This window comes from Ailuropoda melanoleuca, chromosome 5 (assembly GCF_002007445.2).
Source record: "Ailuropoda melanoleuca isolate Jingjing chromosome 5, ASM200744v2, whole genome shotgun sequence".
Lineage (NCBI taxonomy): Eukaryota > Metazoa > Chordata > Mammalia > Carnivora > Ursidae > Ailuropoda > Ailuropoda melanoleuca.
Window position 1 is genome coordinate 117,585,333 of NC_048222.1, and position 144,179 is coordinate 117,729,511.

The 144,179-nt window shown below is 33.7% G+C and overlaps 1 pseudogene; it reads right to left on the reverse strand.

The window, feature by feature from the left end:
* Positions 1-15,886: 15,886 nt before the first annotated feature.
* On the reverse strand, positions 15,887-17,792 carry LOC117802473 (annotated as a pseudogene).
* Between the last annotated feature and the right edge of the window lie 126,387 nt (positions 17,793-144,179).

Sequence of the window (144,179 nt, forward strand, 5' to 3'; positions counted from 1 at the left end):
ATAACTTTCCATATGGGCATGTTAATTTTATTTTAAAATCCTCATGGACTTATAATGAGATATTAAACCAGAGAATAACATTTTTCACATCTTACAATTAATATAAAGCTATTACATTGGACTTCTCCTTCTTTGAAATGTTCTGAAGAATAGTATAGGGTCTTGGAAAACCTAAAAATTCTTGAAACTTCTATGGCCTTAAAACAAGGCCTTATTGTGTTGAGCTTCAGGTGTTGTATGGGACTGTTGAATCACTGTATTGTACACCTGAAACTAACATTGCACTGTTTGCTACTTAGCTGGAATTTAAGTAAAAACTAACAAACACAAGTCCAGAAATAAATTCATCAATTTTTCATAAGTTGTGTGATCAGTTGCTTTCTAACGCAATAAGGAATGTTGCTCGCTACCTCTTGGCTTTGTTATTGTTTCCAGTTACCACTTTCTCTTGGCTTTCAATGGCTACTCTATATACTTTATTGACTGGTCTTTCTTCATTTCCCCAGTTTCTTAATGGAGTTTCTCTCAAAGGAGTTGATTTATTTAGAGAAAAAGTCACAACTCTTTTGGTTTTAGGATTACCTTAAACTCTTAAAACATATATACCGATAAACCATTTTCTATATTTTCGCTTACATTTCCAGATTCAGTAGCATATGACTGAATATCACCTGTATGTTGATCAATCCAAACTATTTATCTCAACCCTAAAGTTTTTCCTTGCAATGTACCTATTTGATATATCCACTGAATGTTTAATAGGTATATAAAACTTACTATATGTCAAATTGAACTCCTTATACCCCCCCAACACACACCTGCTTTTCCTGTAGCTTTTACCTTTCCGACTGATAAAACTATAAAAAGCTAAAAACTATGAAGTTTTTCCTGACTTCCTTCCCCGCCCCCAAATTGATAAGCCTGTTTGTTCTACCTTCAAAATATAGCCAGACACTGGCCATATTCCTATCACACTACCATCATTACTATATCCGGATTACAACCAGAAAATATTCTTCCAGGTTTATTCAATATCTCTTTATTTAGTCAGCCTGTGTCAAATTTTGAACCCATAATATCTATTATCACGTAAACAACCAGAGTAATTTTATTAAAATGCAGGTAGGGTCACGTCACTTTGCACTCGGTACTATTCATTAGTTCCCCATATCAATTAGAGTAAAATCCAATCCCTCAAAAGGACTAATGGATTTGTCAATTGTCATCCCTTTTATTTCATCTACTGCTTTCACCATCCTTCGCTTTGCCAAGTCACCCTGGCATCCCCAAGCTTCCTAGTACATGCAGGGTAGCCCCTTCTTACCCCCAAGGACTAGGGTTGTGGCCTTTCTCTTTTCAATATATTACTTCCTTCAGATGGTCACAGAGCTCACACCCTCTCCTTCTTTGAATGAATTTTTTCCTAAGTACCATGTAACACGGTCTTTCCCTTGGCACTCTCTATCTCTATATGTTTGCACATTATACACTTATTTATATTATAAACTATAATGAAACTATGTTAGTGCATGGATTTTTGTCCATTTGGCTTTCTGTTAAATCCCCAGGCCTAGCATATGTTACCTGTTAAAAGAATAAATCAATAGTCATTTAGTTGAGATGTTCCTCTAATGTTCCCTTAAAAAAGCTGCATGATTTATGTAGAGAAAATGTTCTCAACTCTTTTGGTCTTAAGATCACCTTAAACTCTTAGAACACATTAACCAAAAAAAATTTGTTATATATTCACCTATGTTTCCAGACTCAGTAGCATGTGATAGCAAACACACTACGTGAAAATATAACCATTAGTAAATAATTTATTAAGAATAGGTATAATTGCTTATACAACTTCTATAAAACTTTATAAAATGTATTATGATGTTTTCCAATAGTGAAATTTTATCTGCCTGACTGGTTTTCTGTACATGTGTGGCTCTAATTGTCGAAACTTATACAGTGAATGCAAGAGTCATACTCAATATAATGAGAAATTTAAGTAACTCTTTTTTACACGTAGGCTTGTCTCATTTTTAACAGTTAGACTTTGAAATATGCATAAATCTATGTTTTAATTTCTGAAACTCCAACAAAATTTGCATCACAAATTCAGTAGAAAACTAAAATATCATACGCTTTATTCAGAATATGTAAGATGGAGTAGGTAAAAATATAATGTTACTCCCCTAACAGATTAGAACAAAAGTTATAAAAACATGTAATCAAAGATTTGCTATCTATGACACATCAAAGGTAATAGTCTTTTGAAATAATGCACGGCTTTCCTAAGGAATGAAATTAAAATCACCTCAGGTAATATCAGATCTCTGTTCTGGTTCCAAGCCAAAAGAAATTGTCACCTGAGAGGTAAGCAAGCTTGCCTCTGCATCTTGAGGGCTGCCAACTTCTGTTTATCCAATTTCCATTCCCAGCTTCTCTTGCCTTGCTTACTGTTTGGTTATTGTGGGTTTTAACAATGTGGTGGATTGTTTTTCTCCCTATTGATGACTTTGATGATTAATAACATCCATGGTGCCTTTATTTTAAAAGCTAAGGTGATTATACCTGTACTTTTTTTGTGTAACAGCTTGTATGAAGTATGAGGTTAAAAATGGATAATCAAGGAAATGTGTCAAATTTTTCAAAGATGAAAAATAGCCCATTATAATTATGTTCAAAAGGAGAACACGTTTGGAGACTGACTGAAGTATGATCAAGTCTCAAGGGAATGCAATGTAGTTACTTAATGTCAGGTACACATTCTTTAGATTTTCATGTTCTTTTAAGCCAGTTCTGAATAGTTATGCATTTTAAGTGGTAAAACGATATTTTCTTTTACTTTTGAAAGTGATGATTCACATGTGATTTCTCTACACTTTAGCTTCTCATCTGGGAAATACTGTAAAAGGAGCAGAGCCATAGTATTATATGGCAGTTTGAATGACCTGGTATAATTTAATGGAAGCTGGTGATGAAAAGTTAGAGACATTGCAATAATCTGGACTTGCTTCAGTTATGGGCCATAAAGTTGACTCTAGAGCCAAATGAAAATAGTTTTGCTGCTTTCTTAGGAATGTATGCCAGGGTTCTTTCAGTGAATTTTTCTTTTAAGTCTTGAGAGCAGCTGGCCCCAGCAGTGCGGCCTTGACTACAGCAGCATGATCTCCCACGGCATACACCCATGCAAATATACATTGCTTTCAGTGGTCATTTTATCCAAATCTAATTCAGGGTAATAAGAAACCCGATAGTAGACAGATTTTTAAGGTTCCAAAGAAAATATGCCGAATTAAACTAGAAGATGTATTGCACCTTTTAAATCTTGTTCATAAATAATGCTGCATATACTTTAGAGTTTAAACATTTGCCAATAATTATCAAAATAATTTATATTATTTAATTATTATATTATTTTGTATTTATCATATTTTATATTATTATTCTATTATTTACATCAACTCACATGTTTTGTAATAAAATAACTAGTATTTGAGAAGTTAAATTTTTTTTTAAGATTGTATTTATTTATGTGACAGAGATAGAGACAGCCAGCGAGAGAGGGAACACAAGCAGGGGGAGTGGGAGAGGAAGAAGCAGGCTCATAGCGGAGGAGCCTGATGTGGGGCTCAATCCCATAAGGCTGGGATCACGCTCTGAGCCAAAGGCAGATGCTTAATTGCTGTGCCACCCAGGCGCCCCCGAGAAGTTAAAATTTAAAAATATAAAAATATAAAGAGAACTACTTAATTATCCTCTCATATACTGTTTTTAAATAGGCAAATCAATGCCTTCAGTATATAAACATGTGTTCACTTACATAACACTGTTCATAATGTTCTCCTTAATGTAAAAATAAGAATTTATATCTATTAGAAGACTCACTTTAATATTTATGCACATGAAAATTTCCAAAAGTTTCACCTTTTCTTAAGATTGTTGCTAAAAAGGCAATGGGAAATATAGAAGGGCAATTGAATTTATGGAAGAAAAAAAGCTGGTAAGAATTTGTTATTTTTATTTTTTATATTCTGGGATAAATGCACAACTAAAATACAAAATTTAAAATATGAGGAAAAGTCTACAGAACTCTCATATCTTATACCACATATTATCACAATACAAAAATATAATTGGTGTCCAAACTTCACAAATAAAATTACACATGTAAATGATCTATCAAACAGCATGGAAATTTTAAAGTTAAAAATAATGCGCTTCCTAAATTGAGGTCAACTTATAACTGGCAACTGACTGTTCACACCCGAATTTCAAATATATGCATGCTCAACTCACAACAATTTCTGTCAAAATTTAAAATTAGAAGCAGTAAATAACACATCATGAATTCATAAAAGGGTAATGTTGTTGGAAGGCTAAATTATCACAAAAAAGATGGTAAAGGCTGTATATTTAATATAAACACATTTACATCTTTTTAATTGGGAAAATGTTATTTTTAAGTTAATACCATAAAAAACTCCATGTCACAAACACTTCAATATAACACATTCATAGAAATGACATGGTTCATTCATTGCTTCTTTTTCTCTCTCTTTTACTTTCTATCTCTATCTCNATTGGGAAAATGTTATTTTTAAGTTAATACCATAAAAAACTCCATGTCACAAACACTTCAATATAACACATTTATAGAAATGACATGGTTCATTCATTGCTTCTTTTTCTCTCTCTTTTACTTTCTATCTCTATCTCTCTGTATTTCTTCTTTGGAAATAAATGATAAATAAGATATAACATTAGGTGCTAAAATATTTAATCTTTTCAAAATGTAATTATTTTTCAAAAATAGAAAAAATCTCTTAGGTGAGTAATTTTCATCTAAACTGATTCAAATACCATCACATATTCATTGGAGGTTGAAATTACTCAATTTTGTCTTTCAATAATGGAAAACTCTTGAAAAAAAGTGTTCAACAAATGCTATACTTTCTGTCTAAGCAAAAGCTGTACCAGACAATGTTAAACAGGCCAGGAGGACTTCATTCGAGGTTATTACAATTATGAAGGAAAGCCAGAACTCAGGCTCAACTCTGCTGATACAAAACAAAACAAAACAAAACAAAACAAAACAAAACAAAACATGGTAAGAACAGATGGATCACATGGTATTTCTATTTTAAAGTTTTTGAAGAACCTCCATATTATTTTCCATAGTGAAACTGGAGTGAGGAGGAAATTATAGGCTATCAGTGTTTGCTAGTTGGCTCTCCCCAACAGAAAAGTAAATTTTCCCATACTTTCATGAAAGAAGATTTTTTTTACAACTTGAAGAAGGGTGCTTGCTAATGTTAAGCCTCTATCCTTCTACAGAAACTCGGAGACTGGGCACTATTTTCCTTGATGACTACATTTCAAAGGGATGGCTCCCAGGTCCTTCAGAAGATATGCCTGGGTTATAAAGCTGGCAAGAGGCTGGGAGAAGATTGGAATATCTAGGTAGTGAGAAATAAATTAGAAGTTCTCTAAAGTAATTGCTCTATGAAAAGGGAGGTCAGTGTGTAGAGTAAGGAAGAAGCTTGCTTAAGGTTTAGTCAAGCCGAGGGTATCGTTAAGGCCCTTTTGAACATTTCAAAGTACTTCAGTGTTTTTTAAACAATATCTCTTCCTTTTTTTTTTTTTTTTAGATTTTATTCATTTATTTGACAGAGAGAGAGAGACAGCCAGCGAGAGAGGGAACACAAGCAGGGAGAGAGGGAGAGGAAGAAGCAGGCTCCCAGCAGAGCAGGGAGCCTGACGTGGGGCTCAATCCCAGGACCTTGGGATCATGCCCTGAGCTGAAGGCAGATGCTTAATGACTGAGGCACCCAGGCGCTCCAATATTTCTTCCTTTAATTAAAATTACCTCAGTACATATTCCATAAAGGTGTAGCCGTGGGGCTCAATCCCAGGACCTTGGGATCATGCCCTGAGCTGAAGGCAGATGCTTAATGACTGAGGCACCCAGGCGCTCCAATATTTCTTCCTTTAATTAAAATTACCTCAGTACATATTCCATAAAGGTGTAGCTATTGTAAGACTATAAAAAGAATGTTTACAGTGTGAAAGAATAAATGGGGGCATTTTAGCATCAATTTGAGAACATAGAGAACACTAAATGATGGACATAAATGGCAGAATGACTTACGAAACATAGGTAAGGAGCAGAAAGAATGAGGAATATATTGTCAGGAATAAAAGAAGCCTCTAAATTTTGCAGAGTGACTATTGGATGATTCATGGGCATGGTATTATTTTAGTGGTTTCAAGTTCTAAACATAGGACAGAAATACATTTAACTGGGAGAAAAAGTACCATTTGCCATAATTCTGTTGGTCTCATCTAAATTCATGACGTAATGTTAAATGTTATACTCAGTAATAAAATACAAAAAGCAAATCAGTAAATACTTTTCCATAAAACTTCACTGTCCTAGCTTATGGAAATTATACTTATAAAATTGTATTAAATTCACCATTCTTTTTTTTGTTTTCTGCTCCTCTTCCAATATATAGCATGTATAACTTTTTCTAAGTCTTTCAAATTATCGCTTAGTTTGAAATCATTTTAATTTCTATTTGCTGTTCTGAAATTATAATGAATGATCTATGAAATGTCATTTATTCTGAGAACCAGATAGTTCATTTGGTTCACTGTTTTAATGCTTAGCTGGATTCAGCCTCCTACTGGAATATATTTCAGTATAACTATTAAAAATGACAATACATCTCTTCCATAAATCTCATTATTTCAACAGATATCACATTAAATTGAAACTCAATGAAATCTAAAAGACTAAAAGTGGATTAATTTTTTTTTAACTGGGATAAATTTTAAAAGAAATTAAAAACTTTAATGATTTACAAACTTTTGCTCCTTTACCTTCTAACTGTGAATTCAAATTCTTCTGCCTTAATTATCTTCTACTTAATTTGGGAATTTTATTATTAGTATTATTAAATTGCTATCTAGCAGCATCAATATGCTGTTAGAGTTACCATAATGAGCACAAATGAAACACATATGTTTATCGTATTTGGTTTTATACTGAAAGTATAAATCCTAGAAGAAATCATTGCTTATTAGTTCAAAAGATGTTGAAAGTAACCTAATAAAAGAAAAAGAATAAAAAATGAATACTACCTTAAAGATGATTTTCTTTATGAATAAAATTATTTCCATAGTCTTTTGGAGGTAAACTATTTTTTCTTTTAGTAGTTTCATCAATTAATGATTATTTAATGGTTCACCGTACCATTCTTTTCTGCGTGTAACAATTAATATATATTCTATGCATGCATGACCAAGTTTTACTAAAAACTCTTTCAAGCCATATATAGTATATGAATTGCTTATTATTTAAAATATAATTTTATTTTTAATAATGTAAAGGTAACAATAAATCACAGGAGCTATTTATTTACTCAGTCTATTGATGAACACTTCCTAGTCCCAGGAAAAATTTATCTAAATGATAGGAACTATTTTTTTAAGTTCCAAGTACTTGAATCTCAGTAATTCCAAAGAATGATTATAACATGGTTTTACCTTTCTGTGACAGGCATTGATACAGTAAGGTTTATTCAATATGTCTTATTTCCTGCTAATAGTGATAATTACACTGCTAATAGTGATGATTACATATTCCCAAAATGCAATGCTCTTTCTAATTAAGTCACTGTCTTAATGCCAGATTTTATCTTGAATTAAGTGTTTGCACCTTTCTGTCATCCTTATTCTTCTTAAACATGGGCCTACATCCAGAATTTATCTATTAATTTTGTTCAAGATGATTCAGTTCAGATTTAGATAAGAAGCAACAAGAACTCTCATTCATTGCTGGTGGGAATGAAAAATGATACAAGCACTTTGGAAGAATGGTGATTTGTTAAAACCTAAATATAGATTTACCATACAACCCAGGATTAATGCTGCTAGATATTTACTTAAATGTGTTTTAAAAATGTCTATGCAATGATCTACACACAAATGTTTATAGAAGCCTTATTCATAATTGCCAAAAATTGGAAGTCACCAAGATGTCCTTCAGTAGGTGAGTAGATAAACATCAAAAAGTGGAGTATTATTTAGTGATAACCAAAGATAAGCTATCAAGCCATGAGAAGACATGCAAGAACATTACATACTTATTGCACAGTGAACGAAGTCAATCTGAAAAGGGTACATTCTCTTGAATCCCAAATATATGATAATCTGGAAAAGGCAAAACTATAGAACCAGTAAAAATACCAGCAGTTACCAAAGCCTCAGGGGAAGGGGAAAGAGATAAATACATGGAGCATGGGGGTTTTTACAGCAGTGAAACTATTGTGTATGATACTGTAATGGTAGATACATTACATTAAATGTTTGTCAAAATTTGCAGAACTGTGCAGCAAAGAATGAATTCTAATGTAAATTATGATCTTTAGTTAATAAGAATGTATCATTAATAGTTCATCATTTGTTAACAAATGCACCACACTAATTCTGGATGTTAATAATAGGAGAAACTGTATGAAGGGAAGAGGGTATGTATAGAAACTTTATTTTCTACACTTTTTTTCCTATAATCCTAAAACTGCTCTAAAAAATAGTCCATTAAATATAAACATATCGGGGCACCTGGGAGGCTCAGCCAGTTACGCATCTGACTTTGGCTCAGGTCATGATCCCAGGGTCCTGGGATTGAGTCCTGCATTGGGTTCCTTGCTCAGAAGGGAGCCTGCTTCTCCCTCTGCCTGTTGCTACCCCTGCTTGTGCTCTCTCTCTCTCTCTGATAATAAATAAATAAATAAATAAATAAATAAATAAATGAATAAATAAATATCTATCTTAGGACAGCGTTTCTCTGCTCTAAGTGATGTCAACTGAACCAGCCAAACCAGGAACAGTAAAACTTGGTAGCAGCCTGTCCAGGTGACCGACTCACCTGCTGGAAGTTGGTGCTGGCTGCACATTGTCTGGGAGCTCAGCCAAGGTTGTATTCTCTTCCGTATGTATCTATTACTCTAGCTGTTTGGACTTCTTTAGACCTTGGTGGCTAGTCTCCTAAAGGAAGGATGTGGGAGCTAACAGACTTGAATAGCTTCCTTGGAGGTACTCACACGAAACTTCTGTTTCCAGTCATCAAAGCAGCTACTGACATAGCCTAAATAAAACCCAACTTCTTGAATGGAGGAGCGATATTGGTGCTCAGGAAGACACAACTGATTGGGCTGAATCGGAGGACCCTTACCATCACAGTGTGCTCTTTGTCCATAACAACTGAGTTTATTTTTAAAATCCATCCCACCTCCTGTCAGCAGCATGAAGATGACTGGCAAGAACTGTGAAGGGGTCTGAGATTTTATATTACTTGTAAGTTAACAAATTAGTCTGTCACATTTTATAGATCCTGGAAGAAGACTTCTTGCAAGAAACAAAGAACCATGAACCAACTTCTATCAAAAGCAGTAAGTCAGAGTATCATCATTTCCTGTGCTAGGATTTTTAAGCCCTAATTTCTTTGGGGTGACATGTCTTCAGATAAGAACATGCCTGCCCATGATGTGGGTTTGAGATGCTGATCTGGTACCCAAAACCAAGCGCTTAGCCCTTTTTGAACTGGCAGCAAACAACCCAGTCCCTTCACTCCATCCCTGCCTCCAGGAAGTAAGCAGCTATAGGAAATAAATCCTGCTGTGGTGGCCTTGACCTACCTCATTGCCTTTGTACCTACACAAACTGCTCAGTATAAGGAGGTACACAGGCCATCCATTCTGGAATACTCAAAAGGAGGTAGAATGTAATTTTCAAAATCCTTTTAAATGGAAAGAATAGGGGCTTCTGCATGGCTCAGTTGGTTAAGCATCTGACTAGATTTAGGGTCAGGTCATGTTGTCAGGGTTCTAGGATTGAGCTCTGAGTGGGACCCCGTGCTCAGTGGGGAGTCTGCTTGATATTCTCTCCCTCTCCCTGTGCCCTCCCCACATGCGTGTACTCCCTACCTCTCTCTCTCTCTACCAAATAAATAAATCTTTAAAAAAATACATAGAATAACTTGTAAGAGAAAAGAAAAGTTCAGATGCCTATACAAATGAGGGAATTCAAAAGCCATAGGAATTCAAAGCTGGTGTAAATATCATATCAACCCCATAGGGTAGAGGTTGATTGAAAAGATATTTTATTCCTTTATTTAAAAAAAAAGTTGCTGAAAGAAAGGATATCCCTCCTTTGTCTTCTTTCTCCCTTCTTTGGATCTGTTTTGTGAGAACAAATGCCTTTTGCCTCAGCAGAGCGAGAACGTAAAACATAGATTCATAGGCACAGTTAAGTGTTGTTTGTTTGTTTTTAAATAGGCATTGATGATATTTGTAGTGTATTATTTTATCTTATTTTGTGACAAAATCTTTATAGCTCATGCATACATTCAAAGGCATGTCTTGGATTCAAAGTCATGTCTTGGAACATTGGTGATTTAAATATAAACTATAGAAATAAACAGGAAGAGATGAACCAAAAATTATTTTCTCGTATTTAAATAATATTCTTATACTGCCTTTTAGTATTTCATTACTTAGTTTTAGTTTTTAGCCATATACAAGAATTGGTTGTTTTCATTTTTTCTATGAAACTATAGTTAATCACCATATGTGGAGCTGGGAATATTCGCTCTGACTCCTTAACTGTCAAGCTGTTCAGCTTTAAATGAGACAATTAACCTGATTTTGTTCAAAAGCTCATAGTGTTTAAGGTGGGGGTGCTTTGGGTCCAAACAGAAAGGACCTGGAATCTTTGATTCATGCCTTATGAGCTGGATTGGCTTTGACAAACACTATAAACTCTCTTGATATACAGTTTTCTTACTTTTAAAATGTGAAAAATAATGCCTACTTAACAGTTTTGTTGTAAGAACTTCTCATAATAATGCATAAATACTTAGTAAAGTAATTAAATGCAGTAAGAGCCCAATAAATAGTAGCTGAGGTATTTTAATATTTCAATTATTATTAATACCTATCTTATAGGGTTTTTGAAAGGGCAAATTAAATATATTATTTGTCGTATACCTTATGTTTTCTAAAAAAGATCAGTTTTCCTTCCTTTTGTTGTCCCTAATCTGCTTACATTCATCAGTAGGAATATATGATCCTCTGTAATTAGCAAAAAACAACAACAGAAAACTATTATAGCGTAAATTAGGAAAAAAGTACCATTTAAATAAAATGTACCTGATTTGTTTTAGGATTGAATCTTAAATTATTGCATTCATTAGGACTAATTTTATTGGTCCGTTTTATTGAGAAAAAAAAATTTTGGTAGCTTGCATGTATGTACACAATTAATAAGCGAAAGATGTGGGGTACAAACCTGGAAAGACTATTTATAGAGTTTTGGTATTAAACCAAAGTGTCACAGCTCTCTTGGCTTGCAAGCACCCAAATTGAGGATGTAAATTATAATGAAATCTCTAGTAGCCAGAATGTAGTCATTAGCATGTTCATGTCGGTCTGGCTTAAAAAAGCTTTTGCTAATTTATTTGCATATTTTTGCTTAGTCAGAATTTTGTCAGTTCTTTTCATTATTCTTGCACAAGTTCTTGATGGTGAAAAACAACTTTTAAATTGTTTTAGTATCACACTTTTTTTTTAAAGATTTTATTTATTTATTTGACACAGAGAGACAGCCAGCGAGAGAAGGAACACAAGCAGGGGGAGTGGGAGAGGAAGAAGCAGGCTCCCAGAGGAGCCTGATGTGGGGCTCGATCCCATAACGCCGGGATCACGCCTTGAGCCGAAGGCAGACGCTTAAGGACTGCGCTACCCAGGTGCCCCTAGTATCACACTTTTTAATACCTTTCTCAATTACACAAGATAAAATTTATAGCTATTATTGCAAGACATTTCTAGGTGAGATATTTAGCATCACATCATCGTTTTTATATTAGTTACAGAAAATAATCCATGTTCTGTTTATCCATCAAATGATTAAGTTCAAGGGCGTAGGTTTAAAATTGCCTATTTGTAAATACTATTTTTGAGAGCCATTGATTTAATAAAATCAGTGAGCATTGCATAGATCACAAATGTAGATTAAGCATATTCGTCATTCACTAAGAAATATTGATATGATCAAGGTTTAGACATAATCTATTTACCAGAAAATCCTTGCTAGATTACTAGCTTCTCTGGTACTTACAATCGTAATTTTACTATTCAATCATTATTGTTAAATTCTTCAAGAAATTAAAGCTGATATTATTTCCAGGAGTTTAGATGCATTGCAGTAAGCCATGGCTGTATAAGGGCAGCATATTGGCCATAAAAAATGGCAATAATTATTGCAGGGAACTCAACATCGTTCTCATATTTCCACAAAACATTTAATGAGTCCTTATATACTGTATCAATGGGGCTAATTAATTGACGATCCAAGGATAATGTGGGGAAAATGCACATTTTTGGAGAAACGCAAGACATTGTGAAAATATTTTTTTTCTTTCCTTTTTTTTTTTATAGTTTGATATACATTTTTGTTAAAAGTTCAATGCCACCAGAAGTCATAAAACAACACAGGCATAGTGGCATATTACATACAAGTATGTCATACTTTGGCCATTTTGAGGAAGTCTATTTGATGAAAACCAGGAAAGGAAAAGAAGTAGGTAGCAGAGAAAGGGACACTTCCAAATTTCCTCAGCAGGCAGAGTGGCTTTTCTTGAAAACGCAGAGAATCTTATCTGCAAACTATTTCCATTTGATGCAGTCATTTACTTTAGTCACAAACCGTTTCATATGAATCTAAAATTACCTTTCACTAATGTTAATGTGAAATGGTGAAACCACCAGTGGCCCAAGCAAATGACTATGGTTCACCTCACTACTTCTGCTATCAAGCAGAAGCTCTGTCAGTATGAGATTAGTTTGTGCCAGCCCGTTTCTAAATCTCATCTGGTCCCACTTGGGATGGGTGATATTTATTTACCAGCAGGTAATTAAGACATTATTTCCATCTGTAGCTATCACCAACATGAGGCTCAAATTTACCATTCATCTAAAATCTTCATTGATCAGCAACAAGGTACAAAGATTTATGCTAGGGACTGGAGAGCATGGGAGAAAATAATTTTCTGTCCTGTAGGAAATGACAGTCTATTAGGAAGAAGAGAAAAGAGGTATTAATATGCTAAGACAAAAGTAAGTGTCTTTAGAGGTAAGAAGAGGCAGCGGTGTGGCAAAGTATAAGAGCTGTGGACACAGATGGGGTTTGACTCTCCCCCTCAGTGTATCAGTCAGCCACTATTGCAAAAATACAGTGTAAATAGTGTCCTTATAAACCGAGTAACTTGCAACATCAAACATTTCTCTCATTCTGCAAGACATCTGGGCTTTAGCTGATCTAGAATGTGCTCCTCCCGAAATCCTGGAATTGGCTCTAGATTGTGCGTTGGATTCAGGTCTACTCCACATCTCTCTCACCTCCTTGGAACAATGACTCTCTGAGGCATGTTCTTAGTACACAAGAAAGGCACATGACCCCTGATTTTGGCAATATGAGCTTTATACATTTTACTCCTCATGGAATCAAGTTTTCTTTATAAGAGAGACCATTTAAGAAGGCTCTAATTTCTAAGTGTCAAGGATAATATGCGTGTAAAGGCAGAACTCTCCCTGACCCCCTCCTCTCTCCTTTCTACTACAACCATTGTGATGATGGCACAATACTTTCAAATCTTTTGTTAGTGTCATAAGGCTGATGACCTTGCAGGTTGTATTTCACTTCTCTTCAGAGCTCCTTAAGTTTGGGTGGTATAAATTGCTCTGGATCTTACTTTCAGACAGGGCAGAGAAAGTAAAACCATTCTGAGCAATATGTTATAAACTTTGGGATGCTGCAGTCTGGAGTCTAGTGAAAGGTAAAATCATAAGAGGGATGAACAGACTAAGAATATTGTGGTGAGCTGGGACATTAGGAGGTACAGGGTTAGAAAAAACAATCACTATGGTGAGGAATGGTTAAATTTTCTTGGGAGTAAGGACTGATGTTCAATTTCAAGTTTTCTCTATTGTTCTGTGCAGAGTTATTTTTCCCTTCAAATAGTGCATGCCCATATGTAAAGTCTGCATCACACAACCACCTTCTATAATTTTACTTGGAGGAATGAGAGAATAAAAATTCTGGACAGCATAAATCAAAGTAGTCACAGAAGAAAACAGGAGTTGCAACATGCAAGACAGTCTGAAGAGGTGAAAAATTTGGCACAGTGAGAGGTAAAATCATAGAAACCAAAGCCTCGCAAAGAATTCTTGGATTCTGAGCTGTCTCCAAACTTCCAGCATTCTTAGTTTCCCTTTGGGAACTCCTCTTCTCCCAACTGGTAGACCCACAAACCCATGGCCCTTCTTTTCCCATTCAGTGGAGGAGGGAGCTTTCTATACTTCCTTCATCATCATAAAAATTGCCACTCTCCCCAGGGTAGCCATAGTTTCTTGGGTCTGGGATCTCCTTGGATATTTGCTGTATTCACCAGGGGCTGGACCATGCATTATTTGTCGCTATGATCCCCAGTGTCTAGCTTCATGGCTCGCGGAGAATGCTCTCTCAAAATAAGATAGCTTCTGGGCTTCTCTCCTAGTCAGCTTGCAGTGCCAGAACAGAATGCCACAGACTGGATTGCTTAAAAAAATGACCTTTTCTTGTTGTTGTTATCACAGTTCTAGGGACTGGAAGTCCAAGATCAAGGTGTCAGTAGTTGGTTTCTGGTGAGAGCAATCTTCCTGGCTTACACATGTCATCTGTCACTGTGTCTTCATGTGGCCTTTCCTCTGTGTGAGTGTGTGTGCGTGCATGTGTGTGTGTGGAAAGAGCTGTGAAAAAATATGTATATATTTAATTTGTTTTAAATCTTTATTTTTCTTTTCAAGTATTCCAATAGGTAATTTGGTATTAATATAAAATACCTTGTGATCTTTACTTTTAAAAACAATAGTTAACTATTCCAGCTAACTATTCCATGGAATGTGTCTAATATTTTCATGTCAGAACCAGGGAAATTCTGTGTAAATTCCAAAAACAAAAACAAAAAAAGAGTAGTGTTTATTTGCCTTTTTTACTGTTGTAGCTTTCAAAAAACTCCTATCACTGAGATATGAATATACTTATTTCTATTTATTCTCTCTCTCTTTCTTTTTGGTATAAACACTAAGATGCTCCTTTGGAGGTCAGAAATACAATTTCTCAGTGAGATAAGCTTGCATTGGGTTTAAGCCAGGGAGCTTGCTTCCTAACTTATTCTAAGACTTAATAAACAAACATTTCCATAGGATAAGCTATCTTAAGAAAGAAAAATAAAAGTTTATGAAAGTCTGGGGAGAAATATTTTTTTATTGGTGCTATTTGTTTTGTTTTTGAGGAGGCAGTATTTTTTTTAATGTAAGTGAAAGGACTTTCTAAATTGAGGATAGGCCATTACTCCAAATTTGTAACATCTTTCAAATGTAAAATTTTGAGGAGTTCTTTGATTTTTAATTATTTTGGATGAATGATAATTAACATGTTTAATTTTATGTTATTTAAACAGTATAACCACCTTCAATAAAAAATAAACACATTTTATACTCATGCATTATGCTCAAATACACAAAATTACTGAGTTCACCCTACAGCTACAAAGCAAACAAGTTATTCTGGGATTAAATTTTTGGGTTAAATAAATATAGCAGTGAAACCATAAAGAATACTTTAATGACTAAAGGCAGACCATTTGGCTGAAAGTAAAAGTGAATTAACTTGTCAAGTTTTCTTTTTGTTCTTTCGGTTGCTGGGTAGCTATCAAAGACTCAGTACATTTCCATCTGTGAAAGAAAGATAATCTATTGATATATGCACACTCATGAGATAGGAAGAATCACAGATGGGAAAATTGAGACATGACAGATTTAGAAAGGCTTTCCTTGGGTTGGGGTGGCTGTGGCAATTTCTTAAAATAAGACAATAATGAAGTTTGCCACATTAATTGACTCCTTCACAAACAATTTCTCTGTAGCATGCAACGCTGTTTGATAGCATTTTGCCCAAAGTAGAACTTCTTTCAAAAGTAGAGTCAATCCTCTCAAAGCTTGTCACTTTTTTATCAACTGAGTTTATGTGATAGTCTAAATCCTTTGTTGTCATTTTAACATTTTCCACAGCATCGTCACCAGAATTAGATTCCATCTCAAGAAACCACTTTCTGTCCTCCTTCATTTGAAGCAACTCCTTATCTCTTAAGTTTAATCATGAAAATTATAAGAAATTCAGTCCCATCTTCAGGCTCCACTTCTAACTCTAGTTTTCTTACTATTTCTGCCACATCTGCAGTTTTTTCCTCCAATGAGATTTTGAACCCCTCAAAGTCGTGCGTCAGTGTTGAAATCAACTTCTTCCAAAGTGTTGATATTTTGACGTCTTCCCATGAATCACAAATTTTCTCAATGGCATCTAGAATGGTGAGTCCTTTCCAAAAGTTTTCAATTTACTTCATCCAGATCCGACACAGGAATCACTATCTATGGCAGCTAAAGTATTATGAAATCTTTTTCTTAAATAATAAGACTTGAAAATAGAAATTACTTCTTGATCCATGGACTGCATAATGATGTCATGTTAGCAGACCTGAAAACACCTAATCTCATTGTACCTCTCCATCAGACCTCTTGGGTTACAAGGTGCATTGTCAGTGAGCAGTAACATTTTGAAAGGAATCTTTTTTTTCCCCCCTGAACAGTAGGTTTTAGCAGTGGGTTTAAAATATTCAGTAAATCATGTTGTAAAAAGATGTGCTGCCATCTAGGCTTTGTTCCATTTATAGGGCACAGTTAGAATAGGTTTAGCATAATTCTTAAGGGCTCTAGGATTTTCAGAATGGTGGAAAAATGAGCATTGGCTTCAACTTAAAGTCACCTGGCATACTGATCTCTAATAAAAGAGTTGCCCTGTCCTCTAGAGCTTGGAAGGCAGGCATTGACTTCTCTTCTTTAGCTAAGAAAGTCCTAGGTGGCATCTTCTTCCAATAGAAATCTGTTTCATCTACATTGAAAACTTGTTGTTTAGTGGAAGCACCGTCATTAACGATCGTAGCTAGCTCTTCTGGATCATTTGCTGCAGCTCCCACATTGGCACTTGCTGCTTCACCTTGCACTTTGATGTTATAGAGATGGCTTCTTTCCTTAAATCTCATGAACCAACCTCTGCTAGCTTCAAGCTTTTCTTCTACAGCTTTTTCACCTGGCTCAGCCTTCATAGAAATGAAAAGACTTAAGGCTCTGCTCTGGATTAAGCTTTGGCTTAAGAGTGTTGCTGGTTTGATTAATGTAGACCACTAAAACTTTCTCTATATAAGCAATGAAACCATTTCACTTTTTAATTACTCTTGTGTTCATTGGAGTAGCATTTTTAATTTCCTTCAAGAACTTCTCTTCTGCGGTGCCTGGGTGGCTCAGTCAATTAAGCATCTGCCTTCAGCTCAGGTCATGATTTCTGGGTCCTGGGATCAAGCCGCACATCAGGCTCCCTGTGGAGCAGGGAGCCTGCTTCTTCCTCTTCCTCTGTCTCTCTCTCTCTCTCTCTGTTTCTCATGAATAAATAAATACAATTAAAAAAAAAAAGAACTTTTCTGCATTCAAAGCATGGCTAACTGTTTGGTACAAGAGGCCTAACTTTCAGCCTATCTTGACTTTTGACCTGCCTTCTTCATTAAGCATAATAATTTCTAGCTGTTGATTTAATGTGAGAGATACAAAACAATTCCTTTCACTTGAACACGTAGAGACCATCAAAGGGTTATCAATTGGCCTAGTTTCAATATTATTATGTCTCAGAGAATAGGAAGGTCATGGAAAGGGAGAAAGATGGCAAAGGGCTAGTCAGTGGAACAGTCATAACACACATAATATTCATTAATTAAGTTTGCCATCTTATATAATAAAATAATATAATATAATATATAACAATAATGAAATATAATATTAAATATAACATTTAATTATATTTATATAATATAAAATAATTAATATAATAACAATGAAAATTTGAAATAATGTGAGAATTATCAAAATGTGACACAGAGACCAGAAGTGAGCAAATGCTGTTGGAAAAATGGTGCCAATGGTTTTATTCAATGCCAGGTTGCCACCAGACTTCAATTTGTAAAAATTGTATTATCTGTGAAGTGTAATAAAGCAAATGCAATACAATGGGGTATAGATCAGTGGAGCAGAATAGAGAGCCCAGGAATAAACCCTTGCATGTACATTCAAATGATCTTTGACATGAATGCCATGAATATACAATGGGGAAAGGACAGTCTTTTCAACAAATAGCATTGGGAAAACTAGATATTCATAAGCAGAAGAAGGAATTTGGACCCTATCTTATACCATATTAAAAAATCAACTCAAAATGAATTAAAGACTTTTTAATTGGAGAAGAAAATGCTCTATTTTGCAGGAACTCATCACAAGGCAATAATAGATAAGACTGCAAGAAAAAGAGAAAGAAAGAAAGAAAGAAAGAAAGAAAGAAAGAAAGAAAGAAAGAAAGAAAATGAAATAGATATGTTGAAATGAGGGGAAGAATAATCTAACCTGAGAGTTGTAATTTATAGTAGGGAAATGGCATTTCAACAATATGTATAAAATTATATAATTTTTATCTTGATGTATAAATGAGATAAATCATAAGAATATGTTCTAATAACTTAGTGATTCTTAATTTTCCAATAATAAACTGCTGTACATGGTGTGTTAATCTTTTTAATTATTTTTGAGTCTTGTTTGCTAACATTTTATTTTAAATTTTTATCTAATTCATAATTAAGATTGGTTTATAGATTTTACTGGTGCAATTTTTGTCATGTTTTACTATCATTGTTTTACATCATAAATATTTGAAAAATTATCCTTTTTGTTGTATGCTCTAGAATAGTTTGTTTTTATTTTTTATCTATTTTATTTTATTTTATTTTTTTAAAGATTTTATTTATTAATTTGACACAGAGAGAGAGCATGCCAGAGAGCACAAGTGGAGAGGGAGAAACAGGCTCCCCTCTGAGCAGGGAGCCCAATGTGGGACTTGATCCCAGGACCCATGGATCATGACTTGAGCTGAAGGCAGACACTCAACCAACTGAGCCACCCAGGTGCCCCTAGAAATAGTTTACTTTTAAGTTTTTTAAAAAGATTTACTCATTTATTTTAGAGAGGGAGAGAGAAAGAGTGCAAGTGTGAGGGAGAAGGGTTGAGGGAGAGTGAGAAAGAATCTTAAGCAGACTCCTTGCCAAGCATATAGCCTGAGAGGAGGCTCAATCCCATGACCCTGAAATCATGACCTGAGTTGAAATCAAGAGTTGGATGCTTAACCTACTGAGCCACCCAGTCACCCCAAGAATAGTTTAAATAGCATTGGAATTATCTTCTTTACAATTCTTTAGGAGTAATTAAATTAAACTGTCTGGGCCCGCCTAGGGTTTTTTTTGTTTTGTTTTGTTTTGTCTTTTGTTTTTTGGGGTTTTTTTTTTAGGGGATAACTCATGGAAAAATATCTGTGATTCTTCTGTCTAAATCAACATGTATATTACTTTTCTCATTTCCAGAATAGACTGCACCAATTATATTTTCATGGAAAATGATCAGATTCATTGCAATTTTCAAATATGTTTATATACAATTAGCAACTCAATTTACTACAAATCTTTCTGTGGTTCCTGTTCTACTTTTTATTTTCCAATTTTGCCAATTATTCTTTCTTGCATCATTATTAGAGAAGAGTTCTGTTTCATTTTTATTTTTTTTTATGGTGTGATTTTTTTTTTCATTTTGATCAATTTTTAGTTTATGTTTCACGATCCACAACAGAAAGTTACCCTCTAGTTTCAGGATTCAGAATCTGTATGTAAGCCATCACCTCTAATTCTCACATTCTTTTTTAGGTTTTTTATATTTTCTGTTTGTTGTTGTTCTCTTGACCTTGTCACTATCTGAGAGTGGTGAATTAAAATATTCTACCATTGTTATGGTAGGGATGAAGAAAAAAATGCTCCATACTTAAAATTACAATTATAGACATAAGTGTCTTTCATAGCAATTTAATTTGTTCCAGAAATCTTTATTCACTAAAAAATGACACACAGAATAGAATGTATTTGTATGTGTAGCTTTAACTTCCATCTTTAGTCATCGTAATGTTCTTTCTGTGACTTGATTCCAGAGAATTATAAAAATAGATTCACAATGAGATTGAAATTTCTTATCTGCATTTGAGAGTAAATTCAAAATAATTTGACATTATCTCATATCTAAGTTATTTATCTTACATAATTAGTCATGTAAATGAAATTATGACACTGATAGAAAATGTATATTATTCAAATGCAACTTTACAGAAAACAGAAATGTGTTTCCAATTTAACATAATATGATTTTATGGTTCAAAAATGGACTATTTTTGAAAATAGTGTTACGATAAGAAAATCAGGGGCTCTTGGGTGGCTCCATCGCTTAAGGTTAAGCATCTGCCTTTGGCTCGGGTCATGATCCCAGGTCCTGGGAATCCCTGCTCAGCAGAGAGTCTGCTTCTCCCTCTCCCTCTGCCTCCTTCCCTCTGCTCATGCTCTCTCTCTGTCTCTCAAATAAATAAATAAAATCTGTTATATGCAACTAATGAATCATTGAACACAACATCAAAAACTAACAATGTACTATATGCTGGCTGATAGAAACATAATAATAAATAAATAAATATAAATAAAAACAAAAAAACAAAAAAAAGTCATGGAAAAAATCAGTGTTATGAGGAAAAAATGAATGGAGTCTTCCAAATATTGTACTTTTTTAGCATCAATTTAAAATAATTAAAATCCTATGATAAAGAGTATGTTAAAATCTCCACATATACAAAGTTCTGGAAAATAACTTAAAATAAAGAGCAAAGTTTTAAAAAGTATATACATGCTTCTATGAAAATGAAATTATTGAAATACTTCTCTTAAAACAAACACTTTACTGACAACAGCAACAAAAAACTTTGGTGGGTAGAACTGTAAAAGTTTTTTGTTGTTTCTTGTTTCTGATATAATTTTCAGATATATTCCCATATACTGACTATGACCAGGCTAAATTATTTGGAGAGGCTTATGAACTGGAAATTACAGTACATCTTTTCTGAACCAATAAAAGAATCCTGGATGAATTCTTTTCTTCTGTCAAATGAGATATTCAGAGGACTCTCAAAGAATAAGAGAAACAGTTTTCCCTGAAGGAAGCTGCATTTAACATCACCTTTTAAAGACTAGAGGGACGTTCTTCCCAATAATACAGGTAGATAATAAAATACAAATAGAAAAATCACTTCAGGCTGTAACAAAATATACCAGCATGGAGTTATGTTGTTTTTCTTACACCTTATAAAAAGTCAAAATCCCACTTGTTTCAATTTTTTCGAGGACTAGGTAAAAATCAACAAATTCTGTTCATGTTTGACTCCTTTTCTGCATTATCTCCTATTGCTGTCACAACCTGTAGTTTTCTAGACTCTAGTTTTGATGAACAAAACTCTTCAATGTTTACTTACAAGCTTAGAAATAAAATAAATCAATTGTTGATTCATAGCCTATGAAAAGGGTCTTTTTTAATCTGTCATTTCTTCTATATTTTATAGTTATAAATTCCGTGCAGCAACAATGTATGTATATAAGCAATTCAATGTGTACCATATGTGTTATGTATCGTGAAAATACATGTGTGCATATGCAATATATACCATAATGTATATTACATATATAATATGTAACAAGGCATAGAAATATAGGCTGTATTAGGAAACATGGCTATATACATGTATAAATGCAGCTGTGATGAGTTTCGCCCCTTGAAACCTTAGTAAAATTAACAACAGCAACAACAATAATGAAAGAGGTTGACTTTTTAGTTATAAGATAAATAAGTCTGGGATCTAACATACATAATAGTTACTATAGTTAGTAATAGTCTATTGTGTACTTGAAATTTGTTTAGGGAGTAGATCCCAAGCACTCTCAAAAAAAAAAAGTTAACTATTTGAGGTGATGGATATGTTAATTAACTTGATTGTAGTACTCATTTCACAATGTTCACATATATGAAATCATTACATTATACATTTTAAATATATTGTGATTTTATTTGTCACTATACCTTGATAAAGCTGAACAAAAAAAGAGGAAAGCTAGCGTTATTGTTAACCTTAAATTATAAACCCAACCTCATGCTACAAATACAGAAGGATTATCTGTAAACAGAGAAGCTTATATGACAGTCTGGGACATTTACTTCAAGCCTCCTACAATTGAAATTAGAATAACCTCACTAATATCTTTTGGATTAGCACATCAAGATGTATTCTATTTAGAAGTAAGGAAACTCAACCATTCATATTGGGACAAGAAAATATTATAGTGCAATACAAAGTTGTCAAAATCCATGACAGGGGTTAATGCAAAAGTAATATCAATGCAGTATAAACTGGTACATTGCAAAGTGTTACAGATTAGCAACAATAATACAGAAATTTCAGTTTAAGATTCAGAGGACAGTTTTCATAATTTTAGGCAGAATTCATAAGAAATTATGAAAAGATAGAAACAAAGGAAAGACAGAAATCTAGTGGAAAAAGCAATTTTCGCTAACAGATAGTAGAATTACAATGGAAAACCTAAGAATTGATAAAAATCAATTCTGAAAAGTTAAAGACTCTGAAACTTAAATATTCTCCATTTCCCGGAAATATTAATGCAGAATCAGAAAACTTAGAAATACTCTGAATGTCACTTACACTCAACAATAAAGAAGAAAATGCTCATGTATCCAGAATCAGGTATAAATATCAAGTCATTCATAAGCTAAAATGTGCTGGATTGGATTTAGGCTATTCCACAATTAGATGTCACTCCATAATAAGACAATACAAAAAACAGCATTAGACTTTGAGAAAAGCAGATCAGTGTAAGTCATGGATTCTACTTTCCAAAAAGCTATCTTTCAAATGAAAAAAGTCAAAAAATCCATTCTCATGTACGTATGAACTCAATAACTACATATTTTTTAAATTTTTATTTTTTTCATAACTACACAACTTTGAATTTACTTTAAACATATATTTAACAGATTAAATCAAGTAAACAAAATCAAGTAAGCAAAAAGAAGAGTTAAACTGTCAGAAGAATTTTTAATAAGCACTGTACTTAACTGTAATATAATCACATAAAGAAGAGACATAAATTCTAGAACATTACTGGGAGTAGAAAAGTAGAACAAATTGCAAATCTATGTACTGTGATATTGATAAGGATTTGCATATAGCATTCAAAGTTTAAAACATCACTATAAGTAGAACCCAAAATACCTTATTTCAACATTACCAGTGGGGTCCCAATAGTTTAATTTTGCTTTTGTTTCCCTTGCCTCAGAAGATGTATCTAGTAGGAAGTTGCCTTGCTGACCTCAAAGTGGTTATCACCTATGTTCTTCTCTAGGATTTTGATGGTTTCCTGTCTCACATGTAGTTCTTTTATATATTTTTAAAAATATATTAATTTATTTATTTGAGAGAGAGAGCATGTGTAAGCCAGTGGGTGGAAGAGCAGAGGGAGAGAAACTTCAGGCAGACTCCTTGCTGAGCACAGAACTCTACATGGGGCTTGATCCCATCACCCATGAGATTGTGACCTAAACCAAAACCAAGATTCAGAGGCTTAACTGACAGAACCACCGAGGTGCCCCTTGATTTGTCATACATTCTGAAAAGCTTCTGCACAGCAAATGCAACCATCAACAAAACTAAAAGACAACCTAAGGAATGGGAGAAGATATTTGCAAATGGCATATATGATAAAGGGTTAATATTCAGAATCTATAAGGAATGTATCAAACTCTAAAAACAAATAATCCAGTTAAGAAATGGGCAAAAGACATGAATAGGCACTTTTCCAAAGAAGACATAAAGATGGCTAATAGGCATGAAAAGACGCTCACTATCACTTGTCATCAGGGAAATACAAAACTATCATGAGATACCACCTTACACCTTTTAGAATGGCTAAAATTTAACAACACAGGAAACAACATGTGTTGGCAAAAATGTGAAGAAAGGAGAACCCTCTTACACTGTTGGTGGTGCAGCCACTCTGGAAAAGAGTGTGGAGTTTCCTCAAAAAGTTAAAAATAGAGCTGCCCTATGACCCAGCAATTGCACCACTAGGCATTTACCCAAAGGATACAAAAGTACAGATTCAAAGGGATACATGCACTCTGAGGTTTATAGCAACATTATCAACAATAGCCAAAGTATGGAAAGAGCCCAAATGTCCATTGATGAATGGATAAAGCAGCAGCAGCATATATATGTAATGGAATGTCACTCAGCCATAAAAAGGAATGAAATCTTGGGGTGCCTGCATGGCTCAGTTGTTTGAGCATCTGATTTGGTATCAGCTCAGGTCATGGCCTCAGGGTCATGAGATCGAGTGCCACATCTGCAGTCTTCGAGGAGTCTGCTACTCTCAGTCTCTCTCTACCTCTCCCTCTGCCTCTCTCCTTGCTTGTTCTCTCTCTCTCTCTAATATAAATAAATAAAACTTAAAAAAAAAAGTACTGAAATCTTTCCATTTGCAATGTCTTGAACGGAGCTAGAGAGCATTATGCTAAGCAAAATAAGTCAGCAAAAGACAAATATTATATGATTTAACTCATATGTGGAATTTAAGGAACAAAATAAATGAAAATGGGGCAGGGGAAGAGAGAGGCAAACCATAATACAGACTCTTAACTATAAAGAATACACTGAGGGTTGCTGGAGGGGAGTTGGGTGGGGGCTGGGTTAAATAGGTGATGGGGATTAAGGAGTTCACTTGTGATGAACACTGGGTGTTGTGTGTAAGTGATGAATCACTAAATTCTATTCCTGAAACTAATATTGCACTGTATGTTAACTAACTAGAATTTAAATAAAAACCTGAAGATATAAAAAAAAATTACCAATAGGAAATAGGAAGAAACAAAGCAAAACAAAATAAATCACACATACACAGACACACAAATATAAGGCAGAGAATAGTTAAGAAAGCCACAATATTAAAAGCTTTAAAAAATGATAAAAATAAGCTTAGATGAAAACATATTAACATGTGGCTCTAACATATATTTAGAAAAATATTTAAATCATATGAATTTACTTATCAAAAGGAAAATATACTTTTTTATATGTTTTTTATATGGCATGTGAATCTCAATAAAAATTTCAACTAAAACAAATTAAAATAGTACGACCACTTTGGAATACATGTTGTAGTTTCTTATAAAACTAAGCATTCAGGCACCTGGGTAAGTAAATCAGTCATTTAGTATCTGACTCTTGGTTTCGGCTCAGGTCATGATCTCAGAATTGTGAGATCGAGCCCCACATCAGGGCCCAAGCTCAGCAGCGAGCCTGCTTGAAGATTCTCTCCCTCTGCCCCTCCCCCTGCCCATGCTCACTCTCTCCTCTCAAACAAATAAATTAATAAATCTCTTAAAAAAAAAAAACTAAACTAAGCATTCAATTGTCATACAACCCAGAAATAACATTCTTGGCAGTTATTCCAGGGAAATAAAAATTTATATTCATGAAAATACTATATATGAATACTCACAGCAGCCTATCTGAAATAACTCTGAACTGGTTTTCCAGCACAGATATCCTTCAACAAATGAATGGACAAAGTGGGGTGCATCCATAACACGGAACACTACTAAGCAATGAACAGAAAAGTTAACCCTTGACAGACAAAACAACTTGAATACATCTTCAGGGAATTGTACTAAGTGGAAAAAGCCAGTCCCCAAAGGTTATAAATTTTAATTCCACTTAAATACTATTTTGAAATGAAAATTTTAGAAATGGAGAGCAGATGAATGGTTGTCAGGAGTTAAGAACGGGGAGAGGGTGGGGGTGGTACTTATTGTAGTTATAAGTGAGCAACAACATGAGGGATCTTTGTGGTGGTGAAACTGTTCAGTACCTTGACTATGGTGGTGGATACATGAACCTATCCGTGATAAAATTATACGGAACTACATATATACACATATATACACAAACACAAATGAGTGTGAGTAAAGTAGGAAAATCTGATTAGATTGGTAGATTGCATCAATGTCAATTATCTGTTTTGGTATTATACTATAGTTTGCAAAGTGGTTCCATTGGGGAAAACTGAGTAAAATGTATAAAGGATCTCTCTCTGCATTATTTTTTTTTTTCTAACTGCTTGTTAATCTACAGTTATCTCAATATAATTTTTATTTTAAAACAGAAAACACTCAAATGAGATTAAAATAACACTAAATACTTAAAGACAAACTGAATAAAAATTGAAAAAATATGCTAGGCACAATTGTGCTTTAGAGAAAGAGGAGGGAGGTAGGCAGGCATAGTTATAAGTGGCCTTATAAATGGTCTTATGAAAAGTGGAAGAAATGAGGACTACAGTAGCTATATATATTTTTTTCACTTTGTTATGTATTAACCATATGCTACTTTCCTCCTCCACATTCCTGTACTATAATTTTAATAAGGTGAGCTTTGGGTGGTTAATCTTATAATTTATTCTTTAATGTATAGTATATCAAAGGTAAAACAGGACCAGACTAAAAAGGAGAAGGAGGAGGAGGGGAGGAGAGAGGCGGAGAGGGAAGGAAGGAAGGAAGGAAGGAAGGAAGAAAGAAAGAAAGAAAGAAAGAAAGAAAGAAAGAAAGAAAGAAAGAAAGAAAGGAAGAAAGAAAGGAAGGAAGGAAAAGAAAGAAAGAAAAAAAGAAAGAAAGAAAGAAAGAAAATGAACATCTTTTAGAAATTGAAAAAAATGAAGAAATTTTGGCATTCCATTTGTTGGTGAAATGGGTGAATGCCCCCTATTTTTATAAGAGATATTCCTGCTATGTTAGCTAGAAGTATCTACTCGGCTATTGTGTCTGAAAAGTAAGTGTAGAACGGCTCTACAGATGCAGAGTGGGTGAAAGTTTGAAGGGCTCTATCTTCTGCACGAGGCAGCCTCCTTTCATCTTATATATGCTCTTACCTGAGTACTCGGGGCTGAAACTGGGGAGTTACATCTCAGGTTCTCAGATTTGCTTCCCTTAATGGTAGGCATTTCATAAAACATGGGAGGGGAAAAGACAATATAAAGCCACTTTTGTTCTAGTCATAGTGGGAGGCAGATCGCCTACCTTTGCTTTTTATTTTTATTATTTTATTTTATTTATTTATTTATTTATTTATTTATTTATTTATTTTTTGCTTTCCTTCTGAAAAGCATCCATTGAGGTGCTGCAGAAAGTTGTGGTTATCATCACTAGTTTTGTCTAATTCCTGTTTCTGGATTTCTTTTCTTTTCTTTCTTTTTTTAAAGATTTACTTATTTATTTCAGAAAAAGAGAGACAGCCGCAAGCATGCAAGCACGGGGAGGGGCAAAGGGAGAGGGAGAAAATCCCAAGCAGACCCCCAGCTGAGCGCGGATCTGGACATGAGGCTGATCCCAGGACCCTGAGACCATGACCAGCTGAAATTAAGAGCTGAATGCTCCACCGACTGAGCCACCCAGGTGCCCTCTGCTTTTGGATTTCTTGGACACTCATCACCACTTTCCTATCCTCTGTTCCCCCAAGTTGTTCCAAAGGTTTTGTAAACTTCTCAATTCCCAAATTAAATTCCTTTCTGCTTGTGATTGCTCAAGTTGTTTCTGTTATTTTGAAAAAAAAACTAACTGGCATAGAAATTGTGCAACAAGTCTTGACATTCTCATTCAACCTATGGGCATGGACTACTACACCTCACAGTTGGAAAAAGCAGAGGTAAGGATATTGGATGTCTTGTTAAATACTACTGTCTACCTGAAATAAAAATGTCTTAATAAATGAATTTAGTTGCTAAATTCATGGCAAACACACAAAATTATTATCTCATTTAAATGTCACATTTAAAAGAAATATTTCTAGTTCCTGTAGTCAATACATTTATATATAAAGCATTGCAACTGCTAAAAATGTGCTTTTACCAAGCCCAAAAATACAAGTATTTGAATTTTTTTTCTTTCAGTGCTTTAAGTTTAGCTAATTTTAAGAAATCTTCCACTAATTATGTAATTTGAATTTGAGAACTGTCACCATGAAAATAAGGACATGTCTTTAAATTATCTCTGTAATGATGCCTGTATGTTGGACATGTTATCAATTTATCTTAAAAGGCAAATTTTAAAAACTCATGCAATTTGAATAATGTTGGCAGCAAAGACACACCGAATTATTTTTCAAAAAAACAAGCATTCTGTTTTAACATTCTGTACCACATATTGCCAAGGAAAGAATGTTTTTTATTGTAATGAGAAATTTTTCATAATAAATCAAGTTTTTAAAAAGTAAAAAATATAACTTAAAATATACGATTCAATTCTTTGAAAGGAAAAATTGGGTCAATTGAGAATTGATTAAAAAGTACATGTAAATAATGTACTGAAAAGTAAAAGATGTTAGTATGTTATTAAATCACATGCTATTAGATAGAATTTTTTAAAAAAATTTTAGGGCATGGAATATGCAATAAATATTTGCCAAAGAATTTTCTCTTTTAATTTTGAAATTACTGAGCAATCATAGCAGCAGTAGTGGCAGTGAGAGCTATTATGAGCAGATGATGGAATTCCAGGTTTTGGAAGAAGATACCCACTCAGAGGCTTAGAAAGTTAAGGAAAGTCATGAGTATTGGAGATATGACAGCTCTAGGTTGCTGAAGAAAAGGAAGGATACATCTGGGGTATTAGAGAAATATTTGGGATAAGTGGAAGTGTGTTGGGATATGGAGGTCCAAAAGAAAAAGGGGACAATTTTGTACTCTGCAGGCTTTGCTTTTTAAAACCACGTATTCAAGAGTGCCTGGGTGGCTGTCGGTTAAGTGTTGGACTCAATTTTGGCTCAGGTCATGATCTCTGGGTTGTGGATTGAGCCCCAAATGGACTCCACACACAGCATAGAATCTGCTTGAAATTCTCTCCCTCTTCCTCTATCCTGCCACTCGCCCCTTTCACTCTCTCTCTCTCTCTCAAATAAATAAGAAAATAAAATCTTTAAAACCACATATTTACACAAAACATGGAAACATTTGCATACAGAACATGGAGATATTTGCATTGTTGTATACCTTCCAATTATGAAAAGAATTTTAAAAAATATGTACACACATATATAAAAGTATAGTCTCCTTAAATTTGTAAATTCACTATTAACTTTAGAAAGACAGTATGAAATTTGATTTAATTATATTGCTAACTAATTTCCCTGTTTTGAGCATTTGATGTTTTAGCCTGATGTATACTGACATGACTCATCTTGATGGATGCATTTTTTATTTATTTGTGTAATTTTTCTCTCACATAGGTTTATGTTTTTCTTCCTGTCGTATAAAGATTTTAATGAATTTGTGTAGGGTATAGAAATGAAAACATTTTACCAATCAAGATCTAAAAAACTAAAATCTAAATTTATTTTCCTTTGATGGATTATGAACTACCTTAATAGTTTCCATGCAATTTGAATGTGTTCAGTGTTTCCAAAGGCAAATTTTGCTTTATGTCAACTGGAGTTCTCCAGCTGGAGAATACCTCTCAAATCAAAGTGGAGAACTGGAAGTTGTGTCACAATACTATAACTCCCTGCAAACTCTTCTGTTGAAAATTATATTGAATGTCAGTATTTTATTTAAAATATGTAGATAGCAATGATCTGGTTTTATTTTTAAATTTTTATTTATTATATTTTAAGTAGGCTCCATTCCCAACATGGGGCTCAAACTCATGACCCCAGATCAAGAGTCCCATGCTCCACTGACTGAGCCAGCCAGGTGCCCCAGCAATGATCTTTTTTAATAGATACCAAAATGAAAATGAAATAAAATTACAAAAGTGTAAAACCAAATCATTTACTGACATTTAACAAGAAGGCATATATATGTATATATGAAGGCATATACATATATATGCCTTTGAACATATTTTATTATCCATCAATATATATTTAATAGAAATATGAAAATATATAACTATATACATTGATACAATGATGAATTTTCTTTAAATTCCCAAACATATTATTCATTTAAAATAGTATACTTCTACATATTATGCTACCTCATTTACAATGAACATTATGTATGTTAGAAGTATTTATCCTAGTACTTAATGCAAATAATGTTAAGTATTTTACTCAATTACTTTTACAGCTACCTTATTTTTGAAATAAGGAGAGAAGATGGCAAGATCTCCTAAAAGCTACAATAGTTAAGAACTAAATCGATGGTATTAATTCATTATGATACAGTTCTCTGCATCTTACAGTTTATTCCATCTATACTCAAAATGTATTTACTATTAATTTAGGCATCATTATTAAAAATTATCTATTTTATCATAATAAAGTCAATTAAATTGAATATTAAACTGAGCAATTATCTATAAGGAATTAAATTAAGAAACAGCAAGGTGAAAGTCTTAGAATAAAGGTGGTACCCTAATGAAAGTTTTAGAACTGATAGAAGTTCAGTCAGTAAAGCAACATGAAATAGTTCAGTGGGAGGGAAATCTGATTTCATCTTATATAGTTCTAGGGCTCCTTCTGCTTTATAAAACTGATAAAATAGGTAAAAAAAAAAAAAGCTATGCTGATGGGGTGTCTTCAGCTCAGGTCATGATCTCAGGGTCCTGGCATCCAGCATCCTGCTCAGTGGGGAGCCTGCTTCTCCCTCTCCCTCTGCCTCTATCCCTGGTTTATGCTCTCTCTCTCAAATAAATAAATAAAATCTTAGGGGGAAAAAAAAAGACTTGCTGTTAAAGTAAGTCATCTAAGATAGTTCCCAAAGTGCAGTCCCTGGGCCAGCAGCAAAAGTATCCTGTGACCTGGGATCTTGTTAGTACTACAAACCTATTAAGTAACAAACTCTGGATGGGGCTCAACAAGCTGTGGTTTGAAGTCCTCCCGGACTCTGCTGTAAGCTCAGTTTGGAGGACACTGGTTTGGATTACAGGAGGACCCAGGTGAATCTTATTCTTTCCTTCTCTAGGGTATTTTGCTCATGTTAGAGGATGAAGCAGTAGGACGCAGAGAGCCTCCTGGAGACCCAAGTGTATACCTATCCCACTTCCAGCAGGGTGAGCACTTATCCTGAACTGCAGAAGGTAAATCTGAGAGAAAATATTTATGTATCCTTATTTGAGGGTGGTGAAAAATCCCAGTAGTTTCTAGGCTACTTAGTCAACGTGGTTTACCTGGAAGGATATTCTGAGAATAGATCTTGGAGAGAAGCCTATATCTGGCATTCTTGAAAAATAATGGTGGAAAACTAGGATGAAAGTAAATACCTTTTGTGAGGAGTCAAAAAACATTTTTATTAGAGTGAAGAACGATGTGGGTGGCATTTAGGCAGTTTCCCTGCCGTATTTCCTTTCACAGCATCACTATTGTAACTTCAGCTTTCCACCACTGGACCCTGGCCATTGGTGTTGTTCAAAGGAGGGCGATTTGTTCCAGCTGGCAGAGGACAGGCTTAGCAGATGTATTTCTTCACTCACAGTTGGCATAGGAAACGCAAATCAGGACAATTGTGCTTGACTAAAGCGATTTCTTTGAAAAAGAACATTTTCTGTATTCTTAAAGATTTATTTATATTTTAATAATGAAATTTTGGAGGACTCAGAGCATAAAGATCATAGTATAAGGATGAATTAGAGAGGAAGAAGAATATGAGATAAAGACGGATCCCTACCCTTCAGGGAGGAGGCAAAAAGGCTTTTTACACCATGGGTGTCAAAGGGAGGATAGTGCAGAAAAAGAGTGGATTCAGTTTGGCATGGAAGTCTTGTTCATCTGTTTACTTAGTATCTTTTTATTGACAGTGTACTCTGTGGTAGATACCTTTCTAGTTGCTTTTGAACAGCACAAGTCTCCTTTCTGCAGGAGTTTGCATACAAGTCTCCTTTCTGCAAGTCAAATAATAAGCGCTAATCACAATAAGTATTTAAATTACATATTATTTTAGAAGATGAAAAGTTTTATAAAAAGAAATACTTTAAGAGGTTAAATGAGATCAAGAATAGAGGTCATGTTGCAGTTTTAAATAAAGAAGGGCTGCTGGGCTCCTTCACTAGCGACATTTGAGCATTGGTGTTTATCCCTGCTTCCAATCTTGATTAACCCCTGCTGGTGTGGATAGGGGAGAAGAAAAAAGACAGGCAGAGATCTCCACGTTTTATGTTTGGGAAAAGACTGAACAGGGAGTCTTAAGCCCCTATAACTGGGGCTTAATAGGGGAAATTTGTAATACCTTTAAAAAGATCCATGATCGCGGCTCCTGGGTGGCTGAGTCGGTTAAGCGGGGACTTTTGCTTTCGGTGAGATCATGATCTGGGGTGGTGAGATTGAGACCCTCCTTGGGCTCCCTGCTCAGCGAAGACTTGGTTTCAGATTCTCTCTCCCTCTACTCCTCTCCCCTAAAATAAAAATAAAGAAATAAATAAAATCATTAGAAAAAAATATTCTGTGGTAGCAGAGCAGGAAAGCAATGTGATACCCAGGTTGCACTTTAACAAAGGCTAAGGGAGAAAGCAATTTGATGAGACTGAGGATAGCTGAACAGCATCCAGCTTGGTATGAGATAAGCAGCCTGGGGTCCCTGACCCCCACTGTTCTCTGCTTTTAAGAAATACCAAGTGTTGTTAAACAGGACAGCCTTTCACTGGAGCGAAGAGAGAGCAGATTGTGTACCTCACAATCAGAGGTGAAGGCAGAGCCTGCTGGCCTCTGCAGTGAATGGAGCAGTGTGGAAACCCGAAACCAGACAAGACGAACTAATGACACAACCGGAGGCCAGGGAGATAGGACACCTTCCCCTGAAGCTCTCGTGTTGTTTAAGCTTCTTACACCTGAGACGGTACTACAGGAAGAAGAAAGAGAGTACTAAACAGCTCAACTTTAGAAACTGTTTATTGGTAATGTTTGGTGTATACAGAATTAGGAGGAGAACATTATAAAGAATAACGAGAAATTTTGAATGATGCGAATCAGAAGACAGATAAGAACATATGAATTTCAGAAGAGTCATGCTTCCACTGAGAGAAACAGTTGTTTCCACATATTTTCCTTGTACCTTTATGTTCTATTTTTCTTCTCTGTTGGACTTTTAAAACTAAAATTTTCCATTAAAAACAGCTTTTGCAGTCATCAATTTAACTACCCAAGGGTGAGATGTTACATTACTATTTTAATCTGTTATGTTTATATTTTTAGGGTGATGGCAAAAAATAATTTAGAAATGGTTTATATCTATGTATGCAGTTAAAGAAAATCACTATATTTATGAATTATTTGTAAAGTTATAAATATAAATGGTGTGTACGTATATACACGTATGTATGTATGCACACGTATGGTGTATATAGTTGTGTGTGTGTGTATGTGTTTATATATAATGTATATATGTATAACACAAAGTGAGAGAAAAATATGTATCCTTAGCATTTTGGATTATGGTAAAAAAGCGAAGGAAGCCTGAGTGTTTTTGTATTTTTGTTTTTTTGAAAAGAGTCACTTCTCTTTGAAGCTCTTTCTTGAAAGTTTAGTATATTGATAATCTTTTTCACTTCTTAGTAATAATTCTCCTTTGAAAATTTTACAAATTGAACTTATTTGCAATATTTAGAACATTTCAAAATACCGTCTTAGTTCTTTTGAGATGTACTTCTTATTTTTCATATGTATTTCTAGCAGTTCCCTGGATAATCCAATTCAGCGTATTCTAAGCCTAGAGGGATTGTCTCATTTTCATATTAGATTTGTTTAATCCATCATTGATATATTTATATAAAAGCTCACCCACATGCTTTGCCATTTTTATAGCAATTCATCTTACATTTATGGGATATCAAATATGGAAATTAATTGAGAATATCCTGCAGGCATCATTCTTTCTAGTGAGACAGAGAGAAGAATTTATATCCATACATTATTTCTGTAATACCTTTCTGAATGTGTTGGTTAATGAAATATAAATTATCTATGAAAATTCTGATATTTTCACCTTTGTGATTTAAATGACGTTTGTTCTCTGTGGCAAATATTTCTTTAGAAAATGAAGAAACATTTGCTTTATTTTAATTTCATGTTCCATGTTTAAGTTTCATGTTTATTTTAATTTCATGTTTTAATTTCATGTTCTAAAATGGAGGTTTCAAACCTATTAAAAAGGATTGAATTGCTGGTGAAATTCTCAATATAAGAGGACTTGCCAAAGCTCAACTTAAATCATGTGCTCTTGCTCTGAACTTCAAACACAGAAGAACGACATGCACCCTTAGTGAACAGCAGCCAGTGACTCTGAAACAAATGATTTAGAAGGTGTAATCTAATAGGTAGACTTTTTTCTTCCCCCCAACTCCGCCTCTTGTTTTTTAAGAGAAAAAGTCAGCACTTAACTGAGTGCATCAGAACAACCATAAAAAAAGGCTGTCTAACGTGAAGTGCCCTGCTACGAGACATCTGTAGATCTAGGTTAGATGCAAAATATGTCATATTACATATATGTTTAAACTGAAAAAAAAAAAAGTTAAGGAAAACCACAGGAGCCAGTGATAAAGAGGAAACAAAATTCAGAGTACATTGGATAGGATTTAATTTTGAGTTTTCACAGCCAGAGGGAGGTGATAGATAAAACCTTGGCCTGTTGATAATGGAGAATTAGAAATGAGATCCCTGCATGAAGGCAGGTCTCCAAAAGTGACACATCTTAAGAGAAAGCCTGAGTTAGAAAAAAATCTATTTACTTACCAAGGAAGATAAGGAGGAAAATTTCTGCCTCATTTTCAGCATCAGATAAGAAAAAACTTCCCTGAAAATATATATTTAACAACTATACTCACATGAAGTTCTGGAAGAAATTTCATTATCTCTGTTAGCCAGGAATCCACAGACAAATTAATACAAGAGAGGTTCTGAGATTGTAGTCTTCCAAGGAAAAGATGTAAAAGCAAGCACTCATCCTTTCCCAGGAAAATTCCCTCAACCCAATTTCCTCAAGATTCCCACAGAGAATGGTCAGCCAAAGATGAGCACAAAATTTAAAATCACAGAACATACACAGCATATATATTGTTTTTAGATGGAGATGTTGAACCAGAAATGAAAAAAGAGACATTGCTGGATATTTGAATGAGATTTTGGAAAGAAGGGCAGTGCATTACTAGTGTTGATTTCTGGTGTTAGGGAATTACATAGTTGTTATATAGAAAAATATCCTCTTTTTTGGGAAATACACACCGCGACTGGGAATCACTGGACTATCATGTTTGTATATTTGCAGCTTTCTCTCAAAAGGTCCAGGGAGTGAGGGATGAGGGTGAGGAGAATTAAGGAGCAGGAGCAAAAAGAACAAATATGGCAACATTTGTCTCACAAATATGTTTGTGAAAATGCATCATACTGTATGCTTATGATTTGTACACTTTTTAAATACATGTTATCGATTTATAAACATCAAAATAAATGTCTTCTAATGTTGTATACACATTTTTTTGTTACTAAGGGAAAATTGCTTTACGACTGGGGGCCATTTTGTCCTGATTCTTGAATCATTTCAATGCTTTAATCTTAGTCTGCTCTACATTATTCTCAATCTTAATCTCTCATTATTGACTTGCTTAAAAGATGTAACAAAATATTAATTAGCCTCCTTGGGGATTATCTGGAGATCTCATTGCACTATTTAGGCGTTTTGAAGTTGCAGCAACTAATTAATTGTTCTAGCATCTTATTTGACTTTTTTATTTATTTTTTTGGCTCTGGTACTTAGATTTAATTGGTAGATGCAAGATGAAAACATAGGGCAGAATATATATGTCCCAATTTGTATTGTCTGGGTTGATTTGATTGACTTTTCTTGGTAGGTGACAATACCTTTTATTCCTCCATATTTTATTTTCATAACTTTGAAGCTGGCAACCTACTCAAAATGGAGATTTTTCTCAGGAAATGTGGGTTCTCTATTAAATTATCCCATGTCCAACATATATGCGTAACTGGAAGTATAGTATTGAAACTCCTTGTATCTGACTGATGCTTAATCCAAGACCAGCTAGAAAACTCATTATGACACAGGAATGGTGTTTATTTTGAGACAACTCAGCCAGACATATACTTACGATTTGTATGGATTTATGTGTTATACTTGCCGATGCAGTCCCCATTAAAGGAAGGACCTGCTTGGCTTTGGGATAGTGTTGATTCCTAATAAAAAACTTGCACTCCAACTACTAGCTTGTCATTTGCTTTTATAGAACCCAACCTGGTACATTTTCAGTATATACTTTAACCTTCCTTAGAGTAACATTCAGTAAAATTATCCATTTTTTGGATACAAATACAAATGATGCCTGATGCAGAATAAAAATATAGTACAAAATTAAACATTGCTAATGGATTACACATGTTAAGAAGATTGAAAAATAGGTAATGAGAATTGAAATGGTCAAGGTTTTATGGAGTCAGAGAGACTTCAACTGAAGATTTAAAATTAGGAACATTCTTATAAAACTAAGAGATAGGGAAAACATTTTAGTCAGGGAAAGTTAAATTTGGAAAGACAAGAAAATATGGACAAGTATAACAACCACAAGTTTTGACTCACAAAGGAAGAATGCCTTGCAGTACGGGCACAGAGAAGTGAGGATGCTGATTATTTAGGAGCTATCAGTCATCTTATGCTTTTAAATTCTATGATGGTATTTTTTTCAAATGTTTGAGATGCAGAAATAAGCTAACTCATCACTAACCTTAGCCTATAAAACTTTTTTAAAAAATATTTTCTTTGCGTCATCATTTTTATAATCCTTCAATTATCATTTGTTTTGGCCACCTAAAGATTTTTAAAATTCAAGTCATTTAAGTTTGAAAATATAAACAGGAATCATGTAAAGATTTTTTTAAACCTTAGTAAACTTATCTTTAAAATATCCTTTCTATATTATGCAACAAAATATTTTTCTGCTGAATAATTTGATTTTGTGTGCTTTTTCATTCTTTGTGCCAATGGTATAAAATGGAATAAACCTTGATCAGTATGTTAATGCTACCAAAACTTTGATATAGATCTATCTATCTATCTATATCTATCTATCTATCTATCATCTATCTATCTATCTATCATCTATCTATCTATCTACCTATCTATCTATCATCTATCTATATCTATCAATCATCTATCATCATCTACCTATTATCTATCTATCATCTATCTATCTATCTATCTATCTATCTATCTATCATCATCATCATCATCTATCTATCATCATCTATCTATCATCTATCATCTATCTATCATCTATCTACTTATCTATCTATCTATCTAGAGAGAGAGAGAGGTTGAGCAAGTGCACAATTGTAAATACAGACCTTTGTTCTGTTTTCTCTGATTACTTGTACATAAACTCAATTTTTTCTTCTGCCCCTATTAATATTTTCCTATTTATTCTGTAAGAGCTTGAATCATGGATAATCAAAGGGCTTAGGACAGATGAGCTAATTGGGACTTGCACAGATTGGTTCATCTTTTAGTCCTTCCTAAAGGAGTGCTTCTGTTTATACATGAAATATATATATTTTTTTATTGCTGGTGAAGTAAATGAGTTTGGTTTTATTTGCTGATTCTTCGTAACTCATCTTCAAAATTACTAATAACAGAGGTCTACTGATCTGAGTAATTTTTCTGATAAAATGCCTCTGTATTATTTTGTTTCTCACTTGCAAAAAGTGTAAAATTACATTTTTTAGGTAATTACAATAACATGTTCAAATGAGTAATAACACATGTCAGAAAGATTGAAAAAAAAAACTAGTTTAGGTAATTGTTGTAGGGTCCCTTGAAGATGTCCCTATGATATTATTTCCTTCTCCAGTGGAACAAGAATTAAAAATATATATATTCTTAGAAGTTCACCCAGTGCCTTCCTGATAATCAGGTTCTGTCATTATGACAGATAGTTATCATTTTGGTAAATTATTTCTCCCTTCTAGCATGTGTAGATGTTTTCAGTGGATGTGCCTGTCTTCTAAGTGTCTTCTAAAGAAAATGAAAATGAAAATGACACCACTTCAGGGGTCTGTTGGTTGGACTATTTTTTCCAATTATCTGTGTCAGCACAGAAAGAAAAGATGTTAATTTTGACCTAAAGATATGGTTCAAGGATCTTTCTTCACGCACTCTCACGATTTTCATTGATCTTTTTTAAGTGAAGGCCACTTAGTGAAGATTTTCTCCTGTAAATCCGTATCTTTTTTTTTTAAGTTTCCAAATTCTTGTTACCTATTTTTTCTGTTAGCGATATTGCAAATACCAGGTAATTGGCATTGTTGCTCTTGTTCTCATTATCACTGTAGATTTTGAAAAACAATCTAGCAGAAGTGCAAGATTCCAAGTTAAACTGTCAATTATATTCTTACTGAACAAAAAGAGCATCTGGCTTACTCTACTCCTAATTACAGCCTTAAACCTGAGATGAATGTTTTAAAGTACATTACAATTTTACAATCTTGAGCACAAATATTAAATGTAGATACAGTAACAATTTGCAGCTTCTTATTCAAAAAGCTTTTTGTAGGAGGAATTTTTTTTTTTTTTTTTACTTTTAGGGAATCATTGTTACATAAAAAATGCATAGCAATACTAACTGTAGAAAACTAACTTTACATATGCTCTCAGACTTCTCAGATATAATAGAAATTACAAAATGCCACTTATTGTACATCTGGAAACATGAAGCCATATGTTGATCCTGATTATTCTAGTAAATTAAAACATTACAAAGTCAGAGGGTAATTACAAATCTGTATCAAAAATCATAAAAACTAGTGCACTCTCTGATCCCAGAAATAAATAAGGATGTGCACAAAAATACAGGACTAAGATATTTCCTAGTATCATTTGTAGAAGTGATATTTGGAAACAGTCATAACATCCAACAAGAAATAGTTACCTACGAATTTTAGCACATCTATATGGTGCAATGTGTACTTTACATTTGATGAGCACTACTTTAACTTATTTTGTAGAGATACATTTGTTGGCATAAAATATCAACATGATACATTATGCATAAAAAGTTACAAAATAATATACCAAGGAAGATGTTTCTGTGCATCTTTCTCAGCATTTATTTATTCTCAATTTGTAGGATTACATGCAAAATATCTTTTCAGAAGTAGCATTAACTATTGATTTTAACCTGCCTTTTGATTGTATCTGTTTATGAACTTAAAATGGCTAAAATAAGGCAATATGGTGATGATGATAATTATTACTGATGCATTAATGGTAGGCACACAACTTCAGAGCTCTTCATTTCTCTAGTGTTCACCAATCATTTTTGTGAAATGCACACAGATAAAAGACAAAATTTTATAGCAGCCTTAGTTAAGCTGTAAAGAAATATGAGCATCAGTATAGGATAAAGTGAAAATTTGTCTTACCTTTTCAAAATTCTGTTCAGATTAATTAAATACACACTTTAGAGAAGACATTAAATAGTAAGTTTGTAAAATACCTCAAAATAAAATATTTTCAAAGCTTATGATGATAAAGTCGAGTTTGCTTCTATAAATATATATTTTTTAATATGAAGTTTCATACTTATAGTGCTTGCACCCAACTACTGACTGAGGCTTTTAAAAGGTTGTTCACATTCTGAGAGTTTAAACTGGTAAGAAACTATCTGTATAGATAGGTGGTAGCAAACAGCAAAAGCATATTTCTCTGTTTTTCTCTAATTGACAGAAACTGTTTTTATTTCTATTAACTAGAATTTTGCCATCTTAACTTCTAAAAGCTGTACTTCAAGAGTGACAATGTTCCATAGGTCTATCAGCCCTCCCTTTTCTTTAGTTGAACAATATAATGATGAAATTAACTATGATAATGCAAGTTAAGATATGAATATAAGTAATTTCCACCAAAAATTGGATAATTATAATAAAGCTTTTTCTTAAGTCTACATAAATACTATTCTGATAGTTTTAATAACTCATCTTTGGAAATGAAATTATAACACCAATGCCATCCAAACAATAACATTGGAACATTTTTATTATTTATTTATTCATTTGTTTTGGAACATTTTAAAATTTACTCACAGTTGATATTTGCTCCAAATCCATAAAATGTGACAGAAGATGTTCTTAAACTTTAACACAATGGCTATTTTCAATTTCATTTATTCAGTTATTCAAAGTCTTCAATTTATAAATCACTTTTTGGAGATAAAAATGTTTTTCCAAAAACCTACAAAATTAGAATTACTCTCATAATATTTTCAAATATTTTTATCATAAACTTGATACAGCTTTTCCTCTGGATAACAGTAATTTCAGCATGAAATTGCAGAGTAATATGTCATTTCTTCTCATAACTAGAAAACTGTATAGACTCTGTAACTTAAATATTATTATAATCAACACATATAACATGATTTAAATCACAACATATAAGATCTTCTGTGTGAATAAAACTATATTATACTTGAATATGTGTTTTCAGGACTAAGAGCATTTTGTGAGAAAATGAGTTCTGACCACACATAATGTCATGTATGTAAAGAGAGTAACTAAAAAAAAAAACAAAACAAAAAAACAAAACAAAAAAACAAAAAAACAAAAAAATGTAGCTTCTTTAAATCATGAGTAAAGTATCAGGGGATGTTAGGTATTAGAAGAATCACTAGGGAGAGTGAATACAGAGAAACAAAGTCAGCATACCAAAAGCCCTGGAAAACAACCTTGAATGCTATCTTCAGTAATCTAAGCCAGCCCTGCACTAGGTTAAGCCATCAAAAGGGGAAAGCAAATGAGCTTCCAGGTACCTCATATTTGGCTCTCACTGCCTTTGAAGGCTCATAACATATATGTGACTCCACAGATTCTGATTATCATCAGATTTTGTAGGGGTATCAATGAGATTTCACACCACTGAGTCAGGTGGGAAGTTAAAGATCAAAACTTGTGAGGAATTCAAGACATTGACTAAAATGGTTTTGGAAAACTACTTGGGTCTCTTTATCCATATGCGTAATACAAAAATAGATAATTATTCATCTTCCAGAATAGGGCATGTCCTTCTGTACCCAACCAATTGAAATATTCAACAACTGTTGGAAATGATCTAAAACATTTGTCTTTTATTTTGGATATGTATTTCATAGAAATCTACCAGTCACCATGTTTACATCATCATTTTTCTCTGGGGACAGAAGAGAGTACCCCTAGAACTGCTTGAGGCAAAGTCAATATCCACATTAATGTGTGCCCAGATGTCATTGGTTAGAGCAATGCTGATCCCTCTATCCAGCCCTTGAAGTCAAAATCAGGCATTCTATAAACTATTGTTTTATCCTAAGAAGTCATTATCCTGAAAATGAGTATATTGTTTTGAAAATGGAGAGAAATATACAGTTTTTTTTCCTCAAATTCTTGTTCTCCATTCCCTGAATCTGGTCCTTATACACTCAGCCAAAGGGGAGTGGGTATGGCCATATGCAAAATATAAGTAGCTGATGATAAGATTAACCAATCTTATGGAGGATTTTGCTGGAGAGACTGGTATAGTTGGTATTGAGTAAATTTCTTGTGACTAACTGTGTTCCCTATGTATATCCAAAAATGTCTTTGTATAGACCCTAATCCTTCATACTGGTTTCAGTATCATGGTGGGATAGAGTACAATTCTTTTGGACCATAGTAGAGGTGATGACTGCGTATTTGATTAGTTTTGATAGTCCATTTATTTTTCCTAAGACATAGCTCTTTATGTTGACACTTACATGTGACACATGAAGATTGAGCTTAACTAAAATTGTTATATCTCATTCTATATACATGTGGTTTTAGTAATATAGCCAGAAAAGTGTGACCATAGAATTAAGCCACTATTGTTGCCTCATTGATCTGTAAGATCGTTTTCGGTAAATATTAGGCTATGTTCTATATCCAGGAACAACATTTAAGTTTTACGCATTGTACAGAGTATCTAGTCCCACAGACATTAGGAATCCATCATCATTATAGTGAATCACTATTATTTTCTATTGGACATGCCTGCCTTAAAGTCAGGTTGTTTCCCTAATGAATCACATTGTCGGAAACAAGCCCTGTGATCAGTTTATGTGGTAAGCAAGATTGTCTCTATGTTTAATGGGTTAGCAACCATCTGTTGTGAAAGGGGTTAAGGCCTCAGGGCTAATGTTAGCCCTTAATTGGAGTGTCCATTGGAGGATGAGAATAATAGGTATGAGAATCATGACATTTTTTTTTTTTCCAGTGAGACAATCTCTCTGCTAGGAACCAGTAATGGTCTAGCTGTCACAACTTAGAAACTCGGTATCACTGGTGGAATCTTTTGCCAAAATTTCCAGTTGTTTGTGAGGATTGTAAAAGATATACATGTCATGGGGCCTGAAGGAGAGATGGAGATCCCTAGCAGTGCTTGAGCTTTTGTTTGGATGCTTTCATGGCAGCTGGCCATAGTACTTCCACTCAATGTGGCCATCTTTGTCAATTCTTTTAGAGACTAGCGTAAAATGTCTCAAGTGAGGGATGTGCTGCCTCCAATATGCCAAGAGACTAATTAGTAGTTAGGCCTCCTTCTTTGTACTTGGTGGATGCACATCCAGCAGACCATTTTTGTTTCTTTAGGTTATAATTAATTTAATTCCCAAGGTTATCATCTGGGTGATGTTCCCTTGGGCTTTGTTCTCATTCAGGGCACACCAATTTTAGCCAGTTGTGTTGGGATGGCATGCAGTGAAATACGAGAAGGGTTTTCCATAAAAGACCTTACCAAAAATCATTGTAAAGAGAACATTTGTGCATCTTTCAAGAGTTGACATTGTACTACGGTATGTCCATCCGTTCATGATCTGTCATCAGCATGCTTTTCCAGGCAGGCAAAGGCGAACTGATTTTGGTCTTCTCTGCAGAGCGTTATGAAAAACCATTACCAATGCCCAAGACTGCATGTCAAGTTCTATTAGCGGCGGAATTTTCAGTTACTCTTATGATATCAAATAGTGAAAATAAAAGTAGTCCCTTTTTTCCTAAGCCTATATAGTTTATAGTAAAGTTCCAGTCATTGGTGGCTTCCACTCTTCAGTCAGCGCCATTAAAACCTGAAGAATGTGTTGGATAACAACTGTACTAATTCTTCTATGAGAAAATCAAGTACTTTTTTCTACTTGACTGACCCATTATTTCAGTTTTACAGCTTCCTTAGGTATAGCCCTGCATGCATTTGGCCATGCATTTCCCTGATTTTTGAAGAAGTCAAAGACAAAGATTGTGATACTTATAATTAATCCTTGGAGTGTCCAAAACATCCATATCATATATACAGAATGACAAAGGAACAGCAGTCCAGGCACAAGAGCAAATTATCTAAGCTCCAGTATATAGAGAGTTTGACAATGTTTTCTCCCATGTCCTTTGACATACTCTCATTTATTTTTTAAAATTTTTATTTTTGAGTACATACTGCATAGTATTTCAGACTTATATTCAATACTCTCTGCCCCAATATTAGAGTCACCTACTTCTCTGAGGAACCAGAGTTTCTTTTATTGCAGAATCATTTTGAAAGCTAAAATCTGGACACTATGTGTGCTAAGAGCAATAAATGAGATGTCACTATTTAGGGCCTGTTAGATGTTTTAATTTTAATAAATGTGGCCAAATTGCCCTTCAAAAAAGATGGAACAGTTTACACTTTCATTAACAAGATAGGAACATGACTGCTTCCCAATCATTCTAAGACTGTGATTTAACAAATATTTTACTAATCTGATTGATGAAAAGTTTTACCTGTATTTTCTTGTTTTATATTAATTTGCTTTTCCTATTTTTTACTGAAGTATAATTGACATAAAATTTCCTATTGGTTTCAGGTGTACATCATTCCGTACTTCCCCCATTACAAAATGATCACAATAAGTCCAGTTCTGTAACCATATACATTTTCCTATTTTTAAAATTATTTTGTTCATGTTTTTAGCCCATTTTCTTACTCAGTTCTTGGTCATTCCCTTGTTATTTTAAAGGAATTTTGTTTTTACACCATAATTGTTTGTTTTTCAATTCTAATATCAAAACATTGGTGATTTTATTGATCACATCATCAGCTGGACACTTTTCTTATGTACCATGTTATATTTTGACCTTGGGTATGTTGATACCTTTTTTTTTTTTAAGATTTATTTATTGGAGGGGGGTAAGGGGAGAGGGAGAGAGTCTTAAGCAGACTGCTGAGCCAGGATCCTTACATCGATCTCAATCTCACAACCCTGATATCATGACCTGAGCTGAAACCAAGAGTCAGATGCTTAACCAACTGCACTGCCCAGATGTCCCTATAATTGCTATATTTTTAAAAAAATGTTCTGAGCTCATATTGACATATTTCAGATTAAATATAGTGATGTACAATCATTCTTAACATAGAAATAAAAAAGATAATCTTGGATTGCTGTTGTCTTCAAATTTTAACAAAATAAACATTAGGCTAATTTGTTTTACATTACTTAGAAACCATCTTTCTCCTATTTCTTATTAATACCGTAATAATATATGTGGGTATGTTCACAGATTATTTTATGATTCGAGAAGGGGGAAAAATCCTAAAAGCTTTATGAACTTTAGTTCTTCTGAGATTTTCAAAGCACTTGAATGAGCAGAAAGTGATGGTTCCACAAAGTCATGATAGTCAATGTAGAATTTAAGCCATAGTTGTCAGTAAAAAAGTACAAAATGACATCAAATAATTTATCTTTGTTTCTTAAACAAAGATAAAACTTGGTAATTCTATTCCCACATTTAATAAAGGAATGTTCTGGTATCTTTGGAAAATTATACAATAATTTAATTCTTAGGAGAAATACAGTTAACTATTACAAATCAAAGCTAATGAGTAGAAAGAAATATGGGAACTCTCTGTACTTTCCTGTTAATTTTGCTGTGACTGTAAAACTATTCTACAAAATAAGGTCTCTTTAAATATATATAAACCACATTATAAACACACACACTATATATACACACACTATATGTAAGTACCATTATATGTATTATATTTAAACACTCTGCTACCTTCTCACCATTTTGAATATAAAGAATCTTATTTCCTCATATGCAACATCTAATACAACATATGGTACATAGTAAGTTTCTAGCATATTAATAAAAAAGCAGGTTATATACCAGTGTTGTCATAGAAGATGATCTTGTTCAGCACACATCCCGAGGAAGTTAATAATTATTAATATCACTCTGATTGATCTCCTGTCTTTTTTTTTTAAATATTTTTAAAATTTATTTATTTGACAGAGAGAGACAGTCAGAGAGAGGGGGAACACAAGCAGGGGGCGTGGGAGAGGAAGAAGCAGGCTCCTAGCAGAGGAACCTGATGTGGGGCTCGATCCCATAACACCGGGATCACACCCTGAGCCAAAGGCAGATGTTTAACGACTGAGCCACCCAGGCACCCCTGATCTCCTATCTTGAGTGAGCTTGGCATTAGTTACTGCCACTGCCCTCCCAGTGAAGTCCTCCAGTTCTGGCAGATGGTGATGGTCAAACTATTACTATGTTCCTTTTTTAAAACGTGGTCTGAGAATTAGAAAGTCAATCAGTGAAACTCAGTGAATATATTTAAAATTTGAACAATACAGACAACACAAACACATGGCTTTCAAATTCCAACTTCAAACATTAGCTCTCTGAATTTTACATCTGTACATAAAAATCATCTAATTCTGATATTCTGCGTTTGACCATCACAGCATCTTAAAGCTCTATGGATTTCAGAATAATTATGTCTAATTATATCATTTGTGTAGATAGAAAGCCACCAAGATTAAGTGAACTTCTCAAGGTCACACAGTTCTTTAGAACTGGACCTTTGACCTACACTTGTTCCTATTTCACTCCAGGACCTTACTCTGTCACCCTATTAAAAAGGGATTCAAGGCATAAATTTTAAGATAATTTAAGAGAAATTAAGTGTCTTTATTACATTCATCATTCTTGAACGCCCACTAGGTCAGATGGTGATTCTTTAGAACTAGACAGGTTGTAGAGCATGGTCATGGGAAATCCTTAAGTGGTTTATATATAAAATTCATATATAATGGTTTATATATAAATCATTAAATCTTCTTTGCCCATGTTGCAACCTATGTAAAACAATTATTTTTTTACAGTTTAATGCAGTATTAGCCCGGAGTTTCTGTTACAAAAAAATAAGACTCAGTATATCAAATGTGATGAGTCAGTGTACCTGAAGGAGTTTGCTATTTACTAATGCTTCACAGGAAAAACCTTCTTCTCATGGCGGAGAAAGCAAATTAAAATGGGTAAATGAATCGCTTTCAAGTTACGTTAGTTTGATAGGGCTGCTATAACAAAATCCTACATACAGTCTGGGTTGCTCAAACAGTACAAGTTTATTTTCTCACAGTTTTGGAGGCTAAAAGTCTGAGATCAAAGTGTCAGCAGGTTAGATTTCTCCTGAGGCCCCCTTGGTTGGTTTGAGGATGGCTCCCCTCTTCCTATGTCCTCACATGGCCTTTTTCTCTGTGCTCAGGCATTCCCGGTGTCTCTTTCTGTATGTCCTGATTTCCTCTTCTTATAAAGGCACAATTCTGATTGGATTAAACCCACCCTAAGGGCCTCATTTTAACTTAATTACCTTTTTTAAGCTTCTACCTGGAAATGTAGTCACATTCAAGGTATTGAAGCTTAGCGCTTCAATATATGAATCTGTGGGACACAAGTCAGCCCAAAACAACCAGTAACATAGTTCTTTACAAAATGTATAAGCAAAAATTATATCTTGGATAATAAGATCAAACTTATAATAAGTTAGCTAATNCAGGATCCTTACATCGATCTCAATCTCACAACCCTGATATCATGACCTGAGCTGAAACCAAGAGTCAGATGCTTAACCAACTGCACTGCCCAGATGTCCCTATAATTGCTATATTTTTAAAAAAATGTTCTGAGCTCATATTGACATATTTCAGATTAAATATAGTGATGTACAATCATTCTTAACATAGAAATAAAAAAGATAATCTTGGATTGCTGTTGTCTTCAAATTTTAACAAAATAAACATTAGGCTAATTTGTTTTACATTACTTAGAAACCATCTTTCTCCTATTTCTTATTAATACCGTAATAATATATGTGGGTATGTTCACAGATTATTTTATGATTCAAGAAGGGGGAAAAATCCTAAAAGCTTTATGAACTTTAGTACTTCTGAGATTTTCAAAGCACTTGAATGAGCAGAAAGTGATGGTTCCACAAAGTCATGATAGTCAATGTAGAATTTAAGCCATAGTTGTCAGTAAAAAAGTACAAAATGACATCAAATAATTTATCTTTGTTTCTTAAACAAAGATAAAACTTGGTAATTCTATTCCCACATTTAATAAAGGAATGTTCTGGTATCTTTGGAAAATTATACAATAATTTAATTCTTAGGAGAAATACAGTTAACTATTACAAATCAAAGCTAATGAGTAGAAAGAAATATGGGAACTCTCTGTACTTTCCTGTTAATTTTGCTGTGACTGTAAAACTATTCTACAAAATAAGGTCTCTTTAAATATATATAAACCACATTATAAACACACACACTATATATACACACACTATATGTAAGTACCATTATATGTATTATATTTAAACACTCTGCTACCTTCTCACCATTTTGAATATAAAGAATCTTATTTCCTCATATGCAACATCTAATACAACATATGGTACATAGTAAGTTTCTAGCATATTAATAAAAAAGCAGGTTATATACCAGTGTTGTCATAGAAGATGATCTTGTTCAGCACACATCCCGAGGAAGTTAATAATTATTAATATCACTCTGATTGATCTCCTGTCTTTTTTTTTTAAAGATTTTTAAAATTTATTTATTTGACAGAGAGAGACAGTCAGAGAGAGGGGGAACACAAGCAGGGGGCGTGGGAGAGGAAGAAGCAGGCTCCTAGCAGAGGAACCTGATGTGGGGCTCGATCCCATAACACCGGGATCACACCCTGAGCCAAAGGCAGATGTTTAACGACTGAGCCACCCAGGCACCCCTGATCTCCTATCTTGAGTGAGCTTGGCATTAGTTACTGCCACTGCCCTCCCAGTGAAGTCCTCCAGTTCTGGCAGATGGTGATGGTCAAACTATTACTATGTTCCTTTTTTAAAACGTGGTCTGAGAATTAGAAAGTCAATCAGTGAAACTCAGTGAATATATTTAAAATTTGAACAATACAGACAACACAAACACATGGCTTTCAAATTCCAACTTCAAACATTAGCTCTCTGAATTTTACATCTGTACATAAAAATCATCTAATTCTGATATTCTGCGTTTGACCATCACAGCATCTTAAAGCTCTATGGATTTCAGAATAATTATGTCTAATTATATCATTTGTGTAGATAGAAAGCCACCAAGATTAAGTGAACTTCTCAAGGTCACACAGTTCTTTAGAACTGGACCTTTGACCTACACTTGTTCCTATTTCACTCCAGGACCTTACTCTGTCACCCTATTAAAAAGGGATTCAAGGCATAAATTTTAAGATAATTTAAGAGAAATTAAGTGTCTTTATTACATTCATCATTCTTGAACGCCCACTAGGTCAGATGGTGATTCTTTAGAACTAGACAGGTTGTAGAGCATGGTCATGGGAAATCCTTAAGTGGTTTATATATAAAATTCATATATAATGGTTTATATATAAATCATTAAATCTTCTTTGCCCATGTTGCAACCTATGTAAAACAATTATTTTTTTACAGTTTAATGCAGTATTAGCCCGGAGTTTCTGTTACAAAAAAATAAGACTCAGTATATCAAATGTGATGAGTCAGTGTACCTGAAGGAGTTTGCTATTTACTAATGCTTCACAGGAAAAACCTTCTTCTCATGGCGGAGAAAGCAAATTAAAATGGGTAAATGAATCGCTTTCAAGTTACGTTAGTTTGATAGGGCTGCTATAACAAAATCCTACATACAGTCTGGGTTGCTCAAACAGTACAAGTTTATTTTCTCACAGTTTTGGAGGCTAAAAGTCTGAGATCAAAGTGTCAGCAGGTTAGATTTCTCCTGAGGCCCCCTTGGTTGGTTTGAGGTTGGCTCCCCTCTTCCTATGTCCTCACATGGCCTTTTTCTCTGTGCTCAGGCATTCCCGGTGTCTCTTTCTGTATGTCCTGATTTCCTCTTCTTATAAAGGCACAATTCTGATTGGATTAAACCCACCCTAAGGGCCTCATTTTAACTTAATTACCTTTTTTAAGCTTCTACCTGGAAATGTAGTCACATTCAAGGTATTGAAGCTTAGCGCTTCAATATATGAATCTGTGGGACACAAGTCAGCCCAAAACAACCAGTAACATAGTTCTTTACAAAATGTATAAGCAAAAATTATATCTTGGATAATAAGATCAAACTTATAATAAGTTAGCTAATTTTTTCAAGGTTATTGTTAATTTAAGTTAACCTTATATTTATGTTAAAACACACACACACACACACACACACAAAACACAGCAGGTGGGGTGCCTGGGAAGCACAGTCAGTTAAGTGGGGGACTCTTAGTTTCTGCTCGAGTCCTGATCTCAGGGTGGTGAGATACAGCCCACCTCACCCTCCACCCTCAGCAAGGAATCTTTATGACACCGTGTCTCTCCTTCTCCCTGTGCCCCTCTCTCCCCTGCCCCTGCACGCATTCGCCCTTGCACACGTGCGTGCTCTCTCTCTCAAATAAATATATCTTAAAAAAATAAAAACACAGCAGGTATGTGTAGTAAGAAGAAAGATATTCCAGAAATAAAAGCCTTGTAGCACTGACCCGTTTTCTAAAACTTTTAACCTGAAAATGCTGGCGTATCATCAATTACATTCCGCTCAGTGGCAGAAATGCGATGGCTGTGAAGATGATAAGGGCTTTGGAGTCTCCCACCACTACTTGCAATACAAATTCAACTGTTAAGCAAGAAAGTATTTCAACATTATATTTTTTTCAAACAAACAAAAGAAGTGATGAATATTTGTCTTACCCTGATATTTTCAGAGACCAAACAAATGACCCAGAAACTGGAAAAAAAAAAGTTGCTGAATAACTTTTATCATATTTCTTTTCACACATTACAAAGATACATTTGCTGTGCATTACATAGCTTGACCTAACCTGGATCATAATGCATAAGGATGTTAGTATTTCAAAAGAACTTTGTCATTTCAGATAATACATTGAAAAAAAATTATAATTTTTAAAGGATGGCTGCCTTTTGATGTTTGCACAGTAATCCTGTATTTATCTAATCGATAGGCTGAAGGTATTAAAATGAGTTCATACTTGAATGCTTCATGTTTTTCCCACTTGTGATTATTCATAAACATAAAATTATGGAAACTTTTAAAAAATATTTCATTTATTTATTTATTTATTTGACAGAGATAGAGAGAGAGCACAAGCAGGTGGAGCAGCAGGCAGAGGGAGAGGGAGAATCAGGCTTCCCACAGAGCAGAGAGCCTGACACTGGGCTCCATCCTAGGATTCTGGGATCACGACCTAGGCTGAAGGCAGATGCTTAACTGACTGAGCCACCCACACACACCTATGGAAACATTTTTGAATTTCAGCTAAAAAAATAGTTGCCTGTTTTCTAGTAAATATGCAAGTATGAAGTTACCATTTAATATTTTTAAATCAATTTAACTTTATACTAAATAGAAAAATGTATAATTTCCAGATTTTATTATACTATTTATTAGCTTATAATTGAAATGTCAGTATCCATATATTTCTAAATATTTATTGGGTTATTTTTATGTATTATTTATTTATTTATTTACTTATTTATTTTTTAAAGATTTTATTTATTTGACAGAGAGAGAGACACCCAGTGAGAGAGGGAACACAAGCAGGGGGAGTGGGAGAGGAAGAAGCAGGCTCCCAGAGGAGGAGCCTGATGTGGGGCTCGATCCCAGAACTCCAGGATCACGCCCTGAGCCAAAAGCAGACGCTTAACAACTGAGCCACCCAGGTGCCCCTATTTTTTTTTTTTATTTTTAAAGATTTTATTTATTTATTTGCCAGAGAGAGAGCAAGAGGGAGCAAGCANATTTTTAAATATTTTATTTATTTATTTGCCAGAGAGAGAGCAAGAGGGAGCAAGCACACAAGCAGGGTCAGCAGGCAAAGGGAGGGCAGACTCCCTGCTGAGCAAGGATCCTGACTTGGGACTGGATCCCAGCACCCTGGGATCATGACCTGAGCCGAAGGCAGGTGCTTAACTGACTGAGACACCCAAACATCCCTACTGGGTTATTTTTAAATACTACCTCATTAGATTTTGTAGAAAATCATAGTAATGTTATCTCTATAAAAACTGATTCTTCTAAATGTTTTAATGGAGTTTATATGTATTCACCAGTTCTCATAAAAATGTAATAAAAAATTAGCATTGTGTCATATTAATAAAATATGTTTTGGTGAAATTATTTGGTCAGTTATAGTGTATCTGTAAGAGCAATGATCCTTTTAGGGGAAACTATTTTGCTCTCTGCTGTTTTGGTTATTGTAAGATATATTTTTTTAAAGTTGCAATATTTTGTAAAAATTTAGTTTTGTCATTTTGGAAGTATAGCTCTATATACAATTTTACATTTAAAAAATGCTAAATGTTAGAGTTTTGTCACTATATTCTATTTTAATATTTATTCATTTTTTGATTTAAATTCAATTAGCCAACATATAGTACATCCTTAGTTTTCAGTGTAGTGTTCAATGATTCATTATTTGCATGTAACACTCAGTGCTCATCACATCACATGCCCTCCTTTATGCCCATCACCCAGTTACCCCATTCACCCACCCACCTCCCCTCCAGCAACCCTCAGTTTGTTTCCCAGAGTCAAGAGTCTCTTATGGTCTGTCTTCCTCTCTGATTTCTTTGCATTCAGTTTTTCCTCCCTTCTCGTATGATCCTCTGCACTATTTCTTCTATTCCACATATGAGTGAAGCCATGCGATAATTGTCTTCCTCTGATTGATTTATTTCACTTAGCATAATACTCTCCAGTTCCATCTATGTTGAAGTAAATGGTAGGTATTCATCCTTTCTAATGGCTGAGTAATATTCTATTCTATATATGAACCGCATCTTATTTATCCATTCATCTGTTGAAGGATATCTCGGCTCTTTCCACAGTTTGGCTATGATAGAAATTGCTGTTACGATATATTTTAACCTATTATTTTTATTTGGGGGTTAAGTGTTTTTTTCCTCTAATTATTTGCTTGTTTCTATGGTTTGTCTTCAAAATAATGAGATAGCCTTGTTAAACAAACGGAAAGCACTGATCTCATAATATTTAAGACTATATTCCATACCCAAAAAGTGCATTGTACCAGCTTACTCACTACTGGGATTTTATGCCGCCACTATCTGAATCTTAACTCTAATCCAGATTTGTGAATAATGTTAAACATTTTGTTATCTTCATCATCAATATTGATTATATCAATATAGTCAATAATTATACAATAAGAGAATACTAAAATCATATACATGAATAGTTAAAATCTTCTTAACAATATGTTTTAGAAGAAAAATCATCACCATATATATTCCAATAAAAGTAAACATCTGTAAATAAATGAAAACTCAATTTTTTTCCTCCACTCCTGTGTTGTGCTCATTACCTTTTGTTTCCTCCATGCTTTGGATTTTATTTTCAGTTATTTCCTCAATTTCAATTTGTTTTTCCTCACAGGCTCTGTTTCCCTCAGAGAAAATATGTTATCTTGGCATATTTCCCCAGTGTGTCTCTGGCAGGTTTTCTTGCTGTCTCATTTGGGGAAGCTGGGTATTCCCCTGGGATCCCACTTCCTCATTACACTTTGCCAAGATGTTCTTTGCTCTTTCTTTCTTTCTTCTTCTCTCAAGAGAGACCAGTTTTTAACCTATATTCCTTTGTTTAACTCTTAACAACTGTGAACCAAATGTTTATAGCCATGTTAAAATACATAAATCAGAATATCACCTTTGGGACTATAGGAAGTTGAGTTCAATACTCCACAACATTTTGGCATTGTACTTGTCTCCTCGGAGAATTCTCCATCACTTAGAAATGGTGAAATGTTCCCTCATACTTGCCACCACATTCTAGTGTTTTCTTGAAAGAACCAACAAACATAGTCTTGCATTTGTGTGTGTGTATGTATATGTCTGTACAAAATTTCATGCATTTCCAAGTATAAAAAGGAAATATCAGAAGCCACACCATTCAATATACAGAATAGAGAAGGTATTCACATCATTAAGCAAAGGTACTGTAATATGATACTGTCACTTGAGGACACTAACAAGGTTCATAAAAGAAAAAGAAATAATATTTATTAGAATGATGTCTAAATGAGATTCTTTTAGTTGCAAGCAATAGTTCTATCTTTAGTCATTTTCAAGCAAAATTATATGGTGAGCTCACATCTATGGAAATATAAACACTCTGCTTGGAAGTTTGTCAAAAGCCAAACAGCTTCACAGAACTAGAGGGTAGGAAGTATAAGAACAGGCCTCATAAAGCCAGAGCACTTTGCAAATTTTCAGGTTCCTTTGTCACTTTGGAGAAGATTTATATTCCACAAGGCCAACCTCCATTGGCCAACCTTGAGCAATATGTCTGCCATTTGTCTCTGAGAAAAAAAGGTATCTTCATGTAGTCTACCAAATTCTATTTATTAAGAATGAAATCATTCCACATAAGACAATCAAGAAGAAGGGGTAAATACAAGGTAGGCCAGGACAGAAGTAAAGTGTCCATTATGATAAAGTCATTTGATTGCCTATAATACGTTCTTATATACATATAATCCCTAAAATGGCAAGACTAACATAAGAAAGATGTTTTGGAAACAAACATCACTCCACAAGAGTAGAAAATCTGAAGATGTGTTAGTTACTTTAGTATCGTGCTTTAAATTTAGATTCTCTGAATATAAACCCTCATTTTCTTCATTATAATCCTTTTTCAATATTTAACAAAGTGAGTAATTTATGGCATATCTAACTTTCATACATTTGTTGATTGTGGAAGGGATAGGAAGGAAAAGAGAAATTTCTTAATATCTATAGATACGTACCTTACAATTCAAGGAAAATGTAGAGAGGGGCTATATAATCCTTATTTCTGTAAACAGTAACAAGGCCCCAAGCTCCAATAAACATTTCATATTTCCTACCACCTGCTATGGTAGTGGTTCCATCCAGTCAGCATGATATCATCAAAGTCTTGGACCAGCATGATGTCTTTTGCAATGGATAGGCAATTAAGATTCCTGCAGCACAAGGCTGGAGAATTAATGTAGCCCTGAGTAGGACAGTGAAAATTTATTTCTGCCCAACCGGGAAGAAGGAATCCTGCTACTGATGGTCTTTACTGACAGTTACGGGGCAAAAGCATTTGCCACATTAATATCTACATACCAGGTGCCAGAAGATATACTAATTTGGTCCAATACTGAAACCGCATTTAGGACAACAGCTGCAATTCATATGACCAATTAAGTTTCCAATAATTCACGCTTATTCTCCAAGATCCATCTGTCTTCTACATGGGTAAAAGGGATGTGAATTGAAGAGCATATGAAGAGACTCACTTCCTTGCATCTTCATTGCGGCACAATCTCTGTAATCGCTCCAGTAAAACAGTGTAACCTTTAATTGACTGTTTTGGTCAATAGAGACAGTTATGATGACATCTAATTGACCTTTACTGCCATAATTATTTTCACTTTGTGGATCAGGGAATTCTGTCAGTTGCTGGATATATTTATTGATTACAAAACTGGGAAATAACCACAGATTGCATTCAGGGTCCCACTAGGCCCAGAGTTAGGTGGACCCAAACCAAATTCTTTTGATTGCCTGACTTCTATAAGCCTTTACTCTTACTGTTGGACTATAGTGATGTTTGGGATCTGAGTATGAACCAGTGTCTGGTATCCCCAAGATTTTCATTCATTTCCCTTCCCTAGTACACTATACTCCTGGTAATATAATGCCAGGTCCCTTAGGGAAGGCTGAAAAAAAATTTACATTATAAATTTTTGTCAGTGTAGCAAGGACTTCCTCAAAAGGGCCAGGCCTCCTTTTCATTCAGGAATCTCCGTACTGTAAATTGCCTTAAATTGGGGAATATTTTGAGTGACTGTGACTCTCCATTGTGGTTAGTCCATACTTCTGTTCAAGATTCTAGGGCTTATCCACCTTATATTAATCAAGAAAGGATTCAGTAAGACATCCATCTATTTCAATACTAGGGACAACATGATCAGTTAGCTAATGTCCCTTTCTGTAGGTCAAATTATTATGGTAAGTGCTTATACCGACTTACCATTACAGTAATCACAACTACTGTCTTTAATAATTAAGACAGGCCCTTGCCACCTTGGGCCTCATCATCTGAATTGAATTCAGGGTGTCAGGTCCTGCGATGGCACAATTTTACACTACAATTTCTGGCCTACATACAAGGGCCAATACAGAGTGTTGAGAATGTCGGGACTCCCCTTACAAAGACATTTACCAAAGCCTTCATAAAGCATTAGTCTCTAGACTTTTTTCTAAGGACATAGTTTGGGGGTGTTGCATGATAAATCTAATATGTGAATGTCTCTAATCCTCTGCCTTTTAGTGTATCCTTATCAATGATTACAGCCTGATACAATATTGTCTGTCTTTCATTCTAACACAAAACTCTTAGGATCCATTCCCAAATATTTTTCCAATTTCTATCGATGTTATTTGACATGATTTTGCCAGGTTTTGGTATGTATACTGTGTCGTCATGGATCACACTTTTTACCTTTCCCTCTGGGACATGCTGGTACTTGAGTCTGGCTATGGGTCTGGAGGCAGTAGGAGGCATAGGAATGGGTTCAGAAGAGGATCAGAAGTCTCCTACCAAACAACTACTTCAGAAAAGGCAATTAAAGATTTTTCAGACAAGGAGAGACTACATTCCTTAAAGAAGGGAGGAAAGGCTGGCTCTCCTGGCAAGGAAAATCAGGAGGAATTTGGGAACGCATTGTCTCCAGCTTCATGAGATTCTGCCCATGTGCCAATTTCTAGGGTCCCATTATTTCCTAGTGAATGTCCCATCTTTATAATAATAGACCTTATTAGGTTGTAAGTTTCATTTCTGTTGTAATTCAGCCACTCATAGGATTAGACTCTGGGTTTGGTTTTTGGAAATAACAGCCCTGTGGCTACAGGAACTAAAGATTTGTTAGCACAATTACAGAAACTTTCTGTTTCTTACTGAAGCCTTTAATCGAAGTTTGAAGCACTGAACTCATGTTCTTCTTTCTCCAAGTTCTCCAGTGCACTTAGAAGCAACCAATTAATTGTAATAAATTCACTATTTTAACTAAAATATTCTATGGCAATGACTATTTGTTTACCCAAAGTCTTACTTTAATTAATAATTTTATAGATATCTACATATAATTAAATTAGAAATTTATATGTAAATTGAGAAGTTACATATCACCACTATGATTTCTTTCCTCTACCTTTACTTGCTGCCTATTTAGTCACATTGCTTTACAATGAGCGTATTTCTTGAACACAATATCTACATATTTTTTATCATCATAAAATTATTAAAAATTTATGGTGAAAAAACAAATGGTAAAAGCTAATTTCTAATTAACCTGTGCCTGGCAGACAAACCTCATTGGCAAGGAGGATATCTTACCAAAACTATTAAAAGATATAATTATGAACTTTTTTTCTATTTTTCATATATTTTCACATTTAGATCTTTTAACAAAGTAAGATCTCCGGGTCTGAAAATAAAATATGCTGCTCATAAGTTGTGATTTGATACCCAAGCATGAAGGAACTGCCACTTGAAAACCTAGCTCTACTTAATCTGTAGAAATTGATAGAATTATAAATACTGAACTCTTTTCCATGATGATCATGGTGATTGGAGGGCTTCCAAAACAAGCAACACACTGAAAGCAATCCCATAAATATTTCTGGGCAACATAGTGATCAGGCAATTTATAGACACCTATCTGGTAATGGGTCACTGATGATTAATTACTCCTTTCTACTTCAACAGATGGCAAACTCATTTTTAGTTCCTTCTTCAGAGTATTACAACTAGTTAAAGGCTGTGATGACTTACACAGTGATTCTTCATCATGTGGCACACGTGTGTGTGCATGCACGTATAGAGAGGGGCTTGGGGTTTAGTTGACACGAAAATAACCAGTTCAATAATCTGAAACCAGACAAGTTATTTTTTTAGAAGGCACCAACGGAAATACCTAAAGCATTCTGAGATTATTTTTTTTAATATTTCTATAGTGTATCCAGTTGTTCTTTTGTGTTACTTGACACTCCATTTGAGAATTATGTTGAAAAATTAAGCCTTAGTCAGTTTCTGCAGTTCAATTAATTAGTTATTAAACTCAATCCTTGCTGCTTCCCCCTGTGTATCACCAGATTTTTGAAAACTGTCCAAATGGCTAACTGTGTAATAAATCCTGCATTCGAACCCATTCCACACAGATCATTTCACCACTTTGTCAAGTGTGTTCTTACCAAGCTATAGAGAATTTCAGCTTATTCTCACAGTCANCAACAGATGGCAAACTCATTTTTAGTTCCTTCTTCAGAGTATTACAACTAGTTAAAGGCTGTGATGACTTACCACAGTGATTCTTCATCATGTGGCACACGTGTGTGTACATGCACGTATAGAGAGGGGCTTGGGGTTTAGTTGACACGAAAATAACCAGTTCAATAATCTGAAACCAGACAAGTTATTTTTTTAGAAGGCACCAACGGAAATACCTAAAGCATTCTGAGATTATTTTTTTTAATATTTCTATAGTGTATCCAGTTGTTCTTTTGTGTTACTTGACACTCCATTTGAGAATTATGTTGAAAAATTAAGCCTTAGTCAGTTTCTGCAGTTCAATTAATTAGTTATTAAACTCAATCCTTGCTGCTTCCCCCTGTGTATCACCAGATTTTTGAAAACTGTCCAAATGGCTAACTGTGTAATAAATCCTGCATTCGAACCCATTCCACACAGATCATTTCACCACTTTGTCAAGTGTGTTCTTACCAAGCTATAGAGAATTTCAGCTTATTCTCACAGTCGGTCATTATATTTCTGAACTTTAAAGGCCATATTGCCTTACTGCTATTGAGGGTCCCATTCTAACCTTCTCGGTTAATATAATGTTCACAAGAGGAGCTGTGAGTAACAATCTTCAGTTACTTTTGAAATCCTACAAAATTGTGAAAAATGCATTATTTTAATAGTTAAGCTCTGCCTTCTGTTGCTTCAGTAAAATGGCATAGGGTATAGCGAACACCAATGAGCTACCTTTTGGCTAGAATGAAGGGGGAAGCATATTTCCTAAACTGTGACAATGGAAGAAGGCTGCACAAACAAAACATTAACATACTAGAAAGTGAATGGTTCCTGTGATCTAACTGTCCCATCTGCAAGCTGTGAATATAGATTGTGTTATTTAACTATATAACTNCCAGATTTTTGAAAACTGTCCAAATGGCTAACTGTGTAATAAATCCTGCATTCGAACCCATTCCACACAGATAATTTCACCACTTTGTCAAGTGTGTTCTTACCAAGCTATAGAGAATTTCAGCTTATTCTCACAGTCGGTCATTATATTTCTGAACTTTAAAGGCCATATTGCCTTACTGCTATTGAGGGTCCCATTCTAACCTTCTCGGTTAATATAATGTTCACAAGAGGAGCTGTGAGTAACAATCTTCAGTTACTTTTGAAATCCTACAAAATTGTGAAAAATGCATTATTTTAATAGTTAAGCTCTGCCTTCTGTTGCTTCAGTAAAATGGCATAGGGTATAGCGAACACCAATGAGCTACCTTTTGGCTAGAATGAAGGGGGAAGCATATTTCCTAAACTGTGACAATGGAAGAAGGCTGCACAAACAAAACATTAACATACTAGAAAGTGAATGGTTCCTGTGATCTAACTGTCCCATCTGCAAGCTGTGAATATAGATTGTGTTATTTAACTATATAACTGGTAGGCATCTAACCTTTTGCTGCCGTGTTCAAAAATATGCAGTTCAGTGTGCAGAGAGGTACTGCTAGAGGCATAAATTCATCTATCACTTGAAATTATGTTTACCTTCAAGTCTCAAAAATCAAATAATCCAGGATGCCACTGTTATTGATATTTCCTCTTTTAAACTATTTCTTTGGGTTTTTTTTTCCTTTGGTTGAAGATACATATTTCTAAATAGTTTAAAAATAGTCACGCTCACAAAAAGTCCTCTGAGAATTTCCTCAATGTGTTCAACATCCAGCACTTGTCAGTTGAAGCTAGGACAAAATTGCATTGATTGTTGTTTGTTTTAAATTTTTATGCAAGCAATCGGATGTTACAGAATATTTTACATACAAATGAGTCCACTCCTAATAGAAACCAGGAATTCTGTCAATCAAGGGGTGGGGTGAAAGGGAAAGCTTTCAAATGTGTTGGTTACCCTCCACTGAATTATATAATAAGTGATTGCAGAATGTGAGAGTAAGTAATAACAGCCTGAATGGAAGCCAGTGGTAGGTAACAGAGTTATTTGTGACATTATCAGTGAATGGCAGTCAACATATTGGATAATGTCATGAATAAAAAGTTGATGTAGACTTCCCGTTATTCATTTTCCAAGTTACTCAAACTATATGCAATTACAGTAGAAAGTTATCTCATTGCATTAAAAACCAGTTTCTGAGAAAAAATATAAAAACATGCTATTTAATTTTTTCATATCATAAAAAAGGCAAAGGAGTATTCTAAATGAATACAAATATTTTCTTATATTACTGGATATATATCACTAATGGAAATTAAACATGACTAGATAATAACCTACTTTAAAATTGAGTGGTGATGTAAAAGAAAGAAAAAATGATGAAATTCACTTTCAAAATAAAATTGATATTACTAGGAGCACCTGGGTGGTTTAGACAGCTGAGTGATTGACTCTTGATTTTGGCTCAGGTCATGATCTCGGGGTTATGGGATCCAGCCCCATGATGGGATTTGCCCTCAGTGGGGAGTCTGCTTATCCCTCTCCCTCTGCTCCTCCCCTGCTCTCTCTCTCAAATAAGTAAATAATTAAACAAAAAAGAATGACATTACTAAATACATCATAAATGAATGTTATAAAAGTAATCAATTTACATAGTTGAACTAAATATGCCATTAAAAATAAGATTATGAAAACTTTCAAGAAAATTTCATTATTATACAGATCAAGAAGGACTAATGAATGCCATTAGAGAGCATAAGCAAAATTGTTGTATTCTTTTACTTTTAACCTAAAAAGGGGCTTCTGTGGGAGCACTGTCATTTAAAGTATAGTTGAGAAGAACTTGGACAGAGACCTGAGCATAAGACCTGAGTAATAATGCCTGGCAAGTAAGTTGTCATGTATAATGAAACAGAGTTGTCAACTTTAATATATAATGGGGAGAAGTCTGTTGATAAAAGCAGGTTCAGTGTCTTATCATCCAGTATAATTAAAAAACATTCATTTTTATTGGCTATATGTTATTCCTTTGCTTCCTCCTTTTTTTATTATATGCTAGCCTGCAGTTGACAGAGCCCTGTTTTTTTGTTTTGTTTTGTTTTGTTTTTTGTTTTTTAGGCTGAGCAGGTACTCAGTAAATATGAAGTGAGTTAGTATCTGAGAAATAGTGGGAGGAGATGGAATCTCATCACCCCAGCCCCTGTCATGAAAGCTGCCTATGAGTCAACATTGGGTTCCTCATTACATTACTCTACTATAAAAAAGGTCATCCATTTCATTGTTTTCTGTTAGATGTGGCAGTTAAAAATTAAATGAAAATTCTTGCAGAAGGTTCTCATTATTGCAAAACAGGGACATGAGTGTAATGTAGAAAATATACTATATTTCACTATTTATGATTGGATTGTAAGATGTTACCACCATTACAATAAATCATGAAATTCAAAAGCATGCTGATAAGTAAAATGGTAATAATATTCATGTTTTGCCTCATGAAATTAATCTAAAGTCTTTACTTAGCAAAATGAGAGATTTGCCAAGGATATAGATTGAATAAAACATGATTCCTGTTCTTAATACGACAGTGTGTAATACAGGAGGTAGATATGCTCGAAAAGTTGGAATCGTTTGTAATAACCTCTATAAGAGCATAACAGGGCTATAAACTAGATAAAGCGTGATGAGGAAGAGAGTGATGGGCTCTGGGGCAGGTCTGGGCAATGGTGTTCAGAGGAAATATTATCCAGAGGAGACGTTTTTAAGTGGAGTCTTGCAAGATGAGTTCCAAGTACTGTGGTGAGGTATGCTGAGAGCAAAGAATCTGTATTCCGGGACTTCTAATATTTGTCTGTCAAAGTCTCTTTCAGAATCTTAATAATTGGGTAGTTTTCATCATTCCTGAGTAGTTATTCATAGTTATTATATATTTTCACTCAATCCTAATGGCGTGAGAAACTCATATAAAGAGAAGTCATTTTAAACCAGTAAGTCCAGAGATTTATAACAACCTTTGAATTGTTTGGCAATAGAATCTGATTCAATTAAACTAAAAATAGCTGAAAATGGTTCTGGTTTCTCTTTAGATATATATGATCATAAGTCTATTACTATGATTAAGAAATAGAGATATTCATAATCAATCAAGACCAGAATTATAGTCAAAAATTGCAGTCAAATAATTCTGTGCAAAATCTGTGGTAGTTACGGCATGTTACCTTAGAGATGCAGAGCTGGAAAAGAAGTCCCTGATATCATCAGACTTGGTTATAGTAGGAAAATTATAGAGATTGCCTATTATAATCAAATTAATACAATACATTTTATAAGTGCTATCAAGGATAACCGCATGTCATTTGGAAAGTCTATAATACAGTAGCCTAACTGATCCTAGCGAGGTGCAATGGATGTTCAGGGAAATCTTCAGCAAGGATGTAGAGCCTTGCCATACTTGATGGATAGAGTCTTAAGGACAAAGAAGTAGGAAAATAGAGTCACATGATGGTATAATATTACTGTGAAGGCCTTCAGGTAGAAAGAAGCTTGAGGCCATTTTTGAGGTTCGAATTAGGTCTGTTCTTTAGGAAGATCAGAGGGAATTCAAGAACTCAGTCAAAAATTGTTTTTCTCCTGGGGCTCCTGGGTGACTCAGTTGATTGAGCGTCCTACTCTTGGTTTCAGCTCAGGTCATAATCTCAGGGTTATGAGATCGAGCCCCTTGGGCCACCGTGCTCAGCACAGAGTCTGAGGGAGATTTTCTCTCCCTCTTCCTCTGTCCCTATTATTATCCCCGGATAATAAATAAATAAATCTTTTAAAAAATTGTATTACTAGAGAGTAAGACTCTCTAGTATTACTAGAGTCTTACTTGAGAGTAAGACTCAAGAATGCAAAAGTAATCCTGAATTCTCAATATTATCTTACCAAGTGTATCTTAAATTCCCTTCCTAGAGCTCAAATATTATGATCAGATAATGAATTTTGAACAATGGCCTTTTAAACTTTAGCTCCTCAGACTTAAAGAAACCCACTTTTACATAGATAAATTGCATTTTATTTTATTTCGAGTAACTAATTTATTATTAACATACAATAAAAATATGTAAAGGTTGTATCTAACATCAAATCTCACATAAATATTTTTTCCATAAGGGTAAATATTGAAGTTGACTTCTCTTTCTTCATTAAATATTAGAATTTTAATTTTTTTGAAAGATTTTATTATTTATTTATTTGTCAAAGAGAGAGAGCACAGGCAGGGGGAGCGGCAGACAGAGGGAGAATCAGGCTCCTTGCTGAGCAAGAAGCACAATGAGGACTCAATCCCAGGACTGTGGGATCATGACCTGAGCCGAAGGCAGACACTTAATGACTGAGCCATCCAGGTATCCCTAGAATTTTAATTTTTAAATGAGGAGGGAGTTTATTTTATAGGTTTAATTTAATTATTGAATAGTATTTTTATGACTTTACTTCTTGTCATTTTTATTAATTTCTATACCATAGAATTGATGGCTTGTAATACAGTTTTAAAAGTCATCAATGCACATTATACACTTGTTATCTTGAAAAAAATGTATTTTTAAGATAAATTGAGTTCTGAGTATTCTTGCTTCTGAGTTCCATTTATGCATTTGAATTTTGGAAAGTATTCCTTTCTAAAATTATGATTCAACAGATTAAATTTTAGCATTCTCAAACTGTTGATTTCTTTAACAATTAACTCCATAAAGTTAACTTACCTCAGAAAAAATATAAGCTTAGCTAGGAACTTTTAAAACTCCGGAAAACTAAGTAATGATTAGTATTTTTAACATGAAGAAAAATACATGAGGCTGCCTCAGAGAAAGACAGGATAGAACATTAGTCCAACCAGAAGGTCATTTAGCCTTTGTAGTACAGTTTATATTATTCAATCTTTGCTTTATGAAAAGAAAGTATTCCTTGGACAGATTAAAAATTCAAAGCCCATTTAGGCGAATCTTATTAGATGCTTTTATTTGTTACTTTAAGTTAAATTTCTCACTTGTATATTAAATGTTAAGTTGGTCCACATTTTGCCTTTCTAGTTTAGCCCTATGTCATCTAATAATATTTAAAGAAAGAAAATTATGGCATAATGTAAATTACCTTCTAGTATGATTATGTCCTAGATATTTAAAAGTAAATAGCTTTTACTTTAAGATCTGAAAATTTAAAAGTCAAATGCAAGGTAAATTGCAGAAGGTGCAAAGAATCTCTCATTATTGATTGTAAAATATGCATGGATAGGATTCTGCAAAATCTTATGTGGTTTTAAAATAATTTCATCAACCAATGCCACTTAATTATTGATTGGTATTGCTGTATGTAATATTAGATTTAGCATGATAGATGAATCAAAATTGTACTTCCAAAATTCTGCACATTAATTAATTATCCAGGATACAACCTTGATTACTATTTTTAAAATAAGTCATTAAATACTCAAAAATATTTTGCCTTCATAATCTCTATCTAAAGTACCATCTTTCAGTCTACAAAAAACAAAGTAATTTCTATGAAATAAAATGAATACCAAATTTGAGTATTAGTTGTAATATTTTATATTGCTAATTTTTTTTGGACATTACTAGTCCTCATAACAAGTGAAAAAAGCCATGTTTCAAACAAGTAAGTATATTTAACAACAGATGTTAAAGAAGCACAAATAAGTTCATTTGCCAAGGTTTTCCTTTGGTGGTTAGCCCATAAACAGTAATAAGCCGTCAGCATATTAATCATCTGCTGTTTGTGAGTGTGATTATTGAATTTACCTGGTAAGAGTAATTACATGCTTATATATGTCAAGAGTGTGTGTGCGTGTTTCTTTCTGTGCTCCTTGATGTGCACAAGACTATTTTATAAGCTGTCCCCAAATCAAATAAGCCTCAATAGCCCTTTCTGGGGAATAGAAAATGCAATCTGTTTCACCAAATACTCCAGTGTTTGTATTGAAAGCATCCTGCTGTATCTAGCACAATCATCTATTTCAAAAATAGGGTTAAGCATGATGACTACCTCTTTCCCTTTTTTTAAAAAATTAAGACCGTTTTTTAGAGCAGTTTTATATTCACAACAAAATTAAGCAAAAGGCATAGAGATTTCCGAAGTATCTCCTGCCCCAACATATGCATAACCTCCTGCACAATCAACATTTCCCACCAGGGTGGTATTGGTTAATAGTTGATAAATGTATGTTGACTCAACATAATCACCTGAAGTCCATAGATTGCATTAGGGTTCATTCTAATGGGTTGTACAGTCCATGAATTTGGACAAATATATAATGCAGTATTTCCATCATTATATTATGATGCATAAAATTTCCCTGAGATTAGAATCCTCTATGCTCCCATCCAATTCCTCCCCCCATCCCCAGCCCTGGGAACCACTGACCTTTTTACGGCTCCTATAGTTTTCCCTTTTCCAGTATGTTATATAGCTGGAATCAAGTGAACATAGTCATTTCAGATTGACTTCTTTCATTTGGCAATATGCATTTAAGTTTCCTTCATGTCTTTTCATGGCTTGATAGCTCATCGTTTTTAGTGCTGAATAATATTTCAGTGTCTACATGTATCACACTTTATTGATCCATTTACCTACTGAAGAACATCTTAGTTGCTTCCAAGTTTTGGCAATTATGAGTAAAGCTGCTATAAATAAATATCCATTAGCAGGGTTTTTTTGTGGATGTCAATTTTGAACTCATTTATGTAACTACCAAGGAGTGCAATTCCTGGATCATATGGTAAGAGTATGCTTAGCTTTGTAAAAAAACTGCCAAACTGTCTTCCACAATAGCTGTGCTGTTTTGCATTTTCACCAGCAGTGTATGAGTTTCTATTGCCCCACATCCTCACCAGCATTTAGTGTGATCGGTGCTCCAGATTATGACCATTCTAATAGGTGTGTAATTGTATGATATTGTGGCTTCAGTTTGCATTTTGCTTATGACACGTGAGTTGCAACATCTTTTCATATGCTTATTCGCCATTTATATTTCTTCCTTGATAAAGCGTTCAGGTTTTTAGCTAGTTTTAGCGTTTTTATTTTTCTGTTGAGTTTTAAAAGTTCTTTGTCTATGCCACGTAATGGCCCTTTATCAGATGTGTCTTTTCCAAATATTTTCTCTCACTATGTGTTTTGTTTTCTCATTCTGTTAATAGTAGCTTTCACAGCAGACATTGTTCGTTTTCATTTTAATGAAGTCCACTTTATCAATTATTTGTTTTATGGACCATACTGTTGGTGTTATATCTACAAGTCATTGCCATACCCGAGGTCATCTAGGTTTTATCCTACATTATCTTCCAGGAGTTCTGTAGTTTTGTATTTTACATTTAGGTCTGTGATCCATTTTGAGTTAACATTTGTGAAGGCTATAAGGTCTGTTGTCTAGATATGTTGTTGTTGTTGTTCTAAGAATGCCCAGTTGGTCCAGCAACATTTTTGAAAAGACGATCTTTTTGCTTCTTTGTCAAAGATCTGATGACTATATTAATGAAAATGTGTTTCTGGGCTCTCTGTTCTGTTCCATTGATCTGTCTATTCTTTCACCTATATCACACGGTCTTGATTAATATAGCTTTATAATAAGTCTTGAAGACTTGTAGTGTCAGTCCTCAACTTTATCTTCTCCTTCAGTATTGTGTTGGCTCTTTTATTTCTGGGTCTTTTGCCTCTCCATATAAATTTTAAAAACAATTTGTCAATACCCACAAAATAACTTGCCAAGATTTTGATTAGGATTGCATTGATCAAGATCAAGTTTGGAAGAACTTACAGTTTAACAATATTGAGTCTTCCTATGTATAAACATGGGTTATCTCTGCATTTATTTACTTTTGGTGTATTTTAACAAAATTTTGTTGTTTAATGTAGATCTTATACTTATTTTGTTAGATTTGTATATAAGTATTTCATTTTTGGGGGTGCTAATGTAAATGATATTGTGTTTTTACTTTCAAATTCTACTTTTTCATTGCTAGTATATACGAAAGCAATTGACTTGTGTTTCTTAACCGCGCATCCTGAAGCCTTGTTATAACCACCATTGGTTTCAGGCTAAATTCCTTTTAATTATGGAATTCCAAATGCATACAATTATTTGCTCCCAGACTAAGTAGAAAGTATTTGGCATCTAGAGTGCTCTGAATTTACAACTTCCTTTGAAAATAAAATATAAAGGGAACTGAAAACTAATTCATTAAAATACTGACGTTTAGCCAGATTTCACTTAAGCCAACCCTGGGGCCAGTTCAGCAGTACATTTCTTGGATGCTTTCACATATAACACTGTGAGCCTTATGTAACCAGTGAATCAATTGAAAATCAATGAAATATTATAAATGTTAGAATGAAGTTCTGGGATTAAAAATAATATTATAAACAATCAAAATATAAACAAGTAAGGATATTGGACACATTTGGATAGCTCCCAATTTTTTCCACATTTGCCAGAGATAAATATTTTCCTTTATTTGAGTTTCAGATAAATGAATTTAAAGTGGAATAAATCAAAGAAGGATAGATTCACAGAACTTTTGGGGAAGGATATAAACTGAGGGATTGTCATTGTTTTCCTTTAGTTTCTCAACTGTGCTCTTACTTGGTATCTTGCTGTACACTTTTATGTTAATATGTTGTAGTTTTCAAGCTTCTGCTGCCATCATTTTAGATTTGACATTAAAGGTGACAGTCTAGCATTAAATACAATATAAACATAAAGCAAAATAGGAAAATATGACTATAGACTACAGAGGCTAAGTTGGGAGAAAGTTACATTTCCACATATCTATCAGTCTTTAATTTGGGGTATGTCATTTTTTGCAATCACATTCTAGAATTTTGCTTAATAATTACTTTAATTTTTATTAATTAATTAACACTAAAACACTATATCGTGCACCACAGGAAAATGTAGCATTATATGTTTAATCATAAATTTTTTTCATTAATGGAAAAGACATGATGTTTTTCAACTGGTGGGAGAGTTTTTCTTTTTTAACATTACATAGTTGTCTGTATTTTGTGAAGTTCTGATTTTATCCCTTACATATGCTAATATATAATGCCTTTATTATGGCAAAAAGAAAGCATTCTATTGCTATGACTTACCCAACTACTGAGATCTGTAGATTACTTTGTTATCATTACTGATGTCTACATTCTGTAGATCAAATGTGCTTACATATAATTATATTTTTATGAGATAAATTTTAAAAAGGAACACTTACTACTCCCAGACATTTTATAATTCCATTCAAACATCTCTTATAGGGGTGCCTGGGTGGCTTAGTCGGTTAAGCATCTGCCAGCTCAGGTCATGATTTCAGGGTCCTGGGATTGAGCCCCACATCAGACTCCTTGTCAAATAAATAAATAAATAAATAAATAAATAAAATCTTAAAAAAAAATAAACATATCTTATATATGCTGGTAGAAAGGTTTTTCTTGACCACAGACAATGTAGAAAAAATAGTATGGATTATAAAGAGAAATATTGATCTGCACAATGAGTGTGTATAAATGTGAGTCAATGGAATATATTGTGCTCAGGGAAATTTAAAATATTAAGAAATAGAAGTTGTATAGATTCAGGTAACTGAAGAATTGGACATGTCATGAAATATTTCCAAAAATATCATTTGAGAATTAACTTTGAATATGAATTGTGACATGAACATTTAGGCTTTGGAAATTCCAGCTGATGGGTCCTTTAAATTAAAGTCTGCGTAAGTCGAATGCTATAGAATGTTAGCATTCATTTTATCAACTGAAATGCACTCAAAATAACAAAATACATAAGTCATTGAACATGAAATTGGACCAGAATTCACATTGGAAAAAAATTTCAGGTTCTCATCAATGTCTAATTAATCACATATAAAAATTGGATGATTAAGATATCAATGAGTTTACCAAGAGTAGTCATTTAGCATTGCATTTCAAATTTACAGAGAATGAAGTATAATTTACTATCCTTAAAATATACCAATCAAAATTAAAAGTATCCATGAAATATAAAGTTAAATTAAATATTACAATTTGCATTGCATATACATAAACAATAATAATAATAACAGCTGTCATATAATTGTATACAAAGTTTTGTTATATTTAATAACCATGGGGTTTCAGAAATCAAAAGCTAGACTGAGAGGTAGGGCTTATAAATTGGACTCACCTTAAATAAAGTTTTACTTTTTCTATATAGTCTGAAAACTTAATCAGTTTCCTTTACTTATATTTATTTTAAACTTAGGTCTTATTGTCAAAAATGTGTCTTATTATGGGAATAATTTAGACGAGAATCTCTCCTAATAAGAAATGAATCCATCAAGAACAGCCAATCTAGGCTTAAAATTAACATTTCAGATCCTTTAATTTTAGCCCATTTACAGAATACATCCAATATTGTAGTTTGAACAAATTCACCTAATACTAGTCGGTGATGCAAATTTCAGAAGTGACAAACTGGAACTAAGTTTTCATTCTCTCCTTGGAACTTCCAAATGCAAAATAAACAATATGTTAGATTAGTTTTCATGAGCTCCTAAGTCAGAAGAACGATGTAAGTTAACCTGACACTAATGGAAGAGAGTAAGTGCTATTATTTTTAACTGGGAATATAAGAATCAGCAATGTTTGCCATACATATAAAACAAATTTTAATAGAAATGCATTTAGAAATCCAGCATATGTGATGGCTCTAAAATTATTAAAAGTAAACTACTGCATTGAATAAGGCATGTTCTTAAGGGTTTGTTAAGCTAACTTAATACATTTTCATCAAAATATTTGCATTCTCCCATGATGGTGGAATGAGCCATCTGCACTAGTCTTCATCCACAGTTTGAAGGCCAAGGAAAAGGAAAGAGTGTAATAACTGAGGTACATAATACTAAGAAATGTTTGGCTAGTTGTGTGTGGTGATTACATTTTAAAGTCTTCTCTTGGGAAAAAAGGCAGTATATAGACACCTTTGGTCTCTGTTTCAACGGCTGATGGTTTGTCTTCTCTTGAAAATACAGTTCCTATCATAAAAGAGACACTAATTGTAGTTCATCTCTTTTTTTCTCCCACATCTTATGTCATGATTTGGGGACTTCGAAAAATATGTATATAAATGTGAAAAGACCTTTATTTTTCAATGGATTTGTTTACATTAAAACTTATCTGCTTATATTAAAAAATGTGAAAGAGTTGCTTTAAAAAGGAATAAAGAACTCTGTACAAAATAGAAACACTAAAAGTAGATTTTATATATTAGTTTTGATACAATAAATGTTTAGAAAGTATCCAAAATGATATTTATATTTAAATGAATTTATTTATACTTTAGAATTTAATATAATAAAATTAATTAAATATTATTAAAATTTAAGTTAAAAATTACATTGTTCTAAGACATAGTTGCATTCTATTCAGTTAAATATCTCATTTATTTATTTTATTACAGTGGAAATTTAAAGATATATAATTGGCAACATTAGTTTTCTGCATTAGAAGATGGTAATGTACACGCCAACACAATCCTTCCTATTTTTTTTGCAGTCATTCTTCCCTACTTGTGAACAAGATATAAAATATTATTCAGTTTAAAACTTTCACTTTATTTAGAACTATATATTTCCCCATATCATTTAAGGATATATATTTTTGACATGTGAATGTATGTACATGTGAATGAGTGTAAGCATGTATATAGTATCCTTGCATAAGCATATGTATACATATATGTAGATAAATATTCTAGGCTATAGTATTTTCTAATGTATATTATCTTGAATTGATATTTGTAGTTTCTAACACATTAAAGCGAATGTAACATAAATGTTATACATTAAAAAATACTTTCAAAGGTATTTATAATTTTGATATCTTCTCAAATTAAAACCCTTATAAATGCTATATTGATTTCTATTACAGAATAACAAATCACTGCAAACTTAACACTTAACACATTCATCTCCCTGTTTCTGAAGGTAAGGAAAAAAGACATGGGTTAGTTGGGTCTTTTATTGAAGTCTTATCAGACATACATCACAGTGTGGGCTGGGGCTGTGATGTCATCTAATGTTCGTGTTCCTTAAGCTCATTTAGTTGTTGGCAAAGGTCATTTCCTTGTAGTTGTAGGAGTGAAGTCTCCATTTTTTTTCTTTTGCCTGACTTCAAAGGGTAACTCTCAGTTCCTAGGCCTACTTGCCTCATTCTCTCACAACATGACAGCTTACAAGACATGACATAATCATCGGGGTGACTATACCATCATTTTTGTGAGCTAATAATCAAAGGTGCTTGTATTCCATTATATTCACATATTGTCCTCATATTCAAGAGGAGGAAATTATGCAAAGCATATACACCAGAGGAGAAAAATCCCAGTGCCACCTTAAAGTCTGCCTTTTTATGTAGATAGAGATGAATCTTTTTGCATAGGAGGTGAGGAAAATGGCTGTCTAAATTAATGAGATAATCTTTAAAATCTTCCCTTAAAAAAATTTAAACCATTTTAAGGATATTTTGTACTACATTTGGCTATATTATTGTATCTTAATCTATTAAGCATCTACATAAAAGAAAAGGAAGAGTAGTGTACTCGAAGATACCCTATTTTTCATGGATTATACAATGTAGATAAAGTGAATTAAAAAGAATATATGAATAAAGTTATTTCTCCTTACTTTTTGTAAAAATGAAAATGAATTCCAAAATTCCTATGGCAGATTCTGACTGTGTCTTTCTCTAAACCCTCTTCAATGGAGTAGATTTAGAATTCTTTTGTGCTATCAAATAACAGCTGCCTGAAACCACCTGCCTTCACAGAAGAAGAGACCTCAGGTGAATGAGAGGGTAACTGAAAGCAATGTTTTGTTACAAAAATGCCAATAATTTTATTTATTTATTTATTTTTAATTTTTTTTATTTTTTTAGATTTTATTTTTATTTATTCGACAGCGAGAGAGACAGCCAGTGAGAGAGGGAACACAAGCAGGGGGAGTGGGAGAGGAAGAAGCAGGCTCATAGCAGAAGAGTGATGTGGGGCTCGGATCCCATAACGCCGGGATCACGCCCTGAGCTGAAGGCAGAGGCTTAACCGCTGTGCCACCCAGGCGCCCCAAAAATGCCAATAATTTTAATGTGAAATGATCCCAAGCTATCAACCCAATAATATCATATATAACATATGAAAATTTTGTAAAAGACAATGAAAAAGGTGCATGTTAATATGTAGATATTATTATTTCATGCTATTCCAAGTGTAAAGAATCATATATTTCAATTTTGTACTGTTTTTATTTAAGGGGATGACAATAATCATTTCATAATGCCTAAAATTAACTAAAACTATGTGACTATCAAAATAAAACCAGCTCATTAATTATATGTATTATAATTAAATATCAGAGAATATGTTCAAAGCACCAGACCTAGTAACCGGAATGAATACTGTTGCCATTTCTAATTATGGAATACCTTTCTGTTTATCAGAGCTAATGTCCTGATTCAGTAAGAAATAACCTGAAAACATTAAAATTATTTGAGGAATTAATGTCATGAAATATAGGGAAGATTCAATAGGTTAGTAAAAGGTAAAAGCTGAATGAGAGTTTCTAGTTTTGAAAAGATAAATTAATGTAGTAATGAAAAAATCCACTCATTCTCTTTGTCCATTTATTTGTGTACCGTGAAGATAGACAAAGGAAGAGTTTGAGAAAATATAATGGGTTGCATGCATATGCTTGGAATTCATTAGTGTTAGAACAGTATACACATATAATTTCCACTAAAGTAGCAAAAGTTTATTTTGAAGTCTCTGCGTATTTTGATATATCATATCTCTCATAAACAAAATATTGTCTGAGTTTATTATTCTATTCCTCAGACAGTGTTGTGTTATACATGATCAAAAAGTATCTCATTAAATAGTGACAGTGCTTTGCACTAGTTTTACTCAAAGCCTCCTTGGGCATTATACCAAAGAAAAAGAAAATGACAGTTGGTGTCAACACTAACAGCTAAACAGGGCAAACTATTTTCTCGAAACCTATGTAATTTAATTGAAATGCAATATTTCATGAATATTAGAAAACTAGGCTTTATTAAAAATGGCAAAGAAAAGTGAATGCATGACTGTTTAGAGTAACAAGCAATACAAATTTATTCATTCAATACATCACTGAATTATTTAAAGCTCAGCCTAAGCACAAGGTCATGGAATAATTTTGGCAAGTTGGCATTTTGCATGATGCATTTCCATAATTCTCCTGCATCTATAAAGTTAATCACAACTTTGGCATGGAAACCTTTTTCTTGTAGTCACAGAGCCAGATAAAGGCTTTGATTCAAAACTAAAGCCAAACCAAACTATTAACACTTGACATAGAACAAATATGTAGATATGTACGAAGAGAAAAATGTTAACCATTAACTTTAAGACTTGTACACAAAATAAAATTGAAATCCTTGTAACTTTAAGTTTTGATTTTACTCCAATATAAAAGTGATGTATAGAAAATTAAATTCTTAGACATTTGCAAACTTTTATACCAGAGACTTCAAATAAAAAAAAAAAAAAAACATGAGTTAAGTAACTGAAGAAATGATTACAATTCTTCATTTTTTTTCTGCAGTACTTTTGACCTAAAGCATTTCCTTTCGATTTTTTCTTAGCATCTCCTCTCAGCTTATAGAATGCATCTGCTCTTGCAGTGTCTACTTTTTCCAGTAGGGCCATGTGATATTAATCATAGTTATTTTAAATTTTGTTCTGATAGTTCCAACATCTCTGTCATATCTGTATCTGGTTCTGATGCTTGCTCTGTCTCTTCAAAATGTTTTCTTTGTCTTTTAGTGTACCTTGTCAATCTGTGTTTAATCTGTATAGATGATGTACTAAGTCAAACGAACTGAGGTACATAGGCCTTTACTGAGAGATTTTGTGTTTATCTGGCTAGGGGTTAGCTGTATTTACTATTTCCTGTACATATAGGTGTCAGAGGCTAAAATTTCCTCTTATGTCCTTATTTTTGAGTCCCCTGTTATAGTTGGGTTTCCCTAGATATTTCTTCTTAAATAAAGTATGAAGTGCACTTTTCTTTCAGTTGCACTCCCCTTTACAGGAGTATTACTAATGTGATATTAAGTTGTGGGGGAGGGAAAACATACTATAATCCTATATTAGGTCCTAGTTTTTCAGTGAGCCTCTGCCCCTGGGCTATGACCTTTAGAAGTACTTCTCAGCCCCACCCTGACCACTTTAGGTGAGACAGTTATTTCCTTTCCCCCAGATTGTTTAGGCTCTGGTAAAACCCCACTTGGTTAGGCTTTTTTTTTTTTTTTTTAAGATTTTATTTATTTATTTATTTGACAGAGAGACAGAGACAGCCAGCGAGAGAGGGAACACAAGCAGGGGGAGTGGGAGAGAAAGAAGCAGGCTTCCAGCAGAGAAGCCTGATGTGGGGCTCCATCCCAGAATGCCAGGATCACACCCTGGGCTGAAGGCAAACGTTTAAGGACTGAGCCACCCAGGCGCCCCCTACTTGGTTAGGCTTTGATAAAATAGTTTCTCTCGAGGACAGGCCTTGTTTAGAAGACTCAAAAAATGCTCCAGGTTTACTTTAAAATGGCTACTTTCCCTCAGAGACAAGAATTTCATTTCCAAATTTTATTTGGGAATTTTTCTCCGATTTTCACTGTAAGAATATGGTAAGGCATAAAACTCACGTAGTATGAGAGACCTCCCCTCCCCCAAGATTGGATGCCCCCTGGAATTTTTACCTCTCAAATGTGTCCACACTGGACCTCCAAGATTCATCAATTACTGAATAAGTATTCCTACCCCATAAGGTTTCCATGGGATTCTATTCTGGTAAGTTGTCATTCCTTGCATCTGCCTATCTGTCTTTCCAATCTGAGAGGTAGTGGTTTGCACTGTTACCTCAATTCCCTAATGGATCTAAGAAGAGTTGGTTTTCAGTTTGTTCAGCTTTTTCCTTGTGTGAATGGGAGTGATGACCTTTAAGTTCATTATATGCTGAGTTAGAAATCACCAGAAATATTTTTAAACTTTCTTTTTTCCTTCCTCTGGGGTGAGACAGCAATCCTAGAAGGGTTGAGACTTGACTGTCCTTACACCAACTTAGACAAAGCTCTGATAAAGTAGTTTCCTTTCCATTTCTTATGGAAAATGTTTCAGGAGTGTTTCAAAATGATTACTTTTGACCCTCCCTTGCTGGAAGTGTGAGGGACATTTTCTCAGACATTGAACATGGAAATCTGGGTGGATTCCTGGAAGTAAAATTCATGACACTGTTGGGGTAACCTCAAGATTGGGACCAGGAGTTTCTTAGTCTCAAACTAGTCCATACTCAGACTCCAGAAAGTATTAAATTATCATGTAAGTGCTACTACCAGTTTGTGGCTCTGGCCACTTTTGATTCAGGTAAGATCATCTCAGTGTGATTCTCACTATTGTCTTTTAAGATGTAGTGAGATTTTGCCATGACTTCAAAACTCCGATGAATCTAAGAAAAATTATTAACTATTATTTTGTTCTGATTTTATTTTGTTGTAAGAACAGGGGTAATAATGTCCAAGTTCTTTATATTTTGAAGCTGAACCACATGTAAATATTTATAAGTCATTTGTATTTAAATTGATGAACACTTCATATTCATGTGTTTTAAAAGTTTTTCCCTGGCTTTTCCATATTTTATTATTTATTTTTAAATTCTCTTTCACATCGACTAAATTAGCCAATTAGTTTTGAAATGAGTGTGTGTATATATACAACAGAGTACCCCGTGTGTGAGTGTGTATGTGCGTGTTCATACATAAATATTCCTAGAGGCTTTATTATTATAGTGAAATCATGTAAAGGATTCTGGCCCTGAGTTTCCTTCATTATCACCTGGGAATTTTTAGTGAATGGCTCCATCCACACAGCCTTCACCATGGGAACAATATGAGAACAATCCATTTTAAATTTTATGAAGTCAAATTTCTCAATCTTATTTTTCATGATTTCTGGATCGGTGCTACTTTGGGAAGACCTGTAGATATTACCTAACAATAATAACAGTTATAATAATAAAGACTGTATTTTATCATTACTACTTTAATGGCTTTATTGAGATATAATGATAAATTATATGTGTTTAAAGTGTAAAATTTGTAAAGTATTGACCTGTGAAACTATCACCACAATCAATATAATGAACATGTCCAAAAATTCCAAATGTTTCTCTTGGTCCTTTGTGACTCTTACTATCACCCACCCCTATTTGCCCCGCCAATCCATTGGAAACCATTGCTCTGCTTTCTGCATTATAGGTTAGCTTGTATTTTCTAGAATTTTATGTATGAGAACCCATACAGTATGGAATTTTCTTCTTGTTTATTTCACTGAATATAATTATTTTAATATTTATCTGTGTTCATCTATGTATCAATACCTAATTCCTTTTTTATTTTTCCTGGGTAGCATTTTATTTTAACACTACAATGTATATTCACCTATTGGCAGACGATTATGGTGTTTCCAGTTTGGGACTACTACAAAAAAAGCTATTATGAACATTTGTTTACTGACTTGAATAAGGACATTAGCTTTTGTTTTTCATAGATAAATGAAGAACAGTGAAATGACAAGGTCATGTGGTAGGAGGTTACTTACTTATTTAAAACACTGTCCCTGTTTTCAAAGTGGTTGTTGCTTTTTGCAATTTAATGTACAGATTATGACAGTTCCACTTACTCCACATACTCATCACCATTTCGTATTCTCATTCTTTTTAATTTGGGTATTTTAATAGGATTTCAATGCTTTTCAGTGTGAATATAATTTGCATTTTCATAGTGATTAATGATGGTGAGCATGTATAAATGTGCTTATTTGCCAACTATGTATCTTCTTTAGTAAATTGTATGTATATATCTTTTGCAAACTTTTTAAATTAGATTGTTATATAATTATATTGTGAATTCTTTATGCATGCTGGATACATCTTTTTTTTTTAATTTATCAAATCTTTGATTTCTAAATATTTTCACCCATCCATGACTTGATGTCTCATTCCCACAATGATATCTGTCAAAGAGCAAAAGTTCTTATTTTTAATTAAGTTGAATTTATCTTATTTTTCCTAGATAGATCATGCTTTGGTGTTGTATTTGAGAAATTTTTGGCTATCCTTAAGTTCACTTAAATTTTCTTATGTTGTCTTTTGGAAATCTTACAGAGTTAGGTTTTACAGTTTAGTTTCTAATCAATTTGCTTTGATTTTTGAACATTTTACAAGGTCTAGATTGTAGTTTAGTTATTTGTGTATGTGTATCCAAGTGGTCTTGCACTATTTATTGAAGACATTAACCTTTGTCAATTGAGAGGACTGCACATTTGGCAAAAATCAGGTAACATCTCATATACAGGTGTATTTCTGGACAATCTTTTCTCTTGCATTGATCTATTTTTCTCTCTTGGCACTAATACCAAACTACATTGATTGTGATAGTTTCATAATGAATCTTGAGATAAGCCAATGTCTTTTCATTTTTTTCTTTCTTTTCAAAGTTGTTGTGGCAATTCAAGGTTTTTTGCACTTTGATATAAATTTTCAAATCTGCTTCTCTGCTTCTTCAAATAAAAGCCCTTGGAATTTTGATCAGAATTCCACTTAGTTTGTATATCAGGGATTGGTAAGCCAACATTATGGCCAAATCTATCCACTGTCTTCTTTTGTAAGTAAAGTTGTATTGGACCTTAGTCACTTTTGTTCTTTTGCATACCCTCCTCAGCTTCTTTCACACTACAATGGCAGAATGGCATTTACAAAAAATGTTTGCTACACCTTAATTTCTTAAGAACTGACCATTTAACAATGGTAAGGGGTGACAGGGAAGAGAGAAAATGGAGAAAAAAATAGCATGTTTTAAAATTAGTACTTTTAGCATTAGAAATGAGTGAAAATTATTACACTGAGCTAACAACACCAAAGTAGATATTGTCTTTTTAATTTTCTTGTAATTCCATTTCATTTTATTTTAAAAAATGTTCTCTCTACCATAAAGATAAATAGGAGCTCTTAAGGAAAGTCAACTTACTTCAAGAAAATAAAACCCTTTTTAATTATGGGTGTGATTACCATTCCTGTCACATATTAATTTATGTTAAACATTTGATTTATATTGTGCGTAAAAAATGAAGCGAGATTCAATTTTCATTTATTTAATTTTTGCATTTTATTGTTGACTTTTCTTAACAAATAACTATCAGCGTTAACACCACTATATACTAAACATGTTTTCTCATATATTAATTTATCATAAAATATTGAGTCTGAAATTTCCGTGCTGTTCCATTATATTTTTTATAATTCTGTGTTAGTACAAACAACACTCTAAATTTTCATAATGTAGTATAACATTTAATAGGACAAGTCCCCTCAGTAAATATGATCAAATGCCTTTGGTTTACTCTTCAATAAAACTTTAGAATAACTTTTCCCATTCTAAAAGTCTTAATGCAGACTTTAATTATGAGTTTATTTGAACTCAAATCAATTGTAAAATTGTCATACTTACATATTGTTGCTCCCTTTCATAGTGCAAGATTCTGTCTTTACACTCAAGTCTTCCTTAACGTTTTCATGAACTGGTGAGCCCAGACTCCCTGTAGTTACATGGGTGCAGTAGTTTTCCTGTGTCTTCCCCTCTCTTATGGATGCAAGAAGAGCTGTTAATTTTTCAGACCGTTCAGTTTACTTGTTAGAATGGAGTGGTGATCTCCAAGATTCTGGCATGTGGAACCAGAAACTTCCCATTCTTTCAAGATGTCTCATCACCAACAATACTACCTGAATAGGTTGAGAATTCCACTGGTCTCTGAGAGCTTCCCCTTGGTATTCAAGAAAGATGTTCTTGGGGCGCCTGGGTGGCACAGCGGTTAAGCCTCTGCCTTCGGCTCAGGGCGTGATCCCGGCGTTATGGGATCGAGCCCCACATCAGGCTCCTCTGCTATGAGCCTGCTTCTTCCTCTCCCACTCCCCCTGCTTGTGTTCCCTCTCACGCTGGCTGTCTCTATCTCTGTCAAATAAATAAATAAAATCTTAAAAAAAAAAAAAGAAAGATGTTCTTTATAACTTTATAAAAAATTTTTATGTTATGTTAATCACCATACAGTGCATCATTAGTTTTTGATGTAGTGTTCCATGATTCATTGTTTGTTACATGATTCATTCAGTGCTCCATGTAATACGTGCCCTCCTTAATACCCATCACCAGTCTAGCCCAACCCCCCTACCCTCTTCCCCTCTGAAACCTTCAGTTTGTTTCCCAGAGTCCATAGTCTTTATAACTTTTTGCTTCATAAAATCAGCTATGGATTATGTGCCAAACTGACCCTAGTAATTTTCAATTCCTCTAGCAAATTTTAGAATGTCCATTCATACTGAACTCATGAATGAGGACTTTCCCAGAGTCATTTTCCCAAGTATGCTATCTTCAGAAAGGAGGCCAGGTTTTAGGCATAATGGAGTCTCTTTTTGCAGTAGTTTTATTATTTATTTCTATTTTTAATTTTATATACTCAGAATTTATGTCTGTAACATGTCTCCTTTGAAAACGATATTATCATCATTATTAAGATATGGTTAATTTTCATTGTTTCAATACATGTTTCAAAAGTCAGTATACAGATTGCATGGCATCATTTTTATAAATTTTAGCCAATTTTATTTAATTATTTTTCTAAGTAAATGTAAGTAATCTAGCATGCTGCATGTTTCTATGTTTTAAATATTTCATATTTTAAAAAGAAGGAATAAAATTAAAATGTCCTACTTTAAGTTGACAAAAAAGGAGGGGTAGATTCCAAATATCTTAAAATAAATGAGATATTTTTTTTTCCTTGATGAGTATATATAGTGAATATAAATATAGACCCAGGCATATGCATGCATATGAATTGGTGTATAAATTTCTTTTTTTATACAGAATGCCAATAAATATATAAAGTCAATAAAAGGGGAGAAGCTCTTTAGTTGCATTAGTTTGTGTTATATTTTCACTATTTAGTATAAATTATTGCTTTATGATTTTAGAATTTTTTGAAATTACCATAACCTATCATTCTTTTTAATTTATCATAAACTTCATAAATATGCTTGAATTACTACATAAGTTCCCTACTTCAGCTGTATCCAGGAGTCAAACCACTCATATTTTGTTTATTTTGTCAGTCCTGGTGCATCCATGGTATTTTAATTAGTTTAGAGACAATTACCTTGAATGATGGTACTATAGACTTTAGCTAATTAATAGATTTGTTAACTGTATTTTATGTTTACAAACGTTAGACTAAATTCTGATTTTAATCTGACTATACAGATATGTTTGCAGGAGTAAAATATTTCTTGTTTTCTCTTATTTTTGGTGATAGAACAAAATTCTTTATATCCAGTTATTGGAATATGGAAATTAACTATACACATGATATGATATTTTCATTTCTGATATGTCAATAATTACTCTTCAACTCATTGTATAAATCACTGCCCATGTTAATTATTCTTTGACAAAAGATATTCCTTAAGATTATCAGGGAAATTGCCAAAATGATCCCATAGGTCTACAGCACCAAAATGGATTAATCTCAGAACTTCTGAAAGCCACAGCCTAGGATGTCATTGCCTGTGTACAACTATTGCCAGAAAGTGAGATTTTCTTCTCTTCTATCTTCTGAACTCATTGTCAGGTCCTATTCTGGGGACATATTAGAAAAAGATTTTGAGAAATAAATTTTTCAAGCTTCTGCCACATGATATAGAAAAGAAGGTAAAAAGTGACAGAAATGATGCTGAGTTGCCCACATTTTATCTATCACAGCTATTAAACACCAACAGCTCCATCATTCTTCTACCTAATACAGTAATCCACCCTTATCCATGGTTTCACTTTTTGTGGTTTCAGTTACTGATGGTCAACCATGGTCAGAAAGCAAGTGATCCTTCTTCTTACTTGTTCAGAAGGTGAGTAGTAACCTATTACTGCATCACAAAGCCTCCATCATTCACCTCACTTCATCTCATTAGGTTAGCATTTTAACATCTCATATCATCACAAGGAAAAGAAGAATAAGTACGGTATCATAAGATATTTGAGGGAGATGACATTCACATAAGTTTTATTACAGTATATTATTAAAATTGTTCTGTTTTATTATTAGTTATTGTTGTTAATCTCTTACTGTGCTTAATTTATAAATTAAACCTTATCATTGGTGTGTATGTATAGGAAAAACCATAGTATGTGTTAGGGTTAGTACCTAATTAGGTTTAGTACCATGGTTTTGGACATTCACTGGAGATTTTGGAACATGTCTCCTGTGGATAAGGGGGACTACTGTACTATCAACTAATTCTTAGTACAAATAAAGATATATTAACTCTCCCTCTAAAATTATGGGCACATAATTCCATATGTCTCTTTATCCATATCTGGACAGTGTTTTACCTTACTAAACTCAGTATCAATATCCCCTTGATATCTTGTATAAAGACTAAAAAAATTAAATATTACAGCCAAATTTTGCACGTAATGACAGGAAGAAGGTGGGGGGAAGCAGTTATACATAAAAACATACAACTGTTTTTGTTTTTGTTTCTTCATTAAGTTGCTATAGGGAACTTTCTATGAAATCATAGAAGATAGTTGAAAAAAAAGGAAAAATTGAAGCAGGAATATGTTCCTAGGAATCTTAACCACTTACTTGAACAACTACCTAATCTTTCAGAGGCCTAGGGAATACAATCTCCTATCAGAGAGAAAGTCCTGCTACATGCCATAAATTTAGTGTAAAGTAGGGATTATATGGATTTCATACAGGCAGCTCAGGTTCCTGAGTTCTTACTAAAGCATCCTGTCTCTATGAGGGCCCAGGAGTAAGCTAATTTCTGTTTTAAAAGGGGGAATAGTTTTCTTAGGAAGAGGATATGAATCTTTTCTCAAGCCCTGAGGTCTGAAGTCCTAAGGGTCTGTGCTATGATATTCTTATCCATAAAACTTTCTTATATACCAGAGAAACTTGGAATAGGATCAGACATACAGAATCATTTGGCCAAAGAAGCAGAATAGCTCCATACTTTATGCTGAACTTGATACAGAGCCTTTTTTCCCCCTCTGTGCACCCAATTCAAAACTGAAAGCCTAACAGATCACTTGGTAAATGGGCTAAATCTTGGGGAAGGACATCCCAGGCAGAAGAAATAGTACATGTAAATTTGATTTTGTCATTTTTACTATCAAAAAGGGCTCATCAAAAATTGTGACTCTTTCTTTGTAGTACAGAGTACAAGGTACAACAACTGGCCCTTTATTTTGGAGCAAATACCTCAACGTGTTCAAGATCATGTATTAAGATAATTCTTCTGTTAGTTTAAGTTCCTGTGTGACAGTGATAACAGAGCTCTCCATAGATCTGTACTGGATATTCACTGTAGACAAAGATAAACCATTGTTACGGTGATTAATGAGATTTTGATTTTGTCTGCTAACTCAGCAAAACCTAGCTTATCCTGAATGATGTAAATGCAATAATAACATCAATAAGTAAGAATAATTAAGAGCTGTCCATAAAAAAAGATCTTTTTGTATTTTATATTTTACCAAGATGACTATGTTCATTCATTTACTGAATTTTTATTAAGGGCTTACATTCTTTTCCAGGGACCATTTAGAGCAGTAAAGAGATTGAGAGAGACAGAGAATGAGAGAGAGAGAGAGAGAGAGAGAGAGAGAGAGAGAAATACTTGACTTCCAAAGGTGGAAGACAAGTACTAAACCAAATGGAAAAGTGAAATTATATAATATATTAATGATAATAAATCTGAGGAGAAAAAGCTTTGCTTAGCTTCCTAAAGTAAGGAAGCAAAATAAGGAATGTTGGTATAGAAAATTACAATTTTAGATAAGTTGGCCTCGTTAAGTAACATTTGAGACAAGACTTGGAGTTAGGAGGATATGCTATACTTTACAAGGTATAGCATGTCCAAAAATCCCTAAAAGAAGATAGGGCCTGATTTATTCAAAGAAGAGGAGAAAACATGGCTCCAGCTAGGAATGATTTTTCTCTGCTTTGGATATTTTACCCCATACTTCCTCTATGCTGCAGTTACTCATTATTCAAATTAAAAAAGTTTGTCTGGCAAGCTTACAAGTTGTTCACTTATTCAACAAATACTTATTTTATTTCTATATCAAATATCATGATTACCACCCCCCCAAAAAAACTGCAGAGAAACTGCTTGAGCTACAGAAAGATATGACAAAAGCACATTTCAATAGGGACATAAGAAACTCTTTCAAAATGATAGGATAAAGTTGGTTATTTATGAAAGACTGGTAGGGTAGTAGGGGATGGACCTGGAAAGATATGTTTTTAGGGATTTTATACGTCAGCTCATATTTGTTCCATTGCTGGTTGTATACCGTATTATCCTCTACTACTTTCTGGGGGATGGAAAAGAATTTCAAATTTGCCTCGTCCTCTTATCTTCAGCTCTTAGTACTAAATGTGTGAGTTCATAGATGACAGACTCAAGTATTCAACTGATTGTGCCACATTTAATTTCCTAATATAATCCTCAGATTTTAAAATTGTAATATAGAAATACTGTGTGGAAGGTCATACTTTCCAAATAACTTTTCATCAAATCATGACTTTATTGCCACAGAAATAAAGCTCATGGATTTTTTTTCTTTTTCTCCTTCTTTCCTTCCATCTTACTTTTTTTTCTATTTATTTTATTTTTATTACCTTATTTTTTGAGTGGTTATATACCTGACATGTATTGGTAAAAAATTGGACTTATCAGGTGGTCAACATATTTTTTGAAAAATTCTGTATAAAATAAACACTGAAACTAGGCTATTTTGTTCGTTTGCTTTTTAAATTACGTAGCTTGGATAAATAAAAGGTTTGTTCTCCTGCAAAAAATCATCTTTAGAATTAATTTAAGTATTGAGGCATTAATACCCAAAGGAGCTAAATTTCTCATTGAATTCCATAATATACTTTAAAGCCCAGGAATATAGAAGGTCAGTCTTACTTACTGACAGATAGCTTTTACTGATGAGAATAATTCAAAGTATTATTAAAATTGTAAAAGAAAGAAATGTGCACTATGAAATAATATGGCCAAATAAACAGGTGGTTTGTGACTAACACTGCAAACACAGGTTGACTTGTATTTTGTGTATATATGGTTCCTTTGAACCTTGCTCCATATGATTGATTCTGAATACTTGCTAAAAGGATCCATAAAATTCAGTTTTTACAGTCATCTAGAGAATCAACTCTATTGTGCTCCTTGAAAAAATTTGGTGCATTGGCTGAATTCATGGACCATTGCATTCTAAAGAGGAAGTTTCATTTATAATAAAATAAATCCTTAAAACTAGGGTTATATGGGACATTTCTGAATGTCATCCCTATATCATGATTTATTCTTATGAATAAATTGTGACAACAAATTCTATTATTTTAAACATTATTATCATCTATTATTTTGAAACACTTACAAGGAGAAAAATTGGAATTATTACAAAACAAACCTCCTGAATTTCGATTCCAAAAAACATTCAATTTAGAAGATAGCTGTACTTTAAAATTTGATGATTCTTCAAAAAGATTTACTTATAACAGGATCAACACTTTGCTGATATCACCAAAGTGATATCACTTTGGGGATTATCATGCATAACTGTTCAGATAGTTTAGGAAGGATATTATTGGTTATTTTAAGTTGAAATTACCACTGTAGTATGTATGCATGTTTTTGCATATGTATACACAGATCGTACATCCATTTATATTTAAACAATGTTTATAGCATTTGTGCATTATGTGTACATCTGGAAAGTTAGCCTTTAAACTGTTCATTGTAAGCTAATCTTCGTTTATCATCTAACAATATTAGTGTGTTACTGAAATTGCTCTTTGTACTATATGGCTACCTAGGTATATCTACATGCATTTTGAAGAAACTTACTTAGCCAGCCATAATATTTTCAAAAGCAATATAAATTAATTTAAGATGAAATATACATATTTCTCAGTAAAGACACTGAAAACTACATGATGGTGAGTATTTACTTGGCTGAAATCTAAGGTAAGAGGGTGAAGGTGTATTCAGAGCATGTCACTCCAAGGTATGCCACTTTGACATATCGATTATTTTGAGTTAAAGAAATGTGAGCAACAGCATCCTAATAGGAGAGAACACCCACATGGTGTCCTCATGAACTAGGACAAAGGAAGACATTTTTATTATTAGACGTCTGGGGGTGGGGCTGACAAATCTGTACAAACAAATCTTGTTAAGCTAACTCTTATCTTTCTAGTTACTTTTCCACAATTTGTTATCTTTACCCCAAACCCTTTTGTTCTGTCATTTTTCTACAAACTTATTGTTCTTTGTTGAAGATGCTATTGAAGCTGGAATTCTAAGCTGCCAATTTGAGTTGCTTTTGGTTTAGGTTTCTCCTGTGTGATGTGCGCTGCATGCATTAATGAACTTTTTCTCTTATTAATCTGTTTTTCTCCAATAGAGGTCTCAGCCAAGAACTCAGAAGGGAGAGGAAATAAAACGGGAAACCACAGAGGTAGGCAGTGCACCAGAGCCACATTTTCCTTGGGGTAATTTACAGAATTGTATCTGAGCTTTGGTTTTCTTTGATTTTCAGGCTTCTGGGAATAAAGGGAAAAGCCCCAAACCAAGGGAAGTTCAAATAGGAGATAGACCCCTTACTGCTGAAATCCCACAAATTTGTCCCCTCTGAAAATAAACAACTTCTATCTCCCAATCATGAGTGGATGCAAGAAAAATGTTACCGTGCAGTCATGGAATTAAATTAATTACCCATGTGAAGTTATCATCATAAACATGCCCTCATGTAGATTTGCAACACAAATTCATGTTATCAATGTTATGCAAAAAAACAAAAGACAAATAAATAGCAAGCCACAACTTTAATTAAAATGGTCCTGGACTAATGGTTGTCCAGTTGCCTGAAAGATGAAAACATCTATTGTTCTGGAGAAATAATTCATTATCCAGGGCTTGAAATAATTTTCACAGATATTTTTCCAATGAAAGTTACACAGAGAAAGTCTTTGCTTATGTGTGTATATTTCAGTTGTCTATGGGTGTGGAGGAGGGTGGTGTGATGGAAAATGACATGATGTGATATAGTAGGAAGGCAATATATATTATCTAAAATGGAAAAAGTCAGGAAATAGTAAAGTAACATATGTAAGAAACACTGAATGAGCTGAATTCAATATAGTGCAACTCAGGAAAAACTTAATATTTTATTTTTCTGTCTCCTTCTACATGCTCTTCAGATTATATCTTCTTTATTGCTTTAGAAAGAACTCTTCAGCTGGCCTCACAATTTTTGTGTAAAATAGCATCACTTTCATCCATGAGAAGGGTCTATGCAATTAACAAACTGTCTATTCCAGTATCTTAGTCATATAACTCTATACCGTTGTTCAATTTAACTCTTATCTCCTCTTCCAAGCCCTCTGAAACCTGTGAATCTTTACAGGAGTGAGGGGACCAGCAATCGGCTTCCAATCTCATGATTCTACTTCCTCAATGTCCCTGAATTCTGCAATTCTACCTTAGAACCCTATTCCAGACCACCATAATCTCCTACCCGAAACTGTAAGCCACCTTTCTTATCTCGTTTAACCCCTGTGCGATACATTCTCCGCGATACCGCCAGGAAAAATTATGATCTAAATAAAGGCCTTTATATTTTCTTTGAGAAATAGGAAGACATCTTATGGATGAAAGTGAAGGAGAAAGTGACAGAGCCACTAATGAAAAGAACCAAGAAGTTTTAAAATGAGCAAAGAGGGGTCTGCCTGGGTGGCTCAGTGGGTTAAATGTCCAACTCTTGATTTGGCCTCAGGTCATGATCTCAGGATCATGAGATGAGCCCTGCATTGGGCTCTGGGCTGTGCATGGAGACTGCTTAAGATTCTCTCTCGCTCTTCCTCTGCCTGTCCCTGCATGCTTTGTCTCTCAAAATAAATAAATAAATAAATAAATAAATAAATAAATAATAAAGATTAAAATGAGCAAAGAAGTTAAAAATATAAGACCAGGTGGAAATAAATGAGTCAACGAGTTATCAGCCACACCCATAACCATAACCAAAACCCATTCAGAACACACTTGTATTGAAACAAAGTTAAATCTATCTGGTTTGTTATGGCCAGGTAAAGCATACCCCCAGGAGGGAAAAAAAGGAACATTTTAATAAGGGATAGTTAGAAGAGGGTTAAGGAAGGATTAAAAAAGAGGGAACCATTTCTGAATTTGAAGCCTGTTAATTTTGTGTTTAGGTATCTCAGTAATCTTTATTTATGAAGCAGGAAGATTAGAACATGATGAGGTGTGTCTTTGATAAAGAAGCAGGGATCATTTGAGAACAAAGGGTGGTGTGCACCAGGAAGGGAGAGTCTTTTGGTGGCTGTGCTTGTGCCAGGCCAGTTTTCACGTTGGGTTGCCACTCAAGGCCAAGTCTATTTCTTTTTGTATGGAAAAGAGAAAGAAGGATTGACGGAAAGCATTAATCACCCAATCTTGGATCATAAATTTGCGGTGTCACAGTTCTGCCTGTTTTATAATAAAGACATTGAAAAACATTTGATTAATCTGGAATGAATGTTTTGTCCAGTGAGGGCACTGAAATGAATGGATCAAAGGGTCTGAAAGTACTGACAAGATCAGGTAGATTGATATACTATGAAACAATCATGAACATGGGAGAAGATAGACAGGAGGAATCTGATCAGTAGAAACATGAGAAACTTGAGATCTTTAAGAATGTGACAACTAGTATTATAGCAATACTGATACTGTGCAAGAATGGTGATTAATACTTTAGGGATGAGAGCACTTCTGACTGCTGACTATGTCCACAGTGTAGCTACATTAAGTGGGGAATTAACTGAGGAAGGTAAATAGAGGTGGTGTCCAGTCATATTCACATTACCCGGCTTGATGCTTGTATGGAAAAAACAAATATAAGCCAGCACCCAGTTATTTAATGAATGAGAAAGAGTGAAGGGAATATCAGCAATAAAAAGTATCAAGGTTGTAAAAAACAAAAATTAAGAAATTACATTATTAAAAGAGGTCTAAAGAAAAATAGCAAATAATGGCATCATGTGATTCAGGACAAGATAAAAAGCATTAGTGGGACAACTGGTAAAAGCTAAATAAAATCTATATATTATATAAATAGTATTTTGTCAAGGTTGGTTTTGTGATATTCATCACTAAACTGTGATTATTCAGGAGAATGTCCTCTTAAGAAACACACACAATTATAACACACAATTATTCAGAGGCAAAAGAGCAACACATTTACAACTTATTCTCAAACATGTGTATGTGTTTGTGATTTCCATTTACTGTTTTACCACACATATGTGCTTGTGTGTATACACAAAACACTTTTTATAAAATACACAGGTAGAATATAGATGAAATGTACAAGGGTTTTGTTTTTTCAAAAGTAGTATAAGTTTAAAATATTTCTAAATAAAGAGCTAAAAAAATCTGAGGAGAACATGGTATATAGCATGGTGGCATGAGTCTCAAATTCACAGAAGCTTTTACATAAACTTGAAGACGTAATGATTTAGAAAGAGCATCTCAGCTGCAGGGAAGAAAGGGATGCTAACGTTATCTTCTCATACTTTTGTAAGACGTGGGAAACGAGCTTAGGGTGAAGTGCTATATTCAGGGAAATGGCAAACTAAAAGGATTTATTATTATTATAATTATTATTAATAGTGGAATGGGAACTTGTTTCTCAAACAAAGATGAAGGCAAGCTTGTACATGAATGAATCAATTTTTTTCCAGTCAGTGTTGCAATTGAAGATACGTTATGTAGTTATTGTTCCTGTGTGAAACTAAGTGGCTCCTGTTGGGACTGGGCATAGATCCTTGGCCTCATTAGGTAAGTATACCAAGCAATTAAGCCAAATGCCCAGACCCTGAAAGCCTACACTACGCAAACTGAGTGATTAACAATGAGGAACTGGAGAAGGGAAATTGATAAATTAGTAAATTAAGTCCCAGTTTGGAAAACATAACTAAAGTTAAGAAAAGTAAGTAATATACATAAGTTTTAACTGAAATAACTAATATTCTTTTTAATTAATTTAGTTTTCCATCCAGGTTTTATTAATTGAATTCCAAAATAACTGTGACTAATTCCATGAAGATGAAATAAAACGTATCTTAAATATGTTTTTCCTGCTTTCTTTATGCTGTATTATCTATTTTTAAGGACATATAAATTTAATTGTATTTAAAAAGAGTGAAATAATTTTTGAAATAATGCAACCTCATTATTCTGAACACAGGGAATGGAGTAATTAATGGAAAATATTTTAATCATTTAAATTTATTTTTAAATCATTTATGTGGGGTTAGATGATGCATTTATGTGGAATTAGATAGAACACTTGAAGATGACCTTCCAACATTAAATGAATTATTCCTGTGGCATGAATCGAATTATTACTTTTGAAGCAACTTGTTGAAAAATGCTTTGTAAGTGATAAGCCCAAATTATTTTTAGAGTATTCTATACTTTGTCTTGTGGCTTCTCCTGAGAACTGAAATTAGTATCAGTGAATCTTAACATAATATCAGCTGGTTGCTTAGACAAAGTTATTAGATAACTATTTAAATTTCTCAGATTTCAAGCATATTGATGTACCTTCAAGGACACGCCTTATAAAGAATGTATTCTATGATTACAAAGATGTATTAGAATCCCAACTGGAGACAGATGCCATATGCAAATTAAGATCATCTGGAGAGGTTTTATTTATATAAGAATTAGTTATGAAGGTGAGAGTGAGATGTGAGGGAACCTCAAATATTAGCAGAGTCCAGCACTATCAGAAATGTACAAATGAAGGGAGGGTGAAGTTACGGGTTACACAGGAAAAAATGGCTTTGAGGATTGTTATGTTCAGTCAAAGAAGACAGCCAACTTGTGTTGACCCTGCTGGAAGGGAGCCTCAGCATAATTTTCCCAATCTCTTTTTCATCCTTCAGATTTCCTATTGGAGCTCACCATTGGTGTAGCTCAGCAAGAAGCCGGAGGGCAGGAGAGTGCTACAGACAGAACCCGTGTGTATCCAAGCAGACCTGACGAAGTTGGATCAAGGTGTTGGCAGATTTGATGTTTGCCCAATTCGGTGAGAGCCCAATTCCAGGTTAAAAGCTAGGTGTCTATTGTCTGTGTCCTCACATGACAAAGGAAGAAACAAACCCTCTGCAGTTTCTTTGATAAGGGCACTAACAAATTCACAAAGGTTCTGTTCTCATGACCTAATCACCTCCCAAAGACCCCACTTCCAAATAATATCATATTGGGGAGAGGTCACAACATATGAATTTAGGGAAACAAAAATATTCAGTCTATGGCAGTAACAAAACAACAAATGAATTCAAAAAAAGAAAAAGTAAAATAAATAAATGCAACTTTCATCTTATCTGGGCTAGAGTATGGGGGCCTGAGTGAAATCTTTTACATAACGTTTTTACTTTTACATAAAGTTTCTTATATTTTTCTAGGTACACACAATGTGTATAATGTATACTCTGCCTTCGCCTCACTTGTCACGCGATGCTCTAGAAATAGGATTTCTGAACAATGCCTTACAGAGAAATAGAGTCGTCACTCCTCTTAGATAAGGTCATTATTCCAAGTGTTCCAGTTAGGGATGGTTGTATTTGTTATCCTGTGGCTATAGCTACAGATGTTAAGCAATTCAATTTAAGACAGAGACAGTCACTCTTACCTGTACCTAAATTCTAGAATTCACAACTATATGTCAAAGCCCAAGAAACTAGTCTCATTACATATTTTGCCATGGTTTGTACTCTATTAGTTATAGATGACTTAGTTTGGATAAAAGAAAGAAATGATTATAAAGCATTAGATTTTTATATCACTTTTATGTGAGACAACTTTTTGAAACCATAGGCATCAGAAGATGATTAATCTTCAAATTATATAATGGTTAATATTAAAAATTATTCTGATTATATAATGAGCAAGTACTAATTTTATAAAAAATAATCATTAGGACTAATTCAGGAAATGAAAAAACAAAACATCATTAAAACACTGATAAAGTCAGCAAATGGTCTGTTACTATTTACAGGAAGGAGAAGGTACTGATAAGTTTTAGATTTTGTGAAATTTCCTGTCAGGTGACTAATTTTAGTTATGCTTTTATGTTTAACTCTAGCACTGCCGCTCTCCATCAGCAGATGTTTTAAAATGTGTTTTATCTGATGTAGAAAGTTTTGTTATTATATAACAGTAGCTGATAGGGCAAAGGGAAGTGTAATTGCAAGTTTTGAAATGAATTGATTCATAATTTAAATATAATTGCTAATTTGATTTTTGTTAAATTAAAATCAACTGTAGCTAAGGTAATGTTTTACAACACTCAAAATTTATATATGTAAAAGCTTTCATAAAACCTATTTTCAACAGACTGTTACTAGGTTTGTAGTCTCAACTTATAAACAAATAAACTTAAATTTACCCATTAAATTATTATTCTAGAAACATCAACAAAGTCAGCCTCATCTTTAGTCAGTTTTTCAGTGTTGAATGCATGATTTCAAATGATAATTTTAAAATCATTGGAGTAATGTCCTTAATTTCATTCTTTATTACTATCAATATTTCATCAATAATTTTGAAAAGAAAAGAATTATTTTCTTGTATTCTTAAAAAACACATTAATGATTAGACTTAAAAACAATTTTTTTAAAAGTGTCAGTGTAATGCAATCATGGAAATAAAAATCAATCCACAGTCTAAAAATAGAGAAGTCAGTCAGAGGCAAGAAAGAAAGAAAGAAAGAAAGAAAGAAAGAAAGAAAGAAAGAAAGAAAGAAAGAAAGAAAGAAGAAAGAAAGAAAAGAAAGAAAGAAAGAAAGAAAGAAAGAAAGAAAGAAAGAAAGAAAAAGAAAGGAAGGAAGGAAAGAAGAAAGAAAGAAAGAAAGAAAGAAAGAAAGAAAGAAAGAAAGAAAGAAAGGAGAAAGAAAGAAAAAGAAAGAAAGAAAGAAAGAAAGAAAGAAAGAAAGAAAGAAAGAAAAAGAAAAAAGTAGTATACGAAATGAAAAATTTAGGTAAAAAACTAATTGTGCAGGGGTGCCTAGTTGGCTCAGTTGGTTGAGCGTCAAACTCTTGATTTCAGCTCTGGTCATAATCTCAGAGTCTTGAGGTTGAGTCCCGTGTGGGGGCTGGGGGAGGGAGTCTGCACTCAACAGGGAGTCTTCTTGAGATTCTCTCACTCTCCCTCTGCCCCTTCCCAGACTCACTCTCACTCTCTTTCTCTCTCTATAATAAATAGATAAATCTTACAAAAAATTAATAGTACAGATTCTATAATTCATGATTTTTACAAAACCTTTCATGTAAAGAAGCTAGGATTTTTATATGTTTTATCGAGTATCAATTTAAAATACTCTAAGGAATAGTGGGGAATGCTGGTATGGGAAAAGAAGCATTTATGGAATATGCACAAGATATACTTATTACTGTACATACTTTATGTTATCTAAACTAAACTCAATTTATGTAATAGTTATTATATTCATTATTCTAATAGTGGCCCTAGATCTAATTCAAAATATTTATTCACAGCATTTGGTTATCCAGGAGAGCAGTCTGCTATTAATTAAAATTTAGTTATTTGGTTCATATAGAGAATTGGACACATCAAAAACCAAACTCAGCTATCTGCTTTTACATAGATCATGGTATGGAAAAAGAGAATTATTGGTCAAGCACCTTCTAATGAAATCTATCTTCTCCTGTGTGCTCTTATCAGACCACAAGAGGAACAAAGGGCATATATGAAGGATTCCCAGAAATGAGTGTAGAGAAGGGTAGCAACCAAAATGGAAAAATTTAAAGTAACTTTTAGGAGAATAGTGAGAATGTACTTATTTAATACTTCAGGGAATCTTTTACTGTCTATATTTCAAGTTAGACATTTATGGATTTCTATTAATTAATATAAATGTCCAAAATTCCAAAGAGAAATGACAACAAAGATTATTGTCTATGTTAAGAAATTATAGCTAAGGAATATTTTCATTATTTTGTGCTTTAATTCATCAAGATGATAGGTAAAAACATACTAAATATAATTTAAACAGTATCTAATTTCTAATTGGCTTTGGTCTATCATAGCATATAAAGAGTCAGTGCCATAAACATATTTTTAAAGAAAAAATAATAAAGGAAATAAATATTTGTCCCTAACAAACTTCTTAGAGTTTATAAATGCAAGTGCATACAACTAGAAATGATGTCTGAATGTAAGAATTGGAGCATTAGAAGTTGTTCCATATTTGGAAGTGAGAAAACATTACATATGTATCATGAGTTTATAAAAATCATTAAAATCATCTGCCTGAAACAAATCTTAATAGACTTTATTAATTGGCTTTGGTTGGTTAGTTTGTTGTAATTTCATGAGCTGGTAAATCTCCTTTAGAAATTGGTGATTTGCCTAACTTTTCAGCTCTTTACTCTCTTATTCACATACAGTTTGAGGGAAAGGTTCTTTGATAATGCACCTGTTTACATTGGCTCTGCTAATTGTCTTTATTATTATGGCTATTGTTATTTGGTTTTTATGTTTCCTGATTTCTTTTTGTTACCATTACATAGCTCTTTTAATTTTCTTATTTCTACAATATCTTACTTTTGTTAAATTTTTATAGGATATATCTTATCAAGAGACTTCAAAAACTTAGTAACTATTTTTTTTTCTGTAACAGTAAGTATTGCAGGACCTTAAACAAAAACATAACCAAAATGGAGACTGGACAACAATTTAAATGCCTAAAAGGACAGCACTGTAGCTGTAATGGTAGCCCCAAGTGCAGGACGTCACAGATATTTCTGTCCTTCTCAGTACTTCTGGAGTTTGGGTTTCATATCCCACTAGTTTTATAGCAAATGTGCTGCTCTCTTCTTTGATCTCTTTTTATTTTACTCAACCCTAGCTCATAACAATCTATACAGAATTTCAAAAGAGTTTCATACTTTAGAGACAGAAAGGCAAAAAACAATCTATAAGAAATTAACTTTAATCAGAATAAACAGATTAATACAGGAGAAAGGAAAAGTGATACATTATTTAAAGGAATCTGAAAAAAATAGGAAGGGAGTCTGGGACATGGAAGAAGTTGATAGATAGTATTTATTAGGCAACAAAAGCTTGCAACATTCTTTCTATCCACTTAAGGATGATCTACCCACATCATAGAGATAATCATGAATATCATAAATGTGGGATATATATTTCTGCATTTAAGTGGTAAAATATTTCCTAAATTTCTTATAAAAGAAATCCTTAGAAATCACATTTTAAAAGCTAATTAGCCTTTTTTGAATATCTTAGTTCACAAAAAATCAGTGAAAGATCCAGACCTATTTTATAATCTCCCCTCAAATTCTTGGCTAAGCCCAGCATGCGATGCTAGGGAGCTCAGTGGAAAACACATCCCAAAGCATGAGGAAGTTGAACAGAGATTTAGCAGTTGCTTAATGGAAGGGAGAGAGAGGTAGCAGTTTAAATATTGTCCACATGGAGAGTCTTGGAAAACACATCAGTCCTCATGTGAAACCATAAAAGACTCTGCCTTACAAGTAAAGACTGCATTACAAATCTCTGAGTTCAGCTGAAGACTAAGAACAAAACTGAAACAGACCCACTCTAAAGCTCTAAATTCAAGACTCTACAAGTTAAAATTGAGCAGCCCAAAGTCTGGCTATCCACTTGAACAGAAATCATTTCCCTTCAGTGAAATGAAGAACGAAGAGTCTCAACAGTATATCATCCAAAATGTCTAGTAAGCCATAAAAATGACTAGATAAATGATGAAGTAGGAAAATATGAATCATGAACAATAAAAAATGAATAAATGCATGTCCTAATATAAACCGGACATAGAAATTAGCAGACAAGGGTTTGAAAGCATTTATTGTAAATACATCAAAAACTCAAAGAAAAAAAGAGTCTTCATAGGTGAAAAAATAGATGTATTTTAAAAACAACAAAATGGAAGTTTTATGAAATTAAAATTAAAATTTATTGAGTGTGACTAACAGGATATTGAGGATGGCAAAAGAAACGTTCAGTAACCTTGTAGATACATCAACAGAAAATATCCAATATGAAGTCTAAAGAGAAAAACAGATGAAAAAATAATTTGTATGTCAGTAATCAGTAGGTCTAATATATGTGTAATAAGATTCCCCAAAGAACAGCAAGAAAATAAGAGAGACAAAAATAATTTTTTTGAAAAAATAACGACAAAGATATCCGAAACATGAAGGAAAACACAAATATACAGATTTATGTAGCTCAGGAGCCCTAAAGCAGACTAAATGAAAATAAAATCACACCTAGACATTATAATTAAATTGCTTAAAAGAAGAGATAAAAATTAACACCTTGAAAGCATCCAGAGAAAAAGCGACACATTATGTATAAAAGAAAAATGACACAATATAACAGCAGAATTATCAAGAGTCAGAAAAAATTAATGCCTGTCCACAATGGACCAACATCTTTTCTTTTAATATTTTTTTATTACGTTATGTTAGTCACCATACAGTACATCCCTGGTTTTTGATNTCACCATACAGTACATCCCCGGATTCCGATGTAAAGTTTGATGCTTCATTAGTTGTGTATAACACCCAGTGCACCGTGCAATACGTGCCCTCCTTACTACCCATCACCAGCCTATCCCATTCATTCCCCCTTCCCCTCCGAAGCCCTCAGTTTGTTTCTCAGAGTCCATAGTCTCTCATGCTTCACTCCTCCTCTGATTACCCCCCCCTTCTTTATCCCTTTCTTCTCCTACCGATCTTCCTAGTTCTTATGTTTCATAGATGAGAGAAATCATATGATAATTATCTTTCTCTGCTTGACTTATTTCACTTAGCATTATCTCCTCCAGTGCCGTCCATGTCGCAGCAAATGTTGAGAAATCGTTCTTTTTGATAGCTGAATAATATTCCATTGTATATACGGACCACAACTTCTTAATCCAGTCATCTGTTCAAGGGCATCTTGGCTCCTTACACAATTTACCTATTGTGGACAGAGCTACTATGAACGTTGGGGTGCATATGGCCCTTCTCTTCACTACATCTGTATCTTTGGGGTAAATACCCAGTAGTGCAATGGCTGGAGGGTAGCTCAATTTTTAACTTTTTAAGGGATCTCCACACTGTTTTCCAGAGTGGCTGTATCAGCTTGCATTCCCACCAACAGTGTAAGAGGGATCTCCTTTCTCCACATCCTCTCCAACATTTGTTGTTTCTTGCCTTGTCAATATTTGCCATTCTAACTGGCATAAGGTGGTATCTCAGTGTGGTTTTGATTTGAATTTCCCTGATGGCTAATGACTTTGAACATTTTTTCATGTGTCTGTTAGCCATTTGTATGTCATCATTGGAAAAGTGTCTGTTCATATCTTCTGCCCATTTTATGATTTGCTAATTTGTTTCTCATGTATTGAGTTTGAGAAGTTCTTTGTAGACCTTGGATACCAGTCTTTTATCTGTAGCATCATTTGCAAATATATTCTCCCATTCCGTGGGCTGCCTCTTAGTTTTTTTGACTGTTTCCTTGGCTGTGCAGAAGCTTTTTATCTTGATAAAGTCCCACAAGTTCATTTTTTCTTTTGTTTCTCTTGCCTTTGGAGATGTGTCATGAAAAAAGTTGCTGTGGCTGATGTCGTAGAAGTTGTTGCCTATGTTCTCCTCTAGAATTTTGATGGATTCCTGTCTCACATTGAGGTCTTTCATCCATTTGGAGTTTATTTTTGTGTATGGTGTGAGAGAGTGGTCAAGTTTCATTCTTTTGCATGTAGCTGTCCAATTTTCCCAGCACCATTTATTGAAGAGACTGTCTTTTTTCCACCGGATGTTTTTTCCTGCTTTATCAAAGATTAGTTGCCCAAAGAGCCGAGGGTCCATTTCTGGGTTCTCTATTCTGTTCCATTGGTCGATGTGTCTGTTTTTGTGCCAGTACCATGCTGTCTTTGTGATCACAGCTTTGTAGTACAGCTCGAAATCCGGCATTGTGATGCCCCCAGCTTTGTTTTTCCTTTTCAACAATTCCTTGGCGATTCGGGGCCTTTTCTGGTTCCATATAAATATAAGGGCTATTTGTTCCAGTTCTTTGAAAAATGTCATTGGTATTTTGATTGGGATAGCATTGAAACAGCTTTGTAGTACAGCTCGAAATCCGGCATTGTGATGCCCCCAGCTTTGTTTTTCCTTTTCAACAATTCCTTGGCGATTCGGGGCCTTTTCTGGTTCCATATAAATATAAGGGCTATTTGTTCCAGTTCTTTGAAAAATGTCATTGGTATTTTGATTGGGATAGCATTGAAAGTATAGATTGCTCCGAGTAGCATGGACATTTTAACTATGTTAATTCTTCCGATCCATGAGCATGGAATATCTTTCCATCTTTTTGTGTCTTCTTCAATGTCTTTCAAGAGTGATTTGTAGTTTCTAGAATATAGATCCTTTACGTCTCTGGTTAAGTCAATTCTAAGGTAACGTATTCGACCAACATCTTTAAGGTAATTTTAGGAGAAACAAGAAACAAATCCACAAAACCAAAAATGCTAATCCAAACAAAGCAACTTCAAAAATTAAGGTATATGGAAAATATACAATTACAGCTAAAATAATTAGTCACCACAGACTTGCACCACAAAAACTCCTATCAGAATTTTTCAGCAAAAACATATGACTCCAGATGGAACTGACCCAAGGACAGAATGATTATACTAGATAGATAAATACATTGGATAGATGAGAAAGACTAACTTTTTGTTACTTCTCAAATTACTTTAATATACAACTGATAGTTTAATGCAAAAATATAACATTTTATGGTTAGGTTTATAACATATGTAGATGTAAAATACATGGCCAAAATACAACAAATTTGAGGTAAATGAAATATTGTTCCAAGGTGCTAACATTTTGCATAAAGCATTAAAATATTAACCCTATACTCTGCTAAGATACATAAAATAATTCCTGGAGCAACCAGGAAATAGATACAGAAAGGGATTTAAGTGGAATGTTAAAAAAAATTATTGATTAATCCAAGAAAAAGAAAGAAAGAAGATAACAGAAACAGAAAAATAAATAAATAAATGAATAAATATAGATAGATAGATAAATGATAGAAGAATGGTAGGTAGGAGTCCAACTACATTGCAATTACATCAGATATAAATAGAATTTACAATTCTCTTAAAAGGTACAGATTGTTAGCCCAAATTTTACACTAATAAATAATAATAATAATAATATAATAAGTCAGGCACAATTATTACTTTTGCTATAAGAGATAATGCACTTTAAATCTAATGACAAATGATTTAGAAGTAAAATCATGCAAAAATACATTCCATGTAAACATTAAACCAAAGAAAGCTAGGGTGTCTATATTAATATCAGATAAAATAAACTTCAAGACAAGCCATAGTACAAAAGGCAAAGGGGACATTTAACATATGGTTAAAAAAGAAAACCTTCTGAAGACTATTTTCAATTGAGCCTTATCAACAATTATCACTCCATATTCAGAGTTTCTATTATTATGCCATGCGCATATCCCATCCCGTTCTGTTTCCTGATCTAGGATTTGTATGGATTCAATATTGTAAGGTATCTGATGTTCAAACTGTCATTATTTAAAACATACATTTGAACTTGAACTGTGTAGTTTCTAGCTGCCATTTATTTGCAGGTCAATGTCATAAGCGATAAGAGGCATTATTAATGTTACATGACAGACACTAAAGAATTCTTGTTCTGATCTGCACAAGCTCTTGTGGAACAATGAGAAATCAGAGAAAGAACAAGAGGTCATCTGCAGCCGAACCTGGTCAGGAAGATATAGAATCTTTCATCTTCCTTTTGTTCCCTCAATCCTACTCTCATCATTCAATTAGAATTAGAATCTATTGTGAATAGATTCAGCAGAAAATAAATGGACCTATCAAAAATTAGTATTTCAGAATGATCATTCCCTAAATTTCAGGACAAATATTATATCTAAGCTAAATTATATCAGAAGGCATCTGGGACACTGAAGTTTTAATAAACCTTATTATCACTGATGTCATAGGGCTGGAGTAAATGCAACCTCTTACCTAGTGAGAGTCTGTTAGACAAATTTTGTCCCCTTGCTCTTCCTAAAGCTGGATCGTTTAAAGAGCAGAGAAGGGTACCTTCACCTAGCTTAACATGTCAGAAACACTCTATCCATGTTACTAGTAATGCTAAGAGATTTACTTAAGAATTCTTACCTTTAAAAGAAGAATTTCTCTCTTCACATATATATATATATATGTGTGTGTGTGTGTGTGTGTGTGTATGTGTGTGTTTGTGTATGTACACATACACATATATGCATATATACACAACATGCTATTAATATATAAACAATATGATATATGTAATACTGCTATTAGTAAATATAGTGAATGTAGTCATCTTCTTCATATGTGGTAATATGAACCCATTTGGTAGAATGACTGTAATAAAAGAAAAATTAATGTATTCTCCAAGATTCAGAGGAAACCAGAGTAACAGATAATGAGTGTTGGCTGTGAAATACAAACTTAAGTGCTTGCCAGGAGAAGGGGAAATCTTGTCAACAAGATTTATAATTACTGTCACATTTCCAAACTGAAAGGTTGAAAAGATTTAGATTGAATTTTCTTGTTTTACCAGAAGAAATGCAGCTGGTATACCTTTAAACATTAGCATTTATCTAATACATAAATTAGTTTCTTTCCATTGCTATTTTTGAAAGTAGTTTTAAATTTATCACTTAAATAGAAAAGTCTGATTTTTAAAAATAATATTCTGAACAATTTAAAGTACACCTGCTAAAACATAGCTAATGATAACTAAGTTTTGAATCACTTTTGAAAATCAACTTCCAAATTCATCTGTAATGAGTTGACAATTTTATCTTTAAAGACATTAACTATTGTCTTGACAGTATGTCACATAGTTATAGTTGAAACGATAACATTACTTGGAATAGAACGGATGGAACATTTTAACAGATTGACTTCTTAATTCCAAAAATTACCTAATTTAGTGAATTTTTAAAATTTATATTCAGATTGAATGATTTTACATTCATTAAGCAATATTTTGTTATTATTATTTAAGCAATATATTATTAAACCGAGTTTTCTTTCTTGCCTAAGTTTCTTGCCTAACGTTGCAATGTTATGGTTGAAAATATTCAAAGGTGTGATGGGCACCTGTTACAGAAAGCATGTGCCACAATGCTTATCACCTCCTGAGGTCCAGGTAAGAAAGACTGAGATAGAAGCCAGGAAAGAAAGCAGGTGACCCAGACCAGGAAACTGGGAAGCTGGGGAATGCACCAGCCTCCACTTGCCATAGTGGGGCGCTGTCATTTCAGTCTGAGTAGTAATATAAATTATGTCCCTATTTTCTCCAGTGAGAAACCTTGAGTGATGTTTTTTTAGAATATCTATGCATAATGCACAATGGAATGTGCTATAGATAGATCCATATCGTAAAAAGGGGCTAAGACAAGAAACTGAGTCCTGTCTTGTGATGACTCACCCTGTGATGGCTGGATAAGGCATGTCTTTCATCTTCAGTACCTTTAGTACTTTAGGGTGTTGGGAACATTAGGAGGGATGACAAACATAAAGTGACTGACAGAAGACATTCAAAAAGGCAGCAATTTGTTGTTATTATCATTTTCACTTTACAAAATAGTAAGAAGAAGAGACATATCTGATAGCAAAAAACAGTAAATGGAAATAGGTGAGTTTCTTTTTTTTTTTTTGGGCAGAGAGAGAGACAGCCAGCGAGAGAAGGGAACACAAGCAGGGGGAGTGAGGAGAAGAAGCAGGCTCCCAGCGGAGGAGCCTGATGTGGGACTCGATCCCAGGATCCTTGGATCAGACCCTTAGCTGAAGGCAGACGACTGAGCCACCCAGGTGCCCCTGGAAATAGATGAGCTTTAACAAGTTAAGTGTTTGACAGTTTGCTCTCAATCCTATCAGACCAGCTCCCACATATACTGGAGCTAATTGGGCAGTGATAAACCAGAGAACTGCAACCAAAATTCAAAGACAGCTACAAAAATAATATAATGTTCTACCTGTGTGATAAAATGAAATATAAAGTAAATTTAAGTTAAAAATAATATGTACTTCCACAATCAGATTCTTTGGCATATCTTTGGTAGAAAACACAGTAAAGAAGCCTGAGACCCTTACATTATATGGAATAGACAGTTGCATATTATCCAGGCAGTTCAACAGAGTGGCATTGACATTGGAGATATGAATTTTGGGAAATACTGAACAATTCTTTATCATTTTTCAAAAAGTATTCTTTTCTCTGGTTATACAGTTGTCACAGTATTGGAAAAGTACATGAATAAAAGGTGCTTCCAAAGCAACATTGTGTTTAGGTGAAAAAAAAAAAAAAAAAGTTTAGTTCTAGGTTGAAGTAATTATAAATAAGTTTTTATCTTATATAAATATATGCATCAGATCATTTAAAAATGTAGATGACAACAGTCCATTGGTGGATGTTGCAGGGTACTTAACAGTCCTGGTCCAGCTACATTAAACATTAGTGTTTCCCCATCCCCATGTGACACCAGAATGCTCCCACAGATTTTCAAATGCCTCACTGGATAGCATTTTGTTGTTCAAGATTTGTCAATAGAGATTCTGAAATGAAGTTGGACTTTGAGAAATGTCATCATACCTTGGAATTCATATTTTGCAATGCATTCCTTCTTTTTCTCTCTTTATTTCTTCTCTTCTTTCACTGCCTGTTTTTCCCCTTTCAACAAATATTTATAATGTATTTACTATATGTAAAACACTATTCTAAAGATAAAACACTGAATGATACAAACAAACTCCCTGTTGTCATAGAGCTTTTTTTTTTTTTTTTTTTGGGGGGGGGNTTGGTGAGGAGGCTAAAAATGAATAGGAATAACTACAACAGAAGGTGTGTGTGTGTGTGTGTGTGTGTGTGTGTGTGTGTGTGTATGTTAAATTGAAGTTAAAATAGCAAATCTATGCTGAATAGGAGAGTAGGATCTGATGGTGAAATGAGAAGTAGAAAGAAAGAATAAAAAAGCAGAATGAGGTGAGAGGGGACTGATAAGGCTGGTGACTATTTTACATATGAAAGTTAGGAATGACATCTCTAAGAAAGCATCACCTGAAAAATATTGATGCGAGTGGTAAGAAGATCTGAGGGAAGAGTTTTTCTGGTGAAGAAAAACTCAAGAGCAAAGTTCCTATGGAATACATACAGGGCATTGTAGCTGTTTAGACCTTATTCCATCTTTCGTGAGAAGTTGTAGGAGAGTTTTGTATTTTAAAAGGATCACTCCAGACAAGGAATTGCATAGGACACCCTGAAATGAGAAATTGTGCATTTGGGGCTGACAGTATTTGATGATGGATTGGAGTAGTAGAAAGAGGAAAATCAAAGATTCTCGCGTTTGGGAATGAGCACTGGGTGAATAATGGTGCAATTTACTATGATACAAAAGACGGAGAGGAGTAAGTGGGGGTGGCATCTGCTAGAGTTGAAAAAAAGGCATTTGAAGATATTACATTTGAATATCCTATTAGATATCCGAATAAAAACCAAGAAGGAGGTAAGAGCAGTTAGAATATATGAATTTTAAGCTGAAGGGAAGGTCAATGATTAGAGAAATAAATGTATTTGTCATCAGTAGCTTATCGGAGTCCTGTGGAACAGAAGTGGAGATAAGAGTAGAATTCAGTGAAGTACACTGAGCAAAAAATAAAATTATTTTAAGAAAGAGAATCATGGGGGCGCCTGGGTGGCACAGCGGTTAAGCTTCTGCCTTTGGCTCAGGGCGTGATCCCGGAGTTATGGGATCGAGCCCCACATCAGGCTCCTCCGCTATGAGCCTGCTTCTTCCTCTCCCACTCCCCCTGCTTGTGTTCCCTCTCTCGCTGGCTGTCTCCCTCTCTGTCGAATAAATAAATAAAATCTTAAAAAAAAGAGAGAGAGAATCATGAAAGGATTAGAATTTTTTAAAGCAGGCAAGATGAAAGAAATATTTTTATTTGTGTTAAACTATTATTTATCATCATGTCATTACATAAGTTGTTTTGTTTTGTTTTGTTTTAAGACACTTGTTTACAGAACGAGAGCATGAACAAGAAGGCAGAATGCAACCTTGACTGACCTCAGGTGAGAAGATGCCTGTCAAGTCATTCAAAAAATTTTTTTAAGATTATTTATTTATTTATTTGACAGCGATAGCCGGCGAGAGAGGGAACACAAGCAGGGAGAGTGGGAGAGGAAGAAGCAGGCTCCCAGCAGATGAGCCTGAATGTGGGACTCGATCCCGGAATACCGGGATCACGCCCTGAGCCGAAAGCAGACGCCCAACGACTGCGCTACCCAGGTGCCCTACATAAGTGGTTTTAATTTCTGTCATTGAAATGTATATATTCCCACAAAAATATGGAAAATAACACGTAAAAGGGAGGTAAAAAGCTTTTCTCTGGTGATAGGTTTGGAAGCAAAGTTCTTTCACTTAAAAGGCACACGTGATTTTTTAAGTTGTAAAATATATTATTTGTAAAACAGTGCATTATAAAGATTACTCTACTAGAAGTGTGCAAGATAAATTAGCATCAGTGAGAGAGGTTGTCAGAGACTAGTCATAGCCCATTACTAGCAAGGTTATTGCATCACTGAATCTTGCAATGATATGGGAAAAAAGTCTCTCTTATGCAGAAAGGTTTTTTTTCATTAGTTTGTTTGGCAAATTTGAATTGATTCTATCGTGGAGAAAATCATCACACAACATTGAAATTTGGGTGGTAAATAAATACAATACTGGCCCTTGAAATTTCTGTGCTTTGTCTTACTTATTGGCAAATTAAAACCCTGCTTAAACACATGTATTCACCCATTCTACACAGGCAAATGTGTAATTAAAAATTACTGAAAAAAAAAAACCCATATCACCATGTTGATTGGTATCAGTTTGATTCAGAACGACAATGTTCAAAAGAGCCCGTAAAGATACCAGGCAAATATACTACTGGTAATTTGTTCAGTCAGTGCCCCCTGCCCTTCACCCATGGGGCTGTTTCATACCTGCTCCTTTATCGTCAACCTACTATATATTGACATCCACACACACTCAGATGGTAACCCCAGCCCCTCCTTTACCATCAAAATAGAAGCAATAACCAAAAAATCTACACACTGCCACATTTTCCTGCTTCTTAGGATCTGGCGATAATTGTATTCTTGCATGTTATCATGAACTATCCACAATTCCGCCCAAATTCTTTAATTTCTGTTTTTTTACACTTTCTTTCTCACTTTTACCCTTTGTACTTCAGTACATAACCCAGGAATACTTTTTGGCTCTCTCCAATATCAGCAATTATTTTCTGTCTATGTACAGTTCCCATCATCATAATAACATAATGTTATTACCCCATCTCTGAAAAAAATATTGTTTTGGACCACCAGCTGCTACAGATGTTTCCATTTGCTGGAGAAATCTAAGAAATAATTGTCTATGCTAACCATCTCCAAATTCTCATGTTTTTTCTCTCTTAAATACAATCCAACCAAGATTTCCCTCCTAGAGTTCTAAATAAAAATCCCTAATGATTTTTACATTGCCAAGTCTCGTATCAATTTTCCCTTCCCAATTTAATTGATTTATTGCAACTGAAACAGTTTCACATACTGATATCAGATTGCTGCTCTCTCTTATTTATTTTCTACTTCACTGGTAGCTCCTTCTTAGTCAACTTTGGTGGTCCCTACTCTTACCCAACCCTCTTAACTTAGGGGTAAACCCAGAGCTCTGTCCATGGTCCACTTACCTGTGTACTGGCTTTGAATACTATTTATTTGCTGCCAACTACCACATTCTTATTTCCTCCTTAGATCATTTTTTTTCATATATGCAATTGCCTTTGTGATATCCCTATATATTTCGTCATCTCAAATTCAGCATCTCAATACTAATGCACTCCCTCCAAAATATCTGCTCTTCCATTACTCTTTCCCATCTCCATATTCAAGGGTAGGTGTATTTCTGATCATACTTCTAGTTGTTTGGGCTAAAAATATTTGGACAATTGATTCCCCTCACTTTTTCCCCTCATTCTCCACATTCAGTACTTTAAAAATGTACCTAGAGTGTTACAAGTTCTCACTGCTTCCATTGCTGCTGTTAGGGTCTGAACCATTCATCTCTGGACTCTAATTTCCACACACCACTACAGTATCTTTACTTTTTCCTTTGGCCATCATTCCTCTCTTCTCTTTCTATTTGTCTCTTCACAAATCAGCAACTAGAGAGCTTGATTTCAAATATAAGTCAGTCCTGCAATGACTTCTCATTTTATTCAGAGTAAAAGTGCAAATCCATACAAGTTCTCCCCCAAACCAACAGGAACTAGTTCTTCATTACTTCCTTGACCTCTCCTGCCTCTCAAGCAATCCTTCTGCCATTATTACCTCCTTGTTCTTCAGTTAATGCTTCAGGTGTACTCCAAGAGTCACACTTCAGCTGTGGCTGTGCTCCACTCCAGGTTACCAAATGGCCGCCCTCCTTACCTGCTCCAGATTTTTACTGACATGCCATTTTCTCAGGGATACTCTTCTTAGAAATGCCCTGAAAACTCCTTTAAGATTACAACCACTCCTTTTCCCAGAGCTCATAACTCTATTCTTCTGCTTTTTAATTTTACTTTTTATGGAAATATAATTGGCGTACCATATTCCTTTTAGTTTGAGGTGTACATCACAGTGATTGCTATTTTAGTACACTATGAAATGATCCCCACAAGAAGTCAAGTTGCCATCTGTTAGCATACAAAGTTCTTACAATGTTATTGACTATATGCCCTATGCTCTACATGACATCCTTGTGATTTTTTTTTTTTTTTATTACTGGAAGCCAGTACCTCTTAATCTTCTCCACGTATTTTGCCCACTCCCAACCCCTCCTCACTCTGATAACCAAGAGTTTGTTTTCTGTATCTGTCTGTTTCTATTTTGTTTATTTGTTTTAGATTCCACATATAAGTAAGATCATATGGCACTTGTCTTACTCTGACTTACTTCAACTAGCATAATACCCCCTAGGTCCATGCATGTTGTTGCAAATGGCAAGATTTCAATCTTTTTTTATGGCTGACTATCCTATTTCGCTTTTTAAAAAAGCTTTTCTACAGCACTTAAGATGTTCTAACACAGTACAGTCAAGCCTCATGATTTGAGCAGTCCATATTTAAGATTTCACCTATTCACTAAAATTTATTTGTGATCCCGATGCCACTACCCAAGATGTCCTAGTCATTCTTGGACCTGTGCCAAGCAGTGGGAAATTTGAGTCACCTGATGTGTACATTCCTAGGTGAAGTCAACAAGCCACGCTCTGGCTTTTTGTCTCAGCTTTATGCTATAAAGAAGTGTGCACACTTTTTCACATTGTTTATGTTTCTCACTGGTGATTTTCCTTTTCCAAATGACTCTGAAGCATAGTGCAGGAATGTTCTTTAGTGAACTTATGTGTTAGAAGACTGTGAGTTGCCTTACAGAGAAAATTTGTGCTTTAGATAATGTTAGTTTTCAGGTGTAAGTTATGATACTGTTGGCCATAAATTTAGTGCACATGAATCAAATATATATACTAATATATATATAAATATATATATATATATATATATATAATGAAGTGTCTTTAAATAGAAACACACATAAAACAGGCTATATATTCATCAATTGACAGAAATGTGACCACAGGTTTGCACGAACCTAACTCTGTATTTCTGCTCTAAGAGCAATGGTTAAGTATTCACTAATTCAGTATTTCCACTGACTTTATAGACCATAACTACCTTGAATAATGAGAGTTGTTTGCATATGATTTTTACTGGATAGAATTAAAATCCTTGATGAATAAACTACAAGCCTCTTAATAGCAAATCACAGAAAACATCTAGTATTATTTCATATTTACAAAGTTAAATAAAAAACTATGTATACATATTCATAGGTGCACACCAAGAAAAATCTATAAAATAATGTGTTAATTGTAGCTTTTGTAAGTGGTGAAAAATGAACAGGTGTTCAAAATAATTTGATGATTGAATGTGTGATGTAGTTCGAATTCTGTTTTAGCAGGCATATGGTAATATATGGAGAGACTAGCCTGATCTATCATCTATCTATCTATCTATCTATCTATCTATCTATCTATCTATCTATCATCTATCTATCATCTATCAGATTCTCTATCAACCTAACATTGCCTGGCATATAGTATGTGCTCAATATTTTTCACTGAAAGAAGGGAATAAATTTCTTATTCTGCAACCTCACTAGGACTGGGATAAAGGATACTTAATTTCATAAGAAGAATCTGTGTTATTTTTTTATGTTTTAATAAATTTACAACATTTTAAAGTAATAAATATAAAAACAAAATGAAAATATTACCTTCTCACTTGTCTTTCAAAACAAGCTTCAACATATCTAATCAAAATACTTCTCTTCTTTTAGCATTAACAAATAATGTTCTAAAGTAATCTAATAATTATCTAAACAGTAGACATGCTACAAAGAAAATATCTCCATAATATCTTTTTAGAACACTGAAAAATTAATAAAAAATGTAGGCCGCCGCAATGATGAGGGCATTAATCTCTAAGCAGCTATATTGATATTTGTAATATATTTTCTAAATATCTTTCCATGACATCATAACATTAATCTTTTTAAAAAGTCTTTTTTGTTGTTGCTAAGCAAAGAGGAAATAAACTGTTTTAATGGATGAACTAGACTGACAAACAGCATTCAGGGAAATGCCACAGGGACCTTACCACAGGGACATCAAATTTATATCATCAAAGACCACATTCCTGGTCAAAAATATAATGCAAAACATAAAAAGTATAATTGATTGCCATCTAGGAACTATTTTTTATGAAAGTAAAATATTATTTAAATTTCTAGCATATTAACTGAATATAGTAACTATACAAATAAGAGTTTAATGGATTTGGTCTATGAAATGGTGTCCATTAGTTAATTATGACCTTCATACCACTCTTACAATACAGTGGTTCCTAAATTTAAACAAGACTTTTTCACAACCTCTTTTTTTTTCTTTTTTCTACTAGAGTGCTATTATTATTTGTCTCATAGAATTCATGGAAAAATATTGTATGCTAATGTATATGGATGGCCTAAGAAATTAGACAATTTTGATTAATTTTTCAGAGTTTTTCTGTTATGTAATAAAAGGCAAAGATATTTTACACTCATAAAAGGAAGTTATGCATATTTCATACATATTTCATAGTGCATGTAAAGAGCAAGAATTTTCCCATTCTTTACAAAGGAGAATATGGAATTTTGCATAAAAATCGTATACAAAATATAATACGTTCTGAGACAGGATAAAATTTTTGATGTGTACTAACCATTGGAGTAAATTAGAATATTAGGTTAATATGTCTTTACCTGATCCAAAATAGGTACATTTTCTTTATTTGGTAAACTTATTTTGCCTTTATTTAGGTACTAAGCAAGACTTATAACTTACCAAATAATTGGTAGTTACGTCACGACTACATAGGTTACGGGCAAGGTGGGCATGATGTCTTTATTAAACACTATTATAGACAGTGTATTTGTCTATAATATTACCACATGTATGAATTATGAAGTAAAGTTTTAATGCCTATAATTTTAATGATTCATGTGACATTATAAGAAATTTTTCATTGTAGACAAATCCATAGTACTAATAGTAGAAGTGCTGAAAATTAGTTTATATCAATGATAAACTAGGAAAAATCCCAAGGTGGAATTTTATTTCCACTGTATCTGGTTCAAGAGAAACATTATATATTGCTCATAAGAATTATTGTAGTCTTGCTCGCTCAAATAAAAGAAAACATTCCTCCTTAGGGCTTGAGAGAGCTATGACATATATTAGAATGTTTTTAGAAAATTACTTAAGTAATTCAGAATAAATATGTTTTGTTAACTAATAGCCATAAATATGAGAGATAAAGTATATTTTAAGATAAAATTTCTAACTATTGAATGATTATTGTGAATATATCTATCATTTGTGAAAAAATTTAATTAAAAACAGCTAAATGTTTACCTTTTACTTATAACCCCATTTTTTATTTTTCATATACCTGGTTAATGAAATAAGAAATATTTACATAAATAAAGTAAAAGGAGGAATAGGTAATGAATAGGCAATGAATCAAAATTCTTTGTCATTCATGATTTTTTGCTTAAGCAATTATAATGCAGAAAAACATTTAAATTGATAGATGAATGTATAGAATGATAGATAATAGGTAGGTAGATAGATTAAGTAGATATAAATAAATAAACACAAGGATGGATGGCTGAATGGATGGATGGATAAATAGATAAGCAGAATGTAGAAAACTATACCTCCTAAGTACTTCACTGTGTTATTTTATAAGCAGAAATATGTATTAAAATTTTATGTTTTTGTGTGTGTTGTTTCTAATTTTTTAAAATGCCCATTACTTTGACAAGTATGTATATGTATATCTTAAATATATGGTGCATATGAATATACATATATTAATTTTACTTTCACTTCTGTGTATATATGTATCTTTGGCATCTATATGTATATTCATAATTCACTATATTAATAACTCATATACAGTGTCTGTGTGTGTACATATATATACATACATACACACATGTATTCACTGAAGTAGCATTTAGACAACTTAAGCATTGATTATCCATCAAATGCTTTTCAAAATTAAATTTACTGTATATAAAAGATAAATGTATCCATTTGCCAATATTTCCAAAATTATCTTTTGCTGTTTAATTTACCAACAGTGCTTTGAATTCACCCAAGATGTCATCAACATGTAGTGGGCCATCGGTGTTTACCTTTCTCTATTCTCCAATTACTTTTATACTAACAAGGATCATTTCAAACTTAGTTCTGGTATAAGTTTACTTGGGTTGATAAAAACTTTTTTGGGGCGCCTGGGTGGCTCAGTTTGTTAAGCGATCAACTCTTGACTTAGGCTCAAGTCATAATCTCAGGGTCTAGAGATCAAGCCTGAGTCTGGCTCCTTGCTCAACAGGGAGTCTGCTTGAGGTTTTCTCTCACTCTCCCTCTCCCCTCCCCTGCCAGCTCATGCTCCCTGTTTCTCTCTTCCTCTTTCTCTCTCAAAAATAAACAAATAAATCTTAAAAAAGTGATTTTCCTTAAAAATTATTTTCTTTATTTTTGTAGATTTATTATGTATTACAAATGTGCATTTATTTTGCTATTATCTCATAATTATCTTAACAATGAAATTCATATTAAATGTATTAATTATTTTGTGAAATCTTGATGTTTAAAATATTCAGGCTTTTCATCCAGCACTTTGGTGGCTCTTCATCACAGACCTATACAAACATGTGTGCACATGCATGCACACACGTGCACACACACACACACACATACACACCTGGCTCAAGACACACACCAGAATCAAGAGAAATTGAATGAGGATCTAGGGAAGGTAGAGCAGTTGCTAGGCTGGCCACTGCCTAATACCAACAAGGTGAGACAACAAGAAGAATATTTCTTATAGACTGCAGTAGCTGACAATATACTGATCAGTTTCCCTCTTGGTTGAAAGCAAACCCATGGATCTCACACGTGTGTGCACGCTCACACACACACACTTGCACTAGTGGAAATGGAAGCTAGGACTAAAATATGTAAGTGATGTGAACCTGCAACAGATCGGGGGTATCTGCAAAGGGACATTCAATGATCTTAGAATTTTGTTCCCTTTTTGCCCCCAACCACCTCCCTTACCTTCTTTTTTTATGTTTATTTTTTTGTCTTAAAACAACATAAATTTATTATCTTATGATTCTGGAGGTCAGAAGTACAAATACAGTCTCACAGGTATAAAGTCAAGGAATAGGGAGACGTTCACCTATTTCATTTTCACTTTATCTTCTTTTATATATTTCTCTTCTCATTCCACCTACAAGAGCCGCACTGTCCTTTTTGCTGTTCTTGATACCCGGCATAACATACTGAAAGATACCAAGCTCATTGGTAGGCTTGTATTTTCTAGCTTCCTTTCTAAATGAATTGCTGTTAAATGCACACCTGTCTTAAACACTTCGTTGAAAACGTGTGTCTGTGGGTGTGTGTACATGCATGCGTTCAGGTATGATGTAAACTCCAGGATAATCTGCACTGGTTCCTCCAAGTCCTATTTTACCATATATGTATTTCATTTTTGCTCCTTAAACTAATTCTCCTGAATTTGGTTTTTGATTTTTTAGATGTAATCCTGAATATAAGATGGGAGATAAAATATTTTTGAAGAGATAATATATGTATGTCTATCTACCTACCTATAATAGACATATGGAATAGTTTGGTAAATATAATAAGTGTTACTTTCTCCTTTCCAAAACAAGATACTGTTAATTAAAATAACAAATTTGCTTTTACCTAAGGTTTTCTTAATATGGGATAGAGAAAATCCTACTGTTTAATTCAAATACATAATAAAAGTAGCAGGAACCAGAGCAATTATATGATCTCATCTTTTTGCCTATACAATATTCCATTAAAATTGTATTGTTTTAAGCAATATCTTTACTTCCATCCTCAAGCAATCTTTTCTCACTCTATCATGAAAGAAATGAATATCTAGCTAACAACATGGGGAAGAAAAAGTTATTAACTGAGAGAACGTAATAGGGCATCTTTCTGTATTTCCTACAGAGACACGTACAGTGGAAACAAAATCAATTGTGTAATACTAAAGCATTGTTCTACAACTCCATAATTTCCACAGATTTGTTGTTTATTTGTTTTCAGCAGCAAATTCAGTAATATGTTCTCTGAGAAACAAGAGTGCCAGGGCTATAATTATACTTGAATAAAGTTAGGTTTTGGAATGAAAGTTGTCCAAAAAAAATTGATAGAAATCAATTCCAAAAAGGAAGAAAATATATTTTTTTAAAAAAGAAATTAGGTGAGTAGAGTTGTATTCCCATAAGTCAATATAACCTACTAAGAAGGAAAAAAAAAGGAAACAGTACCAAAGATAAGCAGAATATAGTATAGAATCCAATGGAATCTGAAAAATAAATTGATTCAGGACTTTTTGTTGTTGTTGTTTTAAACTTTGACAAAATAAAAATTTATATGGACAAAGTAAAATAAGGAATAACAATTTCCCAGTAACATGCATGCAGATTACCTTTTCCCTTCAAATAAAGATTTTTTTAACTATATAAAGATACATAGTTATTATTATTCATGTATGCATGCACACCACTCACATTTGCTGAGTGCTAACTGTATGAAATGTGCTGAGTTACATATGGGACATAAAACAAAGAATAAAATATACGTCCTGATTCTGTGCAGAGTAGTGGGGAGAGTGATAGAGACCACATTTGAACAAATGAAGAGAGAACAATTTATATGTAATAAATAACATGTACAGGGAATAGAGAGGCAAAAAGGGCACAGGGCAAAGAGGAATTCATTTACCTTGGGATTAGATGTCACAGACAAGGTAAAAAATTGATTCCATTCTTGAAGGATTTTAAGTGATCAAGAAGTGGAAGTTTGGAGTTATAGAGTGAAAAAGTGTGATGTGTATTTCAGGCAAAAGAGAATCATAACAGTAGTTGAACAAAAGTTTTTTCATTTGTTGAATTGTAAAGTAACACATTTATGTGTATTATATGTATAAAGTTATATAACTTTGTATCATTTTATATACTGATATTTTAAAATATTTTATCTATTTCTTTGAGAGAGAGAGAGAGAGAGAAAATGAGAGAGAAGAGGGAGGTACAGAGGGAAAGGCAGAGAGAGAATCCCAAGCAGATTCCGGGCTAAGCAGGGAGCCTGATGCAGGGCTCGATCTCATGACCCTGAGATCATGACCTGAGCCAAAATCAAGTCAGCTGCTTAACCAACTGAGCCACACAGGCACCCCTATACTTATATTGATATGCTGAAATACATTTACGTCCGTGTGTATACTCATAGCTATCGAATAAGGTATTAAAAAAACTCAGAGATACATGGCAGGGAATTTGGTATAAAGTTTTGTTAGAGTCTAGATATTGAAACTTTGTATACCAGTTTCCGTTGCACCTACGCAACTTTGCCATTGTAAGAGCTAAAGCAGCTATATACGATATCAAAATATATGGGTGTGACAGTATTCCAATAAAAGTTTACAAAAACAGGTGGAACGTGAATTTGGCCCACAGTCCATAGTTGGCCAATCCCTGAATGAGAATGTAGACAGGCCATGAAATAGTGTCAAGCAAGGGAGTGATATAATCACATTTACGTTAGAAGAAAATCATTCTGATAGAGTTGTACACAATGTATGAGTGATGTGGGAATACAGGCATGTAGAAAGCAGAGACAGTAATAGCACCTTAAGTAGTCATTAGCATGCAAGTGGTATTTGGTAGTATTTGAAGTAATTTTCAGGTGAGCTAAAAAAATATAACCATGGAAAGAGAAGGCCAAGGACAGACCTTGGGCTAAACTAACCTAAGGGTGGTAAAGGAGTCACAGTAAGCCAGGAGAAGTCGGAAGAAGATGTGGAGTCTAGGCGTGTTTATGCAATAGGGAATAAACTGGCAATCACAGAGAAGCAATACCAGTTCAATGGAATGCTGTTAGATTATAGTGAATAATTATTTCTCAAACATAGCATCATGACTCTTTTTCTGATTGCAAAGTCCTTGAAGAAAGGACTTGTTGATATCAAAGTTTCAAGCAATTAATTTAAGTATTTTGGTCTGTTTATCCCACCTAATGTTTTTCTAAGGGCTAAACTCTTTTTAGAATATAGTTTAAAGGCACTAAAAATCATGAATGCTTATTATAAAAAGTTTTAAGCCATAAATAAAAGAAAACAGCCAAAACATTATAATTAAAGTTACATGATTATATGAACATATATGTCTTTTAACTTGAACACTGCCTCAATTATCTTGCTGGCTTTGGGGATGGTGAAGAAATGAGAATAAAGCAGTAGAGAATGAATTAAGAGGGTGAAGGGAGCAGAAGTGAAAAATGAGGGAATGTAGCAGTAGCCTCCCCCCACCACACCACACAAAACTAGAAAACATGCCCAACTTCTAAGTATCGTTCTTTAATGAAGTGCGTTTACATATTCCAGAAACCATTAATAAGTCTAAGAATTTTTATGCATAATTTTGCCTTTTATATTCTCTGCTATATCACTCTTCTCTGACTAAACTTTAAAATATCCACTTCTTTATGGGGAAAAAAAAAACAGACAAGGATTCAAAACTTTCATAATAGAATTTCAATTATACTATTTAATATTCTTGTTTTAAATACGAGTCTATCCTTCGTCTGTTAAAGGAAATTCTAGAATACCAACCACTGTCAGATAGCATAATTCTGAATTATCCGACTATCAATTCTATCTAAATTTCACTTAAATGAGGATTGGAAACATATTCTGAAATCATCTGTATTTACTACTCATAATGTTTTACCTAATAGTTGTGTATCAGTAACATATCAACTTTAAGCAAATAATGATTATGAATTAAGAGTGTTTTAACATAAGACACAGATATCTGAATGTTGTTTATGCATTTGTGGTAACAATGTTTCTGCAGATACTCTTTAGTGTCTCTTCAATAAGCCCCAGTACTGAAGTATGACTTCTAAATTAGCACCCTGTTGGTTGTTGTTTTTGGAATTTTATAAAATGATCTTAAATTAGAAGGACACTACAGGTATGTGAGATCATAGAGCAACTGGCAAACATACCTTTTGAAAGCGTGGTGTGCAGGAATTGTAAGAATAAGCAATAAAACCTCTGCCGGTGAGTCAACATGGCCGCTGCGCAGGGATAGTCAGCAGAAGAACAAAAGAAACAATGCAAAGATAACAAAAAAACGCAAAATGTGTGAAAGAGATTGCATGACCAAGTTCATGTGAGTTCAGAAGTAAATGGATTAGTCATTTAATAAATAGAGAAATTCAAAACAAAACCAGTGGCATTTCAGGCCAGAATACAGCCAGAATATCTGTGGTGCTCAGAGGAGTGTTCATGGACATAAACTATGACAGAGAGTTGGAAAACTGTCCAACAACTTTTAAAATTAATGCTAAAGTGCGTATACTCCTTGATCCAGCAATTCAACACCTGATATCACTTCCAAGTAGGTAAAGCATCTCTATATAAATAAATACATTAACAAATATTTTAATATGCAATGTGTAATATATAATGTATATGCATCATCAATATTATATATTTACATTATTACATATATTATATTTATATTATTTTATATTATATAAATATATTTTTATATTTTATATTTTGTATTATATAAATGTATATTTTATAGAATATATATATTATATTTATATTATCATGTTTATATTATTACATATATATAAATATATAATATTGATGATGCATATACATTATATGTGTATATATATATATTCTGAGGATACATTGTGAGACAAATAAACAAAACTATAGCAAAACCATACTAGGCAATGTTATTTACTTATTTAAAACAAAGATAGATTTGGGCTGTCTGGATGGCTCAGTCAGTTAAGCATCTGACTCTTGATTTTGGCTCGGGTTGTAATCTAGGGGTTGTGAGATCGAGCCTGTGTCAGCATCTGTGCTGGGAGTGGAGCCTGCTTGAGAACCTCTCTTTCCCTCTTCCTCTGCCCTCCCCCCCCAAAAAAAAAAAAACAAAGATAGATCTACACCAGTTGATTTAGAGGGCTTTTCATAATTAATGAAATTATGGTAGTTTTATACCAATTTTTGTATAGTTAATATTGTTCTTAAATCTTTCTATACTTTCATATAAAGGTAATGCTTGCAAATTAAGGAAATACACAAGAATATATTTTAGGTAACTAACAGGTTAACTGATAGTAGGGATTGTGGGGAGGAAGGGAGGAGGCTAGTTAGACAAACTTGAAAAAAAAAAGGAGAGACTGAAAAAAATGGCACATATGATTATACATCATTGATGTATTTATCAGCGGAAAGTTTTTAAGTTATATGCATGAAAATATTTGGACAAAAGAATTTTAAGGACCATAAAAATTGTTTCTTTCATGGATAATTGGAATGCTTCTTTCTGATAATAAGCTGTGTAATTGATCTGCCTGATTTCTTACTTTTAGTTTCAGGAAACTCAAACTGCATACTAAATTGTAGTAATTCAATTACCTTTCATAGTTAATATGCTTTCTTCTTCATCATTTTATGTTATTAGCTTTCTTTTTATGTATGTTTAATATTAATAAGTATGCATAGGTGAGTAAAATATATATGCATATTTTTATAGATCCTTCTAAAAATGTATTCCTCGGTATCTACATGGCTCATTTTAACCACATCTAATGTTATAAAGACTGAAGAAAGTTATAATATTGAATAAGATTAAATTAAACATCTCAAAGATTGAGAATAGTGCCAATGTCTGTTACCATTTTTCAAGAGGAACAAATAAGAGATTACTTTTACTCTGCCAAAGATTTTTAAGGGGAGAAAGCTATAATTTCTAGGAACCGTAAGCATATTAAATAAGGATGTCATTAAAGACACTGGACTTTGTCACATTTGATCTGATAAGCTTCCATTATTACTTCCCTACCTCTGAAAATTAGATCTCTTTCTAAGCTGTGCAAAGCAATTTTTGAGGAGGACAAGATTGCTGCATCAATGCTCAACTTCTGTCTAAAAGACAATTATAAAAACCCATGGGACATGACGTTGAAAGAAAAGGATGTCCCCTCTCTTAGGAGGGCAAATAATAATAATCCAAATTTTATTTTACAAACTGAACTTCACGTATCAGCAAACAGAATGTGACTTACTGATTTCAACACTTCCAGAGATTAGAGGCACCATTCATTTTTTTCCCCCCTCAATTACTGTGTGTGCTCTGGCACTATCATTTACCTTGAGCCAAACATTTTTTTTCTCTCAGATTTTGAACAAGACTGAATTTTAAATAGTAAAATATTTTTGAATAACATGCATATTCTTTGAAGAAAAGTTTACTGCATTCTTATAACTGAAATTATGGATATTTAAGTATTTAATTGTGATTTTGGATGGACAAATGATAATTTAAAAGCATTAACTGTTTTTCACTACTGCACACAAACAATAGTTGAATATTTAATATTTAACAGAAGTCTGATTGATTTTTGAAGTTTATAAATATAATTTTGTGGTATTAGCTATTTAACAAAACTATTGTTTAGGTTGTCCTTAGAAATATTTTATGTCTAGGATTATATTCTTTGATTTTTTTTAAGTTTTTATATATATATGTATATATATACATATATATATATGTGTGTGTATATATATATACATATCTCATATAATTAGACCCAAATAAGCTAAGTACTTTGCCCACAATCACACAGATACCGGGGAGAAAAGAAAGTGTTCTAGGGTCCCAGCTGCCAATGGTCTCCTTTTTTGACCACCAGGATATTTCATGTTGCAATACGTATTTGTGCAAATCTGCAGTATTTAGTACTGTTCTGAAAGCTAAATAGTGCTTTGAGTATTATTATCTCTAAGTTTTGTGGTTTTGTGCTTTGTGTTTTTCTAAATTCTTTATTTTTTTACTTCCAAATTGTTATATATAATACACCTCTGAAAATCCCAAGTCAAGAAAGTTCCTGTTCAAGTTCTATGAGGGATAAAGGATCCTTTGTTTGGCGGTATGTGATATTGACCTTAGGCTTTGAGCAAGAGGGGATGCAATCTCTTTTCAGCCTACTGGATTTCCTTCCATATTTACCTGGCTTACCGATTATGTACTCTGAATGGACACCTGGCCGAAAAATTCTAGGCAAGTCAATGTTCTATGCCCCTGACATGGCAATTCACCCTCCAAATCTTATTTGTTCAGAAATAAAAAATAAATAAATAAATTATCCCCAGATCATTGGATCTTAACATACTGACACAGCTAAAACAAAAAAGGACAAAGGGAATAAATGCTAATATTCTAAAAAGATGCTCCACATAAGATTTAGACAATACTTTAAATTGAATAGTCAATGAATGGTAACAAGCAAAAGGTTTACTGAATTATATTTTACTTCATGTTGTATCTTTAATATGACTTTATCACAGGATTTAACAGATATGTAGATTTTTTTTTCAAACCAAGACAATAAAACACACACTGTTAAACCAGTGACTGATGGACTCATCATTTTGCCTTACCAAATTGTTTCATATTATACTTGACCCCATCTCAACACACACACACACACACACACACACACACACACACACACACACACTTAATGTGCTCCATGGAAGTCTTGAGAGTCAGGGCATGAAAGACAAATGAAGAACTCTGTTTCTTGAGTTCAGGGGAGACTTTAAAATCTATTAAACTACATTCACCCTTGAAGATGCTGTCCAATACATATTCTTCAAGATTTGAAAGAGAAGGTGATAGCATTTATTAAATCAGTTCACTGAGCACTGAGCAATGGCTTAAGGGAAGGTGAGCTTGACCTGAAAGACTGTAATAAATCCATGACCACTTTGTTTTCTGGATCAACCCTTCTTTGTGCTATTACTGTCATGTAATATGTTATTTCACAATGTGAAGGAATATAAAAAGATAACATTAATATCAAGAATTTTTCTAGATCCACTCCTGATACAAGAAACAAGAGAATTCAGTATATACCTATGTGTTTTGTAGTAGAAAATTCCAGTTACAACCTATGTACATGATGTAATGCAAAATCACTCATGTGTATAGTGTGACTGAAAACACCTAGTGTGTGAAATTCAGTCATCGCCTGCCATCCTATATATATGCTTAATCTATCTGGTGGTTAGCCATTATTTTCAGATTCAAAAGATATCAGAGACACTCTCTTCTGACGAAAGGGTAATGTCACTTGAATGTAAAGTGAATATGACATCTCTGGTTTTACATGGATATTTTATCTGACTGTTGCTGCTACCAAATTGTCAATATGACTTTTACTGATTTTGGTTTATAAGAAAAACATCATATGGTTTTTGTGTTTATCTTTAGTTAAGGAATAACTTTGAACTTGTTATAGTATTAAAAGTTCATATTAGATCAAACCACATTTTTATGAACCATTTTGTACTTATAAAGTGATTGTACTTTATAAATAAACTTCATAAACTTTCCTTATCCATAAGGAAAAGAAGACAGTAAGAGAAAGGTTATAGTTTGCTGAGCTGATAGATTAGCAGGACCCAACAGAGATCCCCTAAACACTAAACTTAACGCAGAAAAATAATTGCAAATACGTAAATCCATGAATCTGAGCCTGTCTGTATGCATCTTGCTTTTTATAAAATAAGATGGTTTTAGGGGCGCCTGGGTGGCACAGCGGTTAAGCGTCTGCCTTCAGCTCAGGGCGTGATCCTGGCGTTATGGGATCGAGCCCCACATCAGGCTCCTCCGCTATGAGCCTGCTTCTTCCTCTCCCACTCCCCCTGCTTGTGTTCCCTCTCTCGCTGGCTGTCTCTATCTCTGTCGAATAAATAAATAAAATCTTAAAAAAAAAAAAAAGATATGGCTATACTTTAAAAAAAAATAAAATAAAATAAAATAAGATGGTTTTAGAGTTAGGTAAACTAAATTGGAAATATTCTCTGCTAAGGTCTGAGAGGAGGCAGGGACTCTCATTGAAAACAAATGTTTTTGAATTGAGGGAGTTGAATTCGTTTGTTTACCATCCTAAAACATACTACTGGTAGAGCTCTAGTTTTAAAATTCTGAAATATTACTTTATGGTACACTTCCTCTGTTTTTTGCAGCATTCCAACAAAACATGACATTACTGATTGTTTGATGCCCCCTTGCATTTTTTGAATTTTGTAATTCCAATTAACAGTACTGATGTTACTTCCAATAACTATAAAAGCTATTGCTATTTTTTGGTAGCTGCAAATATCAAAAAGATTAGATTGGTGAATATTTAGTCGTCCTTTCACTTGATGCAGAACACACATTTTAAACTAAATTCTGCTAGAACAATGGAACCAGAACTTTGTGAAAGGCAACCTCTGTATACTCATATATGAGGCATATTAAGAGTGGTACATGGGCTTCCTAAATTTGAGGGGTCTGAATAAGCATTCATATGAATAAAGTGTTCTGTAGTTAAAAATGTTTTAAAAGTACCTTTTGAAATCAAGACTACATGAAATGATAATTGGATGTCTTAGTGTAATCTTCTGTTACTTTATCTCTATGCTGACAGGAAAACTGCAATTTGTAAGGTAGGTCAGCCATGTTACACCATATTGTTCCATGCTGTTCTTCAGCCAAAGGAAAAAGGATTCTCTCATGGCCAATTAGAATTAAAGACCATGGAATTACCAGAGTTTTGGATTTTGTTTTGTTTCTGTTGCTTTAAAGAAAGGAAAGAACTTCAGACATAGAGGTTAGGACCTAGGAGTTACCCGCAAAGTGGAAACTAGAATACCAATCCAATAACTTCCAACTCAGGGCACCACTGCCCCTTTTTTATATTGACTCATTCAGCCCTCCCAACTACCAATGAGGAAGTTGCTACTCTTAAACTCATTTTAGATATGAGGAAGCTGAGCAGTAAAGAGTTTAACTTGTTCAAGGTAATTCAACCAACTAATTATTGTAACTAGGACTCAAACTAAGGCCGTGTGGCTATAAATTATCTGATTTTACTGCAGTGTTGTGTGAAATAAAAATTAGAAATTAAAAATTTCATCAACATCAGTAACTGATTCAAAGATGCAAGGATATGGCAACAATAGTGAAAAGTAAAAGTCTCAAATATGAGGTGATGCAATGCCCTACTGAAATAACTGGGGTTACCATGGAGACATTAATTTTACTGTAAACACACACATGAGTTTTACATATATATGTACATATACACACATAAATGTTAAGCACACACATACACATATAAATGAAGAAATCGGAGTATCTTAAAGTACAACTGGTACAGGTCTTCTTAAACAGATGTCCTATTTTTTACAGGTTTCATTAAAATCTAAACTTTTTAGTACATGATTCGTTACGTTAGTTGTGATATAGCAAATTTATGTCACAGGAGACTTAACCTTTCAAAAGGAACTTAGAAATTTAAAGCAAGTAAATAATCACCTTAAAAATAATGTGAATCACTATAAAGTTTGGGCTTAATACTTCAAGCTCAGGGCAACTCTTCCTCCTCCTTTCTGGAAAATGAATGAGCAGGCACGGAATTTCATTTACGATTGCTGAATGCATATGCACACATACATATATAAGCAAACTGCAAGGTGGCAAAAGGTAATAAGGAAATCAAATCCTCTAGGTAACATAATAGGCTAAAATACGGTCTTTAAGAAACAGTCTCAGAGGAAAGCATATGATTTCATACTAAAAGAGCAGAGTCCATGCGATGCTTCTATTTGCCTGTTGAATGTAAGATCACTGATATTGTTGACGCCGCCTCCTTTCCCCCACCATCACCCCATCAAGTTTTGAATAGTTATTAGTGTTACTAGTAGTTTCTAATAACAAATAGTAGTTAATAGCAAAAGTAAATAATGTGTTTCCGAAAACAAAAACTAGCCTGTCATGATCTAACAATGAGCTTTTCACCATATGGCATTATTCATTAGAAAAACATGTTGAAAACCCAATCTCCCAATCCGTGTACAATCGGCATGGAATGTAAAGGCAAATACAATGAAAAAATTAAAGAACTCTCACTGTTGAAAATGAGGGAAGACCCTTCTTCTCCCTCTCCTTAGAGCATTTACTTTAGAAAACTGATAAATTCTTTCCGTTTGAAATGTGGGAATATCTTTTTAAAAGCTAAATAGCCTCTTACTACCTTTTACGAGAATGTCTTCCTCAAGGAGGTGGGAACTATCTCTTTGAAATGTAATCTTAAAGGAAGATATGCTCCAATCTGTCAGTCTCTGGTGGGGAAGAGCCTAACTTAGTAGGAGCCTTCCTTCAAGATGCTGACCTATCTCCTGTCATAGAGATGTGAGAAGTTTATTTCCCTTTGAATTAAGCCAATTAACAAACACAGATGGCCATGCCAAAGACCAGGTGAATCTAAGATGAACTCCCTGTGACAATCGGTGCTATGGAGACCTCTTACTTGAGGATTAGTTATTGTTTATCTTGAGAATGTAATGGGTCATGTCAGCATGGCTATGCAAAAGGATGAGACTTCTGTCTCTCTTTGCAATCTCTTATTGCATTGCCTCTGATGTATACAACATTCTGCTTTAATGCCTGTTTAATAATACAAATTGTTTTCCTTCTCTTCTACCTTTGTGGAAAGGTCTTCTGGTTTGGAAGGAGATTCTGTTTAGATTTTCCCAATAGGAGCCACCCTGTACAAAGGAAAAATTCACTGTTCCTTATTGCTATAGAGATCTTAAGTGTAAATTCAGTGGAATATAGTAGATGCAGCTGTAAGACTATATCTTATTCATGTTTCATTCCTTGATTGTATTCTCAACAAAAGCATTTTGCTGAGAAATATCAATTTTTATTGCACAGAATGTGGGCCTCCGATACTTTTTAAATGATCGATTTAAAGAAATACTTGTTTTGCACTGAACATTTGAATTAATATTGCTAAAACTGCTTCTCCATTTAAAATATATGAACTGGATTTCTAAAACAAAATAACAATAGCTTTCTTTCTCCTTCAACTTATTAGTCATATAACTTGTATTGTTTGATAGTTTAACCGTGATGTTAAAATACTGTTATATCTTTCCTGGGTCAAGACAGGGAGCACTGAAGCAGAGAAAGGAGAGAGAAGTTTCCACAAGCCAGCTATGCTCTGCTGCTCATTGCATTTGACATGCTTCATGATGAGTGAGGGATACATGAAGTACTATGTACAGCCTTACCGCAGCCAGATATAATGATATCAGGGAATATTTGAAAGCATAGCTTTCCAAGTGTGGAATCTATGAAACTAGATAATACAATTTTTAAAACCAAGATCAAAGTTTACTTTGCACTACACTGTTACCAATATTGATATTTATAAACTTTCAGTGAAAATATAGGGACTTGGAAGAAAAATTGTCTTTAACCTGACCTTAAATAAACATTGCAACACAACTCTGACACTATTATTTACTAAAATTACCAGATCAATTTAATCATGTTCTTCATTCAGATAAATTATGGAATTCATAAAATAATTAACAACCGAATTATGAAACTTGAGTGAGGTAATCAATCTATGAACTCTAACTTAGCATGGTGTAGTTAACTAATCATGAAACTTCTCTGACCTTCAAATTCCATAACTATGAAATCAGAAAGCTACTTTTCTTTCTTCTCCCTCATTTTTTTTTTGCTTGTTCATTTGTTTTTATTATTGTTTTCTTTTCCCTGGAAATCAAATGAGATGCCCTATGTAGAAGCAACTTGTAAAATTTCAAGTGCTATAAAAATATAGTTACTTATATTTACCCCATTTTCAAGTTGATTGTATGTAAATGCTAATACCCATCCTTTGTTTCCTGAGCAAGTACTTGAAAATCCTAGTATTCAGTAGTTCTAGGCTCTTTTTCAGAACTTCATTGGCTCTAAGAGTTTGACAGGATACTGACCGAAGAAAGATAAAGTCAGAATGGTCCGCAATTTTATTACTGCTGAAAGAATTTGCTTTAAAGTAGTTCAGGTTCCTTTTTTTGGATCTACAATCAAATGCCCTTCTTGTCTTTCCTCATTTCTCTATTCCTTTTATGTATTAAAAATCCTTGGATGTATTTCCTGATTAAATCGAAGGGTGTGCTCATATACATACATTTTACACATTAATGAAAGAGAGGACATCCTAGACATGAAACAGTGCAATTGTAATTAGAGATGGCCTTCTGATCCACTCCAGGAAATTGCTCAAGTCCATTTTATCCATGTAGAGTCGTATGGAGATGAAATTCATATATGTCATGTAAATCCTCAATAAGCATGAATGGAAACAAAGTATTTAAGTGTTCATCCAGGTAGGCGGTATTTTTGCCCACGCCTGTGGAGTGATGAGAAATCTAAGCAGTCCAGCTCAAAAATAACCTTTAACAATTGCTTCAGTGAATCTTTAGAAGATGTATCATTTTTATTTATACAGATGTTCATTCATCTTTTCCCAAAAGACATTGAGAAAAGTGACAGTAACAATACTTAAAAAAAAAAAAAAGGTGAAACAAAAATCAAAACAAAGTATCAGTGGAAGATATATAAAAGATATATACCACACTCACAGCCCATAAATGAGTATCTAATTGCTTGTTCAGCTTTGAAGCAGTCCAGAAAAAAGGGTGAAACATGGTCACTTACAGAACTGTCATCATCTGAGAGGAAAAAACATTAGTTCCTTGGGGGAAGTAAGCTATATCTTGCATACTTCTACTGAAAAAAAAAAAAAAACTTAAAATTTCACATGGGGCTCTATCTAAAGAGCCCAGAATGAGTTGTTTGTTTGTTTTTCCCTTTTCATATAGTCTTCATAAAGATAATGAAGTCACATCTTTCAAATGGCCAGATAGTATCACTTCTTTAGAGAACCGAAGAGCTTAATATTTAAAATAAAGCTCGCTAAGCTTATGTCTGCATGGTCTGGCTTTTAGGGATAGACAAAATCCCTAGAGGAGTGGCTAGATTGGATATCACCCAAACCATTTGACACAGATAAATTCTCTAATCCAGTATATTTATTGGAACTGAAGAACAATACTGAATAATGTATTCTCAGATGAGAACCTAGGGCACTGACTTTCTGCAATGCTGATGGAAGATTAATTCATATGCATTAAAAATCAGACAATGAATAAATATAATCAAGAATTTTTCAAGAATTGATGGCTAGTTCAATTTAGACTCATAGGTGGTACAAAGTGGTTGCTGAAGATTGTGTCAAGCTTTATTTTAAGTACACATTTCTTTTGTACATGCAAATTTAATCAGGTTAGCGTCAAAACTCCAGGGAAGTCATTTCGGTGTATGAGTATTTCTTCTTGATAACTCAGATTTCAAGATGCATGTTGTTATAATTTCCAAACAAAGGTGACCATATCTCTCTACTGAGGTTGTAATTCTTTTTATCACCAAAAGTATAGTACTTATGTAGTTATCAGATAAGAAATATTTAAAATAGTGCTTTTAAAAAATAACTATAAATTATAAGCATCAACTAAGAACAGATTATATCTAATTTATTAAAGTGTACTACAGGTCCTGCCTACTCCCAAAATAATGAGGAAGATATCTCTGAGATATGCAAGAGAGGTGTGATCCCAAAATTTAGAAATACAGCACTGTGGCAGAGTCCTCAGTCATAAAAAAAAATGAAATGTTGCCATTTGTAACAACATGGGTGGACCTAGAGGGTATTGGTGCTAAGTTAAATTAAGTCAGACACAGAAAGCTAAATTTACTCTGATTTTACTTATATGTGGAACCAAAAAAAAAAAAAAAAGACAAAGCGGAAAGAGACTCATAGATACAGGAAATAAACTGTTGATTACTAAAGGGGACAGTTAGGAGTTGGGTGAAATAGGTGAAGGGAGTGAAGAGGAACAAACTTCCGGTTGTAAAATAAGCAAGCCACTGGGTTGTAATGTACTGTATAGGATATATAGTCACTAATGTTGTAATAACTTCACGTGCTGACAGATGATAACTAGACTTGTGGGGACCATGAGTATGAAAATATTAAATCACTATGAAACTAATAGAATATTGTATGTCGATTACACTTCAGTAAGAAAATCACTACTTCCACTTCTTTCTAGATATTTCCCTGCCCCCCCCCACCTTAGGTGTGGCCATGTGATAGATGCCTCTCCCACACCAAACCCATAAGAAACATTTTCCCCTCATGAACCTCCATACTCGTTTCCCTCCCCCAGCTGGGAGTTGTTGCCGAGGGCATATATGGAGGAGTCGTATTGAAGGTGCAGTGTCTTTGACATCTTACTATCGAATTATTGTATTGAACTGTGCACTTCCCTAACCTGGATCTGCTTTGCTTTCAATACCTGAATGAGGAATAAAAATCTGTGGTTTGGAAACATTACATGTTTCAGGGTATACTTGTCACTAATGTGAGCTTGTTCAAGTCACTTAACATCCTGCACAAGAGAGATCTTAACTTGTACTTGTGAGGCAGTTCATTTCCTTGTATCTCAATGAATCTGTGAAAACTGGTCTTTAAATTTGTGTTCACATTTAGATTAGTTTAGTTGTAGCTTGTATGCCCAGGTTTTTGAACTCATCTCATCTCTCCTTATGCTCCAGCAACTCTCTTCTTTCTGTTCCTCCTCTATGTGCATGCGCATTTCTTTTTCTTTCTTTCTTTTTCTTTCTTTCTTTCTTTCTTTCTTTCTTTCTTTCTTTCTTTCTTTCTTTCTTTTTTTTCGTGCACGTTTTTGCTTTACAACTCCTGCACTTAGCTTTCTCTCTTCACTGTTCCCGTCTTGCCTTTCCTTTTTGCATGACCGACTTCTCATCTTTCATGTGTTAGCTCAAATGTCATCCTAAGAGCTTTTCTTGCTCACATGAATGTATAACACCTACCACTTGACTTCCCAATTATTGTGCTTAGCATTATCTGAATTTAGCTTCTTTATTGATTTTCTTTTTGGTTGGATGTGTATGAGTGTATACGTGCGTGTGTGTTTGTCTTGCCTCAAAATCTGGCCTCCGATATGACAGACATTGTCTTTTTTATTCCCCAACTTATCTACAGTGCCTCAGATACAAAATTTCTGGTATATAACAGAGTCTTATAAACATATTTTCAATTTAATACTAACACTGGCTGTTCAAAGATAGACCAATAGATAAAGAGTTGGATTGTTAAAGCCAATAGATGCTCAATGAATATTTCCAGTATAATGGCAGTTTATCTTCAAGTATTACTGAGCAAACTAATTTATTTACCATAGAGCTGTATTATATGGGGAGATAAGTAAATATTGACTATGGCTGAAATTCCATAAAAGTTTTATGGGTACCTATTTAACATTTCATAAAAATTGAAATAAATCTATAGTGCTTTACATACACCATAACCTCATAGTTAATGAAGAGTTTACTGCCTCTGAAGAAAGTAATTAAAAGGTGACTTATTCATTGATTTTCTTACAACATTCAATGAACTTTTAAACATAGCATTATCATATTTTGAAATTAATGGAAATACGAAAACCATGTTTAACTTTTTTAAAAATCAAACATGTCCTTTCTTTAAATCCAATCAAGTGCACCTTTAGAAAAATGGAGTTACATTTAATTGATATTATATACTTTTGCATAAATGGCTTATAGAATAAATGGCGATGCAGTTGTCGAACATAAAAACAATTTAAATCTGATTAATTTATAATTAATCTCTTCACATTCACTGTGGTTTGATTTAGATTATATTATTTTTAATACATACATTTTTAATTACAGAACATGTATTTAGAAAATCAATTAAATTTATTTTATTTAAGGAACATGTGTGTTAAGGATAAAATATTCTCAAAAGGTCAAAAATTATGAAGATAATTTCTCTTTAAAAGTGGAGGTAGTCATTGAATGTTTTCATTAGAGATAGGTTTTTGCAATAATAAAGGAAATCAAGAGCCACATACTTCAGTAACATGGCATATGTGGGAAGTATCATTTATCAACTTTCATATTTCTATTTACTCATATATGTATAGTTTTCTTTATTCTAATATTCAAAATAATATACTATATTTTTATCTTTTGAAATAATACTGGAAAAAAACAAATAAAAGACTTTTTTCTCTCCTCAAGGAAATTATAGTTTATTGAATAAAACCAATGAATAGACTGAATCACAGAACAACATACATGACTAATGAATAATATGGTATTTATGTTATTGAAGTTATAAATAATATGAAACAATAGATTCACTTTGGATAATTGAAAAAGATTGCAGAGGAATTTGGCATGACCCTGTCAATAAAAACTTAAGTCCCTGTTTGAGAATGAAAAATGTACTGGAGATATGTCCCCCTTTTAGAAGGGACAACACTAAATTAAGGAAAGCTATCATGAAGTACTCTTTTAAAAATTAGATCATCTTTGTTTATCAAGGAAAATTATTTAACTTCCTCCTGTGAGCTAAAAAAGGCATTTATTACATTATAGGAAAAACAGTTTAATCCATTTAAGAAACTTTCTTTATGACATTACATTGTATTAAACTCTTTTCTCTATCATAAAGGACACATTTTGCTATTTCTATTTCTGTGTTTACTTTCCATTCAATAGAAATGAATAAGAACTCGTGTTGTTGACTAGTTTTATTACAGAGATTGACTTGTCTAGATTGTAAACATTTATATTTTTATGAATGTCAGAGCTTGTAAAATAAATTTTAATAGTTGTGGAATGTCATAAACCATGAAAAATGCAGTAAATAGTGACAGTTTATAAATGTAAACATTGTTACTCACTTCAAGTATAAATGAACTTGAAATGATTTTTTTTTTAGATGTTAGCACCTTAAATTGAATTATTTTCTTACAGACATTATTAAAAACCCCAAAGTGATTTATGGCATTTAAAACAGCTGCCCTTTCCTACATTCCTTCTATACTGTTAAAAATAAATGGTCTTTGGGAAGTGTCAAAATCCAATTATGGATTTATGTTTGTTTAAGTGCTTACTTGTTTTCCAATAGCATCTTTCTACAAAAAGCTCATAGCATAAACTAAGGGGGAAATAGATATAATATTAAGAACAATCCAATCTTAAAAGCTTTGAAATGAATATGTTTAGCATGCAATGGTTGTATATTAAAGAAATATCTAAGTCCACCTTAATTTTTTTTTCTGAATTCATGCTAACAGTCTTCTATTTACTACTTAGAAACATCTTCAGTGAAGGGAGCTGACTGTTCCCTATAAGCTTGCAAATGGAGACATTAATTAAAGAATACGAATAGAACCCCGCATGTCAATAGTTTAGCCCCTCAACTCCCTTTCTTTCCAGAGCCTGAGTAACTCAACTGCCTTAGTAGGTATATATTGTCCCTAGTTTAGATAATGACCAGAAGATTTTAGCTTTAACCTCATCTTTTTTACAACTAATATTAATTCATTTGCGGATCATCTGACCATGACTGGGCAAAATTATATTAGTAAGTCTTCTACTTGTTTCTCCAGCCCCAGTCACCCATGGTGAATTTATTCTTGTAATTGGGAATTTGATTTGCATTCACTCATTTACATGACTAAAATGCATATTACCACGTAAGTCTCAGGATTGTGTCTTATACGTATTTTTTATTTCATACTTTCATAACCTTCCTATTTTGTACAGCTCACCGGTTAGACTGCTTTAATATCATCTTGATTTATACCAAGAACCATCATCTTACCCCAAAAGTAGCACTCCTGTCTAGGTTCCCAAGGTCTTAAAGATGAGAAACCCTCTACCTTCTTCAACAAAGGCTGCAGTACTTTTCTAGAAACTAGTGACCTATGGACTCTTTAGTTCAGACTATCTGCTTGACTTGATGTCACATTCATACGCTGTGTGTCCCAGAATCCCTACTGTAATGTGCTGTTAACTCTTTGAGATATCTTGTTGCTTTATGTTTGACTTCCCATAATAAATAAATTCTCTGAAAATTGACTAGAGCTCATGGCAACCATTAGACAATGCGCTTTTCTACCTCACTAAATGAAAAAATAAGTAAATGGAGATTATTTAATATGGAACAAAAGCAAAAATGAAACAAAACAATTTTTTTCTAAAAAAAAATTTACTCTCAGAAGCACTTGAATCTAATCTATCATTTCTATGATTAGAATTTGTGTGAAGTTCTCATATCCTCAAAACTAATCTGTCCCTAAATAACTGGCTAACCTCTCAAATCAGAAGCAATAACAATAGGATTTGGGCTAAAAACACAAAACAGCATATCAAGAATAAACATGTAATTTTTATTTAAAAATCATAGTTCAGAAGTTGTTTTATGCTCTAAACCTAACAAAGACTTTATTTATGTACTCTAATTATTCTTTTAAAATGCATATAAAATTTTGAAGTGGAATCATTAAAAACAAACAACCCTGTCTTTGAGAGATCCAATTAGTAAATATTAAAATAAAATAATTCACTAAACCAGCGGCTCATAAAAGCAAGAATTATAATGATGGCACAAATTATTTTCAAGAGCCAAGTAAATTTTTATATGTCACATATAAGACACTGGCTGTTGGGAAACAGATGGAAAATTTATGTGTGTTGAAGAAGAATTGATTGTTCTTTTATGAATCTTATAGCTGGATATCTTCCCAATCTCTCTTATTTTTCTAATAATGTACGTTTTGAGTTTTCCTACCACAGCTCATCACATTTCTCTGGAAAAATTATATTCCTTTTATGTCCTTTCTAATCTTTATCCATTAATTTATTCTCCTTGTTTATTATGCTAACTAGTAATACCAGTACAATGATAAAAATAAGCTGTGATTGTAAGAATCTTTATATCACTCCTATTTTAAAAGAATTTTCCCAAGATTTCCCAGTTTTTCAAGATTGATGTTATATAATAAACTTCGTAGGCAATCTTTTATTTTTTTTAAGATTTATTTCTTTATTTTAGAGACAGAGAGAGAGAGAGAGACAGAGAGAATAGGCATGAAGCTCGGAAGGAAAAGGAGAGAGAATCTCAAGCAAATTCCATGCTGAGTGCAGGGCCCACCATGGAAATGGCTCTCAAGACCCCGAAATCAGGACTTGAGGCAAAACCAAGAGTCGGGCACTTAACCGACTGTGCTACCCAGGCACCCCTGTAGGAAATCTTCAAAGTACTACTGGACTCACTGTACATACTATTTTCTGTTTTTATAAGTTTTCTTTTAATTATGAAGACATCAGATGTTGATGATATTTATTCTGAATCTGTCATGTGCACCCTTTAATATCCTTGCTCTGTTAAAATATTAAATGTTATTTATAGATTTGATTTGTGCATCTACCCTCTCATATTCTTAGGATAAAATCAACTTTTCATGTTGAATTAACTATGACCAATATTGATAGAATTTAGCACGAATAACTTGTTAAAGATTTTGGGAGATTTGCTAAGGTCAAAATTGACTGTAATATTTCTATCCGAGTATATTTCTGTCTCTTTTCAGAATAAAGGTAATCTGGCTCCACTGAATGAGATGGAGAGTATTTCCTCTTTACATTATCTTAGAAACTTTGGATACCATTGGAAAGGCATGTTCCAGAAAAATCTTGTAACCTTTGACTTTAACAATCACCTGGGTTTTTTGTCTTCCTTGTGAGTTTCACAATGAGTCTTTCAATATTCCAATTCATTTAGAATTTATAGAAGGATTCAAATGTTTTGTGATTCAGAAATCTTGATATTTCATTAAAATATCCATTTTCATATGCAGCTGTCTCTGTGGTATTATTGTTATTATCTTCATGCATGCCTCTTCCTTTTTCTTGCTCAATTAAGACAGGCTTTATTTTAATTTTTTAAAGAATAAACATTGCATTTATGTTTTTCTCTATATTATGTTTGCGTTTCTCTATATTACATTTGTTTTCTATGTCATATGTTTTCTTATGTCATATGATTTCTTATGTCATATGTTTTCTTATTTCATACGTCTTTGCTTTCTAATTTTATCTGTATGATCTCCTTTGTTCTTTGCTTTCTGGGATAAATTATTTTCAGAGTCTACAAATACATCACCCAGTATACTAATTCTTTCTTTGACAATAAAATTTTAGAATAAAGTAAATATACTTTCTATTTCTAGAAATTCTATTTTTAGCTCAAATTTGCCTTTTTATTTTTTCTTTACATATAACACATTCATTCTATCATTTCATCTCTATTTGATTACTTAGGTATGTCACTTTACATTTCTTCAGATATCTGCTGAATACTGCTTATGAAGGTGAAGGTCATATCCCAAGAAGAGATACGGTGAAAGAACGCATTGTCCACCTGGCTCTGTGACTTCCAACTACTTGTTCAAATAGACATTTGTGATATTCCTGCAATTAGAATGACTGGATGAATTATCAAAAGGAAAAAATATTACTTCAGGTCAAAGAAGAGGAAAAAGACAAGATTCAAGTGAAGGAAAAAGACACAAACAGGTGCTATCTGTTGAGTGCGTGTGTGAGTGTGCCTGTGTGTGTATGTGCATAATTTTAGGATAAATGATGAGGATTTGAAATATTTTAAATGCAAACATGGTGAAGGCAAATGTAATTTATTCTGTGAAATAACTGATTATTGATATAATGCAATTATTTTCTTAGCAAACCACTTATTAAAATATATCATTTTTCAAAATAAATTAATAAACCCCAGTTGTGCATGTCTTGTTTTAACATAAGTGTGGATAGTAATGAGAAATGTTAAAAATGTGTCTATCACTACTAGTAAACTTGAACTTTCTTACTGATTAATTTGATTTTTTTAATACTGTTAGCAAATTTCCCTAAGGTTAACTCTGTGTTTACGCATTTCAAAATATAACTTTGACTAATTTAAATGGAGCAGAAGCACAGTACACTCACCTACATTAAACTGACATTAAATAGCAATAGTAAGAGTAAGCCCTAATAGTATGTGCCTCTAATCCACTGAAGGGCTCGACCCTAATGGCCAAGAGCATTTCAATTAAGTTTCATTGTTCCTCATTACATTTCCTCAATGTATGTGTCTGATGTGATTGTTTTCTGCTCTCTCACAAGACAAGCAAAGTTTTTATAAGGGTTAGGGGTAACTTTGGTTTTTATATCATTTAATTCTAATGGAAAATCTCTTCAGAGTTTTTAGAAATAGCAATTTGGTGGTATTATTCCTTCTTTGAATTATTATTGTTTCCCAGTCTTGCAGAGAATACTCAATTAATTTAATTGTTCATTTTACTCTCTATGGTAGCTATGCTTCTATAACCCAGGAATGTACAATGATTGCTTTTTGTGACAAAAACAGAGAAAAAGAAATGGCAGAGACTCAGATTAATAAGGTTATATTCAAATGGTTTTTCATATCTTATGAAGATCTTTGTGCTAAAGCTTTCTAAGATTCATTTAAAGAGAAACATATTTATTTCATATATATCAGAGGTTGTGCGTCTGAGATAAAGCAGATGCTCAGGGCAAATGCTACTGGTGAGCAGATACGTTACATTGTACAACAGAGACACCGAATGATGAAAATTTAAAGACTTAAACATATTCTGGGACACCTGGGTGGCTCAGTCAGTTGAGCGCCCTGCTCTTGATTTCAGCTCAGGTCATGATCTCAGGGTGGTGGGATTCCCACATCGGGCTCCCTTCTCAGTGGGGAATCTGCTTGAGATTCTCTCCCTCTCCCTTTGCCCCTCCCCCATTCTCTCTCTTTAGCTCTCTCTCAAATAAATAAATAATAAATCTTTTTTTTTTTTAAGTACATATTCCTGCCTGATGGTGATAAAAATGTCAGCAACAAGAATAGAGAATGAACAGCTGGTGTAAATGACGTCAACATTCACACATATGCGCACACACACGTACCAAAACCTTCAGAAGTAATGCACCGCTTGGTAAATAATGCTTTTAGATGTTATGGCACAATGTTAGACATCAGGAGACAGGTAAGGAGCAATATTAGTCCCTTCTGAGGAATCCAAAGTTATAACAGTAATTGGGTAGGTTGCTTTTTGTTGCTAGGTCATAGAATGAGTTCAAGTGACTCTATTAATGAGTACAAGCAGGAAGCAGAGTTTTCATTAAATAAAATATGATGTATTGTTTAGCAAACCACATGTAGTAGAAACTAGAAAAGATATAGAGAAATATAAAATGTTTATTTATGTGTAGAAACTTCATAGGATTACCATTTTATATAATACATGTTTTTTTCTCAACTAGCTTTCTAAATTTTTATGCAAAAATTATTTTTAAGACTCATTTATGTTGAAATGAATAGTTCTAGTTGCAGATGGATGAAATAAAATACAAAGAAATGCAAGGGGATAATCAACACAAAATCAAAATTTTAAACACCTCTGTGTTGAAGAGGAATACAGTCAGTGAAAGTTTATAGGGAAGATTTAACTTTAAGTTTTATTTGTTATAGTGGAGGTAGAATATTTTTATATTCTTTGTATACATATGTAACACTTCAAAATAAATTTAAGCTTCCTCCAAAATTTTTCACAACGTGACCAATAGAGTAACGCTAATGATACAGTTCACAGTTACTTGAGGATAGAAATAGTTACTTGAGGAACAGGAATACCGTAAGGTAGAATTTGAGAAGGATGTCATAAACTGAGGGCCCTGAACCACGCCTGCATTACAGCTTTGCCTCTATTGAGTATTGTTTTTCCTTCCATCTTGGTCAGAGCCAAAATCCTCCATGATAAAAGATTTTTTAACCTACTTGAACTGAGAAGGTTCAACATTAAAGGATGTTAAATAAATGTAAGTCATGTACATAGTCTAGTAATTCTTACACCAAAACTTCTTTCACAGCCCTTTCATGATTTTCAAGTGCAGTTGAATGTGTATTTGTATAGTGCTTGCAAGAAGAATGGATGTATTTAGTGATTGTGTGTATGGGGGTGTGTGTAAGCAAATATATTTTCTCATTTGGTTTTGCACATGCTCGATTTCTATCTCCTTCTGAATTATTGGCTGTTATACTTTTTTAACCCAATTGTCTCTAAGAAATAGAGGCCCAGAATAGAATGTTTCTATGTTTTATTGTCCTTGTGAAGACAAGAGTATGAGGTGGCCTTCATATTATGATGTACTGTAATTTTGCTTACATTCAGTCAGTTTATAAGGACAATTTGGTGTGTGGTGAAAAAAGCACTTAACTTAAATAAGATCAAGGTTTAAATTCTTCCTCCATTATCTGTGTCATTTTGGAAACTTCTATTAATTTCCCTGGTCTTTATGTTTTGAACCTGTAAAAGAAACGTACTGAACTAAATAACCTTGAAGCTCCCTTATGGTATGAATATTTTATCATCCATTCTTATCAATAAGGATGATTGAAAAGAAAATGATAAGGTTAGTAGGAGATATAAAGATTTGGTTAGCACGTGATATTGAGGCAGCATTCTTAATTTCCCTGTTATCCCCTACTATTCCTACCTAGTTACTGAATTAAAATTCACGTAATTTATATACAATTTTTGGTTAAAATCAAATAAAGTATAAACTTCCAAATTCCAACCTCCAAAGTTAGCAGTACATATCCTTTGATTTTTAAATGTACTGCTGAGAGAGACACAAATGTTCCTTCTGAAGTTTGAGATACAATATTTAAGTGAATTTTCCATCAGCCAATTTGCAGCTATGTAACCAGAGTTAGGTTAAGTCAGATAAAAATTCCACCATAGATTATGGCTGCCGTTACTAAAACCCAGCCAGACTGGAAGAAGCAATAAGACCCTGAGTGTAAAAACCTTAAAGAAAAAAGTCATAAGTCCAGGAACTACTTAAACTTTAGTATAAATTATCAAAAATTTATTTTCCTGCCTCAATTATATTACATGTGTCTGTGTCCACAATTTCTGGATGCTTACTACTTTAAACGCTTCTGAAGAAAAGTACACTTAGTTGAAAACCAGCAAGGAATTTGCCATCTGTTTGCAGAGCAGCAATGTCAAGGCAAAGTGCTAGTCTGTGGTACATGTCCAAAACCCTAACAAAAATGCACAAGGTGCATATGCTTGCAAATGTGGTTTAAAATCAGAAGCCAATTAGCGTGTTCAGTGTTTCCAAGCCTGATTTGGGTTTGCATTACTTACAAATAAAGAAGCTGCAGACTCAAAGAAGTAAAAACAATTACGTTAAGGTCGAACCTAGCACTTGCTCTTAATAATAATAAGCACATTCATTGGCACCTACAATTTTTAGGATCAGATCTCTCTTTAAAGCAATAGCATGGGTTAGGATTTTTGTTAGTTACAAGACTTTATTTATCTCTCTCTGGAGTTGTTGAAAGGACTAAACTTGTATAACGTACTGGGAGTTTCTCAGCACATATTATAAAATGAATAAAAGATCACTATTATTGTATATTATTGATATTATTCCTTATCTGGTCTAGGGTATAGATCATGTCACTGAAGAAAAGTGATAAACTAATTGTCAAAACTGTGAAATTGAAATCTCTGTCAGGCACTCAGCTAAGTACTTAACTTTTATTAACTCGTTTAAATCTAGAAACCACCCTATGACTATGCATTATTAGTGTACCCATTTCAGAGATGAGGAAATTGAGGTCTAGAGATTATAAATAAATGGTTCAAGATCCTGCAGCTAGTAAGCACTAAACCTGGAGTTGAATCCCAGGGCTTCTTCTCACTAGTATTAAATATACTGCCATGGAAGTAGAATAGCACCATAGAAATTCAGTAACTGAAAAGATCAGTGTTAAACCATTTGCAGTTCTTTCCTTCTTGGGGATTTAAGTGTGTCTAGGTTTCCATATTTAGCTGCTGTTGTCTTCACTCTATGATATGTCAGAGATCTTATCTTCCTTTCCACCTCCCATTTCTCCAGGCATTAGGTTTAGAACAATACTACAAGTACATCTCCTATAAGTATAAGTACATCTGAAAATCCCCAGATTAGTGCTAGATCCAAGTGAGCCCAGGACTCAATCTCTGCTTATTTGGGATTGCCAGTCTTTTGTGTTTGACCCTTAGCCATGTGCGTAACAGCCAATTAGAGGTAGCTTTCAGCTCCCAGGTTTTCTTAAGAAAACGGAAAAGTTACAGTTTTCCAATGTTTGCAGGGTCAAATTGACTTTCAAGTGTGGTGGAATGAGAACAGTCACCACAGAGAGGTTTTTAGTATAAATATTTTCATATATGCATACATATGTATACATATATAAATGCATACACATGCATATGTGTACATTTTAAAATTTATATCACATTTTAGTATAGTGAATAAAACTAAAATCAATAGAAATTGAAAGTTCTAGTTAAATGTGTGAAATCCTGTTATACATGCCTTATCTCAAAGCGGTAAAAAAAATCTTTTAGATTATTGAAGATCAAAATCAATCATATCATTATGTATTATATTTCCTTGGAATTAAAAAAAACTTTTTAGCATATAAAGATTTGAAAGAAATAAATTAACGTCATTTTCTTTGACATTATGCTTATGTTTTCAATTTATACATGAAAGTTTGAAAACAGAGAAATAAATTATGTGGCTGCCTCACATTAGTGTGAAAACTCCTCTGACACTGTAAAAATAACAACAGCATTAAGTTACTTAAATAATTTGTGGTGTTTGAAGAAAGCTCATTAGCACTTTGTAAATTTTCTCATAGCCCGTGTTATAACTTCATCTTCAGAAGAGCTATCATAGCACAAAAACAAATCCCATGTGCAATTAATAACTGAAAGATTCACTGGATGATCTTGAATAGAAGACACTACATAATAGAGAATAAATGCTTAACTTGGTATGTAGAGCTGAAACATTAATAAGAGTTACACCAGTGGAAGTTATTGTTTCCTTTTCTTTTTTTCAATCTGTCTATCCACTTGTGAAGATTCGTTCTAACTCTAGCTTCTGCAATTTAGTAGATAATTCTATTGGAAGTAAAGTCAGATTATTTATGATTTTGGATCACTTTCCTTTAAAAGTTCAATGTATTATTTTTCTGCAAATATTGATTTTTTGCGAGTTTATTCTTTTACATAACTACTACAAAAGAATATTTCAAGAGTCTATATGTGCCATCAATAGTAATCTGATTTAAAATTCAATGGATAAATGAGCTTATGGGAAACAGAAGGAATTTCTTTACTTATGTAACGACATCTTTACTCATGAAACCCCAGGCAGAGTAGAACTTCTGCTGTGGAAATTAGGACCCACAGCTAACAGCAGAGATGATGTTCACCCACTTCTAAAGAAGACCCTTAAGAATTAGCAAGAAGACAACAGAATTTATATCTATGACCACTTCTCTGCAACTCTGGCTCTCCAGTGCTCACAGCCACAGTTCACAGAGGATGGCTGGGAGGGACAGTGGGAGTCACAGCCAAGCGTCACTGGCATCGGTATCGTAACCCTTTTGGGAGGACACACTTGGAAAGCTACTCCCATACAGAAGAGCCAGGGGACCTCAAAAGTGTAATTCATAGAGAATAGAGGTATTGAGATCTTACTCCCTGCCAGAAGCTTCCCTATCTACAGAATCTTCAAGGCTACCTTTCCACCGCTTTCACTGCTGAAAATAGCTTGCTGAGAGAAATCTTGGAAGGATATGGCATGTGTCTGTGGGGTTTGAGTGTATTTGTGAAAAAAGACACTAGCGACTTCTAATCCACTTCAGGGGGATTTTAGATCAAAAAGTGATTTGGGGGGCGCCTGGGTGGCACAGCGGTTAAGCATCTGCCTTTGGCTCAGGGCGTGATACTGGCATTATGGGATCAAGCCCCACATCAGGCTCCTCCGCTATGAGCCTGCTTCTTCCTCTCCCACTCCCCCTGCTTGTGTTCCCTCTCTCACTGGCTGTCTCTATCTCTGTCAAATAAATAAATAAAATCTTAAAAAAAAAAGTGATTTGGAACACAATAAAGTCTCCAGATTATATAGGAGAATATCAACTTGACCTCCAATCAAAGATTCTTAAATAGAACTTAAAAAGTGATATATCACAATGAGTAAATCACAATTACTTATATACATATATATATACACACATATGTATATATACATACACATATATAACTATATGCAATACTACTGCATATATATGTATAATACACATATATACTTATATAAAATTATGCAACACTATTGCATATGTATTATATATATATATACACACACATATATATGATCATTATATAATATATACATGGTCAAAAAGGCAAATCATGTAGTGGAGTAAGATATTTGTAACATGCAAACTAATACGAGGTTTGTACTCAGAATATGTAAAACACTGCCCCAGATCAATAGGAAAAATAAATGAATAAATTTTTAACAGAATTGCATTAGCAAGAACTGTGCCAGCTTTGACTGAAAGAGAGTGAAAACTGAAAAGAGGTCTTTGGAAATCTAAACTTTACAGAAAGTAGGTTGAGAAAATGACTCGGGTGCAAATATAGGCTATGTTGCTAGAATAGGAAGGATGGCTCAGGGTGAAATCTGGAATTCTGAAATCCAGAGAGCAAAGCCAAGAATCATGGAGAATTAGTCCGTGGAATGTATATGACTGAGTCCTGAAAGAGGACATTTCAACATTTGCCTGGCAGGATTTCAGAAACATGAAGACGCTGTAATTCCTGTGTGCCTCTCACCACTTACAAGGAAATGTCTGTAATGGTATCCTAGGACTGTTTCATTAGATTATATTGTATGTATACTAGGGAAGACAGAGAAGTTGTCTCTTTAATTCACAGGTTTTAAGATTGAGAGGAATTCTACTAGAAGGGCTATCCCGAAAACCAAATGGGGATGATAAGATTCTAGAACTTTTATGGGATGAGACTTTTCAAGGCTTGGGAAAAGGCGAGTATGGTTATATGGAGCGTATTTTGCACATAAATCATGGGCGGTTGAGGGACAGTGCAGTAGCTTTTTTCTGAGATGGCTCCCAATGGCTGCCCCTTCCCAGTATGCAGCAAAGGAAGTGAATCAGTAATGAAAAATATCCTGACAGGGACACCTGGATGGCTCAGTAGGTTAAGCATCTGCCTTTGGCCCTGGTCATGATCCCAGGGTCCTGGGATAGAGTCCCACATCTGGCTTCCTGCTCTCACAATGAATAGGGTTGAATTATGTGGCCAATAGGATATTGCAAGAGTTACAAAATGTGACTACTCATATTTTCACGAAAATCCTGAATTGTTTCTATAACACAAAAGAATGAGGGCATATAAAGAGGATTTTTGAAGAGGATTTCTTTGAATAGATTGGTGCTATGAAACCTTATCCTTCCCTACTGGCAAGATTCATCTTCACACAAAAGAGAAGTTTCTTATAGAGATCACTTGAAGAGCTCAATAAAATACAATGAGGTTTAAAGGACAAAGTGAATTGGTATCTAACTCATGAATAATAATCAAAATGGTAAGAGATGAACAAACTAGTATAGTTAGGAATATCTGGATTTTCAGTTAGAGCTAAAATGCATGAGGTTTTCCCCTGGACAGGAGGTAGGCTGTAACACACACTCAAAGTTGACTGTGTTGTTTTTGAACCTCTCCAACAGAACCTCCATGAGTGTGAACAAATCCTAACAAAAAGAAGGAGATACATGCCTGGATTCCTAGGGGCTGGTGAAGTAATGAGTGGCAGCCAGAATAGATACATACTCATCTTCCTCAAGGAAATTACAAGTTAGATATTGCCAGTGAGGTGGAATAGCTAGCGAAGCAACAAAGTTTAAATAAACACTCCATGTCCAGTGAGTACTGATGCTAAAACTGTGTGCCACTGGTTCATAGCAGTATGAACCAGGTAAGACATTCATTGGCTCAGATTGCTCTCCTTCTTCCTACATGCCAACCCAAGAATGGTCAGAATCTTCTCTTAACAGAAAGAGCAACACTGTGCAAGAGAAAGAAAGAGAAGAAGCGAATCACGTAGTCTTCCCTGGCAGTAGGTTTCTTCCCTACAACGTGCATGGTTGGGCTGAGGGCAGGAGGGTCCATTTTAAATCAAATTTGGAATTCTTGATATTTTGATATTGTAATTGTTTTCCAAAGTAGCTGTAGTCTTTTGTTGTTGCTATTATTGGTAGATTTGGCTTAAGAACAGGCTTTCATAAGAAGCTTTCATAAGAACCACCTAAGATTTCATTCATCAGCTGGGCAAATCTGATACCGACTGAGTAAATTTTAAAAAGGCAAAAATAAGATTATTCTATGATAAGGTTCTTACAACTGTGCTTTTTCAAAATGCCAGTTCAAACGGAAGCTTCTTTCTCCACATGAGCTAAAAGATTGCACTGTGGTACTCATTGGAAATCAGATACTTCAAACATCCCAATTTTCTTTATATATGTCCCTGTCCGTTTCTTCCCCCACTGCCCACTTCATCATTTGAAGGAATTTCTGTTTCTTCATCCAAAACATAAAATGATAAAATAAACAAGATAAAATTCAATTTTATCTCTTAAGGATGCCAAGTTAGGTAATAAGGCTTTGGAATGGGGTGGTGGTATTTTTACCCATTTGGTTCTATAGCTTACGCACTCTCAATTTGCGTGGTCTATAACAATGTGACATAAACCAACTCCACATTATGTGGAATGCAGGTAAAATACAATTGCCCATTTTTGGAGTGGTCATTTAAAGTCCCATAGGTAGTAAGTGACAGAGATCAGCTATAAACTCAGGTATTATGGCTTTACAGGCTGTGTCCTTATCCACTACACTGTACCACATAATTCTAAAATTGTACTTTGCAGGTTTAATTTGAGCCCAGCTGTATCTTAAAGAGAAGACAGAAGAGAGAATTTTATCAAACTCAGGTAATTGTAATAATCATAATAATGCAAGAATATAAATTATTGTTTTTATTTCTCAAGTTAAGATTTTTAAAACTTGCTTGAATATCCAATTACTTATAAACAATATATCTTTAGATTTTTTTTTTTTAAAGCGTGCTTGGGGGTGCCTGGATGTGCAGCTGGTTGAGTGTCCAACTCCTGGGTTCAGCTCAGGTCATGATCTCAGTGTCATAGGGATTGAGTCCCACATGGGGCTCTGTGCTCAGCATGGAGCCTGCTTGAGATTCTCTCTCCCTCTCCCTCTGCCCCTCCTGCTCATAAAGTAAATGAATCTTTAAAAAATGCTTGTAGTTCTATACTAATCCAAGTATTAAAAATGAAGTACCATGCTTTAGGATCATTCAATTAATCATAAATAATTTTCCTGGAAATTAATATTGGCAAAAACATTTTAGGAGAAACATTTAGGAGGAAAAAAAACATTTGAGGAGAATTCAAAACTGTCTCTCTCGTATAGTATCTATATTTTGCTCATTTTCTTCCTTTATACATACATACTACACATAGCATCCTTGAAATTAGTGTGTTTCTTACGAGTGCACGCAGACTTAGAAGCATCATTTTCAGATTACATTATGAAAGATTTTGATCCATGAGAAGAAAATATCTCATTAAATTTCAAAAAGTAATATTAAAAGGTTAAGTAAGTTTTTGTTGTCATGAGAATGTAAAGACTTAAAATTTTTAGAAAGATAATGTAACTTCTATAATTGATTTAATATTATTTTTTTAAATTTTCTTTATCATTATCATGTATTGTGTATAACACAGAAGAAAAAAATGAAGGGATGGATCAGGTCACTGTACTATGAGGTTAACAGAATTGATGTTTCTGGTATTTCTCTTCCTAAATTTCTATTAAAATATTTACAAATACAATCCTATCAACAGTGCATAAAGGTTCCCTTCTTTCCATGCCCATTTATTTCTTGTCTTTTTATGATGTCCCTTCCAGCAGGTGTGAAGCAATATCTTATTATAATTTTAATTTGCAGTTCCCTAGTAACTAGAGATGTTAAACATCTTTTCATGTACCTGTTGGCCTTTTGTATATTTTCTTTGGAAAATGTCTATTCAGGTCCTTTGGCTATTTTTTAAATTGTGTTTTTTGGGGGTTTTTACTTTGAAATTATGTAAATTCTTTTTTTAAAAGATTTTATTTATTTTATTTATTTATTTGAGAGAGAGAGAGAGGAAAAGAGGGAGAGTGAGAGGCAAAAGCAGATTCTCCACTGAGCAGAGAGCCACTGTGGGGCTGGATCCCAGGATCCCCGAGATCATGACCTGAGCCAAAGGCAGATCTGCTTAACTGATTAAGCCACACAGGAACCCCTGTAAATTCTTTATATATTTTTGATATTAAACCCTTACCAGATACATGGTTTGAAAATATTTTTTTTCTTATTCCATAAGTATCTTTTCACTTTGTTAATGAATTCTTTTGCTGTGCAAAAGTTTATTACCTTGGTACAGTCACTATGAAAAACAATATGGAGAATTCTCAAAAAATTAAAAATAGAACTGTCATAATATCCAGCAATGCCACTTCTGGGAATATAACCAAAGGAAATAAATACACTAACTTGAAAAGATACCTGCAACCCCCTGTTCATAGCAGCATTATTTATGATAGTCAAGACATGGAAATAACCTACGTGTCCATCAATAAGATGATTGGATAAAGAAGTTGTGAGATACACACACACAATCACAGAGGAATATTATTCAGTCACAAAAAATGAGGAAATTCCACCATTTGTGACAAGATGATTGGAACTTGAAGGCATTATGCTAAGTGAAATAAGGCAGACAGAGAAAGACAAATACTGCCTGATCTCATTCATATGTGGAAACTAAAAACAAACAAAAATAACTCATAGGACAAGATCAGACATGGATTAACCAGAGGCAGAAGGTTGGGGAAAGGAAAATTAGAGGAAGATAGACAAATGTACAAATTTCCAGTTATAAGATAAATAAGTGCTAGGGATTTAATGTACAACAGATATATAGGAAAATTGTTAAGAGAGGAAATCCTGGGGCGCCTGGGTGGCAAAGCGGTTAAGCATCTGCCTTCTGCTCAGGGCGTGATCCCGGCGTTATGGAATCGAGCCCCACATCAGGCTCTTCTGCTATGAGCCTGCTTCTTCCTCTCCCACTCCCCCTGCTTGTGTTCCCTCTCTCGCTGGCTGTCTCTATCTCTGTCGAATAAATAAATAAAATCTTTAAAAAAAAAAAAAAAGAGAGAGAGGAAATCCTACTTTTTTCTCTGTTTTCTCTTTTCTTCTTTCTTTTATTTTATCTATATGAGATAATGGATATTAGCTGAACTTATTGAAATAAGCATTTCATAATATATATCAATAATATAATGAATAATAATATAATGAAATAATCGTTTCATAATATATGTTAATTATATTGTATATTACACTGTTAATA